The 129,943-nt window shown below is 36.0% G+C and overlaps 10 protein-coding genes, 1 long non-coding RNA gene and 1 pseudogene across 15 annotated transcripts; 4 read left to right on the top strand and 8 right to left on the bottom strand.

Moving 5' to 3' along the window:
* Positions 1-1,207: 1,207 nt before the first annotated feature.
* On the bottom strand, positions 1,208-2,780 carry LSH4 (LIGHT-DEPENDENT SHORT HYPOCOTYLS-like protein (DUF640)). Its single transcript, XM_022048715.2, has one exon. It carries the CDS (start codon positions 2,005-2,007, stop codon positions 1,426-1,428), a length of 582 nt encoding a protein of 193 aa, XP_021904407.2. The 5' UTR covers positions 2,008-2,780; the 3' UTR covers positions 1,208-1,425.
* A 16,653-nt stretch (positions 2,781-19,433) lies between these two features.
* On the bottom strand, positions 19,434-28,360 carry LOC110815851 (putative E3 ubiquitin-protein ligase XBAT35). 3 transcript variants are annotated; one of them, XM_022043813.2, is made up of 10 exons: positions 27,983-28,360; positions 27,735-27,871; positions 26,877-26,957; positions 26,693-26,781; positions 26,493-26,584; positions 26,238-26,319; positions 23,075-23,177; positions 22,888-22,959; positions 21,756-21,841; positions 19,434-20,539 (listed from the first exon to the last, which is right to left on the bottom strand). In XM_022043813.2, the coding sequence occupies exons 1-10, from the start codon at positions 27,997-27,999 to the stop codon at positions 19,901-19,903; spliced, it is 1,398 nt and encodes a 465-aa protein (XP_021899505.1). In that variant the 5' UTR covers positions 28,000-28,360; the 3' UTR covers positions 19,434-19,900. The 3 variants fall into 3 exon arrangements, with proteins under 3 accessions (XP_021899505.1, XP_021899504.1, XP_021899506.1); XM_022043812.2 differs by having other exon boundaries at positions 27,735-27,849; XM_022043814.2 differs by lacking the exon at positions 22,888-22,959 and having other exon boundaries at positions 27,735-27,849.
* A 10,179-nt stretch (positions 28,361-38,539) lies between these two features.
* On the bottom strand, positions 38,540-50,720 carry LOC110815915 (Regulator of chromosome condensation (RCC1) family with FYVE zinc finger domain-containing protein). The gene is made up of 10 exons (XM_088215244.1): positions 50,443-50,720; positions 50,146-50,341; positions 48,381-48,467; positions 46,914-47,003; positions 46,701-46,787; positions 46,511-46,609; positions 43,562-45,655; positions 43,306-43,452; positions 39,448-39,914; positions 38,540-39,191 (listed from the first exon to the last, which is right to left on the bottom strand). The coding sequence occupies exons 2-10, from the start codon at positions 50,191-50,193 to the stop codon at positions 38,984-38,986; spliced, it is 3,327 nt and encodes a 1,108-aa protein (XP_088071370.1). The 5' UTR covers positions 50,194-50,341; positions 50,443-50,720; the 3' UTR covers positions 38,540-38,983.
* Positions 50,721-51,466: 746 nt separating this feature from the next.
* Positions 51,467-61,404, bottom strand: LOC110815912 (uncharacterized). The gene is made up of 8 exons (XM_022043887.2): positions 60,974-61,404; positions 59,718-59,813; positions 59,038-59,121; positions 56,486-56,646; positions 53,813-53,930; positions 53,341-53,476; positions 52,551-52,729; positions 51,467-52,056 (listed from the first exon to the last, which is right to left on the bottom strand). The coding sequence occupies exons 1-8, from the start codon at positions 61,223-61,225 to the stop codon at positions 51,817-51,819; spliced, it is 1,266 nt and encodes a 421-aa protein (XP_021899579.1). The 5' UTR covers positions 61,226-61,404; the 3' UTR covers positions 51,467-51,816.
* A 1,783-nt stretch (positions 61,405-63,187) lies between these two features.
* Positions 63,188-91,080, top strand: LOC110815910 (uncharacterized). 2 transcript variants are annotated; one of them, XR_015817617.1, is made up of 7 exons: positions 63,188-65,062; positions 65,307-65,390; positions 66,387-75,530; positions 76,651-76,795; positions 77,095-77,175; positions 78,164-89,834; positions 90,899-91,080. It is a non-coding gene; the product is annotated as an uncharacterized LOC110815910 (long non-coding RNA). The 2 variants fall into 2 exon arrangements; XR_002539938.2 differs by lacking the exon at positions 90,899-91,080 and having other exon boundaries at positions 78,164-90,614.
* Positions 91,081-92,737: 1,657 nt separating this feature from the next.
* On the bottom strand, positions 92,738-94,883 carry LOC110815828 (legumin B-like). Its single transcript, XM_022043787.2, has 4 exons — positions 94,252-94,883; positions 93,875-94,122; positions 93,412-93,798; positions 92,738-93,310 (listed from the first exon to the last, which is right to left on the bottom strand). The coding sequence occupies exons 1-4, from the start codon at positions 94,595-94,597 to the stop codon at positions 92,900-92,902; spliced, it is 1,392 nt and encodes a 463-aa protein (XP_021899479.2). The 5' UTR covers positions 94,598-94,883; the 3' UTR covers positions 92,738-92,899.
* A 591-nt stretch (positions 94,884-95,474) lies between these two features.
* On the bottom strand, positions 95,475-96,923 carry LOC110815901 (protein IRREGULAR XYLEM 15 pseudogene; annotated as a pseudogene).
* A 914-nt stretch (positions 96,924-97,837) lies between these two features.
* On the top strand, positions 97,838-103,512 carry EMB2444 (RNA-binding (RRM/RBD/RNP motifs) family protein). 2 transcript variants are annotated; one of them, XM_022043867.2, is made up of 10 exons: positions 97,838-98,248; positions 99,676-99,862; positions 100,318-100,366; positions 100,744-100,832; positions 100,975-101,031; positions 101,237-101,299; positions 101,386-101,451; positions 102,026-102,112; positions 102,415-102,508; positions 102,699-103,512. In XM_022043867.2, exons 2-10 carry the CDS (start codon positions 99,758-99,760, stop codon positions 103,208-103,210), a joined length of 1,122 nt encoding a protein of 373 aa, XP_021899559.2. In that variant the 5' UTR covers positions 97,838-98,248; positions 99,676-99,757; the 3' UTR covers positions 103,211-103,512. The 2 variants fall into 2 exon arrangements, with proteins under 2 accessions (XP_021899559.2, XP_088071368.1); XM_088215242.1 differs by lacking the exon at positions 97,838-98,248 and adding an exon at positions 98,369-98,901.
* A 358-nt stretch (positions 103,513-103,870) lies between these two features.
* LOC148266630 (glutathione S-transferase U7-like) lies at positions 103,871-104,935 on the bottom strand. Its single transcript, XM_088215243.1, has 2 exons — positions 104,603-104,935; positions 103,871-104,397 (listed from the first exon to the last, which is right to left on the bottom strand). Exons 1-2 carry the CDS (start codon positions 104,915-104,917, stop codon positions 104,032-104,034), a joined length of 681 nt encoding a protein of 226 aa, XP_088071369.1. The 5' UTR covers positions 104,918-104,935; the 3' UTR covers positions 103,871-104,031.
* Positions 104,936-116,218: 11,283 nt separating this feature from the next.
* LOC148266629 (uncharacterized) lies at positions 116,219-117,492 on the top strand. Its single transcript, XM_088214690.1, has 3 exons — positions 116,219-116,939; positions 117,062-117,210; positions 117,292-117,492. Exons 1-3 carry the CDS (start codon positions 116,219-116,221, stop codon positions 117,490-117,492), a joined length of 1,071 nt encoding a protein of 356 aa, XP_088070816.1.
* Positions 117,493-121,077: 3,585 nt separating this feature from the next.
* LOC110815909 (cotton fiber protein) lies at positions 121,078-121,824 on the top strand. The gene has a single exon (XM_022043884.2). It carries the CDS (start codon positions 121,221-121,223, stop codon positions 121,746-121,748), a length of 528 nt encoding a protein of 175 aa, XP_021899576.1. The 5' UTR covers positions 121,078-121,220; the 3' UTR covers positions 121,749-121,824.
* Positions 121,825-122,871: 1,047 nt separating this feature from the next.
* Positions 122,872-127,816, bottom strand: LOC110815890 (pre-mRNA-splicing factor SLU7). Its single transcript, XM_022043861.2, has 10 exons — positions 127,660-127,816; positions 126,611-126,774; positions 126,370-126,482; positions 125,410-125,823; positions 125,127-125,262; positions 124,715-125,014; positions 124,239-124,455; positions 123,519-123,622; positions 123,313-123,381; positions 122,872-123,203 (listed from the first exon to the last, which is right to left on the bottom strand). The coding sequence occupies exons 1-10, from the start codon at positions 127,673-127,675 to the stop codon at positions 123,126-123,128; spliced, it is 1,611 nt and encodes a 536-aa protein (XP_021899553.1). The 5' UTR covers positions 127,676-127,816; the 3' UTR covers positions 122,872-123,125.
* Positions 127,817-129,943: the final 2,127 nt, after the last annotated feature.

Genomic DNA, 129,943 nt, shown 5'->3' with positions numbered 1-129,943 from the left:
GAGGAAAAACATATAAACCAAAATCTTTTTTAACTATGTCCATCCTCCAAACATAGTAGCAACAAACAGAAATTTTTGGTCTCGTCTTTTTTCCAAAATCTAACTTTTCTTTTTTGAAAGAAGAAACATTTGAACACAAATCAAGTCTAAATCATACTTACCTTTGTTTATTGAAACAAAAAACCAGAATATATTTTTGGCAAGAAGGAGCTCATGTGATGATCAGATATATGTTGGACCTTTTGATATATATATTTAATAATTTCTCCTCTTTCGGGAACATACAAGATGATTGATAAGACATAAACATATATAATGCAAAAAATGGGATATAGATTTTGCATATAATAAATAAGACCACAGACTATTCAAGAGAAAGACCAAGACCCATCCTACAGCTACTGGTTTGAAAAGACTAAGTAACTTACACCACTGCCGCTTGCCAGTTCTCTCTTACTTTTGCTCTGAAGTATGTGAAAACTTGTAATGGTTTTATATTATCTCCATTTCTAGCTTAACACGCCACTGTTTATAAGTATTTACTCAACAGTGTTAGAAGGGTATGTATAATATTTCTTCACTCTTCGAGTTTTTTTTCAACTAAATTTTTGTAAAGCATATACATGCATATATATAGATATATATATATTGATCAGCAAAATCAGCAAACATCAGATGATACCAAAAATGAAAACAGTGGGGATATCTGACACACATGATGCTTTGCGCACCTAATTTTAATGCCTGTATGATTTGCCAATACCCAATTGAAAAAGGAGCAAGGAGGAGAGGAAATAGTAACTTGAAAAAAAAAAACTCATAAAAAGACACACAACATGATCTGCAAATCTATTACTTGTCATAAGTAACTTTTCAACGTACAGGTCTTTGACAAATTGGGGATGTTAAAGTTACATTCACTTTATACTACAAACTATACTATAAACATCACCACTGTTACACTACTACTACTTACTACTACTGATCACAACAGCAAACAACTACTGTACCGATCCATGGAAACTATGACATTTTAGTTTAGAAAGATATATGGTGTATCCATTTCTAGTACTCCGCTACTGAACCCGACACCTAGTGCCCTTGACACTTTGTGTTACTGCACCGATCAGGGCTGTGCTTACCCAGTTTTTGCTAAAACAAGAAAAGTATAAACACACTAATTAAACCCGACATAACCCAGAAACACTTACAAACAGAAGATGATATTTTTGTCAATCATGGAATGTTGCCTCATTTAACTCAAAGCGCATACATAAATCTAAAAAGGGCAAAAGAAAGAAAATAAAAAAGAAGATAACCACGCAACATCTTTCTTTTTTTTCATGCATAATTTGGATATATTCCATAGAATATAATTATATAAAAGCAGTTGTAGAACTACCATATATGAGCCCTGCAGATATGTCACTGAGAATCAGTAGGAGGAGCAGGTGGTGCAGATGGCAGAGGCGGAGGCTGAGGGGGTCGCTTTCTTTTCTTCTTTTCGTAGCTGATCCCACGAGCTTTAGCTTGTGAATCGCGAACCTCGCGCAGGTAGAGTCTGACGGCGCGGGCGCCGAAGGGGTTGGCCTCGGGCTTGCCGCCGTGTTCCTCAAAGGCGGCACGTAGACGGCCAATGAGGGCATCAAGACTGCCCCAAGCCTGGCGGAGCGGGCAGGGGCAGGGTGCTGGTGGATTTGGGTGGCCGAAGAAAGGACAGAGCTGAGTGTGAACCTTGGTCTTCCCGAATTGGTCAAGGTAACGAAGGAACTCCAGCACGTGGGCTCCGCTGCACCGTGAGAGCGAGAGAGGAGGCCGGTGGTTCCTCAGGTATTGGCCGAAGGTGTTCCAGTCCCTGCGCTTCTGGTTTTCGTAGCGGCTTAGCGTGGTAGGGGAGGTGGAAGACGAGCCTATTGTTGTTCCTCCTGGTGCGGTGGTGATGGTGAGGGTTGTGGGGTTGGTGTTGGTGTTTATGTTTGAAGTATCAAAGCTTTGAATGGAATCCATTTGATCTTGAAGGATTAAACTTGCTGTTCTAAGATCTTGGAAGGTTTTTGATTTGGAGATCAGCCAAGTATCTTTTCTGTTGAAAAGCTACAGTGCTGATCAGAGAGAAACACCCCCCCAAGAAAAACAGAACTTAATAAATAGGGGTTTGATGATCGGATATGGACTTTGAGCTGAGAGAAACTATTGACTTGAAGGGAAGATGTACAGTTAGGTATAAGATATATATAATATAAGCAAGTTTTGGGGAAGAGAAGTGAATTACTTTAGATAAATCATGACCCAAAAGTGCTTTGATTACAGCTAGATTTTACACCCCCGTGGAACTCAACTACTACTCAGTAAACTAAGCCATGAGAGCCATGAGAGAGAACTGGGAGTTGGAGAAGAAGAAGAAGAAGATGATGATGATGATGATGATGATGATGATGAATGGTAATATAAAGGACAAGAAAAGATGAGAGAAAGGAATAGTAAGAGAGAGGTGTAGTCCCTTTCTTTTGGTTTGAGGTTGCTTTTGAAACTTTGTTTGATCAATCCTAGAAATCTTGAAAGGTTTATGATGCTGGTGGTAAGCTTTTGTTCCCTTTGCTTTTCTGAATTTTATTTCATTTTTCCAGAAAAAGGGGAAGCAACTCCTAGACAACCCACCATTAATCCTACAGACAAGCTAGCCAAGGTAAAATGGTAAATGGGTAAGTATAAGAAAACTTGTTTAGGGGTTTTATGGAATCAGAAAGAAGTTGAAAGTGAAAGAGAGAGAGAAGGGAGATGATTGATGCAGACAGGATAAAGCTATTGGGTTAAAAATATGAGGGAATAACATGATTTTGTTTCTTCACCCTTTTTCCATTGATTGACAACACCTTTTCTCAAATTACACAAATGCCCTCCATTCCTGAATTATTACCCATCAATTCTTCAGAAGTCCACTAATCTACTACACCTTCTCCTAACACCACCATGTGTGGAGAGGAAGGTTGGATCAAATACGTACGTACACTTTATATTAATCGGCATTTAATTTTAGTTCGGACCATTAACATTTAGGTATATTTTATTACCTCTGATATACATACAGTTTTACATAATTTATGATTATTTTTGTAGTTACATTTACTTAACGATATATTTTATCTTTTATTATATTTTTGTCCCCAAAAATTTTAAATCTTTCCGAAAACATTTACTCCATCTTATAATTTTAATCAAAACAACCAAGAAAAAAAAAAAAAGATTTGCTATGTTTTGTGACCCAAAAAGATAAACCAATTTGTCACCATGGTGTCTAAAACACCATTTTCTTAGCTCATGTTGATCTCAATTATCATGGTATTTAAAATGCCAATTTCTCCATACTTCCTCAATTACTTTCACTCCCAATTTCACAGAAGAAAAGAAATAAAGTAAAGAAAAAAAAAGAAAGCTCAGAAATCCTCTCTTAAATCCCCACCCAACTACCAATTTTTTTTTTTTTTTTAATTTGAGCCTTATCCCAAATCACTCTCAAAGCCACCTCTATCTACTCTCAATTTCTTCTCCTTCACTTTTTTGTTCCTCATACCATATGAAAGAAAAATAAAGGAATTTGGTCTTAGAAACCATAAAAACTCTTCCTTCTCATTTTTTTCCCTTATTTCCCTTAAAATTGGGTAGATTCCCTCATTCTCTCACTCGACTTAAAAGAAGAACGAAGAATCTGAACCTCTTCTTTTAAAAACTCAAGATTACTATTTTAAATTCTTTCAGCTCCTAATTGCAAAATACCTATTAGGTATATGGAGGAAAAAAAAAAGAGAAATGATGATGGAACCTGAAACTCTCTTTCCACCCTCATCTGAATCCCTCTCCTTTTAGGTTGCGTGGTTTAGTTTTCTCTTTTCATCATAAGCGAAAAATGTTAGGTTATGATATTAAAAGGTATACATGACAAATTATATTTTAATATTAAAAGATTATGATCAATTTTATAGATGTTAATAAGATTAACTTTTTAGTATGATAAAAATTATGTAGATTTATTTGAATGGTAGTTAAATTATGTATCCTTAAGATAAGATGTAACGACCCTAAAAATTTAAAAAGAAATACATATAATATTCTGAGTGCGGAAGTGAAATAAAAGATTAAGATTAACATCCCTTACACAATAACTTAAAAGTACTAAACAATATCACGTAATAAATTCTCTAAAAGAAACATGAGAGATGAGAAAAATAAAAAAAAAACTCTAAAGTATCTAGCATCTACTTGCCGTCTTCTTGTGGATCGAGCTCGGGAACCAGATCCTCCTGATCTGAAATGGTTAAATAATGAATGAGCTACACTACTCCAGTAAGGACATCATACTATCTCACCATCACAGAAGTAAAAGTTTGTAGAAAACCGAAAATAACAATGAAGTACAAATTTTGAACCAATACAATTATTTAAAATAAAACCACTTACCTTTTTTCTTACTCTTAGAGAACCTGTGAAAACAACCTATAAAGACAATAACATCACACAGATCACAATTTCATGCATAATCAGTAACATAAAATACATCATAAATTTGTATTCATTGACAATAACTGATTATCACCGTTTCTCATTTTTACCAGCCTACTAGTATCCATGGGGATCCATAAAGATCCCCGCTACACGTGAACCATTCCCGTTAACAATCTTAATTCCATGGTCGTCTCCATACCCCGTTCGGTATGAGCAACAAAATAATAAATCTCAATACCCCATCCGGTATGAGGGTGAAGCGGGCCGTCCCCATACCCCGTCCGGTATGAGCGCCAAATGACTAAGTCTCCATACCCCGTCCGGTATGAGACAACGTTCACAGTAGAGTTCCCTATGAACTCGGTTCGTCCACCATCTCCCAGAATATCTAGTGAGCCTGTCATTTTATCCATTTATCAAATCACATCCCATTCCTATTTATCATTAGTTTCCGTTACCAACTCGAACATGAATACATAAATAAGTAACGTGCATCCAACAAAGCAAGCATATTTTAGATTTTCAAAATCAAATAATAGTGAAGTAAGCAGTGATACATACATTTAAAACCATAGAATAGATAGATCAAATACCATAATGCATTTAAATTGTAAAATAAATCAATTAGGAATCGACAGGGAATAATGTCTGATTTCGGGCTCTATTAGCAACTTTAATTAATTATGTATATCTATTAATTGCACAAAATACAATATTACTATTTATTCAAATTTTAATTCCATAATAGAAAATAGAATGAGGGGTCTTACAGGCGATCCCTAGGTTCCATGAATTTTTTTCGGGAACTGAAACACGCTTATGGTACCTACACATGTCCTAAATAACCCAAAAATCAAACCCAGGGCCTACTCGGCCAATTTTGAAATTCCGGCACGACAGCTCCGTCGTGCTGTGCCGTGCTCCGGCGACGGCGATCTACATCGGGTTGGCTGTTTTCCGTCAAATTCAGCCAAACTTGTATCGTTTCCTGTGAGAAAACACACTTAGGGCCCTCGGTGGGCCGAAAAAATACAGAAAATTGAAACTTACCGGCGGTGGGGATCTCCAGTGCGGCGTCTCCTCTGGCTCACGTCGCGATTGGGTGTTTTGCTCCGGTCAACCTATAGATGAGGAAACGGCGATCACAACGATAGAAAAATCACATCGAACGGGAATCGGGAAGGGTCTCATCGGATGCAAAAAATGAGACACCCTGCGACGGCGCCGCTGAGCTTCAGCAGCATTTTTCGGCCAATTGGCCGGTGCTTTCGCTCCAATTTGGCCATAGGTGGGTTTAGAATCAAATTCTGAACAAATACTAGAATTTTTACTTCGTTTGGCGGCTGAAAATTGCTCCGGTATGGCGGCGGGTGGCGGTGGTCGGCTCCATGGCGCATGGGCTATCTTCTCCGGCGAGGGGATCTGGTGGGTAGGGTTAGGGTTTGGGTGCGGATGATGTTATTTATACACATCCGCTTTTGATCTGAGCCGTCCATCGCTTTTAATATGGACCGTCTGATAACGATTAAATATGGAATAAATCTGGGCCGTCCGTGCACGATTCAATCTGCACCGTCCGTGCGCGATGCAATCTGGGCCATCCATGCACATTTTTTATCTGGGTCGTCCGTGCGCGCGGGAACAGATCTCAGCCGTTCGATCGTGCGTACATGGCTCCCTCCTGGGTGGCCTCCCGCGTCAGTGTCTCTGCCACTTGGCGCGTTTTGGTTGGCAGGGGCTGCTGACCAGGCAGTTAACGTGGCACAACTTTTCTAAATTGCATTTTGACATTCTGGTTTTTTATTTTTCTTTCAAAAATACCCTCATAACCTCATTTTTCACCCATTTTTCTTAAAATTATTTTCAATAAAATCCCTACATTGTAACGACCCAGGAAAATATTAAAAAGGAAATGAGTATTTAAATATATCGAATGTGGAAGCGAGATCAAAATTTCAGTTAACATCCCTTACACGAAAAAACCCAAAAAAAAACGAACTTAAAATATAAAAGGTTGAACTAACTAAGAAAGAAAACTCGAAAATAAACTATGCGTATGACTACAGAGTCTCTAGGCATCCCCTTCGTTGTCCTCCTGCGGAACGGGCTCGGGAACCATGTCTTCCTGATCTGAAATGGTTAATTAAGGAGTGAGCTACACTAGCCCAGTAAGAACATCACGATATCTCACCGTCACGGAGATAAAGGTGGGTAGAAAACCACAAAAAGACCAATGGAGCATAATTTACAATAAACTCGTTTATTAACATGAAAACCTTTACCATCCACTTACCTCGGTGGAATTTATGAAAACAATATAAGAAAAATAATAACATTATCACAATCATGGAATAATATAAGCTGTAAAACATAGCACTTATCACGCCTTTTGTAATTCAATCATTATACAACATATCCTTTTCTCATTTACCAGCCTACTAGTATCCGTGGGGGTCCATAGGGGTTCCGCTACCCGTTAACCTTTAACATTCATAATCAGTTTCCAGGGCCGTCCCCATACCCCGTCCAGTATGGGCGTCAAAACCATGAACCTCAATACCCCGTCCGGTATGAGGGTGAAACGGGTCATCCCCATACCCCGTCCGGTATGGGCGCCAAAACCATAAACCTCAATACCCCGTCCGGTATGAGGGTGAAACGGGCCGTCCCCATACCCCGTCCGGTATGGGCGCCAAAACAATAAACCTCAATACCCCGTCCGGTATGAGGGTGAAACGGGCCGTCCCCATACCCCGTCCGGTATGGGCGCTAAAACCATAAGATCTCGATACCCCGTCCGGCATGTGAGACCACAATCCCGGTAGGGTTCCCTACGGACCACCATCTCCCAGGATATCTAGTCAGGCTGACCCCCATAATACAATTATCAGTCTACACAATCTTTCATTTTCCTTTTCCTCAGTTAGCATCATCAATTCACATACAAACAAGCAAAACAGTAATTCATGCCAAACAGACAACATACAGTATCAGTTTTTTCAGTCATTCAACCCATGATTAATAAAAACGTAGTATATGCACACAAATCTGTAAAATGAACACATCAAACCTCATTTTGCATTTAAAGCTGTAAACAGGCCAAATAACAGTAAATCACCAATCACACTAGACTCGGGCTCCATTAGCCACCTTAAGCAATTTCACACATTCGTTAATTCAAGAAATACCGTTTTATCATTTTGAACTTTAATACCGTGATAGGAAATAGGGTGAGGGGTCCTTACTTGTTTTCGGGATCCGAATACGATTCACGGTGCGCCTGCAGGCTGTCCCTAATTTTCCCTGAATTTTTCCCGGGGAACTGAAACACGCTAACAGTACCTGCACGTGTTCCAAAAAAAATCCAAATTAGGCCCAGGGCCTTTTTCGGCCCAAATCGCAACTCCGGCACGGCGGCTCCGCCGTGCTCCGGCGACGGCGCCGCCGCTGGCGGCGGCGAGTCGCCTCGGCTGGCGGCGGCGAGTCGCCTCGGGTTGGCTGTTTTCGGCCGAATTCGGCCACGCTCGCATTGGTCCTTGTCAGAAAACAACCTTAGGGCCCTCGGGGGGCCAAAAAATCACGGAAAAACGGAGCTTACCGGCGGCGGCCCTCTCGGGTGCAGCGGCTCTCCGGCGAGGTTCGTGTTTTGGTGATTCGGCTCCGGTCAACCTGTAGAGAAAAGAATGGTGATCACGGTGATATAAAAATTGCATCGAACGGAGGCCGGGAAGGGCCTCGTCGGAGGCAAAAACCGAGAGTGGGCGCGGCGGCGCCGCTGGGCTTCGGCCGCGTATTCCGGCCGTTTGGCCGGGATTTCGGCTTCGATTTGGCCATAGGAGGAATCAGTGGAGAAAAACGAGTCGGGGGTATGAAATTTACCTCGATCGGCGGTCAGAAATTTCCCCGGTGCGGCGGCGAGTGGCGGCGGGTGGCGGCGGTCGGCCTCTGGTTCGTCTTCTCCGGCGAGCGGCTGGCGGCTAGGGTTTGTGGTCTGGTGTGGGGGTTCTATTTATAACCCCTTGCCTTTTGATCACAGCCGTTCATTTCGTTTTAATCTGGGCCGTTCGTTTTTGATTGAATCTGGGCCGTCCGTGCGTTTGAATCTGGGCCGTCCGATCGCGCGATTGATCTGGGCCGTCGGATCGCACCCACGCGGATCGCCAACGTGGCTCCTTTTGGAGTGACGCGATCTTGCCACGTGGCAGGCCCCGGTTGGCCGGGACTGCTGACCGGGCCTGCTGACGTGGCTGCTGACGTGGCCCCACCCCTTTTTTTTTTTTTTTTTTTTTTTTTTTTTTTCCTCCTCCTTTCCGGGCGCTACAACTCTCCCCCCCCATAAAGAAATTTGGTCCCCAAATTTGCCTCATTACTCTTGATCAAACAGATGAGGATATTGGGCCCTAAATTCTGATTCCAGCTCCCAAGTCGCCTCCCTAGGCGTGTGGTTCTGCCACAAGACTTTTACAAATGATATTTCCCGGTTACGGAGTATTCTGCTTTCTCGGTCCGTGATACTAACCGGTACTTCTTCATAAGACAAGTCCTCTCGGAGTGAAAGCGGTTCATGAGCCACGACATGAGAAGGGTCCGGATTGTACTTGCGCAGCATAGATACATGAAACACATTGTGAACCCGGGAGAGCTCAGGGGGCAGTGCAAGTCTGTAGGCAGTGGTACCAATCTTGTCTAAGATTTCAAAGGGTCCAATGTATCTAGGGTTTAATTTTCCCCTTCTGCCGAACCTACTAATTCCCTTGAAGGGGGTGACTTTAAGAAACACCCGGTCACCTTTCTCAAAGGCCAGGTCTCTCCTCCGGGTATCAGCATAGCTCTTTTGCCTACTCTGAGCTGTCTGGATGTTCTTCTTGATCTTAACTATCTTGGACGTGGTTTCTTCCACTAAATCCGGGCCAAACAATCTTCTATCGCCCACTTCCTCCCAACAAATCGGTGACCTGCACGGACGCCCGTATAGCGCCTCGTATGGGGCCATGCCGATGCTTGCTTGGTAACTGTTGTTGTAGGCAAACTCTATCAGGGGTAGGTGGTCGTCCCAATGGCCTCCGGAGTCAAGGACACAAGCTCGGAGCATATCCTCCAGCGTACGGATTGTCCTCTCTGATTGTCCATCGGTTTGGGGGTGGAAGGCAGTACTGAGGGACAGCTTTGTTCCCATAGCTTGCTGGAAACTATTCCAAAACCGAGAAGTGAATCTGGGATCCCTGTCGGATACCACTGTTACTGGGACCCCATGCAGTCTGACTATTTCCCGGACATACATTCTTGCCAACTTGTCCAACGAATCAGTCATTCTGATGGCCAGGAAGTGGGAAGACTTAGTGAGTCGGTCAATAATTACCCATATGGCATCGTGTCCCGATCGTGCCTTGGGTAGTCCCGATACGAAGTCCATGGTGATGTGTTCCCACTTCCATTCTGGAATCGGTAAAGGCTGAAGCAACCCCCCTGGGCGTTGATGTTCTGCTTTGACCTGCTGACATACCAAGCACTTAGATACAAAGTCGGCTATATCTCTCTTCATCCCATTCCACCAGAATCGGGGTCGCATAGTTTGGTACATTTTTGTACTTCCTGGATGCATGGCGAACCTTGAACTATGGGACTCTGTCATGATGTCTCTTTTTAATTCATTGTCGTCTGGGACACACATTCTGTCCTTGAAACGAATCAATCCGTCGGCAGAGATATGAAATTCTGAGTTCACTCCCTGTTCTGCATCCTTCTTGCGGTTTACTAGGGCGGGGTCGATTGACTGGGCTTCCTTTATTCTTTGGATTAGCTCGGGTTGGACTGCTAGGTGGCTCAAACATGTGGCCCTCTTCAGATCTTGCAGTCGAACCTGCTGCGTAGCCCCAATGGACCTGCATTCCGAAACCATCAGATGGGCTAGGGTGCCTGCACTCTTCCTACTGAGGGCATCGGCTACTACGTTGCCCTTACCTGGATGGTATAGGATGTCACAATCATAGTCCTTGAGGAGTTCCATCCACCTTCTCTGACGCATGTTGAGATCCTTCTGAGTGAAGATGTGCTTCAAGCTCTTATGATCGGTGTAGATCTGAAAGGTCTCTCCATACAAATAATGGCGCCAGATTTTCAAGGCGTGTATGATTGCGGCAAGCTCCAAATCATGGGTAGGATAGTTCTTCTCATGATTCTTTAGCTGTCTAGACCCATATGCTATAACCTTTCCATGCTGCATCAGGACACAACCCAGGCCCAGATAGGAGGCATCACTATAAACTGTATACCCTCCTGATCCACTCGGTAGAGCCAGCACGGGTGCAGTAGTCAGTCGCTTCTTCAATTCTGAAAAACTCCTTTCGCAGTTCTCATTCCAATCAAACTTTGCATTCTTCTTTGTGAGTCGGGTTAGAGGGGCCGCTAGACTGGAGAACCCTTCGACAAACCGGCGGTAATAACCCGCCATCCCTAGGAAACTGCGAATTTCCTTAACTGTTGTCAGCCTTTTCCAACCAAGTACCGCTTCAACATTTTCGGGGTTCACCGACCCCCCTTCCTTAGATATAACATGTCCTAGGAAGGCGGTTTGCTCGAGCCAAAATCCACACTTGCTCAACTTTGCATACAACTTCTTTTCCCTGAGTACCTGGAGGACTTGGGCAAGATGATTAGCATGTTCTTCTCTACTTTTTTAGTAGACTAAGATATCATCGATGAACACGATGACAAATTTATCCAAGAACTCTCTGAAGATTCTGTTCATTAGATCCATAAAGATGGCCGGGGCGTTGGTTAGCCCAAACGGCATAACCAGGAACTCATAGTATCCGTACCTGGTTCGGAATGCCGTCTTGGGGATGTCTTCTGCTCTCACTTTTACCTGATGGTAACCTGATCGTAGATCTATTTTAGAAAAAACCTGTGCACCCTGCAACTGATCGAAAAGGTCATCAATCCGGGGGAGAGGGTACTTGTTTTTAATTGTTACCTTGTTTATCCTTCTATAATCAATACACAGTCTCAACGTTCCATCTCCTTTCCTTGCAAAAGTAACCCCGGCACCCCATGGGGAAATGCTGTGTCTAATGAAGCCACTGTTTTGTAGCTCAGTGATTTGTTTCCTTAGCTCTTCCATCTCGATGCGGCTCATTCGGTAAGGAGCTACCGAGATGGGTTGGGTTCCTGGCTGTAAGTCTATGGTGAACTCGACCTCTCTGTCCCCTGGTAGACCGGGCAGTTCATCCGGAAATATGTCTGGAAAGTCTCGGACTACTGGAATCTCTTGGATACAAACTTCCTTCTTGGGTTTACCTAGTTAGGGAAAATACAATATCAACGCACTGGGAATTAAGAAGAAAAGAATTTGTCATTAGGGAGAATCAGTACCGAATAATTTTATTAACTTGTAAATGGCTCCTCGTTGGGAGGATTAAATACAATCTTTTTATTAAAGCAGTCTATGGTGGCGTGATATGCCGCCAGCCAATCCATTCCTAGGATTACATCAAAATCCCCTGTGTCTAACCCTATCAGGTCTACCCTCAATTTCCTATCTGCTATCTCCACGGCACATGCCCTGTAGACAACCTCTCCTAGTAATGTCTCCCCCCCAGCGGTAGATACAAACAATAATGAATCAAGTCTATCAGGTGGTACACAAATTTTGGAAGCAAGAACATGTGAAATAAAAGAATGTGATGCACCAGTATCAAACAAAATATGAGCAATGTGGCCAGAGATAGTATACATACCATGTACCACGTCCGGGTCTGCATCGGCGTCCTTCTGGGTAAGGTTGTAAACTCTGCCCTGGATTGGAGGCCTCCCTTGATTCTGGTTCCTAGGACACTCCCTCGCATAGTGCTGGGCACTGCCGCATATGCGACAGGTGTTGTTGAGGCGGTAGCAGGGTCGGTCCCCATGATCCCTGCCGCAGTACTGGCAGATCTTCCCACGAGCTGCCCCCATAGCCTGAGGAGGGCCCTGAGCGGCAGGCCTGGGTCTCTTGCTGGGTTGGACCGGCATGGTAGGCGCTGGCCTGCGGAGCGTGGCTGAAGGTCGGGAACTTCCCGCTAGCTGAGGGCGGGTGTCGAAGCTCCTTTCTATGATCTGCGCCTTTGCCAGGACTGCCGAATATGTCTCGAGCTCCATCACCAACAAGTGCTGTCTGATCGCCGGGCGGAGACCCCACTGGAATTTCCTGGCCTTTCGGCCCTCATCCAACAATGTCTCCGGGGCATGTCGGCCCAGCTCCAGGAACTTGCGGGCATACTCCGACACTGTCATATTACCCTGGACCAACTGAGCAAATTCAATTTCCTTTAAATGTTGGATGTGCTTAGGGAGATACTCCGCATGGAAAGCCGCTAGGAACTGCTCCCAAGTAACTGGTACAGGCAGGGTGGCCCGCTTGAGCTCCCACCAGCGTACTGCTTCCCCTACCAGCATGTAGGAGGCAATGGCAGCCCTCTGCTCAGGAATTACTCCCAATGTCTCAAAGGCTCTCTCAGTCTCCGCCAGCCAGTATTGAGCCTCTTCAAAAGAGGATCCCCCCGAAAAAGTAGAAGGGTTCAGTCTCCTGTACCTCTCTATGAAGCCAGGGTCGATCAAGGAGGGAGCGGGGTCCCGAGGTAAAGGAACTGGGGCCGGCTGAGGGTGAACTGGGGGACCCTGTGGTGGCGCCTGCTGATGGGGTGGGGGCACTGGAATATGCTGTGGCGGTACCTGTTGGTACTGTGGCTGTGGTACCGGGTCGTACCGCGGCTGTGGTGCCGGGTGGTACTGTGGAGGAACAGGCTCCTGCCGGGGTGGCTCGAGATCAGCCTGTTGTAACGGGGGCTCAACCTGCGCTAGCGGAGGAGGTCCGGGTAACTCCCTTCTCTCCTCTTGCCTTCGCTGGGCAGCTACGAGAGCTTCCACCATCTCATATAATCTGTCCAAATCCTCCCGAAGCGAATTATCTTGGGCCGCTCGGTTTAGTGGGGGCCTTCCTCTCCTCATTTCTGTGTACCTGCATTTACAAGGAATGGTTGAGTAACGACCAATCGGTGAGTATTTCTTTAAAGGACTATAGTGTAAGGGATGGGTCCGAGGAAATGCGTCTCTGATACCAACTGTAACGACCCCGGAAAATATTAAAAAGGAAATGAGTATTTAAATATATCGAATGCGGAAGCGAGATCAAAATTTCAGTTAACATCCCTTACACGAAAAAACCCAAAAAAAAACGAACTTAAAATATAAAAGGTTGAACTAACTAAGAAAGAAAACTCGAAAATAAACTATGCGTATGACTACAGAGTCTCTAGGCATCCCCTTCGTCGTCCTCCTGCGGAACGGGCTCGGGAACCATGTCTTCCTGATCTGAAATGGTTAATTAAGGAGTGAGCTACACTAGCCCAGTAAGAACATCACGATATCTCACCGTCACGGAGATAAAGGTGGGTAGAAAACCACAAAAAGACCAATGGAGCATAATTTACAATAAACTCGTTTATTAACATGAAACCTTTACCATCCACTTACCTCGGTGGAATTTATGAAAACAATATAAGAAAAATAATAACATTATCACAATCATGGAATAATATAAGCTGTAAAACATAGCACTTATCACGCCTTTTGTAATTCAATCATTATACAACATATCCTTTTCTCATTTACCAGCCTACTAGTATCCGTGGGGGTCCATAGGGGTTCCGCTACCCGTTAACCTTTAACATTCATAATCAGTTTCCAGGGCCGTCCCCATACCCCGTCCGGTATGGGCGCCAAAACCATGAACCTCAATACCCCGTCCGGTATGAGGGTGAAACGGGCCATCCCCATACCCCGTCCGGTATGGGCGCCAAAACCATAAACCTCAATACCCCGTCCGGTATGAGGGTGAAACGGGCCGTCCCCATACCCCGTCCGGTATGGGCGCCAAAACCATAAACCTCAATACCCCGTCCGGTATGAGGGTGAAACGGGCCGTCCCCATACCCCGTCCGGTATGGGCGCCAAAACCATAAGATCTCGATACCCCGTCCGGCATGTGAGACCACAATCCCGGTAGGGTTCCCTACGGACCCGGTCCGTCCACCATCTCCCAGGATATCTAGTCAGGCTGACCCCCATAATACAATTATCAGTCTACACAATCTTTCATTTTCTTTTTCCTCAGTTAGCATCATCAATTCACATACAAACAAGCAAAACAGTAATTCATGTCAAACAGACAACATACAGTATCAGTTTTTTCAGTCATTCAACCCATGATTAATAAAAACGTAGTATATGCACACAAATCTGTAAAATGAACACATCAAACCTCATTTTGCATTTAAAGCTGTAAACAGGCCAAATAACAGTAAATCACCAATCACACTAGACTCGGGCTCCATTAGCCACCTTAAGCAATTTCACACATTCGTTAATTCAAGAAATACCGTTTTATCATTTTGAACTTTAATACCGTGATAGGAAATAGGGTGAGGGGTCCTTACTTGTTTTCGGGATCCGAATACGATTCACGGTGCGCCTGCAGGCTGTCCCTAATTTTCCCTGAATTTTTTCCGGGGAACTGAAACACGCTAACAGTACCTGCACGTGTTCCAAAAAAAATCCAAATTAGGCCCAGGGCCTTTTTCGGCCCAAATCGCAACTCCGGCACGGCGGCTCCGCTCGGGGGGCCAAAAAATCACGGAAAAACGGAGCTTACCGACGGCGGCGCTCTCGGGTGCAGCGGCTCTCCGGCGAGGTTCGTGTTTTGGTGATTCGGCTCCGGTCAACCTGTAGAGAAAAGAATGGTGATCACGGTGATATAAAAATTGCATCGAACGGAGGCCGGGAAGGGCCTCGTCGGAGGCAAAAACCGAGAGCGGGCGCGGCGGCGCCGCTGGGCTTCGGCCGCGTATTCCGGCCGTTTGGCCGGGATTTCAGCTTCGATTTGGCCATAGGAGGAATCAGTGGAGAAAAACGAGTCGGGGGTATGAAATTTACCTCGATCGGCGGTCGGAAATTTCCCCGGTGCGGCGGCGAGTGGCGGCGGGTGGCGGCGGTCGGCCTCTGGTTCGTCTTCTCCGGCGAGCGGCTGGCGGCTAGGGTTTGTGGTCTGGTGTGGGGGTTCTATTTATAACCCCTTGCCTTTTGATCACAGCCGTTCATTTCGTTTTAATCTGGGCCGTTCGTTTTTGATTGAATCTGGGCCGTCCGTGCGTTTGAATCTGGGCCGTCCGATCGCGCGATTGATCTGGGCCGTCGGATCGCACCCACGCGGATCGCCAACGTGGCTCCTTTTGGAGTGACGCGATCTTGCCACGTGGCAGGCCCCGGTTGGCCGGGACTGCTGACCGGGCCTGCTGACGTGGCTGCTGACGTGGCCCCCCCTTTTTTTTTTTTTTTTTTTTTTTTTCCTTCTCCTTTTCTGTCTCTACATAAATAATTTTTATCCCTTTTTATTATTATTATTATTATTATTTTCATTAAAATAAATTAAACTAAATTAAATTCAATATAAAATTATATAAATAATAATTATATTCATACAATAATAACTAATTAAAAAAAAAAAGAAGGGTTGGGTGTTACATAAGAGATATGGTATCTTATAGTTTTATATTATTAATAATTGTAAACATGACTATTGGAAAAGCGGAAGAAATTTCTCTTAACATAATGGACCTAAGCGTTAATGAATAATGAATATGAAGTAACAAAGTTTGAAAATATTCAAATTATAAATCTTTATAGGATGTAGTAGATGAGATAATATACATCAAAATTATTGATGGACATGTTTTTTCTTTTGAGAAATTTTGAAAGACAAAAAATTAAGAAGTTTCTCCCTTGAGAAATCCCTACAAAGTTGATTCATCAAAGAGAAAGGGAAGATGACAAATCAATTTCCTTACTAGAGAATTTTAGACAAAGTATGTATACATATCTAAAATTATTTCACAGTTTTATTTGTAAATACAAGGTCTAGAAAAAATGTTCATACTTAGTTTGGAATGCTTAGATCAAAATAAAGGTTAAAGTCTACCTAGGTTTGGTTTGACTAAATCCTATACGATTAAATGCTAATCCATTTTATTTAAGTATTAATTGAGTGTTTAAATTTTAAATATTGTTATTTTTACTTTATTATTGATCAACTTACGATAGACGAGTATGAGATAAAAGATAATCAAATTTAATTAAATTAAATGGGCTTAGGGCTTTACTAGTTTACTATTGATATAGTGCGTATGTAAAATTCTTAAATATGAGAAAATAAAAAACATGGAAACTTTTTTTTATCCATATGCTTTCTATTTACGTATCAAGTAAGAAAGTCATAAAAAAAAAACAAGTAAAAACAAAATTTTTTACAGACAGGAATAAATTTTTTCATTTTTTAATATAAACTCACAAGTAATTTGAGTGGTAAATTGAGAATGTATTCTGTTTAGAATTATATATATTTTTTTAAATTTAAACTATGTGATTGAAAATTTTTACTGATATTAAAAATTATTTTGAAATTAAACATATCTAATTAAAAATTGTAATAATAGTTTAAGAGTTAACACGAGTGAACTATTAGATATGCTTAATATTTCAACAGTTGGAGATATTCAAAAGCTTAGGGGCCGACATAATTAGTTTTTCCTTTTTTTTTCCTTAATTCCCTCTTTGTTTATAAAAGTTTTTTGAGCTATCACTTCTCAATAATGACAAATTTTTTTTTTATTTTTTATTTTTTAAAAAGGAAGATTCACTTAATTTAGACCCAAATATATATATATATATTAAGGCCGCTTGTACTTTGAATTTAATTTTGAAGATGTAAATATATAGTTTTGGGTGTCAATGAATTTAATAATAAAAGTACACAAAATGAGAAAAACAGGTTAGCAATGGAATGTTGTTGGTCACATGAATAATAGTAAGAAAACCAACAATATATGATGATTCATTTCTACAAGAAAGTTATACCTATAATTTTCTTTATATATATATATATATAATTTGGATAAATATGAAGAGAGAAAAAAAAAAAAAAAAAAGAAAGGGCAAACAACTTAATAATATAGAACATTTATTACACATGAGTTTAAAGCAATTACCAACTCAGTACATGGTCTGAATTTCAATTAGAATGATTCAGAAAATAATACAAATTTGGTGGTTGGCTTCTTGCAATGGACTAAGTTGGGTTGCCAAATATTCACAGCTTGGTTTGTCTTTTTAAAAAATTTACAACTAAAAGTCCCAATTGCTCTTAATAATTAAATTAAATATTATGTACTTAAAAGTCCCAATTCAAAGCTTAATATTTGAATTCTAATTAATTAATCATTACTTATTTATCTTATTTAATTATTGATACCTTTTTTTTTTAAAATAAAAATTTATAAATTTGATTCGAATTATATTTTTATATAAAAATCTTTATTTAAAAATTATTTTTATTAATTTATGATTAATATAAATACCATCTAATTTATAAATATATAGATTTGTATATTAACTTCTTTTTTTTTTTGGTCTTATTTCCTCTTTTTCTCTCTCTTCTCTGTGTGTGTATATATATACGTCATATGTTGTGTACGTATAATAATAGCTCAAATTGGTATGAGAATTCCATTCTTTAGATAAAGAGTTCGAGGGTTTATACTCGCTGCTGCCCGCATGAGGTAATATTTTGGTGCTTCTATTTGTTGTCAAAAGGGTCAAACAGCACCGAAAATTCTATATTTTAATTTTAATAAATCGATACTTATATTTTTATCATAATAAATTATTGGCTCGTTTCCTCTTATCATTTTATTTATTTTTTTTATCATGTTATTTACCATTTTTTAGTTTTTCGTGAATAAACATTATACTCTTTCTAATAAATCTAAAAATGTTTGTTAATTTTATTATAAATATTAAATTTAGTTTGAAGATGCTGCAAAATTATATCGTAACAATAAAAATTTTAGCTCATATAGAATTTAACATGAAACTAAAATTATTTAAATTCTTTGGTTTTAAAATCAAGAAGGTGCTTGTTTTCCATGTTGACATTAAAGTCTTTTAATTGAAGTGTTGGATTATAACTTCTTTTTCAGTGTGTGTGTGTGTGTTTGTTGGTCAAGAGGTTTCCTTATTAATCTTTAGTTGAATGTGGGTTTTTTTGGATCCTGATTTTTGTCGATTCGGATAGCTCAATCAATTTTTTATGATATTTTTGTAAGTGTGATAGAATCAACCTACTACTCAAACTATCTGTTCTTAGATAAGAGTGCAATATCATCTAAATTTTAGTATCTGTTTATGAAATCTTATAGATATATATATCTTCTATTTGTCTCTTTGATAACTTATTAAGCTGGGATTGATTATTAGTTTCGAATTGTTATCTTTGCATGTTTGAACAGTTTATTAAACATTTCTAATTGTAATCTTTGCATGTTAAACGGTGTATTAGCATTTTTACTGACCACCTTTTCGAGGATAGATTGCGGATATGTCTTCGGTTGCGGCAGCCATAACATGAGTCTTGCTCAATCCTTGGAAACACATACAAAGTTGCATTAGTAGGTATAATTATTTTGGTTATCAGAGTTGGGTGGCAGCCCTAGGTTCACATTATTAAAGAGTAATTAGGGGCCCCTCATATGATGGCTTTAAGTAAAAGATGGTATCCCCCGCCCCTACCAAAAATTGCTATCCAAGTGAAGTGACCCGTAATAAGGTCACGCTCACTCTCGTTTAAGTGAAGAAACATGACTCTTTAGTCTTTACCCACTTTGTCAATCATAAACATGTGCCGACGAGGAAAATGCGCCTACATACCACCTGCCTACTCACTATAATAAACAGTTTTGTTTTATCTCTAAAAAGCTGTATCACTAATATATTCAAATAAATATCTCTTACACGTGTTCAACCCAACAAGTTCCCCTGCTTTTGCCAACAACTATACAGAAGCAAACTGTACAATACAACACATCTCACACTTCAAACTTGAAAGAATAATAATTCCATGTTGCAGAACACAAGGCTTCCTAATCCTTATTCAAATTTACTAACTTACACTTAAACTTATTCGGTTCTCTACACAAGATAGTAGTGATATATAGATTCGTAACTTGCATATCGCTTTGTTTCAACATATTACCTTGTCCCTTTGTCCATTGAGCATGAACTGAGAAGCACCCTTGTTGCGGCCAGAAACCTTTGGAAGTTTCTATTTTGCAGTCTCATTCTTTAGAAATGATAATAAACAAACTTCTTCAAGTGCAAAAGACTAGTAACTACTTACACCAAATTTCATACTACAAAATATATCCCAATCATTCATCAAACCTACCAACAGAAATGGAGAGTATTACACTCTTCACGTACCATTCTTTCTTCAAGCATTTCCCCATTCAGGCTTCAGAAAATTCTGTTCCACCGTTCAAACACGATACAACTTTACCACTTGATCAATTTTTGCACGACATACAGGGCAGCCCCATTTCTTGGCTTTAATCTCATTCAGACAAGAAATACATCCAGCCACATGACCACAGGGAACACAAGCCGCTTCAGATGGAGCATCCAAACATACAACACATGTTGAAGAATCTCCACCTTTGTTTTCAGAAGCAGGTAAGTTCTCGACAGTTGAAAGCATATCAACAGGACTTGAGTCAATTGATGGATACTCAATTGGCCCATCATCTCTAACATTATCTGTGATCGGTGGAGCTGAAGGGACAGACTCCGAGGCATGGATCGATGTCTGGGAGGCAGGAACTAAATTACTCTCCATCTGGGTTTGCAGGGCTGCAATGGCACTAGAGCCAGATTCATGCTTTGGCCACTCGATGCCACTAGACGTCCCTGGTCTGTTTTGACTGCATATATTCACAGCATTTTTCCAACTATTTGATGCACTTGCTTCACAGTTAGAAGGGGCATCTAGAGGAGGCATTTCATGAATTGCAGACTGGAGAGATGCATTGATTGCCATTGCTAACTCTAAATCTTCACTCTCCGGTGGTGCAGTGCCTTGAATAACTGGTGTTTGGAAGTTCAGGAATGCTGGATTTGCCTGTAAATTACATATGCTCACTTTAAAAAAATTGAACTAACAAGAGACGTGCAAGAAAAATTATTAATTGTACCTCTTAGAAGAACTTCGCAAACATTCACTAAGACTACGTTTGAAAACAAATTCAGAATATTTGAGGAATTCCTCTATAGATCTATTCTTGTTTTAATATGAGAATGGACAATTTTACTAGGAAATAATAAGAATCAACCTCATATCGAATTACTGGTTAATATGAAACAATCCACTCTGAATTTCACAAAAATTGACGCGGTTTGTCTCCTGAGAGACATTAATGGAATTTGAAACGTATTGTTCCAATTTACCAAAAAATTCTTTGAAATCATTTTGATTATCTTGTAATAAGATTTTCATTCTTTTACTAGTTGAAATAAGTGTAGATTTCATAATAAATTCCACAAGAATTCTTGACTTGTTCCAAGAAAGCCTAAGTTAGATACTACAGAATACCTTATGGATCATATCCCTGGTAAACTTGAAGTAAATATTCAAGTAGATTAAAAACCACTGAGAATTAATAGCGCATATGCAATGTGCTTCAAAATATTATCAGCCAGTAAGGAGACAGATCATTAACCAAACCAGTATATTGATTTGACAAATGAGTTTAAATGTCTGAGAGTCACTTTGGCTTCTTTGGACTATATTGCTTGTTCTTTCTAAAGGAATATGAGAATTTTTTACTCCAAAAACCTAACGATCGAATTCCTTGTTATATCTAAGCCAAAAATTCGTTGATAGAACAAAATTTTTAGGCCTTTATAACTACTTTACACCAACAAAATTGCTCAGGTTACATCAGGTCCAAGGATGCCAATTCCATGGAGTAGGAATAAGATGGGATATTGGATAAATAAGATTAATATTTTAATCCTATTTTTAATTCAAGCTGATAGACTCTTTAAATCCTATCCACTTCAATATGAACCCAAAATCCATTTTCAAATAATTCAAAATATGACTCGAATTCAACTATGAATGAAACATGAAAATTGTTGCCAGATTCAACATTTCAAGAATATTATAGAAATTAATGTAAAAGAATAGGATATGACAAACCAGTCATAATACATAGATATATATATATATTTGAGGAAGAAACCAAAAATGATATTAAGAGCAATTAAAATGACTCTTCTATATCACAGCTTTTGGTATTAAAATGGAACACTTCTTCAGGAACCGTGCACCATACCTGTGGAATTCCTCTGCATGCATTGCAAAACCACTGAAACTGTTGCCTGTCACCTTCATTTTCCGGTGCAAGTTTAATGCGTGTCTCTGAAAAAGAGGGAGAGCAAACTCAAGCAATATGGAAAGTACATATTGACTAGTTTTCTTATGAGCACCAAAAGCCCAGCTTTCTAAAATATATTATATTTTACTAAATTAAATTTACAATATTTATGGTAGGAACTGATTGATTACAAAATTTAATAGAATATATTATATCTTTTTTATGTTTTGCATGTAGTTGTAGATTGTGTAAAATATGTTATAACAATTTAATTTTTCAACCAATTATTTAAAAATGATGGCCAAATATATCTCAATTGATGCATGCACATAATTTCCATGCACAAATCTAACAACATATAAAGTCGAGGAAAATTAGACAACACCAAAAAATTAGATATCTAATGTATAAAAATGTGAAGGAATTATAAACCATAAAGAATGATCACATTTTCATCTATAATAACCATAAATTTCTAAATAATTCTCCCTTTAATTTAATCATGGATAATTATTATATTCAGCATTTAAAATTATTTATATAACCATCTTGAATATGATTGATTAATATAATAAATCATAATATTACATGTATATTCAAAAAATTAAGAACGTACTAGATGCTACTAATCATTATTTTATTAAACAAAAAATCAATTATGTAGGGACATAGAGAGTTATTAATATGCATAATGTTCATATGGACCAGATAAAACTCTCTATGTAACCATATAGATAATTATGTACAATTATGTATTGATACTATTTATCAGATTCCCACGATGCCACTAGCCCAACTTCCCTTTGGACATTCTTTTCTATAGATAGATAGATAGAAATAGGAGGAAAACAAAAACAGACATACAGCTATGCTAATCCAAGCTAAGAAGTGGCTGATCAATTTCCACAACCACCCTCTTCCCATTGGCTATCTGGTAAGTCTATTTTGAGTTGGAGGCTGGAGCATGATGCACCAAGTAGATGTAAACTTTGCTATTAACTAGGGAAATCTATGTTCCTTGATTTATGGAATAGTCTACTCAACTTTGAGTTATGTACAGTTATGGATAACTAAACAGTTATATACTTACGCCTAACCATTCGAGGCCTACACCTCGCGTGGGAGGTGTAAATGCTTCGCCTCCGCCTCCTGCCTCTTGGGACTATGCATGAACATAAAATTCAATTAAAAACATGGGAATTAGGAGATGTGTTATATCAAATTTTGATGAATACCAAAAATGTTCACAATATAAATATTTAGTATCGAGAGATTACTTGAGGAATTTTCAATAATTGTCACTGAAAGATCAGGCTGGTTCATTTTTGGGTCCTCTATCTTGGCTTTCCACAATGCAACTACAATTCGTGGCTGGGCATCCTGCTTATTCAACAATAATAATATGTAACACTAGTAAAACTGAAGAATTACTACTTAAAACATCAGAAGGAAATGCAACTTGAAACAAGCATAAAATACTGAACACAAAAATTAATCATGAATAGTAAAAAAAAAAAGAAAAAGTTAGATGGCACCAATGAGGCACTAAGGTCCATAGTGGATTTGTCCAAAGTAACCAGCTCCCATGGCATAGTGTCCTCATAGGTGAGTTGAGGACTCGAGTTTGATTCCTATCTCCTATCCCTGTCATAAAAAAAAAAGGTCCAGAGTGGATTCTTACTACACTATAAAAGTTGGACAAATTTTCTTGTTGCTGCTCATGTGTGCCACTGTCTGAAATGTTAACATGTAAGGGAAAGCCGGGTTACATTCGTAATTCCCTTAACCTCCTTTTTAGTCCTTCAATAATCCAAATTATCAACTTCCTTTTAGTTGAGCAAGCTTGTTTATTTTGAGAGCTGGACCTAAGGAGGGTGTTCAGAGAGATAAGAGACCCAGTTCTTATTGTTTTTAGGTTAAGGTTGGATCAATAAGGATCAAAAGAGAGAGAGAAAAGAGAAAGAGAGAGAGAGAGAGAGAGAGAGAGAGAGAACAGAAAACAGGATAGATCAGAACACAATCTCAGTGTAATATTAAAAATAGCCAACTCTGTGTCCGGTAAGAAGATATGGAGAATTCAGCTTTCCTGAAAACTTTAGGACAAACGAAAAAACAGAAAAATTTTCCTGATGCTTCTTGTGTTGTCACATATACAAGAAAACAGAGTACACATGCTCTCTTTTTTTTCCCCCAAATTCCTTCAATATTCCACAATTATCTTCTTGCTTTTGGTTAAGCGAGATTGTTTACCATGAGCGTTGGACCTAGATAGCGTTTCCAGGGAGATAAATGAAGTTCTCACTATATTTAGTTAAATACATCAGGGCACTCAAATGGATTTGGACAATCTTCATTTCAGACTAAGCCTAAAAGACCAGGCATTCGCTGTTTAATGACTACGAATAGAGACTTCAGGTTTCTTAAAAATTTTAATACGCAGACCAATACAGAGGAATGAGGGAACGGTGACTAATTTACAGGAGTAAATGGCAACATTTCTGGGAAGTATGTTGCACAGACAAGAAAAGATTTTGAAAAGAGGCTTCTTTGCACCCATAGTTTCTCTGAAAACCCAGGGATTTGCCATTAGATCTTTAATTGAAATGAATTAAGCCCTTTTAGCTAAATGGTAGTGGAGATTTATGATGGAAAGGCCATCTTCAGACGGAGGGAATTTGAGCTACATACAGGGTTTTGGGTACAGTTGGAGGACAGGAAATGATAGATAGTCATATGGAACTAGTGTGTGGAGGAGAATCAACAGATATTGGAACCCCTTTATGGAGCCTATAGGCAGAATGCCGGTTTTGGATATGTGGTTTGGTGGTAGTCCCCTATGTGCCATACCCCGATGTTTTTTTTCTGTAGCCAGGGACAAGCATACAGTTGTAATGACGTTATGGATATGGACTTTTACAGCTATATGGTTCTGAATGTCCATCTTACTACAGATCTTCATGATTGGGAGCCATGGGAGTATCGATTTGATGGCTAAGTTGTCTAAGAGTCGAGTTGATACTTCCAAAAATGACTCAGAAAATAGCAAGTTCTCTGGGACATCCTTTTTCATCAATCAACTCTCAGAAAATACAATGGCCTTTAGATTCCCATAGAAGCAGATTTAGAAAAGTAAAAGCTTCTTCCCGGATTGCTTTTTTCATGTGGGAAACTGCTTGAGGCATAATTCTTACTAAGCAAAATTCTTATGGAATAAAGTGCATGAGACTACTCCATTAGGCATCTATGTGGTTCCAAATGTCCATCTTATTACAAATCCTAATGATTGGGAGCTCACTGGAGTATGTTGATTTGAAGGCTAAGTTGTCTAAGAGTCGAATTGATATTTCCATAAATGACTATCCCATTTGGTCCATCTTCAAATCCAGCAAGTTTTCTGTGAAATCCTTTTTCATCAATCAGCTCTCACAAAATACAATAGTCTTTAGATTCCCATAAAAGCAGCTCTCACAAAATTCTTACTCAGCAAAATTCTTATGGGTTAAAGTGCATGGGACTTCTGACATAGCTGTCTCAGAGTTCCATCTGAATTAGGATGCCATTATTTCCATCCCATAGGATGTCCCCATTATTTGTGTTATTCTTTTGCTTGTTTGGCTGCATTGATTTTGGTACTTAATACTTGAGAATACTCCATATTGTAACTCATTCTCTCGCTTACGCTAATAAAATTATTTCTACTGTCCAAAGAAAAAAGAAATCTATGTAAAACAGGAAAATTATTGTCAATAGCACTCCTTTGTGCATTAAAGACTGGGAACCCCACAACCATCTCCTTCTTTGAAGCTCAAGATAAGAAAGTGGCGGCTTCTGCTTTTGGCCTCCTCAATCTATCATGCACAATAAAATTGGGCATTGGGTTAGACTCCAAATTTGTATATCTAGGATACTTTCCACTCTTATTCCTTTGCCTATTTTTAGGGTCATTTGGAAAGAGAGGAATAGAGAGCTTTTGAAAGCATTTACCGTTCTTTTGATCGAAAGATACTTGGTTCCGTTCCCTAATAATTTGTTAGTATGGAAACAATTACTCAAGAAAAGAATCCTGGAAACCTCTTAGATATTCTGAATTATGATCTTTTGGAAGTTTTTGAGCAACGCACAATTGGTGTCTGTTTATGTCAACATTTTTTGTCTCAAAAAGAGGTCACTTGAAAACTCATGATGAAACTTTAATTTAAAGGGTTATTATTTTGAGTCAAACCAGCATTAAACGTACAATATCAACCTGATTAAATGTGAAGTGTAGCTAATATCAGAGAATGCATAAGCGGTCAGGTTAAACCTCAAACTAATATAATATATATGTTACTTTTCTCAGCAAGTTTCAGCCGGATTACCGTTAAATATAAATAAGCTCTCTTTAGTTGCAAGCTAATAGTCACCAAAATCATTTAGCAAGAGCAGTTATAATTGTAATACCTGCTGGTTAGAATATATAGCAAGCTCCAACTTGAAAGGCTTTGTAGGATTACGGGAACCACTTGGTACAATGACAACCCATCTACAAAAATGCACAGATAGAAAAGCATCAATATCCAGCATACAACAACAAAATTTTCTTTGGTACATGTCAAAAGAAAGTCTGGATCAGCTGTCTTCACAAATTGCAATAAATGGAAATCATGCGGTATATTAAGATAGCATGGCAAATTGAATATTAACTCAAGTACTCACACTTTTCTTGACAGAAGCTGGGGAGCAAGTACTTCAAGAAACCCTAACCCATAGAATTCTCGCATCCAACCAGAGAATAAGCAGATATGATTCTATAAGTCAGAGAAAAGAAAAAAGAAGGATTCAGGTGTATCTTTTTTTCATGTGTAGACAGGAAACTTTAATACATGACAATCAAGAAAGATAAATCAAAAGTATACCTCAATGGCACGCACTACATTGATGTGTCCTTTTGCCCTAGCAACCTCAAGAGGTGATTGACAATCATCATTCATCACTAGTGCATTTGCTGAGAAGTTTGGCCATAATTCAAATTACTAGATAGTAAATTATAAGTATTTAAATGTTCACAACCCTAGTGGGTTACTTAGCTTTAACGCTTACCTCCATGTGAAAGAAGCAATTTTACAGTGTTCTCAAGGCCTCTTTTTGCTGCATGATGTAAAGGAGTTCCAGCATGACGACCTAATACAACCGCCAAATAAGTATGTTACTATAAAAGCCAATATATAACAGAAATACTCATCTACACAACCAAGTATGCTACTTAGGCCTCTAATAGATGGCTCTTCATTAATTTCATACAGTGAACAAAATTTAAGAAACCAAAAACAAAATAAATCAAACTGGCAGGTCTGCAAAAAGCAAACTCTCGTCAGCAAACTACCTGCCACATAAAAGAGTATCCCTCACAAAAGCAACAGACTGATTGCTAAAGTACTGAATGCATATATCTGTCTCACTTTTCCAATACTCAAACTTTATGCAGCTATATTTGGATCTAATTGGCCAGCACTAAGGTCAAAAGAAGATGCACTCAGAGATCCGTTGTATCTTTAATTTAGTCTCTTTCTTACCAAAGAATCCGATTAAAATTCTTGGAAATTTAAACCCAGAATTAAGTGTTCTCTAAGCTTCTATCTATTAGATAATGCTGACTACAGTGCTGCACAATGTACACATTTTTAAAACTGCAAACTGCTCATTATCTATATTCTGGCCGTCCTCAAGCTTTGCTTCTGTCTATTTTCCAGGTTACATCAAAGGCTAGGCACAATTCTACATAAATTTCCAACTCAAAAATACCTTCTTTTTTAAGTCTGTTGCTGCATTATTAGCCACAAACCGTTTTGTACAATCGGCCAAGAAAACCTAAACTTAACCAATTTGCACACAGGACTTACAAAAATTCTGCAAACGGAAAAGGAAAAAACCAGAGAGAAATAGAAATGAACCATTTACCGGGACGATAAGCGTTGACATTAGCACCAAGTTCTATCAAAGTTTTGGCAACAGCAAAGTGCTGAGGATTCATAGACACCAAAATCAGCGGTGTCTTCCCATCTCTATCTATCCACTGCACGACAACAATCAAATACCTGTTAATTGAAACATTACGCCATATTCATCATGAAATCTTACCATCGGTTAATTGAAAACATGAAGAAGCAAAACCCATTTTCCCATATTTTCTTCTAGGTGATTGGTACCTCAAGACCTGCACCATCTCGGCAGAGCGCTTTGATCCCTTCAATGTTTCCGTAATTCACTTGCTGATACAGCAACTCGTCCTTTGATTGTTGTTGCCCCATTATAGTAGCCAAACAGAACCCTCCCTAACCAAAATAATAAGAAAAGAAAAGAAGAATAGTAATAATGACAATAATGATAAGACCGGGAAGCTTTCGTGTGTTCCGCTGGAAAATTTTAGGTTTGAATTTCCAGGAAATTAAGAAATAGCTTCCCGCAAACTGAATTGCAGAATCGAAGAAAACAGAGAGAGGTTTCTTGGCGAAGAAGAGTTCAGAAAATCAAGTCAATTTTAGAAGAGAATCTGAATTTTAAATGAAATTCCCTTGATTTTTTGTTTTGGAAAAGATAATGATATTATATATTTTTAGAACTGTTACATATTTTATTTTAATTATTTAAGTTAATTTCATTAATTGGGCAGGAAAGCGGTTGCTCGCTGGCGGGTGGGGGGTGGGCCGGCTAACCAAGGACTGAAGGAGACCGGGAGATGACGACTCATGACTCGAGGCTGTAAAACTGTTGGAACCTAAAGTTGTTCACCTGTCAGTTGATTCAAATTTGTTTTATTTTTATTTTATCCTAAATTTTTAATTATTTAGTTAATTGTAATTTAAACAATATAATTTAATATACACTACAATACTTTTAGTCCCTTCGGTATTTTATACTATAATTTTTTAAAATTTTATAATAAAAAAAGCTCTCTAAAAATATGTGTAAAAATTAATATAAATACTTTATATATTATTTTATAATATTTTGAAAATGTACATGAATTAATTAATTTAAATAATATAAAATAAATATATTGAATAAATGAATATATATTATATTAAATACTATATTTGTGAATATAGTACATCTGTATGAAAATTTTATTTTTATTTGTAGTAATATAAATAATTAAATAAAAACATACAGATATTTATATAAATTAATTAAATTAATAAAAGATATAATTTTTCATTTATACAAAATATATTTATAAAAAATTAATTAAATGAAAATATAAATAATTAAATTAATAAACCTTATCACCCACAAATCCTTTTTAACCATAGCATATGGTTATTTCACCATCTTTGCTAAGTAATCATTTAGGATGATGTAACTTGTATTTTACACTTAAAAAATATTATTAAAATAGTTATTTATTAAAAATATTTTTAATTAAAAATTATTTAGTATTAAAAGAAATAAATGTAAAAATTGTTGTTATTTTAAAAAGTTAAAAAAGTGTTTAGTGAAAATTATTTTTAAGATTTTAAATATAATTTTTTTTAAAAAAATTAAAATCATTTTTTTTAAAAAATTATAAATTGTAATTTTTGTATTTAAACCATCAAAAATAAACTTTTTTTTTCTACTTTTGTTAAAAACATTTCTATTATATTTGTTTGGTTATAAAAATACTTTTAAAACACAAAATAAATATATTGTAACGATCCCAGAAATTAAAAAAGAAATACATATAATAATCTGAGTGCGGAAGCGAAATAAAAGATTAAGGTTAACATCTCTTACACAATAACTTAAAAGTATTAAACAATATCACAGAATAAGTTCTCTAAATGAAATACGAGAAATGAGAAAAATAAAGGAAACTAAAAACTATCTACCATCTACTCGCCGTCTTCTTGTGAATCGGGCTCGGGAACCAGGTCCTCCTGATTTGAAATGGTTAAATAAAGAATGAGCTACACTAGCATAATAAGGACATCACACTATATCACCGTCACAGAAGTAAATGCTGGTATAAAACCAAAAACGACCAATGGAGCACAAATTTTAAACAAATTCTTTTATCAATAATTAAATCATTTACCGTCCACTTACCGCAGTGAGATTTATAAAAACAACCTATGGAAACAATAACATTATAAATATTGTGAATTCATATATAATCTGTAACATAACACATATCATACTTTTATATTCAAATCATCAACCAACAATTGCCCATTTTTATCAGCCTACTAGTATCCATGGGGATCCATAGGGGTCCCCACTACACGTGAATCATTCTCCTTAACAAATTTAATTCCAGGGCCGTCCCCATACCCCCTCCGGTATGAACGCCAAAACAATAAACCTCAATACCCCGTCCAGTATGAGGGTGAAGCGGGTCGTCCCTATACCCCGTCCGGTATGGGCGCCAAATGACCAAGTCTTCATACCCCATCCGGTATGAAACAACGCTCACAGTGGGGTTCCTTATGAAACCGGTCCGTCCATCATCTCCTAGGATATCTAGTGAGGCTGTCATCTTATCCATTTATCAAATCTCATTCCATTCCTTATTTGTCCTTAGTCTTTGTTACCAACTCAAACATGAATACATGCACAAGTAATGTGCATCCAACAAAGCAAACATATCTTAGATTTTCAAAATCAAACAGTAGTTAAGTAAGCAGTGATACATGCATTCGAAACCATAGAATAAATAAATCAGATACCATAATGCATTTAAACTGTAAAATAAATCAAATAGGAATTGACAGAAAAATATGTCCAGTTTGAGCTCCATTAGCAACCTAATTAATTATCCATATCTATTTAATTTGTACAAAATACAGTATTATCATTTATTCAAACTTCAATTCCATGATAGGAAATAGGGTGAGGGGTCCTTACTTGATTTGAAGCCGAAAAGTAGATTTTCACTGCGCCTACGGGCAGTCCCTGGGTTCCCTGAATTTTTCTCCAGGAACTGAAATGCACTTACGGTACCTACACATGTCCCAAATAACCCAAAAATCAGACCCAGAGCCTACTCGGCCAATTTTGAAATTCCAGCACGGCGGCTCCACCGTGCTCTGGCGACGACGATCCGCCTCAGGTTGACTGTTTTCGGCCGTTTCTGGCCGAATTCATCCAAACTTGCATCGATTCCTGTGAGAAAACACACTTTGGGCCCTCGATGGGCCGAACAAATATAGAAAACTGAAACTTACCGACGGTGGGGCTCTCCGGTGTGGCGACTCCTCCGGCTCATATTGCGGTTGGGTGTTTTGCTCTCGTCAACCTATAGAGGAGGAAATGGTGATCACAACGGTGAAAAAATCACATCGAATGGGAATCGGGAAGGGCCTCATCGGAGGCAAAAACTGAGACACCCCGCAGCAATGCCGCTGAGCTTCGGCGACATTTTTCAGCCAATTGGCCGGTGCTTTCACTCCGATTTGGCCATAGGTGGGTTTAGAATTAAATTTCAAGCAAATGGTAGAATTTTTATCTCGTTTGGCGGCCAGAAATTGCTCCGGTACGGCGGCGGGTGGGCTCCCCAGCGACTGGGCTGTCTTCTCCGGTGAGGGGCTCTGGCGGCTAGGGTTAGGGTTTGGGTGCAGATTAGGTTATTTATACCCATCCGCTTTTGATCTGAGCCGTCTATCGCTTTTAATCTAAACTGTCCGATCGCGATTAAATAAAGAATGAATCTGGACCATTCATAGCAATTCAATTTGTACCGTCCGTATGCGATTCAATCTGGGACATATGTACGCGATGCAATCTGGGCCGTCCGTGCGCGTTTTTGATCTGGACCATAAGTGCGCGCGCGAACGGATCTCAGCCGTTCGATCGCGCGCACGCGAATCATCCACGTGGCTCCCTCCTGTGTCGCCTCCCGCGTCAGCGTCTCTGCCACCTAGCACATCCTGGTTGGCTGGGGCTACTGACCGGGCAGCTGACGTGGCATAATTTTTTTAAATTACGTTTTGACACCCGGTTTCTGATTTTTCTTTCAAAAATACCCATATAACTCAAATTTTCACCCATTTTCTCCAAAATTGTATTCAATTAAATTCCTAATTTATTTTTACCCCTTATTATTATTATTATTTCCAGTAAATTAAATTAAATTCTATTAATACTTATTTATCTTTATATAGAATAAAATAAAATAAAATAAAATAAAATAATAATAAAAATAAATAAATAAATAGTTGTCCCCAGAGTCAAGGACACAAGCTCGGAGCATATCCTCAAGTGTACGGATTGTCCTTTCTGATTGTCCATCAGTCTTAGGGTGGAAGGCAGTACTGAGAGACAGATTCGTTCTCATAGCTTGCTGAAAGCTACTCAAAAATCGAGAAGTGAACCTAGGGTCCCTGTCGGACACCATTGTCACTGGGAGTCCATGCAATTTGACTATTTCTCATATATACATTCTTGCCAACTTGTCCAAGGAATCGGTCATCCTGATGGCTAAGAAGTAGGAAGACTTGATAAGCCGGTCAACAATTACCCAGATGGCATCATGTCCTTAGCGTGCCTTAGGTAACCCTGTCACGAAATCCATGGTGATATGTTCCCACCTCCACTCTGGGATCGGTAAAGGCTGAAGTAACCCGCCTGGGCGCTGATGTTCTGTCTTGACCTGCTGACATACCAAGCATTTAGACATAAAGTCAGCTATGTCCCTTTTCATTTCATTCCACCAAAACCGGGGTCGCATGTTTTGGTACATTTTGGTGCTTCTGGGATGCATGGCAAACTTTGAGTTATGGGCCTCTATCATGATGTCTCTCTTTAACTCACTGTCACTTGAAACACACATTCTGTCCTGAAATCGGAGTAACCCATCGGCGGAGACTCGAAATTCTGAGCTAACTCCCTGTTCTGCATTGTTCTTGAGGCTTACTAGGGCGGGATCAACTGACTGAGTTTCCCTTATTATCTGGATTAACTCAGGCTTGATGGTCAAATGGCCCAAATATGTGACTCTCCTCAAGTCCTGAAGTCAAACCTGTTGTGTAACCCCAATTTACCTACATTCTGAGACCATCAAGTGGGCTAAGATACCTGCACTTTTTCTGCTGAGTGCATCGACTACCACGTTGCCCTTACCCTGATGGTACAAGATATCACAATCATAATCTTTAAGAAGTTCTATCCACCTTCTCTGAAGCATATTGAGATCCTTCTGAATGAATATGTATTTCAAACTCTTATGATCGGTATAGATCTGAAAGATTTCTCCATATAAATAATGGTGCTAATTTTTCAAGGCGAGTATGATTGCGACAAGCTCTAAGTCATGGGTGAGATAATTTTTTTCATACTGCATTAGAACACAACCCAAGCCTAAATAGGAGGCATCACTGTAAACTGTATAACCCCCTGATCCACTCGGTAAGGCCAGCACATGTGTAGTAGTTAACTGCTTCTTTAGTTCTGAAAAACTTCTTTCACAGACCTCATTCCACTCAAACTTGACATTCTTCTTTATGAGTCAGGTTAGAGGGGCCGCTAGACTAGAAAATCCTTCAACGAACCTGCGGTAACAGCCCGCCATTCCCAGAAAACTACGAATTTCTTTAACTGATATCAATTTCTCCTAGCCAAGCACCGCTTCAACCTTTTCAGGATTCACTGATACTCTATCCTTTAATCTGATATGTCATAGGAAGGCGGTCTGTTCAAGCTAGAATCCACACTTACTCAACTTTGCATACTGTTTCTTTCTTCTGAGAACCTGCAAAACCTGGGCTAGATGGTGAACATGTTCCTCTCTGCTTTTTTAGTAGACCAGGATGTCATCGATGAACATGATAACAAATTGATCTAAGAATTGTCTGAGGATCCTATTCATCAGATCTATGAAGATGGCTGGGGCGTTGGTTAACCCAAATGGCATGACTAGGAACTCATAGTGTCCGTACCTGGTTCGAAAAGCCATTTTGGGGATGTTTTTTGTCCTTATTTTCACTTGATGGTAACCTGATCGCAGGTCTATTTTGGAGAAGACCTGTGCACCCTACAACTGATCGAAGAGGTCATCAATCCTGGGAAGGGGATACTTGTTCTTGATTGTGACCCAGTTCAATCCTCTGTAATCAATACATAGTCTCAACGTTCTATCTCCCTTCTTGAAAAAAGTGACTCCGGCACCCCAGGGGACATACTATGTCTGATAAAACCACTGTCTTGTAGTTCAATGATCTGTTTTCTCAGCTCCTCTATCTCCATGCAGCTCATGCGGTAAGGAGCAACCGAATTAGGCTGGGTGCCTGGCTGTAGATCTATGGTGAACTCGACTTCCCTGCCCACTAGCAGTCCGGTAATTCATCCGAAAACACATCTGGAAAGCTTCGAACTACTAGAATCTCTTGAATATAATTCTCTTTCTTGGGTTTGCCTAGTTAGAGAAAATAGCAAGGGTAAGACACTCGACAAATAAGAAAGTTTGTCATCAAGGAATAAATACTAAATGATTTTATTAATTTGTAAATGGCTCCTCATTAGGAGGATTAAATACAACATTCTTGGTAAAGCAATCTACGGTGGCGTGATACGCCGCTAGCCAATTCATCCCTAAAATTACATCAAAATCCCTCATGCCTAATTCTATTAGGTCTACACTCAGTTTTTTATTTGTCATCTCTACGGCACAAGCCCTGTAGACAACTTCTCTCAATAGTGTTACACTCCCAGTAGTAGATACAAATAACATTGAATCGAGTTTATCAGGTAATACATTAAATTTGGATGCAAAAACAGGTGAAACAAATGAATGTGATACACTAGTGTCAAACAAAACATGAGCAAGATGGTTACAGATAATGTACATACCATGTACCACGTCTGGGTCGGCTTCGGCATCCTGCTGGGTGAGGTTATAAGCGCTGTCCTAGATAGGAGGTCTTCCCTGATTCTAGTTCCTTGGGCACTCTCGCATAGTATTGGGCACTACTATATATGCGACAGGTGTTATTGAGGCGGTAGTATGGTCCGTCCCCTTGATCCCTACCGCAATGCTGACAGATCTTACCATGTCCTGCCACTGGAGCCTGAGGGGGAGCCTGGATCACCGGTCTGGGCATCTTGTTCTGTTGGACAGGCGCAGTAGGTGTTAGTCTGCGGGGTGGAGCTGAGGGTCTGTGGTTCCCTACTGATTAAGGGAGGGTGTGGAGGCTCCTCTCCACTAACTGTGCCTTGACCAGAACAGCCGATTAAGTCCTGAGCTCCAGTACAAATAAATGATGCTTGATCTCTAGGCAGAGGCCCCACTAGAACCTCCTAACCTTCCTGCCCTCATCCATCAGCATCTCAGGGGAGTATCAGCCTAACTCTAGAAACTTACGAGCATATTCTAACACCGTCATGTTCCCCTGGACCAACTGGACAAACTCTATCTCCTTTAGATGTCGGATGTGCTTTGAGAGGTACTCTGCATGAAAAGATGCAAATAATTGTTCCTAGGTAACTGGAACAGGCAAGGTGGTCTGTTTGAGTTCTCACCAACGGTCTGCTTCTCTCACTAGCATGTAGGTAGCAAGGGTGACCCTCTGCTCGGGAGTCACTCCTAGGGTCTTGAAGGCCTTCTCCGTCTCCGCCAACCAGTACTGGACATCTTCAAAAGAGGATTCCCATGTAAAAGTAGATTGGTTCAGTCTCCTGTACCTTTCTACGTAGCCTGGGTCAATCATGGAAAGAGCTAGGTCATACGGAAAAGGGACTGGGCCAGGCTGAGGATAGATTGGGGGGCACTGGATTATACTATAGTGGTGTTGGGCAGTACTATGGCTGGGGCACCAGATTATAATGCGGTGGTGACACCGGGTGGTACTGTGGAGGAGCAGGCTCGTACCAGGGTGACTTGGGATCCTCTCGCTGCAGTGGTGGCTCAACTTGTGGCAGCATGGGAGGGTCGGATAGCTCCCTTCTCTCCTCTCGACCCTACTGGCCAGCAATGAGTCTCTCCAGCATCTCAAATATCCTGTCAACGTCTTCCCAAAGCGAACCATCCCGGGCTGCTCAGTTTAGTAGAGGTCTTCTTCTTCTCATCACTGAATAAGTTCTCTAAAGAAAATACGAGAAATGAGAAAAATAAAGAAAACTATAAAGTATCTAACATCTACTCACCGTCTTCTTGTGGATTAGGCTCGGGAACCAGGTCCTCATGATATGAAATGGTTAAATAAGAAATAAGCTACACTAGCCCAGTAAGGACATCACACTATATCACCATCACAGAAGTTAAGGCTAGTATAAAACCAAAAACGACCAATGGAGCACGAATTTTAAACAAATTCTTTTATCAATAATCAAATCATTTATCGTCCACTTACCCCAGTGAGATTTATAAAAACAACTTATGAAAACAATAATATTATAAATATTATGAATTCATATATAATTTATAACATAGCACATATCATACTTTTATATTCAAATCATCAAACAATAATTGTCCCTTTTTATCAGGCTATTAATATCCATGGGGATCTATAGGAGTTCCCGCTACACGTGAACCATTCCCCTTAACAAACTTAATTCCAAGACCGTCCTCATACCCCCTCCGGTATGAGGGTGAAGCGGGCTGTCCCCATACCCTGTCCGGTATGGGCACCAAATGACCAAGTCTTCATACCCCATCCGGTATGAGACAAAGTTCACGGTAGGGTTCCTATGAACCCGGTTCATCCACCATCTCCAAGGATATCTAGTGAGACTGCAATCTTATTCGTTTATCAAATCCAATTACATTCCTTATTTGTCCTTAGTCTCCATTACCAACTCAAACATGAATACATACACAAGTAACGTGCATCCAACAAAGCAAGTATATCTTAGATTCTCAAAATCAAACAGTAGTGAAGTAAGCAGTGATACATGCATTCGAAACTATAGAATAAATAAACCAGATAGCATAACACATTTAAACTGTAAAATAAATCATACAGGAATTGACAGAGAAATATGTCCAGTTCGGGCTCCATTAGTAACTATAATTAATTATGCATATCTATTTAATTCGTACAAAATACAGTATTATCATTTATTCAGACTTCAATTCCATGATAGGAAATAGAATGATGGGTTCTTAATTGATTTGATGTCAAAAATTAGATTTTCACTGCGCCTACGGGCGGTCCCTAGGTTCCCTAAATTTTTTTCTAAGAACTAAAACGCACTTACAGTACCTACACATGTCCCAAATAACCCAAAAATCAGACCCATGGCCTATTTGGCCAATTTTAGAATTCCGGCATGGCGACTCTGCCGTGCTCCGGTGACGGCGCTGCCGTGAGCAGCAGCGATTTGCCTCGGGTTTACTGTTTTCGACTGTTTCCGGCCGAATTCAACCAAACTTTCATCGGTTCCTGTGAGAAAACACACTTAGGGTCCTAGGTGAGCCGAAAAAATACAAAAAACCGAAACTTACTGTTGGTGGGGTTCTTCGGTGCGGCGGCTCCTCCGGCTCACGTCACGATTGAGTGTTTTGCTCTGATCAACCTGTAGAGGAGGAAACGGTTATCACAACGGTAGAAAAATCACATCGAACGGGAATCAGGAAGGGCCTCATCGGAGGCAAAAATTAAGACATCCCGCGACGGTGCCGCTGAGCTTCAGCGGCGATTTTCGGCCAATTGGTCGGTGATTTCACTCCGATTTGGCCTTAGGTGGGTTTAGAATCAAATTTCGAGCAAATGGTAGAATTTTTATCTCGTTTGACAACCGAAAATTACTCTGGTACGGCGGCGGGTGGCAGCAGTCGGCTCCCCAGCAACTAGGCTGTTTTCTCCAGCGAGGGGCTCTGGCGGCTAGGGTTAGGGTTTGGGTGCAGATGAGGTTATTTATACCCATCTGCTTTTGATCTGAGTCGTCCATCGCTTTTAATCTGAACCGTCCGATCACGATTAAATAAGAAATGAATCTGGACCGTTCATCACGATTCAATCTGGGTCGTCTGTGCGCGATTCAATTTGGGTCATCCGTGCGCGATGCAATCTAAGCCGTCCATGTGCGTTTTTGATCTGAGTCGTCCGTGCGCGCAGGAACGGATCTCAGCCGTTCGATCGCACGCACGCTGATCGCCCACGTGGCTCCCTCCTGCATGGCCTCCCGCGTCAGCGTCTCTGCCACCTGACCCGTCCTGGTTGGCCGGAGCTGCTGACCGGGCAGCTGACGTGGTATAATTTTTTTAAATTACGTTTTGACTCCCGGTTTCTGATTTTTATTTCAAAAATACTCCTAAAATCTAAATTTTTACCCATTTTCTCCAAAATTGTTTTCAATTAAATCCGTAATTTATTTTTACCCATTTTTATTATTATTTTCATTAAAATAAATTAAATTCTATTAATACTTATTTATATTTATATAGAATAAAATAAAATAATAATAATAAAAATACATAAAGAAATAGTTGGGTGCTACATATATAAATTGTAATTTTTGTATCTAATTTAGATTTTTTTTTCCTTTAATTTTATTATAAGCACTTTTCATTTTATTTGTTTGGCAGAAAAAGTACTTTTAAAATAAAACTTAAAATTTTTATTCAGTCAAAGTCCTGGAATAAAGCAGAACTTATCTAAATCTAAATTATTATACATTAATAACCATTTTTTATTTGGCTTGATAGCCTTGCTCTAACGTACAGTTTCTTGTTTTTGGCCTAAGAACCTATATGTCTGTTAAGCGGATCTTCTTTTATTTCTACATTTGCAGATTTGCTGTTGTGCGTGGAATGAAGCCGCCAGAAAGTTGAGTAGAAATAAATCCAATTCAATAATCTTTAACCATCTGATTGGAAAATATTAAGCAAAGAATGTATATCTGAAAACTAAAACTGCTTTACAAACTTGGCTTTACAAAAGACATGATATCCAACTCCATCTACTGTACAGCTACAGTGATTGACTAGCAAATTAGAGAAATGAGTAAGCGGTGTAGTCACAGACAAGAATCAAATGAATAAAAAGTAAAAAAAAAAAATGAAACGTAAACTTTTGTCTAAAACTTGATCTTTTGAAGTAATCCTATTCTCTGATTCAACCAGTGTGTGTGATTTCCTATCAGTTCTATACCACTTTAATGTGAAATCCATCCGTGTCCGTTGGCAGAAAGACAACATATACGCTGGGAGCCAGTATGCTCCTGGCAGCTGTGTTTCCAAAACAACTCCCTGATCCGCTAATCCACTTTCCTAAATTATGCAGACTGCAAAACTAAGTTTCAGATGTTGGTCCTGCCTCATTGTTTTGGTCGGATGGCTGCGGCTGTGAGGATGATTCATTGTTTTTATCAGAAACTGGAGGCTGAGATGATGATCCAGTTGGAGCAGCTGTTTGCATCTGTGGACTGTACTTTTTCAGCAGCCTATCCTTGTTCTTACTCCACCATTCTTCTGCCTGTTGCTCTGCAAATCTCCTTTTACTGCCAAAAAATTAAATAAAAAGAGAAAATGGAGGTAGGCAAATGCAATGATATTTAACGGCACTGCATAAAAATGATGAGTTGTACTGACTAATACATAGTCATTTTCAAGTATGAGAACATAAATACAGATAGTAGTATCAGTTTTGGCACCAAATCATGATGTAATGATGAAGAGCGAGAGGGCAGGGAGATGGAGAAAGGGAGAGGATTCAGCGAGAATAAAAGTTCTTGGTAAAACTGTTTAATCAAGTACCTGAATCTAACTCGTTTGAAGATTTTGCCGCCATTTGGATGGCGAATATATGTTACATAAACACCTGGTTCAAATTGTTCAATTGCTTCTGGTTCTCCTCCAGTTCTCATTATTGAAGTTTGTGGGGCTCGTGAGTCATTTTGTGAGCTTCGTTGGGAGACAGTCTCTGCTGTACTAGGAACAGAAATATTACCATTCTGAAGGATACTTCCACCATCATGAGACAGGACATTAGCTCCCACGGTATTTGTTTGGGCTTCCAATTTGCTGTCCCGGATGTTAAGAGGCTCACTGCCAGAGGAAGTTGTATCAGGAACATTTTTGTGGTCAGACTCCAATACTTCGGGCAACGAAGAAGTTTCCACTGTTTTCTCTATCTTTAGAAAAGCTTCAGTTTGAGTACTCATGGATTTAAAAGTTTCACTATCAGAAACTTCAGGAGGTAGCTTATCTTTTATCTCCTTCAACTGTAAGAAGACAAGGTAATGAAGGCCATACCTAATAAGTGAATCATCAACACAAAGAAAGAGCAAGATAAGATGCATGTCCAGTCTTACATTACAGGTATTTTCATTAAAGATGAGTTATTATTGTCAGGTTTGCCTTATAAAAGACTTCATCTGCACTTATCAAGAGAAATACTGAATTATTAAATATATGTTTCTGTATCCTAATTATTTTAAATATTTTTATATACTGATCTTATGATTTAGTAGGAAGTTATTTCATAATGAATATCTTACTGGTCACACTTTTATTTCAAAACAAAAAAATAATAATGAATATCTTACTGGTAAAAAATATATTACACCCTATACAAATAGTACTTTTCAATTTCCTTTATTTTCAGTCATCAATTCTGAGTTTCAATTTTTACATTAGTCTTCATACTATAATCAGAAGAATTATTTTCTTGAGTTTGAGCTACTCTCACTCCCTCCACCCTTGAATTCTATATTGATACTTTCTATTACTTGGAGAAGTGGAAACTAAATTTCTATCGTTAAAAGTTTAAAGCAGAGAGAGTTAACTTGAACACAACTAATCATAAGGCAATTTGGTCCATCAAGCCTAAAATGAAAAACTAAATTAGGAATTGAGTAAAATTAGGAATTTGGGCCACAATAGTAAAACTAGTATGCTGTATTTAGTTATCAAATAGTTTAAAACCGAAAGACTAGAAAATATATAGTGTTGTCCTCCTTATTAGTTTAAAATTTTAAATAATTAATTATTTAACTTCGGCTTTCCATAATAACATAATAAAATTTCCAGTTGAAATCTTGGAAAGCTTAAAGCCTACTTGATTATTGCCACTTTTCTATCCAAAATTGGACCTTTGCAAAATCCATTGCTTAATATTTGGCTTGTAGTAGTAGTTTTTTTCCCCTGTTAGTGCTTAACTCGTATTCACCTATTCATGTTCATGCTAAGCTTTGTAGGTGAGGAGTGTGCGAGAATATAAACAATAAAGACTATCTTTTTTTCAACTTAAATCTGTAATAAAATTACTAATAAGATGGTAGTTGAATGGTACATGATCAATACGTCAAGCAGCAGATGATAAATTCAGTAATTTAGAGAAATACTCTAATCTAATACCCACGAGGAAAATCACAATGATAACTGTTAACCCTCCTCTTTTTATCAAAAAATTTTAACATAAATAATCCCTAATCTTATTATTTTCCAAAAATATAATAGATTAATTTCAATAAAAAGAAATAAATGATAACAGCCTTTAATCTACAATTTAGATCATCATCAAGAACTACTGACATTATTCAATGCAAGTAAAATTTTAAAAGGATACAGTTAAGAACTCGTTAAGAAAAAGAATAAGAATATCAGAAAATAATGTGGTTCGTCTACAAGAATATTGGAAAATAGTATTTTACCTACCCCTACGAGAATATCTACCATATTTTAAACAATGAGAAAAACCTACAGGTAAAGGCGGAGCAAGGATTTATCATTATTACATTTCATGGAACTCTTTTGCTTCTGTAACTTGAACGGGAAACACTGGGTTTGATATCTTTGATGGTACCCTCTTGACAGCCTTATCCTACCTATCTTCCTGATTAGGGCCTTTTGTCATCAAGTCCATACACCTATAAATCTTTTTTGGATTTTCTCATTGGCTGCCCTAGATGAAAATTTCCTCTAAGGTCAAGAGTTTTTATTAAACTGGTGTCCTAAATAGGATTAGTAACAATGATATTCTCCAATACAGGAGACCTCAAGCTCTTTCTCCTAGTATATTTTTTATGAGTTCTCATAGTTAAGAGAGAGATCATTATCTTCTTCGCCACTGTTCCGAAGTGTGGACTTCGAGGACTAGATTGCTTTTTGTTCGGTTTAGTCGGCGTTTCCTCCTACTTTAGAGAGTTTCATCTTCTCTCCTTTGCATGGTATTCGGAGGACAAAGGAACATAAGGTGTTAAGAAGAGAGGCTATTTTTGCTCATTTGTGGTGATCTAGTTGGAAGAAATGCTAGAATTTTCAAACATTAATTTCTGTCCATGACATGATTTGGAATAAGATAATTTTTGTCTGTTGCTTTGGGATAAAACCCAGTCTTTTTAGAGGAATGCCTTTTCAATCTACTTTTACATGGAAATAGGATTTATATTTTGTCTCAAAGGCTTTGTTATATTTCTTATTTCTTTGTTTTTGGGTGAAAGATGCCTAATCCTCCCCTTTTCTATACCTCATCTCTCTTTCTGATAAAGTTTTTTTCTTTTATCAAAATAAGTGAAATTAGAGTGTAATATCTTGTCTTTTGCTGTTTTCACTTCCCCATGCAAATTCATAATTTACAGATTCACAGTTTTATCATTATACATAATTTATTAGTTTTTTTAGATTTTTTTGGACTTTTTTTAAATTTTGGTTTGTTTAACCTTGAAGTTCCATGTATACCTTTTCCAAATACAAACATGTGGAAATATCCTCTAAAGAATTATTAGTACTACATAAAATAGCAAACTATAGTATTACATACGATGAAAAAAGTGAATGCAGCCAAAACCCACAAGATATTACAATATACTTTGTCTAAGTAAATAAATTACCGTGTAGCAATGTATACGTTTCCTATATAAAATAGCAAACTATAGAATTACATACGTTGAACCTGCTCCCACTCCCTTCGTTCCTTCATTTCATGTGGCACCCTTCCTTTCCCCCGCATTGCTTGTAGGAACTAGTTCTGAAACCTCTTAAACCTCAATACAACTTTTATATCTCTAAATTTCAAGAAGCTATAGTTTCACACCCCTTAATCTCTATATTTAACCTTACTCTTCCCAGAACAATACCTATCTAAATTGAACTCACAAACCATATTGGTTTTGTTTTAGTCTTAAAGTTCCCACCAATATAGAATTTGTCTTCCATATCTTAATCCTGTATGATTTGTAATTGAAATTTAAGGAATCCCTACAAAAAGTTCTCTCTTGACTCGATCTCCAATATACCTCCAATAAGGAAATACACTTTCTCCTAGTCTTCAATACCTGAAGGGCATGGTCATAATTTTGTCAGACCAACAAATCTTGCATCATCCACTGCAGCATCATAAATCAAATTTCCCATCTGAGATCGGAACCTAGAAATTTCTATTGGACTCACAATTCACAAAGAATTTTTACCTATTAATTAAATTTTCTAAATCCTTGTTCCGATTTTCTGGATCACTGGCATGCTTCTTGTCAACATGCTTTTTTATGTTTAGCCGTAGATTGCCAAGTTTGATTGCACTTTGTTTATAGGCTTTTAATCACTCACTGAAAAGACTAACATTGAGAATATTACTCCTGCCTAAGCAAAGCATAAGGTAAACTTAGAATGTACCTGTTCTGCGATGGATTTGACGATTTCCTTTGCTGCTCTATGCTTGGAGGATTCCTCTGCAGCTAGTGAAACAGCTTCTCTAGTATTTCTTTCTAGTCGCTGGATCTCAATATCTTGAGCATCACACTTTTGCTTCAAACTTCTTATCTGAAGTCATTAACAGGTAGAGAAGTCACCTCAGTGAAACAATCATTAGAAAAGTCATTTAAAAGATTCAAGGAATAATTTTCAAATTACAAAAGGTATAAGATAATACTTGATTTTGCAGCTTTGCCACTTCTTGGTTCAAGACTTCGTTCGTTTTTTTCAGACTATCAATCACACTCCTGGAAAAACCAGCAGGGCGTGGTGGGCTTGGTCTGCGCGAGTAAGGTGATGTCGGTCTAGTAGGTGGAGCTGGTGGAGGTGATGGTGATCGTGATGGTGGTGCTGCTGGTGCTGGGATTGTTGGTGATGTTACAACAGGCCTAAAGGCGTTTTGAAGAGCACTCAATGAACTAGGAAATGCAATATCTTTCAATTGTAAGAGTGAAGGAACTTGTGAAGCCCTAACAATAGAAGGAGAATCAGGTTTGGACCCAGGTTTCCCTGACTTGATCTCAAGGTATTTTATCGGTTCTGTAGTAGGAGGCAGCAAAATCCTTGAAGATCGCACCTCTCCTCTGTCCATTCTTTCTCTACCATCTACCGAACGTCTAGCAGAAGTAACTTTCCGGTTGAAATTGTAAGCGGTACCCGACTCAGCAGCTTTAAGTTTTGCATAGCAAGCATCACATACACGGTGTGGTTTTCCTGGAGTTGGAGCTAGTGCTGCTCTCATTGCCTTCTTAGAACTGCAAGCATGGCAGTGCACCAAACCACAATTATAGCAGTTATGCCTTTTCCTTGTAAATCCGAATGCTTGCCGGCATCCAGAGCAAACTGATTGATCAGCTCCAGATACCCACTTGTGGATGCATATACTAGAAGTGAAATTTGAGCCACATGAAATATTCTTTACATGCCTATCTTTCAAAGTTTCGACCAATGTTGGAGTTCTCCGATCGTCAATGTCCCCGTGCCCCAATCTTCCATTGGCACCTTTCCCCCAAGTGAAAACTTCACTTCTTGACGTCAGGACAGCCACATGATAAGCACCACAAGAAATTTCTTCGACAAATTCACCTACTAATCTCTCTTGTACTAAGCAAGGTAACTTACCATCAGAGTTTGGGTTTCCTAGCTGACCATATGTATTACTTCCCATGGCAAATACATGTCCTGATGTAGTAAGGGCAACCGTCATGGTGTGTCCACATGCTAACTGGTGAAAATTGTAGTCAATAAGTGAAGAGATACAAGTCGGAAGCAGATAAGTTTCCTTGTTTCCATGACCCAATCGATATTTGTCACCATCACCCCATGTGAACAATTTTCTTGATGAAACATTTGCACCAGACTGGCCCATAACTTCTACAATAGCAGCAGTATGCCATACACCACATGCAACTTTGATAGTCTTTAGACCGTTCAACAATTGAACTTCTTTTGGATATGAAACACTTTCTCGATCTCCATGGCCCAGAACACCGAATGTTCCATCACCGAATGTAAATAGTTTCCCGTTAGAAGTTGCCAATGCTGAATGCCATGCACCACATGCGACAGATAAAACTTGAAGTCCTTCTAATGGACCAGAAACTCTTTTTGGTATCCAGTGGCTAACATCAGTGCCATGACCAAGAAGTCCGGCATTATGCGTACCATCTCCCCAGGTAAATAAATCACCAGCTGTAGACACGGCACAAGTATGATACTTACCACAAGCAACAAATTCTACATTAGTAACTGCCAAGAACTCAACAAGATGGGGGCGACTAAAGTCTTTTTCAATTCCATGTCCAAGTCTACCCCCAGATTCCTCTCCCCATGTAAAAACCTCACCTTGTCTTGTTACAAGGGCAACATGTCGTACACCACAAGCAATCTGATGAACATCAAGAACAACATTAGATTCTAGGGGCTTAGGAGTCAGCACATCGACTTTCATAGGGAGTGAACTCATGGAACCATCAGATAAAATCCCATCACTCCAGACCTCTCCCCACACATAAACATCACCCAGCGATTCTATGTCATCTGGACCAGATCCTCCACTTGAACAGCTAGGAGTGCTTGAAACACTTATTCGAAAACCATCTGCATTACTTGTTCTTAGCTGCATACTTGTGCGTTCTGAACCCACATCTGAGCCTGCCAAACTTAATGGAGAACCTAAATCAACAGATGCCCTACCACGGGGAATAGTACTTGCGAACTCTAGGGCAGCACCAAAAGGACGGCCGTTTGAAAATAAATCACCATCATTTAGCTGAAATAGATACATAAGAATTTTAAATTTAGAGGTTTGAAATATATGACTACCCAAAAAAAAAGAAAACAAATCATTATCATTTAGGTGAAATAGATACCTAAGAATTTTAAATTTAGAGGTTTGAAGTATATCACTATCAAAAAAAAAATAGTATCAACTTCATCACTCCATGCTCTCCAAATTCCCAGCTTTGACGAATGCTTATAAAGTGCAAGATGCCAAGGACATTATCAAATTATTTCAATTCCTAATGCAAGATTGATGCGGTAAGTTTTCTCAATGCAGTTCAATATTAAATTTTAACCAATTCCTTTATGACCTCTTGCACCTTGATGGACTTGAGATATATTTTGGACACCCATACCATTAATCTAACATGGAACAAAAAAATGGCAGCAACATAACAAGTGCTATTTCTCGTATGTATATATACTGGCTATGTTGGCTTTTGCAGCATTTCATTAAATAATCTCTTGTTTTGGCGAAATCTGGAATCAAAGGAGAAAAAAATCTACTTTTTACTTACTAATTGGATGCAACGCATTTTTATGCTAAGAATCTGCAGGTGTAACCAAATTAACGTAGGTACAGAGTGTGAGTTTGCATACTCTTTAATTATTCAGATTTTGACTCGTGCAGTAAAAGTATCTGAAAAGACTTTTAACTTATTAACTAAAAGGTCTAATGCAAATACTTCAAAGAATTTGAACCAACTCTGATCAAAAGTGACAGCTTTAAAAGCTCTCTCCCCCTTTCCCTAAAAGAGGAAGAGTAATAGAAAATCCACAAAGCAGAAATAAGGTAAACTGAAGATTTCAAGACAAAAATGTTTTTGCATTGAAAGAAACTCACATCAGAAATTTCACTCCTTGCAGATCTAGTACGATTTTGTGCAATTAATGAATTAAGGCCTGCAAACCAAACCTCTGCCTCAACTTTGTCCTTGCAGATCTGGGGAAACGACCAAGCAAAAAGGTTATAAGTGGATTTAAGATTATCAAAAATGAAAATTCTTTAACAATAGATCGCCTCTTGCACTGACCAGATCAAGAGATCTTTCCCCCTTGTTATATAAAAGTGAAAATGATAGATAATCTTTTTCAGGGCGTAAGTATCTTCTGAACACAGCCTGTAACAAGTAACAAATATTGGTTATTTCTTGAACTTGGAGATGGAAGTGTTTGAACTATAATAGAAGACCACTTTAACTGCATAAAAGTCATTTATTAGCACTCAAACAGGTGTTGAGACTCACAGTTCTCTGTCCAGGGATGATCCGTAAAATAGAAGATAGTTTCAGATTTCTTTCCTCTCCATGAGAGACCCAAATCAATGTCGTTTCATCCTGTTAGGAACACTAAAATTGGAATCATTTATACACTTAAGGTTATTGGCAGATGCATGATAATCATTCATTGAGGGAACACAAAAGTTAGCACATTCCATATAGATTAAAAAGTTACATTTTTTATCATGACTCTATGAGCGATAAACATACCAATGAGAGAGAAAGAGACAGGCATATAGAAAGAAGCAATGTTTATCGTAGTTGGGGGCATGCTAATTAAAGTTATTGATAAACGGAGCTAAAATTTCTTAAGGGGATCAATATAAATATAGATTACTTGTGAAATTTTTTTAAAACATCAGATAAAATTCTCTGGAAACAGTCTCAGAATACAGCAGCAGTTAAATATATATCAGAAACCAGTATAATCTTTCTCTATATCTCCATCATAGTTCATCAAGATGCCTGAGTATGAATGAAAAAAGAAATAAAAACGAAATGCTCGATTTAGGACATATCCTGTTGTGATGGAAGATAATGTCATTGTAGTTGACCACCAGAATGGATTCAAATGAGAACTAAAAGATTTAGTAATCAACAATTATTTTCAGCAAAATCTTGAGAAAATAACCAAATAAATTTCTATTTTCTGTTAAGAATTGTATAAATGTTTCCTCTCAGTTTTCCATTCATTAACTGGAAGTGAAAAAATATTAGTAAGAACAATTCTCCATATTAAAATATATGAAACATGATAGAGAACAAGAAAAAGCTAATTTTGAAAAACTTAGCACTAGAACTTACCTTTCTAGTAGTAAGATAAATATAATATTTTTATACGCAGCTACAATTACTTGGACTTTTTAGAAAATTTTAGTTCTGAAAATTTAAGCAATTTCCTATTAGGAATTCCATTACCTACCTATTCATGATTTTGTTTCCATTATGTTATTTTTCTTATTTTTCTATATAGGTTTAGTTTTCCCTTTAAGATGTATTAGTAGCCTATATGGGAGCATCATTGTAAGGATATTGAGATAGCTTATGATTATTGAATATAAAGATTCTTTAGTACATCAGCATGTCAGTAAATGTCACAATAAAATTTCGCCTTCATTACACTTGTTAAAATGATCCTCTCCTGTATCCCTTTCAGCTAATTTACTGCACTTACATTCCAGGCAAACACAAGCATTCCATCTGGACAAGCACAACCCTGTCTCGCACACCAGAATTGTTATGTGAAGTTCAACCGTATATTTAAAAGAAAGGTCATATACTCGATGATTTGAATCGTCCTAGAGGAATTTATTCTGAACATAATGCAGCATGCTGTTTTATCAACATAATGATATTGCCAAAAGCTGAATACTTACATTAATATTAAAGAAGAAATAAAAAAGAGTATCTCAGTTTGATAGAATTATAGCTCACCAATGAAAGTCTGAATGGACGAAACTTGGGCTTTCCTTTCCGGCTATACTTTATTAACTGAGTACCTTTTTTCAAAGTAACAAGTGCCTTCAAAAAAAATAGCGAACAAAAATAAATAACTCACCAAGTTGCAACATAAATCATCATTTTAAAAAATGGCTAATCTTGGATGAAATTTTAAAAATTTTCCAAAACCCTGAAGAAATATCAAAATTGGCAGCCTTCATAAAAGAAATTACACAGCATTTTATTTCTTAATATATCTCTGCAAACTCCAAGGATCTACTACGAGACCTCCTCCCCCTGCATATATATTATTGAAAGTGACAAGTTACTCAATACCTTCCTATCATCATTCTTTGTTAGAAGTAGGAACTAAAACAAGATTCAGGGGGATTTAGCAGTGGGAGATCTGCTCCATAAAAAGACAACATGGTCCGCTTTTGAAAATTTTCTGCTGATGTCAAGATTGATTTTTTCTCTCTCATGTTCCCTTCCAACCTAATCTTTTTTCTCATTGCATGTAAGACTATAAATATTTTAAGCATCCAGCAAACTTAAGTCCTTTTTATTATTTTTTAATCCAAGAAGAAGATACCCTTAAGAGAGAAAGAGAATAAAAAGAGAGAGGAGAAGAAATCCTCCAACTAAACAGAAGAAAACAAAATACAAAACAAGGAAATGGAGCAGATGTCACCATAAAATAGCCTCTCAATTCCATCGCATAATTGAAAATATCAATCCCCTAACAAAACCATGCACAGCCACAAAGGGACCATGCAAATCATTTTATTCCAATAAAATGTGCAGGACACGGTGGCTGAACATATCAATATTACACTCTAGTCACAGAATCCAACACTCCAGCAAAAAAAATCACTACTTTATAACATCTTGTGCTCCTTATTCTTCATATAACCAATTAATAGGCAGCAGAAAAAACATGAAAATTGAATCTTTTTGTTCCTGCTTTCCAATTTCCAGTTGCAGAGAAAAAGATAAAGTTTTCTACTGTATAAGCCTATCATTGGTCAAAGAACTAACTACACAACTTATATTTGATTCACAGTGCACAACTTCAAGCACAAAAACAAGCATGTGTTGAGATCATACTGTACTGGAATACTGGCCTGAAATATCACCTACTAAAATTAGGACTACCTTATTCTATTGATCATAGAACATGGTGCAGATTCCTAAAAGAAATATGGTCTACACATGTTGTCGTGTAGGAAAATTGAAGAAAAAAGAAAAAACTTCAAGGCACAGGTCTATTCATTTTTCTCATTATTTGTTAGAACAAATAAAATAGTGTGACAAGCACTAAATTAGACTGAGTACACTATTCAAGTGCTTTTACGTGAAATCCTTTTCTCATAAGAAATAAAACAAAACAGAACAAAACAAAAATGAAATAAATTATTGAATTGCAAATTCCTTTCCTATGGCCTTTTTTCTACTCAAATTTCTCAGCAATCACACAGAAACTAATCAAAGGAAGGTAAGCAAGAACTGACTGAAGCAATGCATCAGGCAGTATTTATTGGTTCTTCAAAAGCAAATAATCTCTAGGAACTAATTGAACCAGGCAAAAGTAGGTCTGATTTGTTATACACATAATTTCGTTTCGCAAGAAACTAAAGCCAATGAAAGTCCACATAATTTCTTCGTTCGTCTTTCTCGCTCAGTTTTCTTGGTCGACCAAACAGGATAAGTTATGTGGTGTGGGGTGAATGGGGAAACGAGTGAAAAGACAAGAACTAACTTGCTCGATGTCACGCTCAGGGTTGCCATAGCTAACAGGATCTGCCATTCCATCTGAAAAATTTGAAGGGAAACCGCCGGAGGAGAAGAAGCTCTAGCATCAGGTGGTGCGGCGGCGACTCCCGTGCCCCTGTCTTCATAGATGCATATGTTTTCTGGTTTGGCCTCTCATGAAACAGAAATCTCCTCCAAATAAACTAAAATTAGAAAGTGAAACAAACAGAAAATGTAAAATCAGAAAAAGATCAAGTCCATTAGCGACGATCCAAGTTCGAAATAGTTGTGTTCTGGATCATACGGAGAAGATCCGGATAAGCAGAAACGACGAGTAGATATTGAGTTTTTTAAGTTTTAGGATATCTTTCGCAGTGGTAAAGTAGATAATGCAAAAAGTGTAAGAGAGAGGGAAGATGGATGAAGAAGCAATTGATGTTTGGTTTGTTCGATTGTTTGATTGTACAGAGAGAGAGAGAGAGAGAGAGAGAAGGCGAAATGAGAGGGGAAGGAATTGGGTTCAGAAGTTTAGGGAGGTTTGCAGCTCAAAAGGAATTCAGGTCAGATAATGGCGCGCTTCTCTCCCTGTTTCCACGTAATTAAACTTCTTTTCAAATACTTGTTTCTTATTTTTATTTTCTTTTCACTCCCTTTCTTATTTGATTTTTCTCCCTAACTTCAAATAAAATTAATTTTATTTTATATTAAATTTTAAAAAAACTTCAATTTTTTAAAGTTAAAAATATAAATAAAAATGAATGAATTATATACCAAAATATGCCAAATAACTATTTGGTTATTAACACTTAACACATATATAACAATTATTTAATGCATGTTAAGACAATTATATTGAAATTTAACAGATATACTTATTATTTTGAGACTACAACATCTTAATTTATAAAATTCATTTGCAAATCTCAATAAGTTCAACTAGAATATTTGTATCTATGTATATATTTTTCATAATATAATAAAAATTAATATGAATTTCTTAACCTACCAATCAATAAACATCGATTTGTGAACCAGATTTTGTTCAACTCTGTCCGAGAAAGAACCATGCCATACCGTTCAGTATACATGAAATAAAGTTCTGTTATTTCATGAAAAAATTCCATATTCTTTTTTTTTTCATTAAAAAAATTCATATTTTTTTAATTATGTGAATTTACATGTAAATTTATAAAATTTAAAAAAACGTATATGGAACATACTATATCCAAATGACTAGCAACTCCATAAGTTTAAGAAAATAAATCATACAAAATTAACAAATTCACTAATGGTTCACACTTATGTACTTATATTAGGAGATTATTACATAAGGAAAAACTCAGATGTCTTTATTTTATTGAATAAGATTCAATAATGTTCATTTAGAAGAGATTCCATTGCCGACTTCATTCTATATCCAACATGTTATAGACAAGACAAATAAGGATTTTTTCTAACCAATAGATATTGTTTACTCTCAAATCTACTAGATATTGTTTACTATATATATTCTTGGATGATTAACATGAGTCTTGACTACTAGTAGAAAATTGTAAAAAAAATAACTAATTAATTGATGAACAAGATAAATTAATTTTTACCCAGACATCATTTATTTTACATACCAGGAAAAAAAAAAAAAAAGAAAAGGATGATATGGCTTTTTAAATTTTGAGTCTCAGAACATAGTAGGATCTTTGTATCTCTTGAAAGTTGCTTCAATACCTGCCATTACTTCTGTTGGCAAAGGGCGGTCAGTCATTAAAAAAGCATCAATATCTTCTTTTAGCTGCTCCACAGAAGTTGCACCAATGATTGAACTAGTCATAAATGGACGATCTCGTGCGAAGCCAAGTGCAAGCTGAACTAAAGTTAAACCATGCTTCTTGGCAAGCTCAAGGTATTGTATCGTAGCTTCCTGAAATTCCAATACATGCAGCATGAATCCAAGAATTCAAAGACAAGTGATCTTCATTTTCTAATTGATCTGAATCTAGAAGGTGGTTACCATAAATCATGCAATAAAAGAGTTTCAGTTCCTAAAAAATTTCATTTCTTTTGGGAAAGTAAATCAAATTTTATTCATAAGAAATTAAACATCATCAGTAGCACAGGGTAACAGTTAGAGAACTTCGACTTCTATCCAATATGTGTTTTGTAAATTTTAGTCATGTATCATCATTTTATGCTATTTGAAATTTTTGAAGATGAAGCCTCATGTACATCCATGGTTGAAAAATTTCAGTGGGAAGGTATCTGATGCTTCAAAAGTTCTACTTTCAAATGAAAGGCAAAAAGAATTACCTCTTCAAACCAGGAGTATTTTTCTTAGTTGAGCATATTGTTTCCGAAGGATGATGATTTTAAAAGCTTTTTAATATATCTATCACTTACATATATCAGCCATATTACCTTGGCAAGTGATTTATTGTATCTCTCCATGTAGCCTAGGAAAAGGTTAAACCTTCCTTGCCTTGCAGCTTCAGAATCACTATCTAAATATTTTCCACTCAGTGAACCACCCCCCAGTGGAGAATAAGAGAGTAGGCCAATATTGCAATTATTCGGGTGGCATACTTCAACAAGATCAACTGCAACAAACCAACAAATGAGAATTACAATATGTTAGAGTTACCTTCAGAAAAATGCACAGCTGGACACTGGCCTCAACATTTGAAAATTTAAAAGAAGAAAATTCGTGTATCTCAGCTGATTTTCTGAGGTAGAAGAACCTATTGAATTTTTTTTCTTCTGTGACATTTCAGTTTTATTATTTTTATCTGCAGGATTGGTTTCTTCGATAATAAACATCAACCTTCAACTAGTATTAAAGAAATAGATTGTGAGTTCAATCTGCAATCAACAATTACAGCATCCAATTTTCAGTTACTAGGTTCAAGACAAGTTCAGATCACATATGTGACTAAGTTGAAGTTTCCAGCTCTTGGTAGCCAATGAACCCCACTTGTATCCACTCCAAAGTTTTTAACTATATAGGAACTAAGAATTATGAGAGAAGAAGGCATCAGAAAACAATGGTACATTGGATCAAAGTGTAAGGTCTAACTATATAGGAATGCAATTGCAGGATCAAAAAGTCATAAATCTAACCCTAGGTACGTATTGAAAGGAATTACTTTTGGAGTCAAATGTTACCTGGGAAAAGCTAATTTCTAAAGGAAAGTGTTAGAAAAGAACTTACCCTCAAAGAAACCTCTAACTAGTAAACTGTAGCTGTTTTGGATGCTAACAATCTTTGGCAGTCCTTCAACTTTAGCTGCATGGACAAACTCCATCACTCCATATGAAGTCTCATTGGAAACACCAATATACCTAACCTAAATGATTATAAAAGCATTGAGCTTGATGTCAGCTGAAATAGTTGTTTTTGTTCTTATAAAAGAAAAAACAGTAACAAAAAGAGAGAGAGAAGAAAATACATCAAGGAAGATCCTCTAACACAAAGGAGAAAAAGAAAGCTAATAGAAAAGTAATCCAATCTCTTTGGGAGATAGCGACACAAATTGATCTGCGCACTATAAGAGGATACTCTATTTTTAACATTCAAGTACTCCAGTACACATAATGGTTTGTTTTCTTTGCCTCCATCCATTATACAAGCACATAAGAGCATAATAAGATAAGTTTCTTATCTACAGTAATACAGGCATCACCTTTCCTTCATCGATGAGCTCCTTGAAAGCCCTCAGTTGCTCTGCAAATGGCACACTTGACCTCCATTTTGAGGAATCATAAAATCCTCCACCAAATAATGGAACATATCGATCTGGCCTGCACAGAAGAATGAAATATTATATTTCCAAAATTCCCAACTGTACACCGTCTTTTTTTTAAATAAAAAATGTGTACTATGAATTAATATTGGCATCAAGGGGATTCCCGCCCATTTACAAAAATTTACAAATCAATTGAAGTGTCAAGAAGTTCCCTAAATCCTTTATTGAATGAAGAGGATGATCCAACAATAAAAAACCAAGGATCTGAAAAAATCTATTCTTGAATGAGTCAAAACTATCAATATCATCAACCTATCAAAAACCTTTTTGTTCCTCTCTTCCATATAGCCCAAAAGATAGTAAGCGGTATTAGTTCCACTTGTTTCCTCCTACCACTCGAATACTTCCATGCCCAAATTTCATCTCTCACTGAATCTGTCATCAGCGGCTAATTCCCCCAACAGGCTAAAGACTATAGTTCATAGTTTATAGACTATTGCACACCAGAGCAGATCTTGCAGAAATAATAGGCATTCACCAAAATCTTACCCCTTCTTCTGAGTTTATTAACGGTCAAAATACAGTCTCTGCTAACCTTCCAAGCAAAAAAAGAAATTCGGCGTGTAACTCTAGCCTTCCAAATCTGTCTGTATGGGAGAGAATCGTTAATATCATCATGCTTGAAAAGTTGTCTTTAAAATGACTTAATTGTGAAGGACCCATTCGATGTAAGGCTCCACAATGGTATGTCATTGCTACCATCCAAAGTTACGGGGACTGGACGGAGTTCTTAACAAATTCTCATATTCAACAATCTCTCAGACATTCAAATTTCTCCGTACTAAAACCTGTCATTCTTTTGCTCCTCCTCCAGTCTCCAAAACTGCATCACAAATATTGAACTCTCTCTGCTGAGCTACAGCATATATCTGAAACTGCTCTCTAAGTGAAGCACGTTCCAACCACGGTTCGCTCAATGTCTCATCCTATCCCTCTTTCCAACCCTCCACCTAATGTTCATTTGGAAATTATCCCTACCAAGGCCAATCTTTTTCCAAAAGCCTTTTCATGTGGTCTTGGACCCAGTCTAGTTGAATCAACCTCTCTCATCCATGTCATATTTAGCTGTAAGCATTCTTCTCATTCATTTTGATCAAAAACCTCGACAATTATTTACCCCGCAGCACCTCATTCATTTTCCACCAAAGGCCTCGAACTCAAACCACTAAGGGCTACTGGTTTTTTGACTTCACTCCATGTCACCAAATTATGTCTCCTACAACCCTCCATATCACCCAAAGAAACCTGCACTGAATGCCTCCAGTTTTTTGGCCATATTCATTGGAATGGTTAATAATGACACGAAGTAAATCAGTAGGTTGCCCAACAAGTAAATACTTCTCTTTGTCTATAGTGAGGTATATATCTACAGACCCTAAAGTGGAGAAGCACAAAGAATCACCATCTCTTCCCTTCGCCCCCCCAAAACAAAAAACAAAAGAAAAAGAAACAATTCCATGGAAGTTCTATGAAAGGAGAACTTGACACACCAATCAAGTCGTTGATTTCATCCTCCCGCTAGAATTTCACACTCCTTAACAATTGTAATCACTCAATATCTTTGGTATAAAGAAAATGATTATGCACAAAATTTTTGCTAATTTTTTCATGGGTAAGCTCGAAGTTAATTTTTTTTAAATTCGTGGATAAGTTTTCTCCAACCAAGAAAGAATAATACAAAATGGATTAGCTTTAAATTGGGTAAATAGATTAGAAAATACTACTTAGGAATCTATTATTATAGTTTTAGTAACTTTAAGGTACATTCTTTATAATATTTAGTTTTTTACCTGTATTAATAATATTATTTCTTAATCCTATTAGTATTAGCATTTCTTAGTTTAATTATATTTAGTAAAAGTTACTTAAGAGCACTATAAATATTATTATTACTTAACTTTCTGAGAGAGGTTTAAGTTATTCAATACTATTTAGAGAGACTCTCAATTTTATGGTTGTATGAAGCAACCAAAATGCTAAAGACTTTTTAGATACAACATCTAAGAAATTTTAGGTGCAATATCTAGGTTTTTATCCCTAAGTTCATAAGTAAGCAAATTAACCCTAATTTGCTATGGATTGATCCTAAATTAGTCTAAAAAACTATAGAGTACCTGCAAAAGAAAAACACCAGGAATATATCCCAAAAGTTTAGGAGAGAGGTCTAAATTGGATGGGTGGAAGACTAGGTGCTAAGAGAGTAATTTTTTCTTTAAAACAAAAGGAAAACAAAGAAGTTAGTTCTTTTTTATATGTTGCTGTCCTTCCCTTCTGATTTGAATTTTGTTTTCTTGATAAGATGAACCAAAGCTTTATAAGTCTGTTTCTGTAAAGAAAAAATCATTTCTGTAAAGAAAAAATTATTCATATAAAATAAACAATTAGTGGTAAAAGGTTGTCTCTGTTTTCCATGGTCATAACAAGCACTAGGATACGATTTGTTGAAAATCCAACCAGTTAACCAACACAAAATCAACTTAGAGAAAAATGCAATCCTTTTGGCCTATGACTAATGAAAAATTCTAAAATTGCAGCAAAAAAAATGAGTACCAATGGATTTGCAACAAATCAATGTAATCAGTGTTGAGACGCTTGAGGCTTTTTTCTACACTCTCTCTAATATTAGAAGCATCTACCCTTAAAACCTTGGCATTATCACGCAGGTAAGTTGATCTCTCCGAATAACCACAGACTTTTGTTGCCAAAATAACCTGCACATGACATGAATATCCATGTAAGCACCAATGACCAGAGACCATGTAAGCACCAATGACCAGAGACTATACAAGTTTTAAAGCTTTCAGCAAAATATTATGTTATTAAATCACCTTCTTTACATGACACTTGCATATTCAAAAATATGTACATCATTAAAAGTTTATTAAATAAATGAGTACTTATTTGTCAAAAAAAATAGATGAGTAATTAATTCTTCTCAAAAATATAAATGAGTGATCTATTATGGATCCCTATGATTATCACTCATACCAAAGCTTAGCATAGGACAAAGAGAGCTTGAGGACAGCATTTAGAAAAAATTTATTAAGAACCATAATTGAAGATACTGGATATTGAATATTAAATCAGTAACTCAATGTTTTGTATGGTAATTATATGAATAATCTACCAAATAACTAAACTATGGTATTCTATCTATTCGCACTAAAATATAATCAAAGTAACAAAGCTTAAGTCAATCTAAAAAATCTAATATACAGGAAAATAAACTGATTAGTTGAATAAGATGTAAAGAATAACTAAATAGCATCCTAACTAAATAAAAAATAATAAACTCAAAGTAATAATAAATTTATAATTAATGTTTTAGTAAAGAAAGTAATGTTAGGAAAGCAAAGAAAATAATATATATACTGCGAACAAGTCATCGTCCTAAAAGAATTGTAGAAAGAAAAAATCAATTACATAAGAATCAAAATGAACATGAAACTGAAACTGCCCATGGAACCAAAATAATTGCCAACCAATTCCGATGAGGCTCGGAGATCGCTAGATCAGAATAGTTCCCACGAGTTCTAGCACATAAGGTAGCCAAGAAGATTAGCCTTTCCCACTGCTCTTGAAACAATAGTTAATTATAATTAATCGCTAAACAAGTTAAATACTTTGTTATACAGAAACATCACGATTACATAAGTACCTATTAATAATTGAATTATATCCATTTCAAGGTCTTCTTTGTCTGCATCATTCTGCCTCACTTGGTAAAAACTCGACTTTGAGTTTGAAATGTTGCAGTAGAAAACAATATAAGAATTAATACTTGTCTTCCTAACAATTGAAGCTTGTGAGTGCAATTGTCATATAATTGTAATAAGTTGCACGCTTTTGTGACTTATGAGTCATGAACTTTGTGTTGATGCTATTCTGTAATGTTGAGAACCAATTTGAAGATGGTTGAACTAGAAAATTCAAACTGAATTGAGTCAAACCGCTTTGAATGAACCAACAGAGGCTTCAAAATTTCTGAACCCACAAGCACCGGTAGGCAGGAGCAAGTCATGCTCTTGCTACTAGTGGTAATTTATTACCTCTCTTCCAGCCAAGGAGCCATGTGGGAACCTTGATTCTGTTGTCGCAGTAGGTTATTGGATCCTAGGAAGGAAGCAGCAACCACAGTGGCTTGAGATCTGGTGAGTAGGCTAGTCAATGTCCTCTTCTTTTGATGGTCAGGGCACTGACGCTGTTTATAGCCAATAGACTCTAACTTAGACATGTGTGTACTGCTGCATAGTGAATCGTAATTACAGTTTCTTCTTCATTTTGCTTTGAGGTTTGTGATGCTACTGTTTTGGGAGTAGGTTGTGAGTGTGTGTACAAAATTATAGTAATGTGATGATTTAAGTTAGGCTCTTACACTAATTAATGTAGGACAAAGAGAGTTTACGCACAATATTTACAGAAAATTTATTAAGAAGAAAAACCAGAGATCTTAGGTCTTAATAATCAAATCAAGTAACTCAATTTTTCATATAAAAATTATCTAACTAGTCTAGCAAATAACTAAACTAAAATACCCTATTAATTGAATAATCTATAGAATAATTAAATAGCATCCTAACTAAATAAAAAATAACAAATTCATACTAAAACTAAACCTATATTTAATAATTTCTAACTAAGTTAAACACCTTAATAATATATTAATGTTATAATTACATAAATATCTTTTATCACTGAAATATGTGCGTTTTAGAGTCTTCTTGTTATGCATCAGGACTGCGTCAGAAAGACCTTACAAAAAGCATGCAAAAATATTAAAAGGGATCTGATATACCTTTGAGATGATTCATAAATGAAACATGCATGAATTTTCCACCTTCAGAGACAACCAAGCTTCCCAAAAAAATCATAGTCTATCAAACCAGCATAACAGATTTTTGCAGGAGGATTTTGCTAAAACATTTGAGAGCAGTTTGGAAAGAAATTGTAAGGATCATATCATTGGGATGCAGTCAAGTAATCAGTGATCTTGATGCAATTATTATATTCCTAGAAGTCATGAAATGTCAATCAAACAATTTTTCCCTAGGTCAACAAATAACAGAGCTTTATTTGCAGCTAATTTATTATCACCAATATACCTTATCCCGAGGCTGAGATTTCAACCAACTACCAATATATAGATCTGTTCTCCCTTGAGTCTCCTTCTTCATTGGAACTGGGTACTACAAAATAAAAGGTTGAAATCACAACAAGCAACTAACAACTGACAACTAATTGAAGGGGCACTAAGAAATCTGAATAAATAGAAATCTCCTTGTAAGGACACATCAAATTTAGTGGAACCAAATCTTCCAAAAAAGGCAGATGGATAATTTCTTCTTTTGTCTGAAGTTGGAATTATGGTATATCTACAAATAAGATCATTGAGGACAGCCACAATAAAGTAAAACATAAATTATTGCAGTTTGCGACACAACCATTCATCATTATTTCAAATAATATAAGACAAACAATCCTTTCTCCATCATTTTGGTTTTTTCTGCTCCCCTTCGGTTGCTATTTTTCTCATTTTTTAGTTGGGAGTCTTGTCAGTAAGAACCTTCAATTTCATTGTTTTGTAACCAGCAGTAATCTCATCACTAAGTGCATTCCAATTTCTAGCAGCAATATGGTTAACCCAATAAGTTTCTTTACATGATTCATATCATCAAAGAAAATAAAGTCAAAAATTGATGATACTTTAATCTCATGAATAATTACTGAAGAAAGGAGTTGGTTTGTGTTTATATAGTTGACAAAGCTGTGCAAAAGAACTTACAGCCTCTGCAGTGTCAATAGCATTGATGCCATGCTCAAATGCATAATTGAGCATTTCATGTGCTTCTTCCTCTGTGTTTTGTTCTCCAAATGTCATCTGAAGCATTTGAATACAACATCAGGGAAGTTACAATTGACTTAAGTCAAAAGTTCATTTACAAAAGTATTTCCCAACCATTCAAGCTGTAAAGGTTCAGTAGTAAAGATGCCATATATAGTTTTCAACTGAAAATTAAAACATTCTTTTTATAAAATCAAACTGTCAAAGATTATTACAAAAAAAAAAACTCAAAACTGTTTATTAAGACTCCTATTGGAAAAAAAAAAAAAAAGGGAAAACAAATAATCAACATCCATGCAATGATAGGAAACTTGTAATTTTCCTGGCGCTGGAGTAACTTGTTCCATTCTTGCTAAAGAGATAGGCACAACCATAAGCAAAGAAACAAAGACTCACACTCAAAACCATGTATATAGATGCTTATGACATAGCTATAAGATATCGGATCAACCAGTTCCTTATCTATCTACATTCAGTTTAGTAGAGCATAACTAAAATCAGAGATTTCTAATGTAACAAAACTTTATCAGTAACATATGTGGAAACAAAATAGGACAAGAACGTATCCATTTTTCCAAGTTCACATAACATATGCAACATTTTCTTCTTCCTTATGAATAGTTAATTCTAAGTAGCAAAAATGACCAGCTTTAGTTGTCACTCATTCACCTTAACTCCTCCTTCTATATCTAAAATCTTATATCTAATCCATTTACATATAAACTCCTGCTCTTCTACATATTTAATTAACCGAATCAACCCCTGCTCTCCAGCTATGGTGACTCATGCAGGTTGTGGATATATTCATTACAAGATAAAACTTGCGTGATTACCATTTACCGCCAAGGGCTAACAGAATCACAAGTATAGATTATAGTGGATAGAATTAAGACCAAAATTGCATAAGAGGCAGGCACCATACCCCTGCATTGACGTCGGAGGATATCATAGAAGAATTCATTTCTAGCTGTAGTTAATTTAAAATATATTTCAAGACAGATTACTTGCATCTTTAATTACCTTGAATAAACAAGTAACGGCCCGCTTCATTAAGAAATCTTCACTTCGAAATACAAAACAAGGACGACGCTAGACACACTTACTAGTTGAAAGCCATAACGGACAAATCTAACTGAAATGCAATAGAAAAGAAGCCAAAAGTAAAATACCGATTACTAAGAAAGCAAACTTCTCACCGTTCCCAAAGTGATTTCACTAATTTGAAGATCAGAGTCACCTAGCTTCCTATACTGCATCGCGCTCTTCTTCTCTGCAACAATGGCACAAATGGAAATGGATGTCTTAAAATACCTCCCCCTAAGCTTCCGCCCTGCATTTGACACTGGTAACCTTGCGTGGCGCAAGAGATTATAGCAAGAGCAACGCTGAGCGTTGTTGCTGTCACAGAAAAATGAAGAGGAAGCGGGCAAGGCGAATGAGGACGCCATCGTTAACTCGTGGCGCTCTCTTCCGCTAACGAAATTTTGGATGAAGAATGGGAAAATATTTTTTTACTGATTTTCAATTGGGAAAATTAGATTTTGATAAACTTCATGTGATGACTTTCCCTCTCAAAATCTTTCATCTACTAAAATATAAAATGACATATCTGCCCTTCTAATTCACCAACACCCATTTATGTACAGGCCTCTTAACAAAGATGGCATAATTTTCTTGTGGAGCCTGTACAAAACGAGACGAGTTCATGGTGGATATCAACAAATCCGATACTTCCCTGACTTTGATAGAAAATTGGATTAGATGATTTTAATAAAAATAGAAATAGATAAAAATGAAAACCCATAAACAACCTACCAAAAATCGGAGCATAAAAACTTTTTTGAGAACCAATAATTTATTTGATACAACCAAAAAGACTGTGTACAAGCCAACTGGGGATCGAAACAAGAATTTCCAATTCCATAAATTACTGCCTTATTCATTATGTCATGGAGTCTAAATGTCATTTAATCTTTCAGCAGAAAGCAAATTCTGTCAATTTATTATTTACCTTAAAATTTCAAATATAACTTAAATAGAAGTTTTTTTATTAAACTTTAGTTAATCTCATTACTTACCGGTGATCTCAAAACAAATTCTTTATGTGTTAAATTAAATTTGATGTGTAATTATATTGACTATTTATTGACTGCTGTAAATATAAATAATAAAAGTTTATATATTTATTAATTTATTATAAATTATTTAATTACTTTGATTGATATCAGGTGAGCTCTATATATAAGGAAGAAATGGATCTCATAAATTATGGTCATGATAAATCTATTACTAATATTAAAAAATGTTAACTATCTAAAAATATAACTAAAATTATCTGATTGACAAACCTAGTTCACCGTTCCATAAGAATTTTGTAAGTACAAATATGTTTTATAGATTCTTCTAATGCATGAAATGATCTTCAATATACACACCTCACAATATTATTGATGTTGAGGTTCCAAAATATGCAAATCGAGATTTCAGTTTATAAATTTATTTTATAATGACAAGAATTGGGTAATGGCTCGTTTTATTGTCTGCGAATATAAATAAGGTATTCAAAGTTTTGTTAATGTGGTTTGATTATAGATATATCATAAGAATGTTTATGAATGTTGAGTAAATATTTTGTATGCAATTTGATTATGTATATATTATGAGAAAATTATGATATATTCTATGAATGTTTTGAAAAAAAAAAACTTAAGTATTTGTATATATAATGATTTGCAATTTGACTAATTTAATGTACTTTTATTATTTTTCGTAGTGAAAAAATTTATTATCAATCTTAATTGTTGATATATATATATTTATCGAACCACGTAAAATATTGTGTATGTTTTTTTCTTACTCTTTATGTTGTGTGATTATGTGCATGATTAAAAAATAATATTCATAATATTTTTTAAAAATTTTATATTACCTTATAAGTTATTTTAACACGATAAAAATTAAAGTAAATATCGTTTAATACCTTCAAAGTCTTCTTCATTCAAAATACATAAAACAATTATTATGTAAATTATGTATACATATATGGTAGGATTGTGGAGCAATGGTTCTCTGGCCCCATTAATATGTCCATTGACTTATAAGTTATTAATTAAAATACATTTAATCAATATACTTTTACTTTAATTATAAATTATTTAGTAAAATAATTATTATTTTTAAATAAATTTTTTTATTAAAATTATCAAAAAAAAGTTAAATTTTAATATATTTATTTTTTAGAAAATAAACATAAAACTACAGAATAACTCTTTTTATATGGTTTATTTTTTTAAGCTTTTTTTTACCCTTATATAAATTATAATGAAAATAATACTTTTTTTTTTTCTATACTAGTTCGTAAGAAAAATATAAAGCAGATATGTAGTTCTTGAATTCGGAACCGTGATTCCAAGATTGCCCATAATGTCGGTTATGGGAAAGGTCTATTCCCTTTCAAACCGCAACCCATTGTTTCAAATCTCAAAACGCTCCAAGGGGCTCTTATGGGTTTTTGATGAGAGAAATATAATCTCTTTATATTTCCTAGCCAAGCATAAACATAGAGACAAGCTCTTTTCTGTTTTGGCGTTGCAAGAGAAAGAGTAAGGAGTGTTGAGAAGAGCCGACGACAGGAAGGCACGCCTGAAGAGGCGGGCTCGAGAGAAGCGACAAGGAAGACATGTTTACGGAACGGAGCCAGATGAAGGATCTGAGAACAGGGAAACATGTTTGGAGTGCGGTTTTGTACATAGAGGCAAGAAGTTGTTACGCGTGAAAACAAGGAGACAGCGGGTATAAAGGAGAGAGCTTAGGCCGAGAAGGGAAGGAGAGCTCCGGGAAGCGGATTAGAGGACACATCGAGAGATTCTTGCAGAGAGGGTTTTCTTCTTCGTCGGTCTTGGAAAAGTTCCGGGGCTTTCTGGTAAGGTGATAAAGAGAGCGTCGAAGATTGAGGGGGTCTTTGTCCTCTCTGAGCGTAAGGAAAGACGCAGAAAGTGGGTTATTCCGTGGGTGTTTCCGTGGAAGAAGAGTGCAGAAAAGGGGGCTCTTCTTCTTCTAAGTATTATCTATTGTGGGGATTTAAGGTGTCGGCCTTTGGGGTTTCTTGATGAGGGAAATAGTGAAGGCGTCGAATATTGATGGTGTCTTTGTCCTCTATGGGTTGAAGGAAAGACCCCGAAAGGGGGTTTTTCTGCGGGTCTTTCTACGGAAGAAAAGAGCATAAAAGGCTGCTCTTCTCCTTCTAAGTATTCTCTGTTGTGAGGATTTAGGGCGTCCGACTTTGGGGTTTCTTGACGAGAGAAATAATGAGAGTGCCGAAGATTGAGGGGGTCTTCATACTCTCTGAGCGGAAGGAAAAACGGAGCAAGGGGGTCCTGTGGGTGTTTCTGTGGAAGAAGAGTGCAGAAAAGGGGGCTCTTCTTCGCCTAAGTATTATCTATTGTGGGGATTTAAGATGTCGGCCTTTGGGGTTTCTTGATGAGGGAAACAATGAAGGCGTCGAATATTGAGGGTGTCTTTGTCCTCTATGGGTTGAAGGAAAGAGCCTGAAAGGGGGTTTTCCTGTGGGTCTTTCTACGGAAGAAAAGAGCATAAAAGGGGGCTCTTCTCCTTCTAAGTATTCTCTGTTGTGAGGATTTAGGGCGTCTGACTTTGGGGTTTCTTGATGAGGGAAATAATGAGAGTGCCGAAGATTGAGGGGGTCTTCATCCTCTCTGAGCGGAAGGAAAAACGGAGCAAGGGGGTCCTGTGGGTGTTTCTGTGGAAGAAGAGTGCAGAAAAGGGGGCTCTTCTTCTTCTAAGTATTATCTATTGTGGGGATTTAAGGTGTTGGCCTTTGGGGTTTCTTGATGAGGGAAATAATGAGAGCGTCGATTATTGAGGGTTTCTTTGTCCTCTATGGGTTGCAGGACCCCGAAAGGGGGTTTTTCTGTGGGTCTTTCTACGGAAGAAAAGAGGGGGCTATTCTCCTCCTAAGTATTCTCCGTTGTGAGGATTTAGGGCCTCTGACTTTGGGGTTTTTTGATGAGCGCAATAAAGAGAGTGCCGAAGATTGAGGGGGTCTTCATCTTCTCTGAGCGGAAGGAAAAACGGAGCAAGGGGGTCCTGTGGGTGTTTCTGTGGAAGAAGAGTGCAGAAAATGGGGCTCTTTCTTCTCATGGGTCTTCTCTATTGTGGGGATTCAGGGTTTTCCTCTGCTTCTTCTGGGTTCTAATCAGTGAAGGGAGACAGAAGAAAAGAGCAGAACAAGCTAAGTAAAAGAAAGAGACAATAATTTGTAAGAGGTATGTATTATTTTCTCTTATGGATTTATGTTGAATGTATGCCTGAACGATGAAGAGTCCCTGGAAGGTTTTCGTGTTGTTCACAGTTTAAAGTAGTATAATAGAGCTTCAGATTTTCTAAGGTTTGTTTTTGTCTAAGCAAACATTTGTGGTCACAAAAAGTTGTTATTTATGATAAGCAAGACAATTACGAAGCAAGACATAAGAGCCTAATTGTGATGTTGTTAACTTTTTCTTGCTGCAGATGTTTATTAGAGTTGTTGTGTACGAGATGAGACCAGGTCTTTTCTAGTTGCTGGATACACAGACCATCAGGTCTGTCTGGCATGTGAGTGTTATTTTACCTTTCTACTTTCTTCATTGTTGTGTTTTCAATTTTGCTGAGTGTTATAAAGGATTCATATCACATTTGTCTCTGTTTTGATGTATATGTTGAAATTGAAATTTATTTCTTAAACTTGCATTTCGATGCATTTTTGTCTTGAGAAATTAGTTATCCGTTTCAACAGAATTCATGGTATTCCTTGTAATCCTTAGTCAAGGGATTGTACAACAAATATCCTATGGAATTTCTTTTGTTCTTGGGGTTAAATATTGCTGAACAAATCATCGTAAATAATAGTTGCTAAAGATTTTTTATACTTTTTTACCCGGAAAAAAATTCGTTCCGCTTTCATTGTTATTCTCTCTCTTATTATATATTTTTTCATAGGTGCAGCTGTTTTTATTCTATATTTGTCTTATTATTGACTTAAGCTCATTTTCCTATAATGTTTTTTTGATGCTTCAATAGTGATCTAAGATCCTTTTCAGTTCTTACATTTTGTATTGCGAAATCATAGAAAGAATTATAAATGGGCTCAGGTCTAGAAAGAGCTGGTTTTATATGAAATTTAGATATATGTATTTTTTAAATTTCATTTCCGTCTAGTTATTTTTTTGATTATTTTTCAAAGCTTGGTGGACTTATGTGATCGAGCCAAGTTTCTCATAAAGTTTTACTAGCTCCACCAGAGTTAAATTCTAATAAATATAGAAATGGAAATAACCAGTAAGGAAGTTAAATTGTTTTCAACAAAAATCAAATTACTCCACTCCTCTACTCATCATTCTCCTTGATGGACCCATTGTTCTCTGTTTTTGTCCCATTTTATGTGTCGTTCTCAGTTCTGTCATTTGAGCACTAAAATGATCAATATTGTTGCAAGCAGATCATGTCCTCTTATTGTACTATGGTTTCCATACTAGTTAATTTGTTGTGTGACATTCATGGGACTTCTATCAATATAACTTATTCTTTTTTTCTGGTCTCTTTGATTTACAGGGACTGTATCCTGGCAGTATTATAGTCTTTGTTCAATTAGCTATAGTTTACTTGTTCAAGAGGTATGCAATATCTATCTACACTTATACCTTGTAGTGCTGGATTCGAATAATACGATATACTTGCTTTCTCATACTTTTTTGTCGCATTTGAGCGATCATTTGTGAGAGGCAGCAAACAACGTCCCGAAGTATGGCAGGTTTTTAGAATTGATGGTTTGCATTAACTTTGCCGATAATAGTTTTGGTGCTAAAAATGTTTATATGCTGGTTTTCAAGTAATACTCTTTTGTTTCACTCCCTTCCGATCATTCATTTTTTTAAGATCTCAGAGTGGAAGTCCTCTAAGGGTTCCTTGTCACACTACATCTTTTATTGTCCTGTTAAAGCTGAAGGTCACCATTTTTGGCCTTTCTAACACTTTTATTCTAGTAGGAGAAAGGTTGTCAATATGTGTTTTGAGGCTTCATTTTATGTCGGGGCATTAATAAAATTGTTTGGGTCTCTGAGATTTAAAACATTATATTCACAGTCCTTGCACTCAAAAAGTAAATCTTTTACTTGAGATTTTCAGTCCAAAGTATAAGATATTCGATTCCATATTAACAAGCTTTATATCCCAAAATAGAGGTTCCTCGGATTATTACTTTGAAAGTTTGAGTCTTTTGATATTTTTGAATAGATTTATTGTCCTTTTATGTCCCATATTTCAGTATCTAGGTTCAGAAAGTAAAATGCCTATTTTTTTTTTCTTTTGGAAATTTTCTTTTTTCATTTATTCTTCAAAAAATAAAGTGCCTCAACCGAAGGAAATAATTTTTGATTTATTTTGACAAAATAAAACTATGGTCCATCAGGTTCTTCCAACTTTAGGAAAATGTGGCTTGACCTTTTGATTCAAAGTAAATATGTCCCAATATTGAAAGAAAAAGTTACTTTGATGACACACTTTCTCTTGAAAAGTTAGAAAACTTTCTCACAGAGAGTTGACAAATTAGCACGGACATAAAACATGGATGCTTGGTTGCTGGGATATTCATCTTATGTGAGAAATGTTGTTGTTTTTCATTTTGCAGCCATAACAGGAAACTAGATTTGCTTTTGTTCCTTGGTAAAATTACCTTAATTTCTTTTATTGAAAGTGAAAGAAAATTGATTTATTGTTTCAAAATAAATTTACGTCTGTGTTTAAGGAAGAGCTTTTCGAGTTCTTTGGAGGAAGTAGAATTCCTTGTGTCCTGGTTTAGAAAGTAAGAAATGGTTTAGAAAGTAAGAAAGCAGGTAAATTTGTCTTGATATATCAGTTTGAAAGAAAAAGTTGCTTTGAAGACACACTTCCCCTTAAAGAGATGGCAAACTTTCTCACAGAGAGTTGACAATTAGAGCGGACATAAAATATGGATGCTTGGTTATCGGGATATTCATCTCATGTGAGAAAGGTTGTCGTTCTTCATATTGAAGTCTCATCAGGAACTAGATTTGTTTTTGTTCCTCGGTAAAGTGCTTTAATTTATTTTATTGAAAGTGAGAGAAAATTGATTTATTGTTTGAAAATAAATTTGCATTCGTGTTTAAGAAAGAACTTTTCGAGTTCTTCGGAGGAAGTAGAATTCCTTGTGCCCGTTTGGTAGTTTGATCTTAAAAAAATGTGTCTGGATCTTCTAACTCAAAGTAAATATTTATTGGTATCGTTTTAAGTTCCTTGCTTCTTTTGTTGAAAAATAATATTTTACTATGTCGTGGTTTGGAAAGTAAGAAAGCAAGTAAATATGTTTTGATATATTAGTTTGAAAGAAAAAGTTACTTTGATGACACATTTTCTCTTAAAGAGTCGGCAAACTTACAAAGAGTTGAGAAATTAGCGTGGATAGAAAACATGGATGCTTGGTTATCGGGATATTCATTTTATGTGAGAAAAGTTATCGTTATTCATTTTTAAGCCACATCAGGAAACTAGGTTTGCTTTTGTTTGTCGATAAAAGTTCCTTAGCTTATTTTATTGAAAGTGAGAGGAAATTGATTTATCGTTTCAAAATAAATTTGTGTCCATGTTTAAGAAATAATTTTTCGATTTCTTTGGAGAAAGTAGAAATTCTTGTGTCTATCTGGTTGTTTGAATTAAAAAAAACTATGCCTGGATCTTTTGACTGGAAATAAATATTTGTTGGTATCTTTTAAGTTTTTTGCTTCATCCGTTAAAAATAATTTTTGATGGGGTCCCGCTTTGGAAGGTAAGAAAGCAAGTAAATATGTTGCGATATATCAATTTGAAAAAGAAATTACTTTGATGACCCACTTTCTCTTGAAGAGCAAATTTTCTCATAGAGAGTTGACAAATTGATGCATACATAAAACATGGATGCTTGGTTATCAGGATATTTATCTCATGTGAGAAAAATTGTCGTTCTTCATTTTGAAGCTACATCAGAAAACTAGATTTACTTTTGTTTTTCTGTAAAAGTGTCTTAATTTATTATATTGAAAGCGAGAAGAAATTGATTTATTGTTTTAAAAAAATTCGCGTCTGTGTTTAAGGAAAACTTTTTTGATTTCTTTGGAGAAAGTAGAATTTTTTGCTTCATTCGTTAAAAAATAACTTTTTATGGTTTGTCGGTTTGCAAAGTAAAAAAGCTAGTAAATATGTCTCGATATATCAGTTTGAAAGTAAAAGTTGCTTTGATGACACATTTTCTCTTGAAGAGTTGGCAAACTTTCTCCCTGAAAGTTGACAAATCAGTGCAGACATAAAACATGGATTATTGGTTATCAGGATAATCATCTTATGTGAGAAAAGTTGTAGTTCTTCATTTTGAAGCCACATCAGGAAATTAGATATGCTTTTGTTCCTCGTGAAAGTGCCTTAATTTATTTTATTGAAAGTGGGAAAAAATTGATTTATTATTTCAAAATAAATTTGCGGCTGTGTTTAAGGAAAAGTTTTTCGATTTCTTCAGAGAAAGTAAAATTCTTTGTGTCCGTTCAGTAGTTTGAATTTAAAAAAAAATATGCTTAGATTTTCTTACTACAAATAAATATTTTTTTTGTATCGTTTTAAGTTTTTAGCTTCTTTCGTTAAAAAATAATTTTTTATGGTTTGTTGGTTTGGTCCCGATATATAAGTTTAAAAGAAAAAGTTGCTTTGATGGCTCATTTTCTCTTGAAGAGTTGGCCAACTCTTTTGCAGAGAGTTGACAAATTAGCGCGAACATAAACATGGATTCTTGGTTATTGGGATATTCCTTTTATGTAAGAAAGGTTGTCATTCTTCATTTTGAAGCCACATCAGGAAACTAAATTTGCTTTTGTTCCTCGGTGAAAGTGCCTTAATTTATTTTATTGAAAGTGGAGGAAAATTAATTTATTATTTCAAAATAAATTTGCGTTCGTGTTTAAGGAAATTTTTTTTTATTTCTTCGGAGGAAGTAAAATTCCTTGTGTTTGTCCAATAGTTTGAACTTAGAAAAAAATTTGCCTAGATTTTTTTACTGCAATTAAATATTTTTCTGTATCGTTTTAAGTTTCTTGCTTCTTTCGTTAAAAAATAATTTTTTATGGTGTTCTAGTTCAAAAAGAGAGCCTCAGTTTATTACTTTGAAGATGAAAGCATGTTTTATAAATTTTTTTAAAATAAATGCGTCTTGGTAAACAAGAAAGTTGTTTTGAACATTTGATTACTAGTACCTATGTTTGTGTTTGTCGCTTCAGAAGTGAAAGCTATCATGCTGGGCCCTCTGTTTCTTAGATATTGCAATTTTCTGTCCTAGTATGTGATGACTATAGACGAAAGACATGTATGCATGGTTATGGGAGCTGTCAGATTTAGTTTATGTGAGAGAGGTTGTTGATATGTGTTTAAAGCTTCATTTATGAGGGAGAGTAGGTAAAAAATAAAAATAGCCAAGTCTCTTGGGTAGGAAACATTATTTCTGTGGCCCTTGCATTCATAATGAATGTTTCATTTGAGATTCTCGGACCTAAGTATAAGAGCTTCAATTCCAGATTAACAAGCTTTCATTCCCAAAATCGCGGTGCTTGGATAATCATTTTGAAAGTTAAAAAGTTTCTCGATCTTCTCAAACAAACTTATTTTATATCCTTAGACGTCCTTTGTCGAAATATGCAAGTTCGGAAAATGTAAATAGCTCGTTTTAGAAACTGAGTTGTCTTTATTTGTTTTTTAAAAAATAGATGTTCCTATTGGTGCCTAGGCAAATGTTCCTCAATTTTTTGGGGCAATCTGGTCCTTCGGAATAGTTCCAATTCTCAAAAAATTGATCCTTAATCTTTTAGCTGGAAGTAAATATTTTCTGATATATCAACTTAAGATTTCTTAACTTTTTGTTGAAACATAATTATGATAGGTGTTCCATATGGAAAGTGTACCAGTTGGAACACTAAGAGAGGCTCAAGTAATTGTTGAAAAGCTGAAAAATGTTTTATATTTATTTTTTATAAAAGGAAATGTGCCTCGATGAATAAGAATGTGATTCTTGATTTTTTGTGGCAAAATGAAAATGCTTTGATCCCTCAAGTTGTACCAACTCAAAAAGATGTTGCCTGAAATTTTGATCCAAACTAAATATGTTTCGATGTGTCGGTTTGAAAGTAAAAGTTTCTTTGGCTGCTCACTTTCTTTTAGAGAGTTTGGCAACCTTTCACTTAGTGATGGCAGTATGCTTTCCCAATCTATTTTTAGCTTGGATGGAAAAATTTGATGCTCGGTTAGGGAATTGTCATTTTATGTGAGGAAGGTTGCCACTCTTCATCTTGAAGCCACATTGATAATCTGGATGCAGTTTTGACCCTCGGTAAAAGTGCCTCAATTTGATGTTTTCAAACCGACACTGTATTAACTAATTCTTTGGAAATAAATGTGCCTCGGTATATAAGCAAAAGCTTCACAGTTTTTTTGGGAAAAGTGAAATTCCTTCGATATATCAATTGGTTGGAACATAAAGATTGATATGCTTTGATGTTTTAGTTGCAAGTAAATATTATTTTGATGTGTAGTTTCTTTTAGAAATTTTAAAAATAGTTTTCTTATTGTCCTGCATTGAAAGTGTCCTTGTTTCAAAAGTAAAGGAGACTCAATTTATAGTTTTGAACTTGAAAACGGTTTTTATATATTATTTAAAGATAAATGTGACTCGATGCACGAGAAAATGGATTTTAATTTCTTGGGGCAATGTAAATCTGCTCTGGCCCCTCGTGTAGTTCCAATTTTTGGAAAAAAAGCTTTGAGCTTTTGATTCAAGAGAAATTTGTTTCCGTGTGTGGCTGTAAAAGTAGAGGATATTGTGACAACACCACTTCTGATATGGTAATTTGCCTTCCTAATATATGATAACCACGTCTGGAAAACTTGTATGCCAGATTGTGGGAACTGTCATGTTCAGATTATGTAAGATATATGAGATATGTTTTGAAGGTTTGAATTTCATGATCTTTTGGAAAGAAATGTTTCCTTTGATGTTGCACATTCAGAAAGTAAAAGGCCTCGATTAATTTTTTTGAAAGTGAGTGTGTAATTTATTTTTTTAAGATAAATTTATTTGTTGGTGACTGAGCAAATGCTCCTCAATTTTTTTGGGCAATGTAAGATGCCGACGGTCCCTTGGATAATTCTATCTATAGAAAAATGCCCCTTGATCTTTTAAGTGGAAGTTATTGTTCTTTGGTATTTGGGTTTAAAGTTTCTTGATCTTTTGCTCTAAAAATAAATCTACAAACGTCCTATATAGAAAGTTTATCAGTTGGAAAAATAAGTGTATCTCAAGTATTTTTTCAAAAATCGAAAGCGTGTTGTGTATCTATTATTTAAAAGACAAATGTGCATTGGGCAAAAGAAAATGATTTTGGATTTCCTGCAGCAAAGTAAAACTTTGTTGGTGCTTCGGGTTGTCAGAACTCTAAAAGTTGTAGTTTGGACTTTTGGTTCAAAGTAAATATTTTTTTGAATATGTTGGTTGAAAGTAAAAGTTACTTTGATGACACCCTTTCTTTTGGAGTGTTGGCAACCTTTCTCTTATAGATCTGGCAGTGTGCTTTCTCAATCATTTATTACTACGGACGAAACATATGAATGCTCAGTTATAGGATTATTCATTTTATTTGAGAAAGATCATCGTTCTTGATTTTGGAGCCAATTTAATAAACTTGATATTCTTTCTTTGCTCAGTTAAGGTGCCCAAATTCATTGTTTTGCGGATGAGAGTGTGTTGGTTTATTGAAAATAAATTTAATTTTATGTGTAAGCAGAGGTTTATCAATTTCTTGGGAAAAAGTAAATCCTCCAATTGCTAGGGTGGTTGGAACTCAAGAAAAGTATGCATGGATTTTTTTATGGTTGCAGGTTAATATTTTTTGGCATGTCGTTTCAAAGTTTCTTTGTTGTTTTTGTTTGACCGTAATTGCTTATAGTGTCCCATATGGAGTGTGTCCAGACTTGGGAAGTAAGAGAGCCTCAATTTATTATTTTGGAGCATAAAAGTGTGTTTTGTAAAGTAAGAATTTTTTTTTTAATTTCTTGGGGCAATTTAAATCTTTTTGCGGTTCAGTTCTAGTTCTAAAAAAACGTGTGTTGAGCTTTTGATTTGATGAAACCTGTTTCTGTATGTGGCTTTGAAAGTAGGAGCTAATTTGGTTGCATGATTCCTCTTAAAGGTTTGACAATTTGAAAGAAAAATTTATCATGGTTGCACTATTGCTCTTAAGAGATTTGGGTGTCCAGTCTCCTAATCTTTAGAGCCACGGGCGAAGATGTGTAGGTTTGGTAATAGTATCTGACAGTTTATGTGGGAACTTTTGCTGTTTGTTTCTTTCATATCTTGTCACCACAAACTACAAACTTGTATGCACAGTTATGTGTTACTTTAACAAGAAAGAGTGTTATGTTTCTCTCTATTTCATCCTATGTATTAAGTGACACAATGAATGTATATAGACTTGGTGTGGTGGAAAATGATGTCATCTTGGTCACTGATTCCACAAGTTTCTATCATAATTTTTTTTTTTGGCCGTTCTACATTTTACATTAAATGTTTTGAGTTAGTAAAGGTGTCATGATCTTTTAAGTTTTGAAACAAAAGTGCCTTTCGCCTCTTAGGCCTAAAGTATATGCAGGTTATGTTTGTGTCTCTACTTAGGTATACTATTATCTTTTCTCTTGGTGACTGGTATGTTATGCCAAAAAATCTAATTCTTGAAATTGGTTGAGATACCATAATTATGGTGGGTTTTTCCATATGGAATATGTACCAGTTGGAACACTAAGAGAGGCTCAAGTAATTGTTTAAAAGCTGAAAAAATGTGTTGTATCTATTTTTAAAGAAAGGAAATGTGCCTCAGTGCATAAGAATGTGATTCTTGATTTTTTGTAGCGAAATGAAACTGCTTTGATCCCTCAAGTTGTACTAACTCGAAAAGATGTGGCAAGTTTCGATCCGAAGTAAATATCTTTCGGTATGTCGGTTTGAAAGTAAAAGTTCCTTTGATGACACTTTCTTTTGGAAAGTTAGACAACCTTCACTTAGTAGTGGCAATATGCTTTCTCAATCAATTTTTCGCATGGACGGAAATATTTGATGCTCGGTTATGGGAATTGGCATTTTATAGAGGGAGGTTGCCGCTCTTCATTTTGAAGCTACATTGATAATTTAGATGTTTTTTTGTTCCTCGATTAAAGTCCCTCAATTCAATGTTTTGAAACTGACATCGAATTAATTAATTCTTTGAAAATAAATGTGCCTTGGTATCTAAGTAGAAGTTTTTCAGTTTTTTTGGAAAAAGTGAAATTCCTTCGATCCCTCGGTTGGTTGGAACATAAGACGAAATATGCGTTGATGTTTTGATTGCAAGTATATATTTTTTTCTGATGTGAGGTTTTAAAGATTTTTTGGTTTTGTTAAAAAATAATTTTTTTTTTTCAAATATAAAAAATAATTTGGTGTCTTGCATTGAAAGTGTTATGGTTCAAGAAGTAAAGGAAGCTCAATTTATAATTTAGAACGTGAAAATGGTTTTTATGTATTATTTAAAGATAAATGTGACTTGATGCACGAGAAAATGGATTTTGATTTCTACGAGCAATGTAAATCTGCTTCGGCTCCTGTTGTAGCTCCAATTTTTGAAAAACATGCATTGGGCTTTTGATTCAAGAGAAATATGTTTCTATTTGTGGCTGTAAAAAGTAAAGAATATTGTGATGACATCTCTTCTGATATTGTAGTCTGCTTTCGTAATATGTGATAACCATGGGGATTACAAGAACTGTCATATTCAGTTTATGTAAGATATGAGATATGTTTTGAGGTTTAAATTTCATGATCTTTTGGCACAAACATATATCATTCGATGTCCCATATTCAGAAAGTAAATGGCCTCGATTAATTTTTTCGAGAGCGAATGTGTTTATTTATTTATTTTAAGATATATCTGTTTGTTCGTGCCTGAGCAAATGTGCCTCAATTTTTTGGGGCAATGTAATATTTCGCCGGTTTCTTGGATAATTCTATCTCTTAAAAAATGTCCCTTTTGTATGTAAGTTTCTTGATTTTTTGCTTTAAAAATAAATCTACAGATGTCCCATATGGACAGTATACCGGTTGGAAAAATAAGTGGATCTCAAGTAATTTTCAGAAATTGAAAGTGTGTTGTATCTATTATTTAAAAGATAAATGTGCCGTGCAAAAGAAACTGATTTTGGATTTCCTGCAGCCAAGTAAAATTATTTTGATGCCTTGTGTTGTCCGAACTTTAAAAGTTGTTGTTTGGACTTTTAGTTCAAAGTAAATATTTTTCAGAATATTTACTTTTAGTTCAAAGTAAATATTTTTCAGAATAATATGCAAGATAGTTAAAAAGCTACCGATAAGAGTGTAAACTCACGTTGCCAACTTTTCCTTGGTGCACTAAATTGGAACAGGGATCAAACCTTCTAAAGTGAGATGTACAAATTGAAGGTTTTTGAACCCTACTTTATTTAATTTAATAGCGGAACCTATCTTTCTTGGAAAATAGTAAAAGAGGTAATTGGACTCGCCTTTGCAGTTGTTTACTAGAGACTTGTTATTGAAAGGAGCAAATAAGGTTTCTTCCTGTTGCTGGTTATGCAGGCGACAAGTGCAGCTGTGCGGATGTGTGGCATGTGAGTATCATTTTACTCCATTTACTTTCTTTAAAAATGATGTTTTCGCTCTTACTGAGTTTTGTAGGGTTGTCATTCCATATTTGTATCTGCAATTTGTATATTGTTGAAACGGAAGTTTATAGCTTGAACTTCCATTTTGGTAGATTTTTGTCTTGGGAAGCAAGTCATTTAGAATGGTCCACTTTCAATGGAGTTCATAATAATTACGTTAGCTCTTAAGAAATGGATTGATCCATGAATATCCTACAAATTTTAAACTTGACTAGGGATTTTTTGTTGATAAATAGATCTTCGTAACTGTTGGTGGTAGTGTTTTTTATTTTACCCGCAAATAGGCTTATTTTTTTTATCTTCGCTATTATCCCCCTTTCTTGGAGAAGTAGCTGTCTTTGTTCTATTTGTGTCTTTTTGTTTACTTAAGCTTCCGTTGTTCGCAATTTCTTTTGTGCGTCAGATGAGGATCTAATGTACTTGTTAATTTGTACTGTTCTTGTTGCAAAATCAGGAGTTGGTATTATGCTTAAGTAAATGATTATTTATACTGTGTGACACTCATGGAATTTCTTTCACAACAACTTGATCCTTTTTCATGTCTCTCTGATTTATAGGGACTATATCATAGCTAAATGATATCCTTCATATAGTTAGAAGTTGGTGAATGTTATTTCAAGCTGTACACAATATCTGGCTACATTTATAGCTATTGGTGCAGACAACACTGCGTTCTTATTTCGTCTTGTAATTTCGTTTCATTTTAAGTACTCATTTACGCAGGAAAGAGAGGCACGACTGCTAATATGTCGCTTTTTAAGAATATGCTGGTCCCTGTTAACTTTGGCTACATAGCTTGGGTCTAAATTGTTCCTCTGTTTGTTTTATAGTAATTTCATTTTGTTTCTTCTTTTTTTTTAACCAACTTTTAAGAATTAGTATGAAAATGCTCATGGTCTTCTTCTCTCCTGATATTTTTTAATTATCTGTTTGAAGCTGAAGTTCAACGACTTCAAAGTTTCAAACGCACTTGTTCTGGTAGCTTGCAGGAAATGCCTGCATTATACAAGCAACCACTTGTGTGTTATAAGAAATGCCTACATTAACAAAGATGTTTGTTATATAGGAATCCAGAATGCTTGGTTTTGGTTGGCTAAAGAGTCCCTGGAAAGTCTCCCCGGTTCAACACGTGCTAGGGACTGTGAAAGTTTTCGAACAGTAGGAGTTACCACTTGTGTGGAACATTCAAGTCACCACTTGCCTGTGCTGTAGTGAGTTAACCTCTGAGACATGAATGCTTTTCTTCTTTGAGTTTTTCCTTTGAAAACTTGTTCTTGAAGGGTTAAGGTAATAGATTTAATAGAACGTATTTATTACTAAAAGCACCCCATTTATGTATGTTGATATCCCAATTTAAAGTAGTATAATAAAGCTTCAGATTTTCTAAGGTTTGTTTTTGTCTAAGCAAACATTTGTGATCACAAAAAGTTGTTATTTATGATAAGCAGGACAATTACAAAGCAAGACATAAGAGCCTAATTGTGATGTTGTTAACTTTTTCTTGCTGCAGATGTTTATTAGTTGTTGTGTATTAGATGAGACCAGGTCTTTCCTAGTGCTGGATACACAGACCATCAGGTCTGTCTGGCATGTGAGTGTTATTTTACTCTTCTACTTTCTTCATTGTTGTGTTTTCAATTTTGCTGAGTGTTATAAAGTATTCATATCACATTTGTCTCTGTTTTGATGTATATGTTGAAATTGAAATTTATTTCTTAAACTTGCATTTCGATGCATTTTTGTCTTGAGAAATTAGTTATCCGTTTCAAAAGAATTCATGGTATTCCTTGCAATCCTTAATCAAGGGATTGCACCACAAATATCCTACGGAATTTCTACTGTTCTTGGGGTTAAATTTTGCTGAACAAATCATCGTAAATAATAGTTGCTAAAGATTTTTTTATACTTTTTTACCCGGAAACAAATTCGTTCCACTTTCGTTATTATTCTCTTATTGCATAATTTTTCGTAGGTGCAGCTGTTTTTATTCTATATTTGTCTTATTATTGACTTAAGCTCATTTTCCTATAAAGTTTTTTTTATGCTTCAATAGTGATCTAAGATCCTTGTCAGTTCTTACATTTTGTATTGCGAAATCATGGCAAGAATTATAAATGGGTTCAGGTCTAGAAAGAGCTGGTTTTATATGAAATTTAGATATATGTATTTTTTAAATTTCATTTCCGTCTAGTTATTTTTTTGTTTATTTTTTCAAAACTCGGTGGACTTATGTGTTCGAGCCAAGTTTCTCATAAAGTTTTACTAGCTCCACCAGAGTTAAATTCTATTAAATACAGAAATGGAAATACCCAGTAAGGAAGTTAAATTGTTTTCAACAAAAATCAAATTACTCCACTCCTACTCGTCGTCCTCCTTGATGGACCCATTCTCTCTTTTTGTTCCATTTTATGTGTCGTTCTTAGTCATGTCATCTGAGCACTAAAATGATCAATATTGTTGCAAGCAAATCATGTCCTCTTATTGTATTATGGTTTCGATACTAGTTAATTTGTTGTGTGACAATCATGGGACTTCTATCAATATAACTTATTCCTTTTTCTGGTGTTCTTGATTTGCAGGGACTGTATCCTGGCAGTATTATAGTCTTTGTTCAATCTGCTATAATTTGCTTGCTCAAGAGGTATGCAATATCTATTGACACTTTTACCTTATAATGCTGGATTCGAATAATACGATATGCTTGCTTTCTCTCTTACTTTTTTGTCGCATTTGGGCAATCATTTGTGAAAGGCAGCGAACAACGTCCCGAAATATGGCAAAAAATGGTGACCTTCAGCTTTAACAGGACAATAAAAGATGTAAGGTGACAAGGAACCCTCGAGGACTTCCACTCTGAGATCTTAAAAAATGAATGATTGAAAGGGAGTGAAACAAAAGAGGATTACTTGAAAACCAACATATAAACATTTTTAGCACCAAAACCTTTATCGGCAAAGTTAATGCAAACCATCCAAGTAAGAGAAAGGTTGTCAAAACGTGTTTTGAGGTTTCATTTAATGTTGGTGCATTAATAAAATTGTTTGGGTCTTGCAGGTTTAAAACATTATGTCCACAGTCCTTGTACTCAAAAAGTAAATCTTTTAACTGAGATTTTCAGCCCAAAGTATAACATATTCCATTCCATATTAACAAGCTTTATATCCCAAAATAGAGGTGCCTTAGATTTTTACTTTGAAAGTTTAGTCTTTTGATATATTTGACTAGACTTATTGTTCTTTTGTGTCCATTATTTCAGTATCTAAAGTTCAGAAAGTAAAATGCCTAATTTTTTTTTTGTTTTCTTTTGACAGTTTCTTTTTTCATTTATTCTTTCGAAAATAAAAGTGCCTAAACCCGAAGGAAGTAATTTTTGATTTATTTCGACAAAATAAAACTATCTTGGTCCCTCAGGTTATACCAACTTTCGGAAAATGTAGCTTGACCTTTTGATTCAAAAGTAAATATGTCTTGATATATTAGTTTAAAAGAAAAAGCTACTTTGATGACACACTTTCTCTTGAAGAGTCGGCAAACTTTCTCACAGAGAGTTGACAAATTAGTGCAGACATAAAACATGGATGCTTGGTTATTGAGATATTCATCTTATTTGAGAAAGGTTGTCGTTCTTCGTTTTGAAGCTACAATAGGAAACTAGGTTTGCTTTTGTTCCTCGGTAAAAGTGCATTAATTTATTTTATTGATTTATTGTTTGATAATAAATTTGTGTCCATGTTTAAGAAAGAGCTTTTTGATTTCTTTGGAGGGGGTAAATTCCTTGTGTCCGTTGAAACTGCTTAAAAAAAATGTGTCTAGATCTTCTATTGGTATCGTTTTAAGTTCCTTGTTTCTTTTTGTTGAAAAATAATTTTTTATGGTGCCTTGGTTTGGAAAGTAAGAAAGCAAATAACTATGTCTCGATATATCAATTTGAAAGAAAAAATTGTTTTGATGACACATTTTCTCTTGAAGAGTTGGCAGACTTTCTCAGAGAGAGTTGACAAATTAGTACGGACATAAAACATGAATGCTTGGTTATCGGGATATTCATCTCATGTGAGAAAGATTGTCGTTCTTCATTTTGAAGTCATATTAGGAAACTAGATTTGCTTTTGTTTCTCGGTAAAAGTGCCTTAATTTATTTTATTGAAAGTGAAAGGAAATTGATTTATTGTTGAAAATAAATTTGCGTGCGTGTTTAAAAAGAGCTTTTCGATTTCTTTGAGGAAGTAGAATTCTATGTGCCCATCTGATAGTTTTATCTTAAAAAAACAATGTGTCTGGATCTTTTAACTAGAAGTAAATATTTATTGGTATCGTTTTATGAGTTCCTTGTTTCTTTAATTGAAAAATAATTTTTTATGGTATCCTGGTTTGGAAAGTAAGAAAACAAATAAATGTCCTTGATATATTAGTTTGAAAGAAAAAGTTATTTTGATGATACACTTTCTCTTGAAGAGTCGGCAAACTTTCTCACAGAGGGTTGTCAAATTAGCGCGGACATAAAATATGAATGTTTGGTTATCGAGATATTCATCTTAAGTGAGAAAGGTTGTCGTTCTTCATTTTTAAGGCACATCAAGAAACTATATTTAGTTTTGTTTGTCGGTAAAAGTACCTTTGCTTATTTTATTAAAAGTGAGAGGAAATTGATTTATTGTTTCAAAATAAATTTGTGTTCATGTTTAAAAAATAATTTTTTGATTTCTTCGGAGAAAGTAGAATTTTTTGTGTCCATCCGGTTGTTTGAACTTAAAAAAAATGTGCACGGATCTTCTGAATGGAAGTAAATATTGTTTGGTATCATTTTAAGTTTTTGCTCCTTTCACTAAAAATAATTTTTTATGGAGTTCCAGTTTGGAAGGTAAGAAATCAAGTAAATATGTTGCGATATATCAATTTGAAGGAAAAAATTACTTTGATTAGACACTTTCTCTTGAAGAGTCGGCAAACTTTCTCACAGAGAATTGAGAAGTTAGAGCAGACATAAAAAATGTATGCTTGGTTATTGGGATATTTATCTTATGTGAGAAAAGTTGTCTTTCTTCATTTTGAAGCCACATCAGGAAACTAGATTTGTTTTTATTTGTCGGTAAAAGTGCCTTAATTTATTTAATTGAAAGCGAGAGGAAATTGATTTATTGTTTCAAAATAAATTCTCGTCCATGTTTAAGGAAAATTTTTTCGATTTCTTCTGATAAAGTAGAATATCTTGCTTCATTCATAAAAAATAATTTTTTACAGTATCTCGGTTTGAAAGGTAAGAAAGCAAGTAAATGTCCCGATATATCAGTTTGTTAGAAAAAGTTTCGTTGGTGACACTTTCTCTTGAAGAGTCGAAAAACTTTATCACAGAGAGTTGATAAATTAACCGCGGACATAAAACATAGATTCTTGGTTATCGGGATATTCATCTTATGTGAGAAAAGTTGTAGTTCTTCATTTTGAAGCCACATCAAGAAAATAGATTTGCTTTTGTTCCTCGGTAAAAGTGCCTTAATTTATTTTATTGAAAGTGAGAGTAAATTGATTTATTGTTTCAAAATAAATGTGGCTGTGTTTAAGGAATAATTTTTTGATTTCTTTAGAGAAAGTAGAATTTCTTTTGTCCGTCCGGTAGTTTGAACTTAAAAAACAAGTATGCCTGGATCTTCTGACTGGAAGTAAATAATTTTTTAATATCGTTTTAAGTTTTTTGCTTCTTTTGTTAAAAATAATTTTTTATTGTTTGCCGGTTTAGAAAGTAGGAAAGTTAGTATGACCCAATATATCAGTTTGAAAGAAAAAGCTGCTTTGATGACACATTTTCTTTTGAAAAATTAGCAAACTTTCTCATATAGAGTTGACAAATTAGCGCGGACATGAAACATGAATTCTTGGTTATCGGGATATTCATCTTATGTGGGAAAGATTTTTTGAAGCCACATTAGGAAACTAGATTTGCTTTTGTTCTCCGATAAAAGTGCCTTAATTTATTTTATTGAAAGTGAGAGGAAATTGTTTTTTTGTTTCAAAATAAATTTACGTTTGTGTTTAAGAAATAACTTTTTGATTTCTTGGGAGAAAGTGAAACTCCTTGTGCCCATCCGGTAGTTTGAACTTAAAAAAAAAATGTCTGGATTTTCTTACTGCAATTGAATATTTTTTCGTGTCGTTTTAAATTTTTTGTTTCTTTTGTTAAAAAATAATTTTTTATGATTTGCTAGTTTGGAAAGTAAGAATGCTAGTAAATATGTCCCGATTTATTTTGAAAGAAAAAGTTGCTTTGATGACACATTTTTTCTTGAAGAGTTGGCGAACTTATTTGTAGAGAGTTGACAAATTAGTGCGGACATAAAGCATGGATTCTTGGTTATTGGGATATTTATCTTATGTGAGAAAAGTTGCGTTCTTCATTTTGAAGCTACATTAGGAAACTAAATTTGCTTTTGTTCCTCGGTGAAAGTGCTTTAATTTATTTTATTGAAAGTGGGAGGAAATTAATTTATTATTTCAAAATAAATCTGTGTTCGTGTTTAAGGAAAAGTTTTTCAATTTCTTTGGAGAAAGTAGAATTCCTTGTGTTCGTCCGGTAGTTTGAACTAAAAAAAAAAAAATTTGCCTGGATTTTCTTACTGCATTTAAATATTTTTTTGTATCGTTTTAAGTTTCTTGCTTCTTTCGTTGAACAATAATTTTTTATGGTGTCCTGGTTCGAAAAGAGAGGCTCAGTTTATTACTTTGAAGATGAAAGCATGTTTTATAAATTTTTTAAAAATAAATGTGCCTTGATGAATAAGAAAGTGTTTCTTTCTTGCGAAAATGTAAATCTGCTCTGGTCCATCGGGTAACACGAACTGTGAAAAAAGTTGTTTGATTCCTAGTACCTATGTTTATGTTTGTCGCTTCAGAAGTGAAAGCTATCGTGATGGGTCCTCTGTCTCTTAGACATTGCAATTTTTTTTCCTAGTTTGTGATGACCGTGGACAAAAGACATGTATGCTCGGTTATGGGAGCTGTCAGATTTAGTTTATGTGAGATATTGTTTATGTTGATATGTGTTTTGAAGCTTCATTTATGAGAGAGAGTTGGTAAAGAATAAAAAATAGCCAGGTCTCTTGGGTAGGAAACATTATTTCTGTGGCCCTTGCATTCATAATGAATGTTTTAATTGAGATTCTCGGACCAAAGTATAAGAGCTTCAATTCCAGATTAACAAGCTTTCACTCCCAAAATTGTGGTGCTTGGATAATCATTTTGACAGTTAAAAAGTTTTTTTATTTTTCAAAACAAACTTATTTTATATCCTTAGATGTCTTTTGTCAAAATATGCAAGTCCGGAAAGGTAAATAGCTCGATTCATTTTTTTTGGAGACTGAGGTTGTCTTTATTTGTTTTTTAAAAAATAAATGTTCTTATTGGTGCCTAGGCAAATGTTTTTCAAATTTTTGGGGCAATCCAGTCCTTCGGAATAGTTCTAATTCTTAAAAAATTGTGACTTGATCTTTTAGCTAGAACTAAATATTTTTTGATAAATCAACTTAAAGTTTCTTAACCTTTTGTTGAAACATAATTATGATAGGTGTTCCATATGGAAAGTGTACCAGTTGGAACACTAAGAGAGGCTCAAGTAATTGTTGAAAAGCTGAAAAATGTGTTATATTTATTTTTTATAAAAGGAAATGTGCCTCGATGAATAGGAATGTGATTCTTGATTTTTTGTGGCAAAATGAAAATGCTTTGATCCCTCAAGTTGTACCAACTCAAAAAGTTGTGGCCTGAAATTTCTATCCAAAGTTAATAAGTTTCAATGTGTCGGTTTGAAAGTAAAAATTTCTTTGGTAGCTCACTTTCTTTTGGAGAGTTTGGCAATTCCTTTTTCATTTAGTGATGGCAGTATGCTTTCTTAATCTATTTTTAGCATGGACGGAAAAATTTGATGCTTGGTTATAGGAATTGTCATTTTATGTGAGGAAGGTTGCTGCTCTTCATCTTGAAGCCACATTGATAATCTTGATGCAGTTTTGTCCCTTGGTAAAAGTGCCTCAATTCAATCTTTTGAAAATGACACTGTATTAACTAGTTCCTTTGAAATAAATGTGCCTCGGTATCTAAGCAAAAGTTCTACAGTTTTTTTGGAAAAAGTAAAATTCCTTCGATATCTTAGTTGGTTGGAACATAAAAATAGATATGCTTTGATGTCTTGGTTGCAAGTAAATATTATTTTGATGTGTGGTTTCAAAGCTTTTTGGTTTTTGTTAAAAAATAGTTTCTTTTAGAAATATAAAAAATAGTTTTTTTATGGTGTTCTGCATTGAAAGTGTTCTTGTTTGGAAAGTAAATGTGACTCAATTTATAGTTCGAACCTGAAAATAGTTTTTATATATTATTTAAAGATAAATGTGACTCGATGCACGAAAAAATGAATTTCAATTTCTTGGGGCAATTTAAGTTTGCTTCGTCCCCTCTTGTCGTTCCAATTTTTTGGAAAAAAAGCGTTGAACTTTTGATTTAAGAGAGAGATGTTTCTGTGTGTGGCTGTAAAAGTAGAGGATATTGTGATGTCACCTCTTTTGATATGGTAATTTGCTTTCCTAACATATGAGAACAACATATGGAAAACTTGTATGCTCGATTGCGGGAACTGTCTTGTTCAGATTACGTAAGATATGTGAGATATGTTTGAAGGTTTGAATTTCATGATCATTTGGAAAGAAATCTATCATTCGGTGTTGCACATTCAGAAAGGACAAGGCCTCGATTAATTTTTTTGAAAGCGAGTGTGTCTAATTTATTATTTCAAGATAAATTTATTTGTTGGTAAATTGAGCAAATACTCAATTTTTTTGGGTAATGTAAGATTTCACCGGTCTCTTGGATAATTCTATCAGTAGAAAAATGTCGCTTGATTTTTTAAGTGGAAGTAATTGTTCTTTGATATGTTGGTTTAAAGTTTTTTGATCTTTTGCTTTAAAAATAAATCTATAGGTGTCCCGTATGAATATTATACCAGTTGGAAAAGTAAGTGGTTCTCAATTAATTTTTAAGAAATTGAAAGTGTTGTATCTATTATTTAAAAGATAAATGTGCCTTAATGCAAAAGAAAATGATTTTGGATTTCCTGCAACAAAGTAAAACATTTTGGGTTCCTCCGGTTGTCCGAACTCTAAAAGTTGTAGTTTGGACTTTTAGTTGAAAGCAAATACTTTTCTGATATGTTGGTTGAAAGTAAAAGTTGTTTTGATGACACCCTTTCTCTTGGAGTATTGGCAACCTTTCTTTTATAGATCTGGCAGTGTGCTTTCTTAATCATTTATTACTACGGATGAAACACATGAATGCTTAGTTAGAGGAATTATTCATTTTGTTTGAGAATGGTCATCATTCTTGATTTTGAAGTCAATTTAATAAACTTGATGTGCTTTCTTTGCTCAGTTAAGGTACTCAAATTCAATTGTTTTGCGGATGAGAGTATATTGGTTTATTGTAAATAAATGTACTTTTATGTGTAGGCAGATGTTTTTCAATTTCTTGGGAAAAAGTAAATTCTCCAATCGCTAGGGTAGTTGGAACTAAAGAAAAGTATGCATGGATTTTTTTATAGTTGAAGGTTAACATTTTTTGGCATGTCGTTTCAAAGTTTCTTTGTTGTTTTTGTTTGATAGTAATTGCTTATGGTGTCCCATATGGAGTGTGTCCAGGTTTGGGAAGTAAGAGAGACTTAATTTATTATTTTGGAGCATAAAAGTGTGTTTCGGAAAGTAAGCATTTTTTTATAAATTTCTTGGGGCATTTGAAATCTTTCTCCAGTCCAGTTCTAGTTCTAAAAAAACGTGCGTTGAGCTTTTGATTCGTTGAACCTGTTTCCGTGTGTGGCTTTGAAAGTAGGAGCTAATTTGGTGGCATGATCCCTCTTAAAAGTTTGACATTCTTAAAGAAAAATTTATCATGGTTACACTATTGCTCTTAAGAGATTTGGGTGTCCAGTCTCCTAATCTTTAGAGCCACGGGCAAAAATGTGTTGGTTTAGTTATTACGATATATAACAGTTTATGCAGGAACTTTTGCTGCTTGTTTCTTTCATATCTTATCACCACAAGCTACAAACTTGTATGCTCAGTTATGTGTTACTTTTATAAGAAAGTGTTATGCTTCTCTCAAGTGACACAATGAAGGTATATAGACTTGGTGTGGTGGAAAATGATGTCATCTTGGTCACTGATTCCACAAGTTTCTATCATAATTTTTTTTTGCCCTTCTACATTTGATATTAAATGATACGAGCACGTAAAAGTGTCATGATCTTTTAAGTTTTGAAACAAAAGTGCCTTTTGTCTCTTAGACCCAAAGTATATGCAGTTTATGTTTGTGTCTACTTAGGTATACCATTATCTTTTTTCTTGGTTGACTGGTAGGTTATACCAAAAATTCTAATTCTTGAAATTGGTTGAGATACCATAATTACGGTGGGTGTTACATATAGAATGTGTACTAGTTGGAACACTAAGAGCTGCTCAAGTAATTGTTTAAAAGCTGGAAAAAATGTATTATATCTATTTTTAAAGAAAGGAAATGTGCCTCGGTGCATAAGAATGTGATTCTTGATTTTTTGTGGCAAAATGAAGCTGCTTTGATCCCTCAAGTTGTACCAACTCAAAAAGATGTTGCTTGAAATTTTGATCCAAAGTAAATATGTTTCGATGTGTCGGTTTGAAAGTAAAAGTTTCTTTGATGACACTTTCTTTTGGAGAGTTAGGCAACCTTCACTTAGTAGTGGCAATATGCTTTCTTAATCAATTTTTAGTATGGACGGAAAAATTTGATGCTTGGTTCTGGGAATTGGCATTTTATTGAGGAAGGTTGCTGCTCTTCATTTTGAAGCCACATTGATAATCTAAATGTAATTTTGTTCCTCGGTAAAAGTGCCTCAATTTGATGTTTTGAAACTGACACCGTATTAACTAATTCTTTGAAAATAAATCTGTCTTGGTATCTAAGCAAAAGTTTCTCAATTTTTTGGGGAAAAGTATGATTTTTTTCCTTTTTTTGGGGAAATATAAATATGCTTTGATGTTTTGATTGCAAGTACATATTTTTTTTTATGTGCGGTTTTAAAGATGTTTTGTTTTTGTCAAAAAATAAGTTTTTTTCAAATATAAAAAATAAATTTATTATAGTGTCCTGTATTGAAAGTGTTCTGGTTCGGGAAGTAAAGGAGGCTCAATTTGTAATTTCGAACATGAAGATTTTTATGTTTTATTTAAAGATAAATGTGACTTGATGCACGAGAAAATGGATTTGATTTCTTGGAGCAATGTAAATCTGCTCTGGCTCCTCCTGTAGCTCCAATTTTTGAAAAACATGCATTGAGCTTTTGATTCAAGAGAAACATGTTTCTGTTTGTGGCTGTAAAAGTAAAGGATATTGTGACGATACCTCTTCTAATATTGTAGTATGCTTTCCTAGTATCTGATAACCACAGGGATTGTAGGAACTGTTGTATTCAGTTTATGTAAAATATATGAGATATGTTTTGAAGGTTTGAATTTCATTATCTTTTGGCACAAACATATATCATTTGATGTCCCATATTCAGAGAGTAAATGGCCTCGATTAATTTTTTTGAGAGCAAATGTGTATATTTATTTTTTAAAAATAAATTTGTTTGTTGTTGCCTGAGCAAATGTGTCTCAATTTTTTGGGGCAATGTAAGATTTCGCCGGTTCCTTGGAAAATTTTCTCTCTTAAAAAATATCTCTTGATCTTTTGTTTTAAAAATAAATATACAGGTGTTCCGTATGAAAAGTATACCAGTTGGAAAAGTAAGTGGATCTCAAGTAATTTTCTTGTTGTATCTATTATTTAAAAGATAAATGTGTCTTGCAAAAGAAACTGATTTTGATATCTTGCAGCCAAATGAAACTATTTTGATGCCTCGAATTGTTCAAACTTTAAAAGTTGTAGTTTGGACTTTAGGTTCAAAGTAAATATTTTTTAGAATATGTTGGTTGAAAGTAAAAGTTAATTTGATGGCACCCTTTCTCTTGGAAAGTTCACAATCTTTCCCTTATAGTGGCAGTGAGCTTCCTCTATCATTTATTACTGTGGACAAGAAGACAAGAATGCTTAGTTATAGGAATTATTCATTTTATTTAAGAAAGATATTCATTCTTAATTTTGAAGCCAATCTAATAAAGTTGATGTGCTTTTGTTCCTCAGTAGACGTTCCTAAATTCATCATTTGGCGGATGGGAGTGCATTGATTAATTGTTTCAAAATAAATGCACTTTGATCACTAGGGTAGTTGGAACTCAAAAAAATTATGCATGAATGTTTTGGTTGTAAGTTAATATTTTTTGCTGTGTCGTTTCAAAGTTTCTTTGTTATTTTTGTTTAACAATAATTGCTTATTGTGTCCCGTATGAAATGTGTCCATGTTTGGAAAGTAAGAGGCTCAATTTATTATTTTGGAGCACAAAAGTGTGTTTTGTCTAACGCTTAAAATAAATTACCTTGATGAATAAGAATTTATTTTTGATTTCTTGAGGCAATTTAAATTTTCTCCGATCAAGTTCTAATTCTAAAAAAATACGGGTTGAGCATTTGATTCAATGAAATCGTGCATCTGTATGTGGCTTTGAAAGTAGGAGCTAATCTGGTGGCATGATTCCTCTTAAAGGTTTGCCAATCAAAAAGTAAAAGTTACTATGTTTACACTATTGCTCTTAGAGATTTGGATGTCCACTCTCCTAATCTTTTAGAGCCACGGGCAAAAGATGTGTAGGTTTGGTTATGGTATCTGACAGTTTATGGGAGAACTTTTGCTTTTTGTGTCTTTCATATGTTATCATCACAAACTGCAAACTTGTATGCTCAGTTATGTGTTACTTCTACAAGAAAGAGTGTTTTGTTTCTCTCTATTGCATCCTATATATCAAATGACACAATGAAGGTATTTAGACTTGGTATGGTGGAAAATGATGTAACTGATTCCACATGTTTCTATCAGAAATTTTTTATTTGGGCCCTTCTACATTTTATGTTAACTGATATGAGCAAGTAAAAGTGTCATGATCTTTTAAGTTCCGAAACAAAAGTTCCTTTTGCCTCGTAGGCCCAAAGTATATGCAGCTTACGTTTGTGTCTCTACTTAGGTGTGCCATTTTTTTTTTTTGGGTTCACTGGTAGGTTATACCAAAATTCTAATTCTTGAAATTGGTTGAGCTATCATACTTGCATGTCGGGGCTACAACGAAGAGTGCCATTGAGTTATCACTATTTGGAACATATAACTTTGCGCCAAACTTCGACATTGTGAGTCGATCTTTTGGACTTACTCATTGAACTTTTTCAAGTTTTTCATTTAAAATCTTATTTTAGCAGTTTATACATAGGCGGTACTCTCTTGATATCTTTGTGCATAATAGTACTTTTCTTATATGTTTTTTTTAAAATTCTTATTCTAGCAGCCATTCAAGGATTAAGATAGAGAGTAGTTTATGTTATTTTAAATACTTGGAGAATAACTATGTGCTGAATTTGTCTTAATTCCAGTCATTGTTCTAATTTAGGTCTTCATAAATTTACCAAGAAAAACTATTTGAAAGAACTAAACCTTTGAAGTATTTTGAACCCCAAAGAACAGTAGTCTAACCAAACTTCAAATCTTGTAAGATCTTTATCTAAGCAATATCTATGGTTAAAAAGATTCATACATTTAATATGCAAGACAACTACAAAGCTAGGGGAAACAGCGTGAATATTATGTTGCTAACTTCTCTTCGCTATAGGTATTTACTAGAGACTTGTTTAAGTGCAAAGAATGGAGTTTCTTCCATTTGCTAGCTACACAAACAATATGCACTATGTGGAATGTGAGTATTATGTTACCCCTGTATTTTCTAGGAAAATATTTCTATAGCTGTTATTTTATTTAGGAAGTATTTGTAGTTATACAAAATTAATGTTTATAATATGCAAGATAGTTAAAAAGCTACAGATAACGATGTAAACTCCCGTTGCCAACTTTTCCTTGGTGCACTAAATTGGGACAGGATCAATCCTTCCTAAGTGAGACGTTCAAATTGAAGTTTTTTGAACCGTAATTTATTTAATTTAATAGCAGAACTTATCTTTCTTGGGAAATAGTAAAAGAGGTAATTGGACTCCCCTTGTAGTTGTTTACTAGAGACTTGTTATTGAAAGGAACAAATAAGTTGTCTTCCTGTTTCTGGTTATGCAGGCGATGAGTGCAGCTGTGCGAATGTGTGGCATGTGAGTATCATTTTACTCCATGTACTTTCTTAAAAATGGTGTTTTTGTTCTTACCGAGTTTTATAGAGTTGTCATCCCATATTTGTATCTGCAATTCGTGTATTGTTGAAACGGAAGTTTATAGCTTGAACCTTCATTTTGGTAGATTTTTGTCTTAAGAAGCAAGTCATTTAGCATGGTCCACTTTCAATGGAGTTCATAATAATCACGTTAGCTCTTAAGAAATGGATTGATCCATGAATATCCTACAAATTTTGTGCTTGATTAGGGATTTTTTATTGACAAATAGATCTTCCTAAATGTTAGTTGTAGTGAGTTTGATTTTACCCACAAATAGCTATTATCGCCCTTTCTTCTTTGGAGAAGTAGCTATCTTTGTTCTATTTGTGTCTTTTTGTTTACTGAAGCTTCTGTTGTTCGCCATTTCTTTCGTGCTTCAGACGATGATCTAATGTACTTACTAATTCTTACTATTTCTGTTGCATAATCAGGAGTCAGTATTTTGCTTATTAGTTAATGATTATTTATATTGTGTCATGCTTTTGGAATTTCTTTCACTACAACTTTATCCTTTTTCATGTCTCTCTGATTTCTTTATCATAGTTAAATGATATCATTTGTACAGTTAAAAGTAGGTGAATGTTATTTCAAGATGTACCCAATATCTGGCTACACTTATAGCTATTGGTGCAGACAACAGTGCTTTCTTATTTCGTCTTGTAAGTTTGTTTCATTTTAAGTACTCATTTATGCAGGAAAGAATATGCTGGTCCTTGTTAACTTTGGCTACATAGCTTGCGTCGAAATTGTTCCTCTGTTCATTTTATAGTAATTCCATTTTGTTTTTTCTTTTTTTTAACCAACTTTTAAGAATTAGTATGAAAATGCTCATGGTCTTCTTCTCTCCTGATTTTTTTTTATTATTCCTTCGAAGCTGAAGTTTAACAATTTTAGAGTTCCAAATGCACTGGTTCTGGTAGCTTGCAGGAAATGCCTGCATTATATGAGCAACCACTTGTGCATTATAAGAAATGCCTGCATTAACGAACATGTTTATTAAATAGGAATCCAGAATGCTTGGTTTTGGTTGGCTAAAGAGTCCCTGGAAAGTCTCCCCGGTTCAACGCATGCAAAGGACTGTGAGAGTTTTCAAGCAGTAGGAGTTTCTACTTGTGTGGAACATTCAATTCACCACTTGCCTTTGCCGTAGTGAGCCAACCTGAGAGACATAAATGCTTTTCTTCTCAAAATTACTTTCAATTAAATTCCTAAAATAATTTTACCCTTTATTATTATTATTATTATTGTTATTTCTATTAAATTAAAATTATATAAAAATTCATATATTTATATAAAAATTACAAAAAAAATTAAAATAAAATAATATCAATAATAATAAAAATAATTGGGGTGTTACAGTATGAAATGTTTTTATTTATTGTTTCAAAAAATAAAATGTCTTGGCGTAAAGAAAAATACTTATTAAGGATAGGCGATTATATTATTTTGGATAATTAATTTTGGGGTATGATATTTGTACGTGGGAAGATTTTTAGATTTGGTTGGTCCTTCAAATTGTTCCAACTTTAAAAAAATGTGGCTTCACTCTTTTATTGATTTGAAAGTAAATATGTTCTTTTGGAAAGGTTGTTATTTCTTATTTTAAAGCTACTATTTTTGTTTTTTTGTTTTTTTTTTATTTATAAAAATGTCTTAATTTATTAAATTTAAAGTGAAAATAATTTGATTTAATTTTTTTCAGAGAAAGTAGAATTTTTCCTGTTCATCGGATAATTGAAACTAAAAAAATATATAAAATTTTATATATTTACTTATTTATTATAAATTATTTCGTTGATTTTTATAGAAATAATAATGAGACTTAGTAATGAAGCTTTTATTACCATCTTTAATTAATATCTATAAGCGATTAAGGGTTATAAATTCATGAAGTAAAAAAGGTGTTCTTTTAACTTTTATTCTCTTTGTACAAAATAACTATTCTTAAAAAAATACTTATGAATCTAAAAATTGATAAAATAATTAAAAATTTATTAATTTATAATGTAAGAATATTAAATGTAAGATCTATATAAGTTTATTTTAAATAGTTACTTAGTTTTTATGATTTAATAAAATGTGACATAGACAGATGTTGAGGTTTTATATGGGTCTTGTATGATTTTGCTAGTCTATTCTCTTTTTTATTGAATAAAAACTCTTACTATTAAAAGAAAATTAATTTATCATTCTATTCTTTATTGTATTTTTTATATCAAAATTATCTGTCAATCTACTTTTGATTATTAGGTTCAATTGTATTATTTTAATCTACACAATTGTATTTTCTTGTTTAGAGATATTTGTGTTCCTCATCCCAAATCTTTTTTATTATTGTTTAGTAACATATAATCAAAATCGCATTTGTTCACAAACTTAGTTTTTAACTATTGTCTAACTTGCAAGAAATATTGAAGATAAAATTAATTCACACCCTAATTTTTTTTCCCAATAGCTAATGTTCCAAATCTAATAAATAGATTTTAAAATCTACAAATACCAATATATGAACTAACGCTTAAATTGTTTGAATTTCAAAGAGTGTTTATCACTCACCATCTTATAATTCTTAAATTCCCTTGGGTTACCAATATTAAATTTTTTGTCACTTAGCTTGTGCAAATGTTCCTTATGGTATATGTTATTTCAAGCACTTAGAAGAAAAAGTATGTGTTAAAAATTTAAAAAAATTAATTCAATTTTTTAATCTATAATTGTAAAATCCAGAATTCATTTATCAAAACATACTGGTATTTATATATTATATAATCATAAATATTATAAAAATGTAAATTTCTTTTTTTAAAAAAAGTTATACTTAGTATCACAGACAACCAAAAAAAAATATTTATTTCAAAAATTATGCAAGAAACACAGAGGAAAGCTGCTATATCTTTACACTCAACAAACCTCGTGGGTGTTCTTTTATTTCTTTGCCCTCCTTTACAACTCAAACACTTAACATTACAGCTTATAGCTGCCAGAGTAAAGAAGAAAAAAGCTCTTCATTCTTCTTCATCTTCATCTTCATTATACTGTCTGCGCCCTTGCTGCGATGGGCTAAACAGAGTCATTTCTCGTCTACTTGTCTTCAACCTACGGGCTTGCTCGTTGGAGATTCCATAAGCTACCTTCAAGAGTTGCGCCGGAAGGCTGTTGATGACGGAGTTTCGTCCCGCGAGCATGTGGGTGATGGCATTGCTGTTGGTCCTGAAAGACACCCAGTCCGCACCGTTGTTGCCTGCCCTTTTCACCACCGCGAAGTTTTGAGGCACAATCACTATTTGACCCTGTTGAACCCAATCGTTAAAGATGTTCTGTCCGCTAGATCCCACTATTTCAATATGGACATTCCCCCTCGAGATGTAAATTATCCTGTGAGCATTCTGGGTCCATTGAGGTGCTAAAATTGCATTCTGCATTAAACAAATTTTGCCAAATTATCAGATACATATTGATTATTTCTACCCGAAACTTCAACTGTATAATATAAATGATAAAGTTTGTTGGTATGTACCGGATAGAGAACTCCTCTGGCAGCACTGAGTCCCATCAAGTTAAGGATGGGGAAGTCAACGTCGTTGACAGTGGAGATATGGCCAGCGCGTGGGTTATAGATATCGGAAACTGCTGGACCGGCAATCCTGTGAGTGAGTCTCAAGGTGCAGATAGTTTCCTCCAGGCCATTATCTCGGCCACCTCGCTGCCCCTGCTGGCGTGGGGCGAGCAAAGCGAGTCCTTCCCGCGCATAGACAATGGCTCCTCTTGTCTCATTTCTGCCGCTCTGTAGCCTCCTTGCTAAGTCTGTACGAATGTTGAACGACTGTTGTAGTATCTGTGTGCTGAACCCATTTAAAATGTTCTCGTAGTTCTCCAGACGTGGACTCCCAGCCAAGAAGAATTTCTGTATGTATAAAAATAATATCTAAGTATCAATATCCATACGTAAAATAAGGTTAAATAGTTAACTGATAAATTACCCTCAAGTTAAAATCGAGCTGATTGGCTCGGTTGCCAATATCGACAAATGCGACCACAATAAGATTTGATCGGCCATTGTTGTAAATCCAGTGGGTTGTGCCAGTGGGAAATGCAAGGAGTTCTCCTTGGTTAACTTGTTCAACTTTCTGGTGTCGGTCTCTCTGCTGCTGTCTTTGGAACTGTGATTGCCTTGAAGTTTCAAAGGTCTCTGGGCAACCGGACAAGACTGTTCCTTTAATACCCCTACCTGCATTAATTGGTTACCATACATTAATCCAACAAGTATGTATCTATCTACTTACATATACATGTATACATATATATATATATATATATATATGTATGCACAGACGGAGAATGTATAATATTTGCATGCCTTGTGTTACGAAGGCAAGCGCGGGAGCATTAAGGAAGCCAGGCAAGAGGAGGCCTCGGCGTCGGATAACATGGCGAATGACGGCAACTCCAGCACAGCGGAATTGCTGAGAAGCTTTTGGCTGCCAGATGTCGGTGGTGCCGGCCTCTGATTCGATGCGCAGGCTGGGTGGAAGAGCTTGAATTTTTTGGAATTGGCAAGGACTAGAGGTTCTTTGAGGAGACCCCTGCGGGTGGGATGGCCATATCCATTCTGGTATGATGCTAAAATCAGATGTTACCTCTTGTGCCAAACAGCCATGGAAGAGGGCGAGAAAGCAAAGACCGAGAGAGGGGAAAGAAGCCATATATATATATATATATATATATGTAGGGAATGAAAGTGGAAATGGGTGGTGAAGAAAGGATGGTGGTGGTGTGGTATTTAAAGGAGGATAAAGGGATTTGGGATTTTGAGAGGTGGCGAGACGTAGGTTGAAGTGTTTGGGGTTATATGCATGCGAGATGTCTTCATATGTTGGCTTGGCTGCAGATACTTCCTTTTTAAACACGAAGCAAACAGGTGTTAGCTTACGTGGTGGTGATATGATTGTTTGCGTTTTTCTCTTTTTCTTTTCTGTAATATGTAGAAAGTGATCTTCCCCTTTCAAAGCTTCCATTAGTTTTTGATATGATTATACATATGTAAATATATATTACTTAATGTAACTGTAGTAAAATGTTTTAATTTATTATTACATAACAAATTACCGATACACTAATCACTTAACAAGCTTTTCTTAAATTTTGGAATCATTTTAATAGCACCGTATATTGTGATGTTTACTAAGATGAAAAGAAGTTATACTTACATCCATATACAATAATCAAGAAAATTCATTTTTCCCCAAAATTCAAGAACATAAAATTTTATCACATGTAAGTTAAATGATCTTGGGATTTTAAATATTTTTGTTTATTCTAAATTTTTATTGAAAAATTCTAATACTAAAATTTTTAGTTGTTAATTTATTTATATCATGAAGCAGATTAGTATTTTTCTTTTTCATTGTTCTAATAATTTGGGAGACCACATTATAACAATTAACAAAACAGAAATCAAAGTCAACTCAGAGTTTTCCTTTGATTAATATGAAATTATATTTCGTCTTCCTTTCCCGAAAAAATAAAAATGATTTTTTACACATATCTCCAAAACAAAACAAAACAAAAATAAACAACTCGTAGACACAAAAACAGAGATGAGTTTTCTCCTTTGAATTATCATAAATAAGAGCATCTCCGACCCCATAAATGTGAAGGTGACTGCAACAAGCACGACGATTTCAGAAGACTATATGTATATATATATATAGAGAGAGAGAGAGAGAGAGAGAATAAAAATAACTAAGATGATCGCATCATGAAACAGAAGATTTCGTTTGATTGCGACAATACTGGAAGCTACTCCCTTCCATTTTCTCCACCACAAAATGTGCAAGCATGTAGTTTGCCTCCACTAAATTTTCTCTGCACAAGAACTCGTCACCAATCTCCACATCTGCATAATAATCATGCACGAACACATGCGTTTTTGGGTTCCCACCCTTCTTGCTTCTCGCCAAAACGCCGGCAGTGAAGATCGGCGACATCCTCCCGGGCCCTTCCTTCCCATCTCCTCTCGGCCCATCAACCAGAATCACATCCCAATCCACTTCATAGACATGGTTAGGTAGATCGTTGAGCCCGAGCTTGCATTCCGAGAAGAGCAGGTTCTGTACCGGGCGACATTCATTGCGTATCTGGGCCTTCGCCGACGCTATCAGCTCCTGCTTTTCACTCAATTTAGTCGTGTATTGCACGTCGAAGACATCTACTTCTGGATGCAGCTCTTCGAAATAGGCCGCGTAGTAGCGATTCTCCTCGATGAAAACAGTGCGGCCATTGTGATTCAGTGCTTTCCAGAGAAGGGTCTCGTGAGTTAATCCGAATACGAGAAAATTACAGGGGGATGAGCATTTGCGGAGGACGTCGGAGATGGGTTTGAGCTCGGCGTATGGCATGTGGAAACTGTCGTTGGATCTGGAAGCGTAATGGAGGAGAGTGTTGATGACTGTTGTCGCCAATGGCGGATTAATTCCCGACGACGTCGTTTCAGCGGCCTTGGTTATTACTGCGGTGGCTGTCGTTTTGATGGGTATGGATTCTCTGTTGTAGAAGAAGGTGAGGAGGAAAGCTATGGTGAAGAAGGAAAGGAAAACGAGAAGCCATAAACGATTTGAACTCCCCTGTTTTTGGATATAAGGACGAAGGAGAATGAGTCTCGTGTTACCGTTGCTGTTCTTCATTTCTGAAAGTGTATAGAGTAATGGGTATGGATCTTGCTCTGCTCTCTTAAAAGATGATTTGGTGCAGGGTACTGTTTAGGTTTAGGCCTGGATTAGTAAAAAACATGACGTTGACATTATAATTAAATAAACCTACTTATAAACGATCTAGAACCCAGATTGTATATATATATATATGTATGTATGACTGTTCATTGTATCTGTTGATTTTCAGAATAAAAAAATCTACCTTTCATTATTTATTATTATATTTGTTATTTTGGTATCTTGTATTGGTTGAAGAATGAAGATGGAGCTAGTGAAGGAAAAAGTAGCTGGTGGAGCGACACAATAACTAATTAAGCCAGAAGTCGCTTTTGCTTTGGTTTATTTCTCAAGTAATGTCTTATGAATAAATGTAAATTTCTCAAAAAGATTTAACTGCACCATTGACAGAGACCACTCACCTGAAACAGACTTCTTGTTTGACACAAATTCATCATTTTGTCAAAACATCTCCTTCTCTTACTCTATAATAATTAAGTTTAGTTTGTATCAAATTGTTCTGTAATCAATAAAACTATAGTTTTCTTATATATATATATATATATTATAGTTGATCAAGGTTTTGCGCACATATAAAGAGACTAAGACGAACATATACTCACTAGTATTTGTATTTGGGTCTTACTTATTTCTTATATGTAGTTTACTTCGAAATAAAACTATATACTCATTGAATTAAATTCATAGAGAAGTAAAAATTATAGTGATATTCTTAATTTTTATTTAGTTAAAAAAATCAATAGTAGTGACAAGTATTTTGTGAAGAAAATTTTATTAGAAAATACCATTTTGCAAATCAATAATAATAATAAAATTGTTAAGTAAAAGTACTTTTAATTATTAAGTATTTGATAAAAATAACTAGAAAAAATAAAATTACCTTAAAAATTAGGAGTTAATTGTTTTGTTAACATTGAAATTACTAAAATACTATAAAAAATATATATATATATTAAATTAAAACTTGTGTATTTGATAAAGAGAAAAAAGTAAAGAGAACTTACCATCTTATTCCCTTTCCATTTCATTCCATTAGAGCCATTCAATGCTCAATGACACTAAAACTACCCCATTACCATTAAAACCAAATCAATCGACCCATCAGGCCCATTTTGTACCAATTCATGGCCCAAGTATCCAACTGTTTAAGCCCAGCCCAGAAGCTTAAAGGGCTGTCATTTCAAAGTCTTCTTCTAACTCCTTTTTAGCTGTTGATCGATGAACAAAAATGACCCAGGCTTCCCAGGTTCAGCCTTCCACAAAGAGAAGACAGCTAGAGGAGCACAACAGGAGATAACACACTGAAGCTGGCTTTGGCGTGCAAGGTTGCACACAGAGAAAGCAAGCTTTCGAGAAGAAGGGAAATGTTCAGAACTGGTTGCGTCGTTTGAAGGAGACTACAGGGACAACCTCGCACGGTGTACCGGCTTTTTCAGAGGACAGACGCCTGAGCACAGGAGCAAGCTGGAAGGAGGACAAGGCAGAGGTGTGGGTATGAGCAGAAATTGGGTTATAAAAGGAGTAGAGCAATCGATTTCTGGGGGAGGACCGGGAGAGAGTAGGGTGGCTTTTTTGGTGGAGGAGCAGCTAGGGTTTTTAGAGGAGATTTGAAGAGGGTCTTTAACGGTATGTCTTAAGACTTGTTCAGCTCTGTTTTCTTTTTTCGCTTTTCTTTCTTCAAACAGGTAAAGAGATATGATTGTGTTTCAGATGAATTAGTCTCATGCTTTGGATAGTATCTTCAGTATGGATGAATAAATGGGTTGGATATTTCTGACTTCCTTTCTTATTTCATTTCCTAGTTGATGCTGCTCTGGGTATATTATTTCCCTGATTAATGTGAAATGATGTATTGGTTTCTATACTAACTGCTCGAGGGAATGTTACCATTATCAGTTCCAATTTCTGGCACGTCAGATGGTATCTTGGTCTTGCTTGCGTACGGATATTAAGTGTGGCGTTATACACTCATCACTCATGAACGTTTGTCAATGAACTCTTATACGCTTGATTTAGTGTTCAGGAAATCTGGCCACTTGTGGGTAGTTTTATACACTGAACGTGGGATTTGTAAGTGGTTAATGTTGCTTGGTTGATTCTATGAATAACAATTGATGACTTTCAGCTTATTGATAAAACATGATAGGATATGAAAAAACATCAGGTCACTGGATGCTGGTTAAAATGATTGAAGAAGGGAGAATCTGTTGGTGTCTTGTCTGTGGCATGAATACTTGGGATCAAGTGCTGGGATGCTTTAGTTGTTTGAAGTAGAAAGTGTAATGCTCACTGTTTGTTCTAGATGTTTTGTAGTCTGCTACCATGAGTTTGCAATTTTTGTTTTCTTGTTTGGAATGAATGCAGTAATTTCTATTTCTAGATAGTTTAATTGTTCTTGTGTGGTTGGATTAGGACTGCAGATTGTTTCCTTTTGTTCCTTGAATTATTATGATTAATTGCCTATAGGTGGATTGCCTTTAAACACGTTGACAAGAATGGATCATGAGAGATAAATATGGTTTAAAATCTTAAAACAATGAACATTCTTTTAGTTCAATGCATTAACTGTTTCTGAGTTCTTCTGTACATGAACGGTACCCCCTTGATACCTTTGTGCATAATAATACTTCTTTTATATTTAAAAAAAAAAAAAAAACTCTCTGAGTTCTTCTATGTTACAGTTCAAACTATGCATGGGAGGTGGGTTGGTATTTAAATAGGGTCTATGGTGATCCCTCAAACATAAAATTTGAATGTATTTTTCGGAGAGCCTTGATATTCCCCGGTTTGCAATGGCAGTCATGGTTTTAATCTTGACCATGATGTAACTTACAGACCATGAGTTCTATCCCACTATATATTTTGTTAAAACTTCGATTGAATGATTAAATCTAGTAAACACAGATGATTTGGAAATTGATGTCTCTGTATGAGTAAATTTTGTGCGAAGATTATTATTTATAACTTGTAAAATTGATGTGTTTGTGTGTTTTTTCAGATTTAGTCGAACATCCTACACTTACATAATCCTTTCATTTTGTTTCTCTGCCCAGGGCTCCCTACTTATAAATTCCCACAACACAGTTAAGTCGATTTTACAGGCTGTAAACAGAGTCGAAAGGACAGAGAAAAGTAATGACTACGCGAATAGCTCCTGGAGTTGGAGCTAATTTGCTTGGGCAACACTCTGCCGAGAGGAACCAAGATGCCACTGCTTATGTCGGCAATCTCGATCCTCAGGTTCCTTTACTTCCCTCTCTCTCTCTGCCACATATTCTTTGTGTCTTATTAGGTGTTCTTTTATTGGAAGGGGACATTGTTTATTCTCTCTAATTACTTGCAGAAAATAGGAGCTTCCTTGGTTTAGGTTAGTTTTTAGGTGTGGACTTTTACGCCTTTGACTTTATATAGCATGTCAGTATGTCTCCTTGCTCAAAAAAGTGAATCAAAATTCTTTTCCTTTCTACCTTAAAAGCTTCCAGAAAATGGATTTTTCTTAATCCTGGGTGAAAAATGCGGGTGAACAGTTCACTGTGAGAACAGTTTTGGGTGGCCCTTGATTTCATCAAAGTTCTAAAGTTCAAACAAAATTGGTCCTGTTCTAGATCTTAACTTATTTGTGGTGATTATTTCAATGCATTGAGTAGAGCTACTCTCGTGCTTTAGTTCAAATATTTTGTTTCTTATGCTTGCAGGTGTCGGAGGAGCTGCTTTGGGAGCTATTTGTTCAAGCAGGCCCTGTTGGTAAGTTAGTGTGGTATTCTTGTTTTGATTTCTTTCTTTACATAATGAAATGATCTCACTGTTGGTTAGAAGTAAGGAAAAACACAATATCAGCTTCCATTTTACTTTTTCAACTAGTCTTTATCTGGAGAGTTTCACATTAAGCAACTATCTTATGGTGGACTCTTATTCAAGGAATGGTTTTGCTCCCAAATTTGTTCCCTATAGTTTAGTTGCTTTCTATTCAATATCATTTCTTAGTTTATGTTTTCTTTCAGTGTTCCACTTGTTTTACAGATTGATGAATCAGAGTTGATTCTTTCTGTTAAATACAGTGTTGCCAGATGTTAAGAATGACTACTTCTAACCAGTTCCTTCTCTGTGTTTTCTTGTTTCAGTTAATGTATATGTTCCTAAAGATAGAGTAACAAATCTTCATCAAGGATATGGCTTTGTTGAATTCAGGAGTGAAGAGGATGCTGACTATGTAAGTTTTACTCATTAGCTGTAGCACTGCTGTTAAAATCCTTTCCCCCTTCCTGTGAAACCAGCTTGTGGTTGTGCCATATCAGTCACTTTCTTCTTTTAATTTATTTCATGAAAATAGAATTATTTCCTTAATTATGCAGGCAATTAAGGTGCTGAATATGATTAAGCTTTATGGGAAGCCTATTCGTGTAAATAAGGTATGGAGTTTCCTTCATTTGCATGATTGTGTTATGTATTGCAGAGAAAATTTTGTTGGATTGCAAGGTTAAGAAAATCGCACAGCTTTCTCTCAACGATTCTTGTCTCACCTGTATTTATCTCAAAAAAATTCTCGTCTCACCTGTATGAGTTGAATAAATCCAAACCTGATGGGTTGTTATGGTTTCTGTTCATTACTTTCAGGCATCCCAAGATAAAAAGAGCTTGGATGTAGGGGCAAATCTTTTCATTGGAAACCTTGATCCTGTAAGAATTCTTGGTTTGTTAAAGATTTATACTTTCAAATACTATACTATCTGGTATTTTGTAATTAACCTGGACATATTCTGCAGGATGTCGATGAGAAACTTCTTTATGATACTTTCAGTGCCTTTGGGGTCATTGTTACAAACCCAAAGGTAAGGCTGTTGATTTCCGTTTTTTAGCATCCAACTTACTTTTTGTTATGCTGCAAGATATAAGAAACTGTTTTTTTTTTTTTTTTGTATTTTGAATTTTCTGTAATGTCTGCACTTAGATTTATGGTAATGGGAAGATTATAACTTGGGGATGATGCAGTTTCCTGACCAGTTATCTTCAACCAACTTGAATTCTTATTCTTGGATTATACTGTTTCAATAACGCGGGATATACAATTTTTGTATCTTTGGAATTTTAGTAATGTACATGATGCTTGTGAGTGATTAGTGCTTTATATTCATATAGCATGCAGATTCAGGTGCTTTATGTGTGAATTCAATTAGGGGAAAACTGAACAACCCCGCTTTTGGTGGATCTGCACTTTTCTTGCTTGCTTGGTTAAAGCAAAGAGTTATTTTTCTCTAGAATATATCGTTGGCTGATCTTGTTTATGTATTCTCAAACATTACATTATAGCATTAAATTTCTTGTTATGTACATTTATTTTCGACCGATTACAAAACTTGTTAACTTTTTTCCTGGGATCTGATGTCTGGCATTTTTTCTTTTTAGATAATGAGAGATCCTGATACAGGGAATTCCCGTGGTTTTGGTTTCATCAGCTATGATTCTTTTGAGGCTTCTGATGCTGCCATTGAGGTGTGTCTTATGCCTATATTTTCACATCACTGCTAATGCTGAGTTTATAAGTAGTTTCCCTAGGTCTAGGCTGTAGCTGATAGGAGATTGAGGTCTGTGTAGGATTTTAATCATCATCATTTTTTGATGATTACTGGAGATTATTTAATTTTGAAGTTCTCGAAGTGTTTGGACAAGCTTATTCTATATTACTTTAGGTGCTAGTTCTGTTAATTTATTGTAGTGCTAAATATTAGACACCAAGCAAACATTTTAACATGGTTTTCTCTAAATTAATTGACAAATCTTATTTTTTACTATAGGCAATGAACGGCCAGTACCTCTGTAACCGTCAGATAACAGTTTCATATGCATATAAGAAAGACACTAAAGGGGAGCGCCATGGTACCCCAGCAGGTGATGCTTTTTATTCATTTGCAGATTGCTTCTGCTTTCTTCTAGTTTACCTTGATCCCAATTTGGGATTAGTTTTGATACTAATGCCACCATGTTGACACAAAACTTTTCTAACTCTGTACTTGTGTTTATCAGAGGGATTTGAATTGAGTTTGCAAAATTTATTGATCTCTTACCTTCTCTAATGCAGAGAGAGTTCTGGCTGCAAGCAATCCAAGTTCCCAGAAAAGCAGGCCCCATACACTGTTTGCTAGTGGACCGCCAACACTTCCAAATGCTCCTCGGGCTAATGTTACACCAGTGGCTCCACGTCCTTTTGCAAATGGTACTGTTGCTCCAGGCCCAATTCCAGCGATCCGTCCACCTCCTCCTCAAGGTGCACCCTTCCCACCTATGCAGGTGGGTGGACAAGCAGCTTGGCCAGGTCAGCCGCCACAACCAGGTCAAACAATCCCACTACCTATGATGGCTCCACCACCTATGCAGTTCAGGCCTGCTCCGCCAAACATGCCCCCTCCCCCACCTCCACAGGTTGGTACCATTCTTCAAAGGCTTCCACCACAACCAATGGGAATGGGAGGACAACCACCAGTTTGGCCACCACCACCCCCACAGCAGATGGCTGGGAGGCCTCTTATGCCACAGATGTCAATGCCACCACCTCCGATGCACAATATTCCTCCGCCACCACCTTCTGGTTGAAGTTTTGACCATTTGTCTAAAACCTTGAGTTAGTCTTTGGAGTCCTTTTTGTTTCATTTTGGGCTTGTTCTAGAACACTTGTTTTCTGACTGTATGATTTTGGGGATATTACGAAGTGCGCAATATGCAAGCATGAGGAATATATGAAATCTGACAGTGAGGACTAGATCTAAGTCGATGGTAATCCTTGGCATAGAGAGTCAGCTCTCCACCACCATTGGAGACCCATATTCGATCCAGATTTTTGCTGTGGTCCCTCAACTTTATTGTTTCAATTATAGTACATGACTAATTTCTTGGGAGTGAGATTAGCAAGATGATAGAAATTGTTTCATGGTGGAGAAGTCCTACACTAGCATAAAAAGAGGATTATGGTGAGGATTCTTGATTAAGCAGAGCATGACAGAGAATAATTTCACTACTGGTAACTTTGTAATGTTGCGAAGATTAGTATAGTAATCTTTCCAATTTCTATTTTTTATTAATATTAAGTAAATTTAAAAATACTTTTTAAAACACAAAAATACTAATAGGTCAAACACATCTAACTTTTATAGCCAATAAAACCAGCCGAAGGCCACTACTAACTTTTAGGAAGTTAATTAATTTTTTCTTTTTACTTAAAACTATAAATTTGGGATGAACCTAAGAACAGTAACATATTATAAAACAGAATAATATTATTGATGAAGTCTCTTTTCAACTATAAACATGAGTCTTATTATTGAGTCACATTATTGAGCAATAATACATGGACACAACAGAGAGAACATATCATAATTTCACCATACACTGTAAAAAGTCACATTATAGAGAAAAAACTACTCATGAAGTTTAGAAGCATAGTGTTGGCTCCGCGACTTGAAATAAGCAAGCGAGTCATCCCGGGGAGGCAAGCTATGCTTGATAACTGGATGGTCCAGAAAGCTGTTGATCCACGCGGTGATGGCTGGAAATCTCAGTGGATCCAAAACCTTAATGGACCCAATTTCCTCCCAAGCAGGCAGGCAGTAGGACACCCACCCTACACCAATATCCAAATAACCAATTTCATTTCCTCCGAAAAATTTCTTGCCTCCCAACTCCTCCTCCATCTTTTCTAGTACTTCTATGGCTTCCCTCAAAAGCCTCTCTTTTTCTTCTCCCTTGTATCCCATTACCATTGCCTTCCACGAAGCCTCCAATAGCTGCTCCAACCACAATCATGTCATGTTATGTACAATAAGCTCTTCAGAAATCACAAATTAACTTGATGGATAATGAACTTTTAGGAGAAATATGAGATCAAACCCAAAATTGCCAGAAAGTAACCAATTTCTAGCCATGCACAACTTAAAATTGAGCTAGCTAGCCATATAACAGAAGATGCATATACGGATTTATATGGATTACCTTCTCTTCAACAGATTTGGTCCAAAATCGTGCAGTGGCTCTTTCATAAGCTTCTTGAGGCAGCAAAGGGTTTTGGTTCCACTTTTCATCAATGTATTCGAGTATAACGAAGGACTCAGATATCACGTTTTGGCCATGAATAAGTACAGGGACTTTTTTGTGAACTGGGTTGAGTTGCAGAAGTAGGGAGCTCTTGTTGAAGATGTCTTCTTCTATGTACTCATAATCAATGCCCTTGAGCTTCAGTGCCCATTCGACTCTGCGGCTAAACGGGCTAACCCAGAATCCCAAGAGCTTCACCTTTTGATTTGCCATGAGATCTAAGATTTAATGGGTCGATTTATATATAGTGGCATGGTAGCATCTTTTTTTTTTTTTTAAATGCAGATCTTTTGGTGGAAATATCCACCGCCAGACGCCATCTTAGACTTCAATCAACGACTTTCTGGCTGCTTACTAATCAAAGGAAAAATGTAACTGTTTGCTTCTTATTTTTTATTGATTTTTTTTCTTTGCGTTTTTTAGTTAATCCATAAAAGATTATGTGAAAATTTAAGGACATTTTCTTTTGGTTTTCTAATTATTATATGACATTATCATAAACATATATAAAAAAAACTTGATAAATTAGATTCTTCATCAAAGAAATTGAAAAATTAAAACCAAATAACATTCTCATATCATAAATATTGTAAGTTTAAATTTGTCAAAACAAACATAGAATCTTAAACTTAAAAGAATTGATTCCTTAAAAAAAAAAAAGAGATAAACAATGAGATACAAGTCATTTGATTTTACCAAACAATCATATTAACTATATAATATCCATATAAACCAAAACAAAAGTTTAACGAATAAAATTATAATAAAAAAGAAGAAAATTACCGCTTTATGCATATAAAAAATGAATAATTTATGACTAAAAATGTAATTAAAGTTGAAGTTTTATCTTAATATGAAAATGTATATATTAATGATTCAGCCAGAATTAATTTTTGCATTAAACACATTGATGCACTTTTTCTTGATGAACTTTAGAGCTCCCTATTGGTCAATGAACAGAAGATGAATCAAAGTTCAATTGTAGAAGAGCAAGCTTTAAGAGCTTATGTCTATACTCATTAATCAAATTCTGGAGCAAAGGGTAGAGATAAAAGTAAAAGAGGAGGAGATCGAAATGGTAATAAACACTCCAAATCTGATTATAATCAAGCTCAAGATAAAGTAGATGCCAATATCAACATTTTGGCAAATCCAAGATAGAGTGTTTCAGGTGCCATGAGTTCGTTCATTATCATTTTGAATGCTACATAAAGCTATCTAATAAGGAAGAAAAGGGAGAAAAATTGTTGCAAAAAAGAGGAAAATAGAAACCTTGTTGATGGTTGTTTAAGTTGATAAGAAACTTGAGGCATATGTTTAGTACATTGATACAAGCTACAGTAACCACGTGCGAAAGCAAGTATTCTTTTTCTTATCTAAATTTTGGTGATTGTTCTACTGTGAATGTGATGAAAAAAATTATTTTTAGCTAATTTTTTTAACTCTGATAGATTAATTGTCTGAGTGAGTCGGTAGAATATTTGTTCATAGATGTATTAATTAATACTGTAACACCAGAGCTCAAAAATTGACATGAGATAATTTTACGCGTTATGAAATATATACATATAAATAATTAAAAAAATTATTTTATTTTAATTTAATTGAATTTTTGAGAAAAAAATGAATTAGGGACGAAATTGAAAATATATTTGGAAAGAATGGGTGAAAATTTAAGTTCGGGAGATGTTTTTGAAAAAAAAATTGAAAACAATGGGTCAAAGTGCAAAAGAGAAAGTTCGACCACGTAGGACAACCAATCAGCAGATTCGATGAATCAGAGCACCGCGTGACCAGGCGCACTGACGTCGGTGCCACGCAGGAGGGCACGCTGGTGATTTGCTTGCCTCGCAATCGGACGGCCGAGGATCTATCTTGCGCACGTGGACAGCCTGGATTCATTTTCACCTTAGACGCGATCGAACGGTTGAGATTAAACGTGATGAATGGCTCAAATTTGTTTTCTCCTTATGCACGATCACACGGATGAGATCGATCACAATGGACGGCCCAAATTAACGCAGAATAGTTATAAATATTTCACATTACACGAAAACCTAAACCCTAGCTGCCAGCCCCCACCGGAGAAGAAGAACCAAATGCCGGAGAAGGAGGCCGACCGCCAATCGCTGCTGCGCCAGAGCCACTGCCAACTACCAAAAAAGGTAAAATTTTCTCCTACCCGCGCAGAATTCGATTTCGAGTACCTTTGTGACCAAATCAGAGTAAGAGGAATGACGGGTGAGCCGAAAACTGCGAGTAAAGTCCGACAGAGCCGTTGTGGCTAAAACCCCTCAAATAAACCTCTTTTCGATTTTCGTTTCACGTAATTTTTTGATCATTGTGCTCATCTCTTATTCTATGCAGAGTAGTCGAAGAAAGAACCTCAACCGCGAAGGAGGACTAGCAGAGCTGCCGCACCTGGAGGTTCCCCCCCAGTAGGTTTGATTTTTTTTTTAGATTTTCCAGCCAACCGAGGCTCCTAACATGTTTTTCTGTAGGAATACGGCCAAAACTAGTCAAAACCAATCAAAAACTGGCTAGGCCAAGGTGAATCGCCACCTTAGATGACGGAGCTGGCGCCGGAGCACAACACTGCCGCTCTGCCGGAAACCCAAAAATTTGTTGGAATGAGTTTTGGACACCAATTTTGGATTTTTAAAGTATTTTTAGGTGTGTGACGAGTGTTTTGAATTTCACATAAAAAAATTAAGGAAACTCGGTACCCATTATGAGGCATGATAGATAGCTCAATATCTCGAAATGTCGATCCGGGTAAGGATCCCTCACTCTATTCTCTATTACGGTAAATTGATGATTAACGATGTATAATTTCATATTTTATGAAAATATAAAAAATCCTATAAATAATTACAGGTTACTAGTGGAGGCAGAACCAGTTAGCTCACAATTGTCTTGATTTTCTGTTTATTTTCTTGTACTGTCTTACTTACTTGATTTTCATATAGTACATGTTCTTAATTTATATCTTTAATGGTTTTATCAACTTATCTGGTTATTTTGGTTATATACCGTTAGCATGAATGTAGTTCAATTGATCTGTGAATTAATGCGTTATTGGTTGTTTATTGATGAAAATTTATGTGTGAAATATTTACTGGGTACCTAAGGAAAAGGCTAACGGCTCAGTACATAAAGAACCCTACCGTGAACGTTATCTCAGTCGAATGGGGCTGGGAAGTCCCTTAACGAAAAATTTAAAAAATATAATTCACATTCATACCTGACGGAATATCGAGACGATTGAATGTTTGACGTCCATTATTGTACGGTGTATGAAAACGGTTGGTTAATTGTTAAAATTGGTTATTGCATTCATAAGGAGGGAAGGCAACCCTAAGGACCCCTAAGGGTACTAGTAAGCAAGTAAAGAATGAAAGTTATTATTTTTTGTTCTCTTATGAATGAAAGTAAAGAGTGATATAGATATGGGTTTGCATAGGTCGTTTTGAAAAACTTGTTACAGTAAGTTCAGAATAAACGATCTTCTTTATATTAAATGAATTTATTCAAATTAAGTGCTCAATTAGTTATTTTATAATTTTTATCAATATTTAGTTTTCTATATCTGTTATTAGCGTAATATTCTTACTGAACTAGTGTAACTCGCCATTCCATTAACTATTTCAGATCTAGAGGATTAAGATTCAGATTCCGATCAGTAAGAAAATTGTGAGTAGTTCACTTCCTTCAAGTGTTAGTGAAAGTTGTCATAAGATGTTTTGTTATTCACTTTTTATTTCATTTCTTTAATTTTCTTTTTATTTTTTAGAATGGATATTTCCGTAATACTATTGAGTATTCTAAATTATTATGTAAGGAATATAAATTCTAACTATATTAATCGCTTCTGCATTAAATTTATGAATTTATTTTTCTTCTAATTCTGGGTTCTTACAAGTACATCATATTCTCTTTCTTCAATGTTCTTTATCTATAACAGTGAAGTAGTTAATACCTTTCCCACCCATTTGCTTTAGAAGAAATTTACTTGGCCTAATTGAGTTCTAATATATAAGGTGTAAGTTATGAGTTATGTTATTCTTCTTGTTTGTTCTGTGCAGAAAAGATTTATAAAATGCTATTGGCGCTTAATGAGAATAATAACTAGAAAGTTAGGGCATCTGCCAATCAAATTAACAATTTACTTGTAACTAAAGTACATGTACAATTTTTGTGATCATTTATATCAAAAATTAAAATCATTAAACTTAAAAAATTGTTTCTAAATTTACAAGCTTTATTATCAACTTGTTTCTTTTTTGCACTCTTTCTTAACATAGACTAATATATTTGGTGAAAATTGTGCAATTTATTTAGAGACCTCAACTACTGGTGGTACCATTTGCCATCTCCCTTGTTTTCATAAGTTTCATAAAGATGTGTGAATCCTCTTCCTCTTTTGATGATTTAAGAAGCATTTCACACTATTAATTACCAAGTCTTTAATTGCATTTTTACATTTTTATGGCAATGCACTAAAAATGGCTAAGACGGAGATAAATATGTCTTGTTTGCTAACCATTGATAACTTCGAGCTAGCATTCCCAATGCTTTAATCAAAAGTAGAGGTAGATGGAGATGTTATGTTTGACAAGCAACCTTTCTCTTAAAGCAGCCTCATCAATCTAAATAACATTGATGCTTACCTTCTCGAGATCTTCCACCTCGTCCATGATGGCCAAAGCAATCTGGTAGTAGGTTTCATGTCTAAGCATTCATAAATCTAGTAATATGTTATTCTCCTAGATTAATTCTTAATTTACTTACTTTTTATTTCTTTTTGATATTTTTGTAATTAAAATTGTCATAAATGACTAGCCCAAGTATATAAAATGAATACTGAGAGAAGAAAAAAGAGAAAATGGAACTCTTTAACTTTTTATAGATACTTGGAGTTACACATCTTTTACATACTACCAAATTTGTGAATGCCCAGACATGAAACCTGCTACCAAATTGCTTTGGCCAGCAAGGACGAGGTCGAAGATCTCGAGAAGGCAGACATCAACGCTATTCAAATTGATGAGGCTGCTTTGAGAAAAGGATTACTTGTCAAACATAACATCTCTATCTGCTATTGCATTTGATTAAAACACTAGAAATGCTAGTTCAAAGTTGTTGATAACTTGTAAATGGGATATGATGATCTTCATCTAAGCCATTGATTAATGTATTGCCACAAAAATGTGAAAATACAATTAAATGCTTGATAATTAGTAGTGTAAAATGCTTCTTAAATCACCAAAAGAGTGTAAAGGATTCACACATCTTTATGAAACTTATGAAAGCAAGGGAGATGATGAATGGTATCACCAGTAGTTGGGTTTATAAACAGATTGCACAATTTCGCCGAATGCATCAGTCGGTGTTAAAAAATATTGCGAAAAAGAAACAAATTGCAAATAAATCTTGTAAATTTTGATATAGCTTTTCAAGTTTAATGATTTTAATCTTAGGCATAAATGATCATAAAAACTGTAAATGTACTTTAAATACAGGTAAACTATTAACTTGATTGACAAACGCCCCAACATGCTGGTTATTGTTGTCATCGAGCGTCAATAGCATTTCATAATCATTTATGTATAGAAAAAATAAGAAAAATAGCATAACTGGATAACTTGCACCTTATATATTGGAATTGAACTAGTCTACTTAAATTTTTTCTAAAGCAAATGAGTGAAAAACATATTAATCACTTCACTGTTATAAGTAAAGAACAAGTTAAGATTTATCCGCATGCACATAAAATGAGAGATATATCGAATGTGTTATACTCCGATAAAATGAAATAAAAGGCTAAAAGAGGGACTCACGACCGACAAGTAGAAAATAGGCAAACCACAAAGAGAGTTTATTTGAACTTTTTTCTATCTTTTATTAAGTTTAGATATCTTTTTTATGCATGATGAACAGTAACTAAATTAATTTATCCCTCAATAATATAGAAATAAAGGATATATAGAGAAAAATAAAATAATAAAAGTAACTCCAAGTAATGAGATATCAAGGTGAAGAATTATATGGAAAAATAATTTTATTATATTAGATATAACAATAATTAGAAGAAGAAATAATGAGAGAAAATAGGAAATAAAACCCTAAGAAAGAAATTCTTAACTAATCGATTCTATTCTTTTTTTTTTTTTTGGTAACTAATGACCTTGACCTTTATCTAACATTAATTACAAGAAATTAAAAAAAATTATAAAAAATTAGGTCTAAAATATTCTAATAGATGAATATAAAAACAAAATATTATAATACTTAAATAAATTTGAATAACTTAAAATTATAAAATAATAACAAAAATCACAGAAGATTTTTTAATAAACAATTAATTGCAAATTAAGAAATTTCTTGTTCTGCATTATTATTCTAACTCCTCTCATTTGGTAAAAGCTCAAAGCTCAAACTGGAATTTTAAACATACAAAATAATAATAATAATAATAAATGATCAAATAAGTCCTCTAATATCTTCAAAAAGTCAAGACTTTTGATTACTTCTATAGAAAATTTGAAAATGTATTAAAATTATAATTTTTAGGATCATAAAACTTGATTGTATCCTATTAGTACAGACCGGACTAAAATTTAAAAAAAAAAAAAAAAAGGATTCAGACGAAAGATTTCATCTGATTCACTCTGGACCCAAACGTATAAATCTCTAATTATATATAAATATATATATATATATATATATACACATATGTACTCCGTCTGTAATGTAATATATATATACACACACACACACACACACAAATATGAGATAAACAGGGAAGGGGAGAGAGTTATTTAAATGACAGAGAGAGATTAGAAATGGCCTGCTTTCTCTCTCTACACTATGCAGAGAGAGAGAGAGTCATATATATAAAGGCAAATTGAAGGAGATTTGATCAAATAAAAAATATAAAATTCATTTTTATAAAAGTAGAAAAATATATTATTCTATGATGTTTTATAATTGAAATTACAGGAAAAGAACAGAGAATCCAGATTCTCCACCTTTAATCTTTTCTACTTTTTAAAAGATAAATGAATAAATAAATAAATATTTTTCCAGTTTACATGCGTATGATGGATGCCAACCTCAATCGCCATGATACTACACGTAGAGCTGCATGTAGAAGAAGAAGAGCAAATTCTGCTCCTCGTAGGAGCAGGAAGCAGCGGCAACATGCCTTTGATCGACAAATCTGAGACAACGTAGAATGAGACAGACAGCTCCAGACAACAGGAATCAGCATACCTTTGATCTTCAATAAGCAGACAGCTCCAGACATTTTTCGCCGCGTTCTTCAAATCGGAGAGCATCCAAGTCTCAACTTTCCCCTCCCGTGAAATGAGACAACACACAAATTGTACCACCCAAATATTTTTTATTTTTTGTATTTGAATTTTTAGTTTAATTTTTTATATATTTAATTTATAAGATTTTAATTTAATAAAAATAAAAATAATAATAATGATAAAATTAGGTAAAAATATTATTTGGATTTAATTGAAATTAATTTTGGGAAAAATAGGTGAAAATTTGAATTCTGTAGGTATTTTTGAAAAAAAAATTAGAAACCGGAGGTCAAAACGCAATTTAGAAAAGTTGTGCTACGTCAGCAACCACGTCAGCAGCTCTGGCCAACCAGGACACGCCGCGTGGCAAGGAAACGCTGACACGGGACGGGCCACATGGGCAATCCGCGTGCGCGCGATCGGACGGCCCAGATCCGTTCCCGCGTGCACGAACGGTCAAGATCAAATGTGCGCACGGACGGCCCAGATTTCACACGTACGGACGGCCCAGATTCAATCAGGCACAGACGGCTCAGATCGCATCGCGATGGACGGCCCAAATTTAATCCCAATTAAATCTCGAACGAACGGTCCAGATTTAATCTTGATGGACGGTTGAGATTAAAAGGCAAATGGTATAAATAACCCCACCCACACCTGACCACAAAACCCTAGCCGCAGTGCCTCGCCGGAGAAGAAGAACCAGACGCCGGAGGAGCCGGCCGCCGCCACCCGCCGCCGCACCGGAGAAGTTTCCAACCGCCAATCGAGGTAAATTTTCTCCTCCTGGCTCATTTTTCGATGCTGAATCTGCCTATGGCCAAACCGGAGCCAAACCACCTGCCAATCGGCCGAAAAACTCCACCGAAGTCCGGCGCTGCCGCCGCGTCTCCCCTCTGTTTTTGCCTCTGATGAGGCCTTTCCCGGCCTCCGTTCGATGCAAATTTTATACCACTGTGATCACTATTCTTTTCTCTACAGGTTGATCAGAGCCAAACATCAAAACGCGACTCACGCCGGAGGAGCCGCCGCACCCGAGAGCACCGCCGCCGATAAGTCTCGATTTTTCGTGATTTTTTAGCCCACCGAGGGCCCTAGGGTTGTTTTATCGCAGGGACCAATGCAAGTTTGGCCAAAAACGACCAATACGAGGCAGATCACCGCCACAGACAGCGGCGCCGTCACCGGAGCACAGCGGAGCCACCGTGCTGGAATTCCGATATTGGCCAAAATGGGCCCTAGGTCTGAATTGGGATTTTTTGGGGCACGTGCAGGTACCGGTAGTGTGTTTCAGTTTTACGGAAAAAAATTCAGAAAAATTAGGAACAGCCCGTAGGCGCACTGTAGAGCCGATTTCAGACTCCGAAACAAGTAAGGACCCCTCACCCTATTTCTTATCACAGTATTAAAGCTTAATAAATAATTAAATGGTATTTTGGGACTTTATAGATGTGAAATTGATTAAGGCTGCCAATGGAGCCCGAATCTGGTACATTGTTGGTCAGTTGTCGTTTGATCTATTTTTCAGTATTAAATGCAGCATGATGTTTGATGTATTCATTTTATGGTCTCGTATGCATGAATTATGGTTTCTTTTATTATGGTTGGTATTATGGTGAATCCAATACTGTGTTGTCTTATTTGACGTCAATTACTGGTTTACATGTTTGTGTATGATTGGATGAGCGAGACCAAGGAAAAGGGCAAAAAGGTTATGTGAATTGATAAGTAGATAATGTGGACAGCCTGACTAAATATCTTGGGAGATGGTGGACGGATCGGGTCTGTAGGGAACCCTACCGGAAACGTGGTCTCTCATACCGGATGGGGTATGGAGATCTTATGTGTTTTGGCGCCCATACCGGACGGGGTATGAGAACGGCCCTGGAATCATGTTGTAAATGTTAATGGTTCACGTGTAGCGGGGACCCCCTATATATCCTCATGGATACTAGTAGGCTGGTAAAAGAGGAAATCTGTTTTCTGATTATTGAAATATAAAGGTATGATATATATTATGTTATAAAGTGTGTATGATTTCATGATATTATAAGGTTATTATTTTCATAGGTTATTTTCATGAATCTCACCGAGGTAAGTGGACAGTAAAGGTTTTTATGTTAATAAATGAGTTTGTTATGAATTATGCTCTATTGGTTGTCTTTGTTTTCTACCAACCTTTACTCATGTGGCAGTGAGATAGTGTGATGTCTTTACTGGGCTAGTGTAGCTCATTCCTTACTTAACCATTTCAGATCAGGAAGATGTGGTTCCCGAGCCCGTTCCGCAGGAAGACAGCGCGTTAGACACCTAAGGACTTTATAGCTCAATTTATAGTTTTATTTCGAGTATCAGTTTTAATTAGCTTATTCTTTCATGATTTGAGTACCTTTTTTGCTATTGTGTAAGGGATGTTAATAAAAAATTTTATTACACTTCCACATTTAAGATTTTTAATATATACATCTTCATTTAAATTCCGGGGCTGTTATACAAATCACATTTATAGCCAGGTTCCTGCAGCATCATCTAGACTGAGGAACTCTGGATTTCCTGCTCGAATGAGTCCAGAGATGGTAATTCCTGAATTCTCCTTGTGCGAGCTTTATATGTTATGAATATGATTGGAAGCCCACGTGTGAACCCCATGGGTAGTCTGCATAAATAGACCCGCTGTGGTATGAGTTTGACGAGGCCGGCTGCTGTGATCGGTTCCTGCTTTAAACAAAACTTTTAAAAGACAAGTTGGGCTTTAAAAATAAACCCTACTGTCAAACTGTAATGGGTAAATTAAGGTCAGGATCATCAGCCAAATACAATATCAGTATCAACACAGAAAGAGTAAAGCAAAGAAGACTTCGGGAGTTACCATCTCTAAATTCATACAGGCAGAAACCTGGAAGTTGCTCGGTCTAGATGATGGTGCAGGAACCCAGCTAGAAAAGTGACTCCTGGGTTGTCTCATTCTCACAGGAGCGGAAGCTCAAGCTTGGGATGCCCTCCGATTTCAAGAAATGGACAAAGATAGTAATTGGTCATGCTTAAATGATCACCTTGATCCTCAGCTGCAACCTCTATTCCACCCAAGATTTCGTCCCTAACAACTGCCTCTTTTACTCTGAGAAGAGAAAGAAAAAACAAAACTAATCTTCTTCTCTTTCTATCAACCAAGGAAGAGGTAGCCAAAGTAAAAACCTCTCAAGAAAGAAAGAACAAAAACTAATCTCTTCTCTTTCTGTCAACGAAGGAAGAGGTAGCCAGAGAAAAAACCTCTCAAGAAAAAAAAAAAAGAAAGAACAAAAACTAATCCTTCTCTTTCTGTCAATGAAGGAAGACAGAACCAAAGTGAAAAACCTTCCTCACTTGCTCCTTGTTTCACTCGGAAGAAAGAAAGAAAGAAAGAAATAAATAAAGAACAAAATAACAAAGACTAATCTCTTCTCTTTCTGTCGATGAAGGAAGACAAACCAAAGTGGAAAACCTTCCTCACTTGCCCCTTGATTCACTCGAAAGAAAGAAAGAAGGAAAGAAAGAAAGAACGAAATAGCAAAAACTAATCTCTTCTATTTTTGTTAATGAAGGAAGAGAGAACAAAAAGTGAAAAACCTTCCTCACTTGCCCCTCGCTTCACTCGGAAGAAAGAAAGAAAGAAAGAAAGAAAGAAGGTAAACTAATCTCTTCTCTTTCTCAATGAAGGAAGAGAGAACCAAACTGAAAAACCTTGGTTGAAAAGGGAACATTTTATAAACGCTGTTTGGAGGACTGTTAAATTTAATTGTTAAATTTAATAATTTTTTTTATCTGTTTAGTTTCAAATTAGAGTTCAAATTAACCGTGAAGTTGTTTCACGGTAGGATACGAAAACTCCATGCAACCTGTATGCATGGATTTTGGGCTTTCTGATCTAATCAGTCGGTTGATGTAACCTGTTTCTATTTGCATTCTTATATATACAAGCAATAAAAAGAAATCTGTAGTCCTTCTTCTCCAATAAAAACACCGTATTTAAGAAAACAGCAAAACAGAGGCTGTTGAATAATTTTGCTCTGTTTTGCTGTCCCTCTCTCTCATCAACTTTCTCTCTCTAAGTTCTCTCATTCACATAACCTCCTTTGAAGCTCATTTAGTTAAGAACAACAAGTGGTATTAGAGCCTTTATCTTAAGGGACCGGTAAATCAACATACTCTCGAAAACCCGATGACATCCACTAGAACCTCACCTCCCCCACACTTCAACGAAGAAAATTACCATGTATGGGCAATCAAAATGAGAGCCCATCTGAAAGCCTTAAATATGTGGGATGTTATTATCAATGACAGCGATCCTCCTCCACTAAGGGATACTACCACTCGAAACGAAATCAAAAGGCATGAGGAAGACAAGGCCAAGAAACCAAAGGCTATTGCTTGCCTTTTATCGGCTATCTCGGATAGAGTATTTCCAAGGATTATGAACTTCGAATCACCAAAGACTACTTGGGAGAAACTGAAGGAAGAGTTCGATGGGGGAGTCAGAAGCAGGAAAATAAAAATTTTGAGATTGAAGAGTGAGTTTGCATTACTCAAAATGCAGGAAAATGAATCAGTGAAGGACTATGCCTCCAAACTCTCGGATGTGGTAAACAAAATGAGGCTGCTTGGGGAGGATTTTCCGAAATCAATGGTGGTAGAGCAGATTCTTATCAGCTTGCCCCCTAAATTCGAGTCTAAAATCTCAGCTTTGGAGGAGCTTTCCGACATTGAATCTATCTCCTCGGCTGAGTTGATAAACAAGCTTCAATCCAGTGAGCAGCGGATAAATATGCATGTCCGACAACATACTGAGGGAGCCTTAATTTCAACTCAGATCAAAGGTAACTTTTCAACACAGAATCAAGGGAGAATGAGTGAATGGAATCAAACTGGAAATCAAAATTCCAGTAAGTAAAAGAAATATTCTCAGTGCAGCATCTGTTCCTTGACAAACCACCTTGAAAATGAGTGCTAGTACAAGGGAAAGAAAGTCGTTCGGTGCAACTTCTGCAAAAGGCTTGGTCATAAGGAGAAATTCTGCAGGTAGAAACAGAAGCAAGAAGGATGCAACCAAAGCAGGAACTACAGCATGCAAATGTCACCGAGGTGTCCAGTGAGCAACGTGCTACAATTCTCGTTGCATCAAGTGAGCCGTCAGTGGAGAATGATACTCTCTTGGTGGTGGACAGTGGGTGCACCTCCCACATGTGTAAGGATGAGGCCTTGTTTGCATAATTTAACAAAATAGTCTCAGGTCAGGTACGGCTTGGAAATGGTATGCTGAAAACCATCAAGGGCAAAGGTAACATAGCCATTGAAACCAGGGAAGATATGAAGCTTATCACTGATGTGAATTTTGTTCCTACCCTCTCACAGAATCTTTTGAGTGTGAATCAGATGACTGATCGAGGCTACTCGGTTGTATTCAAGGATAATTATTGCAGGATATATGATCCTTAGGATAGATTGATCGCTTTCATCTAAAAGAATGATCAAGTCTACTCCTTGAAGCTCAAAGAAGTAGTCGAGAAGGCCAATGTTGCCACTGTAACAGAAGGTGAGATATGACACAGACGCCTTGGGCATTTTCATGCGGCTGGGTTACAACAACTACAGAAAGGAGACCTAACCAAGGACTTCCCAAACATTGCAGTCACTGAGTCAGTATGTGGTGCCTGCTAGATGGGGAAGATGACAGGGAATTCTTTCCCTTCGCAAGCAGATTGGAGAGCAGAAGAGAGGCTGGCACTTATCCATTCTGACATCTGCGGTCCGATGACGGAAAACTCTATGAGCGGATGCAAGTACTTTGGCTTGTTTATAGATGATTTTTTCAGGATGATTTGGGTTTGCTTCCTGCAGAATAAAGCTCAAATTTTCAGTGAATTTAAGAAGTTTAAGGCTATTGCAGATATGGAAAGTGATTGTGTACTAAAGTGCCTAAGGACGAATAATGGCCTTGAATTCAATTCTAGTAAATTCAAGGACTTCTGTTCAGAGAATGGGATCAAAAGGCAGCTCACGGCACCATATTCTCCTCAACAAAATGGTGTCTCGGAGAGGAAGAACAGAACCATTGTGAAGATGGCAAGAAGCATACTTGCTGACAAGCACTTGCCTAAAGCCTTGTGGGCTGAGGCAGTGAACACTGCTGTGTTCCTGCTCAACATGCTCCCTACAAAGGCTGTGAAGGAGATGACACATGCGGAGGCCTAGAGTGGCATCAAACCATCGACTAAGTATTTAAAGGTGTTTGGCTCGGTGTGCTACTGCCATGTCTCGGATGACAGGAGATCAAAGTTAGAAGAGAAGGCTGAATTGAGAGTATTTTTGGGTTACAGTACATAAGCAAAGGCATATCGAATTCTAAGCTTGAAAACCAACAAGCTTATGATTCGAAGAGATGTTACAGTGGACGAAAGGAGCTATTGGAATTGGGAGAAGCAGAAGGTCGAACCAGACTGTGTGACAGTGAAAGAATGAATGAAATCTCTGTCAGTATTAAACCCAACTCAAGCTGAGGAAGAAGAGGATGAAGATAAAGAAGATGAAGCAGAAAGGAGAACAAAAATGAAAAGCTTAGCTGACATCTATGAAAGGTGCAGCTTTGCTTCAAAGGAACCTTCCTCTATTGAGGAAGCACTTCAGCAGCAAGAGTGGAAGCTTGTTATGGAAGAGGAAATCAGGATGATCGAGAAGAACAATACCTGGTCTCTGGTAAAATCAAGTGCAGACATAAAGCCTATTGGAGTAAAGTGGGTGTTCAAAGTGAAACTGAATCCGGACGGGACAATAAACAAGCACAAGGCACGGCTTGTAGCAAAGGGGTACTCCTAGCTTCCTGGAATCGACTACACAGAGACTTTTGCTCCTGTGGCCAGGCATGAAACAATTAGACTCATTTTGGCCATGATTGCTCAGTTTAGATGGAGTGTGAAGCATTTGGATGTGAAGTCGGCTTTCTTGAATGGCAAACTGAATGAAGAAATCTATGTTGAGCAGCCACCGGGATTCATTTAGCCTGGAAAGGAGAGACATGTCTATCTTCTTCATAAGGCCTTATACGACCTCAAAGCTCCACGAGCCTGGTATGATAAGTTAAATACATATTTACTTCTCTGCAGATTTGAGAGAAGCATGACAGAAACTACACTGTATATGAATAGAGAAGAAGACAGACTAATCACTGCAGTATATGTTGATGATATACTAGTGACAGGCAGCAATAAAAGGAAGATGATGGAGTTCAAGCTGAAATTGGAAAAGGAATTCGAGCTGTCTGATCTCGGGGAGGCTACCTACTTCTTGGGAATGGAGATTCATCAAAACGGCTTGGGTATTTTCCTTTCACAAGGAAAGTATGCCAAAGAGATCCTGAATAAATTCAACATGGATCACTGTAAATCAGTGTCTACACCACTCGTGTCCAACTTGAAGTTGACAAAGGACAAGAAAGGTAGCAAAGTTGATGAGGGGAATTACAGAAGTCTTATTGGGAGCCTTCTGTATCTCACGGCTTCTATACCAGATATTCTGTTTGCAGTGAGTTTGTTTTCAAGGTACATGGCTTCACCGAGGGAATCACATTTACAAGCTGCTAAACATGTGCTGAGGTACTTGAAAGGAACATGGAATTTTGGTGTTCAATACAAAGCAAGAGTTGAGGGTGGATTGGTCGGCTACAATGGCAGTGATTGGGCAGGAAGCATGGAAGATGCACGTAGCACAACTGGGTACTTGTTCAAAATTGGCTCCAGTGCTTTTTCATAGGCGTCTAAGAAACAAGATATTATGGCACAGTCCACTGCTAAGGCTGAGTATGTAGCTGCAGCTACAGCAGCTAACCAAGCAATTTGGTTGAGGAAAGTGTTCGATGATATAAAGCTGGACAAACAAGCACCTACAGTGTTGTATGTAGACAACAAGTCTGCAATTGCCATTGCGAAAAATCTTGTGATGCACGGGAGAACTAAACACATCAACGTTAAGTACCATGCTATACGTGAGGCTGAGAGAAATCAAGAAATCAAGCTGATACATTGCTCCACTGATGATCAGTTTGCGGACATTCTAACCAAGGCCTTGTCTAAAGTCAAATTTGAAGAATTGCGAGGAAAACTGGAGATTGGTGGAAAAATTATTAAGGGGGAGTGTTAAATTTAATTGTTAAATTTAATGATTTTTTTTATCTGTTTAGTTTCAAATTAGAGTTCAAATTAACCGTGAAGTTATTTTACAGTAGGATACGAAAACTCTATGCAACGTGTATGCATGGATTTCGGGCTTTCTGATCTGATCGGTTGGTTGATGTAACATGTTTCTATTTGCATTCTTATATATACAAGCAATAAAAAGAAATATGTAGTCCTTCTTCTCCAATAAAAACACCGTATTTAAGAAAACAGCAAAACAGAGGCTTTGTTTTGCTGTCCCTCTCTCTCATCAACTTTCTCTCTCTAAGTTCTCTCATTCACAGAATCTCCTTTGAAGCTCATTTAGTTAAGATCAACAAAGACCCCGTGTGGCTTGGGTCCGAAGAAAAATAAGAGAGAGAAAGTCTCGGGCTGGGCAATTTTCTGACCTGGTTTGGTTTATTTTCGGGTCTGGCCCGTCGGACGAAAAATGAGCAGGGGAAAGGGAAGAGCAAAACTAAATTAAAATTCAACCATATACATATATATATTATACGATATAACTGAAAATTCAAATTCACATTCTCATTGGCGAGAGTTAAAGAACCCAGTAAAGTCTACTAAAAGCATGTTTATCCATGCAATAAAATGAAAATATTTAAAATACATTCATGAAATAAGTTATTTTGTTTTTACTTTGTAGAAAATAATTTTTAGATTTTGACACCAAACCAGATTAACGCAAAATTCAATATTAAGGAATAGTAAAAAATCCATTAAAAAGAATTGAAAACCAAAAAATAGACGCAGTTATCTTCAATTATAATTTAGAACAAGAAAAAATATTCCAATATTTAACAAATCCAAATGGGTATGCTTTACAGTCAATCAACTTATAAGTTAGGACCCAATATTGCTTTTTCCATTGGTGCCGAAAGCAAAGTCTGCTTTTCTCAAGAATTGCTTCTCTCCCACCCTCAACTCATCAACATTTTTCTACAAATACAACTAAGACAATTGCTTCATTTGTATTCTCTTATCATACAAAACCATCCCATGATCAGAAATTCCATGAGCTTGAAAAAGAAGCTCAAGCCTGCTCAGATAGCATGGAGAAGCTTCACAACCAAACTTCAATCAACTCTCCACGTTCCCACCACCATCAAATCCAAAACCCATCGCCTCCTCAAGTTTTTTTCTCATCATCTCTTTATCCCCTTCAAGAAACGATTTCTCATTGCCAAAGCTTCCATCCATGGCCGCCGCCACCGTGGCTACCCCAACCAACACCGCTATTATAAACATACTGATCAGAATAAGTTGGCGGCGATATACATAGACCAGCTGTATGCAGAAACAGAAACAAGCAGATCAGGTAAGGCGGAGGTTGACGATGGTGATGAGAACAAGAGTGTCCATAATAGCATCGAAGATGCATGGAACGCCATTGTTGCTTCGTCTCCGCATCTAAGGGGAGTGGATGAGAGAGCGGAAGAGTTCATCTTCAAGTTTCGGGAGGATATGAGGCTTCAGAAGGAAAGATCATATCTTGAGTTCCAAGAAATGTTGGCCAGGAGTGCATGATATCATTCTTTTTTTTTCTTTATGAATTTTCATATATACATAAATATATATATATATATATGTATTCTTTTCTTTTCTTGTTTGTGGAAATTTTTATCTTACAGGTGCGTATTGGGTAATCTGAGATGGGAAAAACTAGTACTGTGTGAATCTGAATAGGCTGGGATTTCATATGCACGAGAAATGTTTGATTTTTTTTTTTTAATTTATTGGGAATTCAAAGGTGAAAGGTTTCTTTCTTGAGTTCCAAACTGTGGGGTTTCAGTAAACAAAAAAAAAAATGTTTTGGGTGTGTACAGATCAAAAGTTGTCAAACATGTGAGAAAAAAATTGGAAAAAAGCATTTGGTTGGTCCACTCCTTTACATTTGACGTTTAAAATGTTTTATTTTTTCATTTTAATTATTTATTTAAAAAATTATGATTTATTCTTCGTTAGAAAAATTGGACTTATATGATTGAAAATTCCAAGTAATTTTCTAGCAGAAAGTTTATACTCACAAAAAAAATAATAATTAAAATTTTAATTAGATTAAAAAAAGATGAAATTAAAATTGACATATTGTAATCAATCAGATTAATAATTTTCACGTGCCACAATTCTATTTTAACTGTTGAATTATAATTGTCTAATTATGAATTCTAGAAACTACTTAACTAAACAAACTTTATTTTAGTCAAAATGGTTATAGTTAAAAAATGCAGATAAAATCCTGAATGAACTAAAGTAATACGTGCTGGCCCAATTACCCGTGACAATAGCGCAATGTTACAATTACATGAATATGAAAATTACCTCATTCAAGTCCATACTGTTAAAAATCTATTAACTCTATTTTAAATTTTTACTTAAAAATAAATTTAAATATTATAAATTTTACTAATCAGTATATCAATTAAGTTTATACCTGACTCATACTTAAAAAAAACCGTTGTTGTGCTTCTCCATATATGCACTAATCACAATGTACTTATAAATAAAAACACAAAAAATATTATTTAATTTAAACCCACAATCTTTTATATATTAAAAAAAAAAATTAAAAAAATACTTACTAATAATTTAACTAACAGAGATTAATTTTAATTCCGATAAACTAAACCTTTCATATATAATAAGAAAATTTTCAAAAGAAATATATTAACTTCTGATAGAAATTTTGGGTAACTATCATTAACTCTGGGACTACTTTGTTTTTTTTTTTTTTTTACTTACAGAAATTGGTCAAGAGGGACTACTGCCCAGAGCCAGATCTCTCGTACTTGTTTTACATACTATACAGAGTACAAAACACATCATATTCTAAAAGCAAAAATAAAGATGCCAATTAGGCAGTTTCAGCATGCCACCGCGTTCCCAAACACAGCATGATCAGCATTAGTTCAGAAAGTCCTTCATGGGGTCATCGTGATGTATCTTTTTCATCCTATAAGCCTCCATCTCCTCAGCAGTAACCTAAATATGGCATCACATCCAGTTATAGAAGGATAGAACATAAAGTCAAGTTTCCTAGATTATGGCTACATCCAAATTCCAGAGTTCTTTATGTAACAATGTACTATACCTCATCATTCCACCTAACATTATATTTGCGCTTCCTTTCATCCTTCTCTTCTCTCCTTTTCTCATCTTCCTGTCAACATAAAATATTGAGTGATGTAGCACGTCATATGTCACTTCCACCAATTTCAACTATAGAAAAACTAATGTAGTGTTTTCAATATTAGATCACAAAAAACAGTAGAGGAAATTTTCAGTTTCAAAATTTACCTTCTTAAGTGCCTCCGCAAGTTTTTTCTGGTCAAGAACCAAGTCATCCGGCACCTCAGTTCCCCAGGTAGCAAGCCTTTTCTCCTCCACGGGAGCAGGTGCCTCTGAAATCATGTCAGCATCCAATCAGATTGGAGATACAAGCATGTGACAGAAACATGGAAAAACAAAATCATTTAACTCCTTTGCAATTAAGTTCAAAAGGAAAGGCAATTCAATCGTGGCAGAATGATTCCCAATTTCCTTTTCATGATAGATTAGTTAAATTAAGAAAAAAGAAAACAGAAATAGCATTTCAATATATTTTTATTGACCAATTAGAATTGCCTCCCAGAATCTATAATTGTCTCAAAGTCCAATATACATACATTATTGGACCTTTTAAATAACAGTCAAGAAGACCTTATGAAAATTGAACATTTTTGCACAGAAGATGTAAAACAGATATTAAGCATTCTAGAAACTTCCAATGAAACCAAGTCAATGGATAAAAAAAACACAGGACATGAGCCCAGTGTACAAATATTGTTTTAGAATAAGAAGGATTTATTAAGATATAAGGGAAGAAAAGTTATCCTCCAGATGTAACAGACTATAGTGAGCCAACAAAATTACAAAATAGATAAGATACATAAAGAAGAAACAAGGAGCATGCACATTGACCATAATGAACAGAGTACATACAAGTTCAAAAATGCAAGCAAGTAGAGAAGAAATTACCTTCAGAAGCTGCCTTGCGTGCAACATTGGCCTTCATTAGGTCTGTTGCTGCTTCAGCCGCTTCTATTCCTGCAACACCAGTGCAGTAACTATTCCGAATTGTTTGCTTACAACATTTGTAGCCCCACTGGTGATCCTTCCACCACGAACCCCAAACGGTAGTGTGGTTATTGATGTAAACATCTTCTTCATACTTGCTTTTCGGTAGAGATGTTTCCTTCACAAAAGAAACATGAAGGTAACTATAAGTCAAAGTTTAGGTTGAAATATAATACAACTATGATCAGTAAAATCCAACGAATAACACAACTAAACAAGCACATTGAAGCATATAATAGCTTCAGAAAATGTTCAAAATCTTAAAGAAGAAAGAATTGAGTACAGAGATTAATAGGACAAACAGGAGTAATTGAGGAAAGAAAAAAGAACAAAAATTGCATTAGATAAAAAGAAATACAAGGAATTTTACACAGTACCAGGCCTTTTATAACTCTTCCAGCTCGATCATACTCCACCAGCCTCTCGCTTTGCCCTAGTAGAAGCTCCCTTGGCATCTCTTCTTCAGTTGCTGCATTACCATACTTCTCCATGATTGTGTCTTTCACCCGCGACTTTAACTTCTCCTTAATCACCTTATAATTCTTGAACAATAATTCAGCTTGAGATGGGGCAGCCTGCATGTGGATGTCTTGGCCCTTGTCAAATGCCTCCCATGCATGAATATTGAGTTGCTTGAACTCCAATGCTTGCCCACTCATTCTATATTGATTATCTCCCTGTATACAGAAATTAAAAAACACAAACCACAAATCAGGCACAAGTCATTTAATTATCATAATAATATATAAAGCATTTAAACCAGTGTTAACAATTTCTCAAGGCACTCACTTCATAGAATTTCTCGTGAGGATCAGCATCAGGCAGAGGATCTTCACGCATAGACCGCGTCTTTGGATCATAATAAGCAGAATTGACATCAAGATTCAGAAGATATTTTGCTGTGTCCTCTCGAATACGCAAATTCCTGTACATTTAGAAAAGGAAACTAAATTAGATCATAGTTTTTGAAAAATAATACACTACGAACAACGATATATCACATTATCGAGGAAAGCTATAAGAGAATTTATTTGCAGTAAAAACAAGAAAAAATTGAAGAACTCCCTCCTACCTGACAGTTCCAGTGCTTCCACCACCTGTAGTGCGGACACGCTTCTCAACCTTTGCGAAGTCCATCTGCTTGCTCTCATCAACCTTAGCTTCATCAACCTTCAGAGCATCATCATCATCTTCTTCATCACTAACCTCATCCTCCCCATTGTGCTTACTATTCTTCTCCTCCAATTTTTTCAGTTGTTGTTCTTTTACGTATTTCCTTCTAGCTTCATCCCGTGCCTCATATCTCTCTATGACGCGAGCATATGTTGCAGCATCATAACCATTCCATCGATCTCTTTTACCATCATAATCTAGTTCAAAAGTCTCTATTTTTTCATCAGGAGCAATATTCATGTTCGTCCATTTTGCACCTTTCTTTCTAGGCCTCTCCATGCAAGACTTTGAATCATGTGTCATTGCTCCACAGCTGTAACAAGGAAATCAAAAGTCAATCCAGCTATACTCGACTTACATTTTGCATACTACAAGATAACAGCAAAGATACTGTAATAAACAGAAATACAAGAAAATTACAAAGTTATGCTAAAAAACACTTTAACACTGAATCCTACACTCAATATTTTAGTCTCAATATCACAAGGAAAAAAGTAGTAGGGAACATGTCCAATATTCCTTCACATATAAACAGTGAATAGATAGATACCCAAAAAAACACAAAAAACAGCTTTCTAAGAATTTTTCTAATCACCGAGCATTCTTATTCTGTAAGGAGTTCAATTTCCAAAGCGCTTTTTAAACATCCCAATGGAGCATACAAGCAGGCCATGGATTGTAAATAGAATAACACTGCTGCCATAATCATCAACAACTTATCAATTAAAACCAGTAAGAGTCAAGTTGCTTAAGCAATAAATACAGCAGCCGATGCAATCCATGTAGACGGAAAGACTCAGTGGTACACAAACAAAGTAAAGGGAAGAATAATACTATAAGAGGTTTGCACTCCACTTACTTTTCACATGCTCCCTTCCGGAACTTATCTGCTTGAAATATTTTAGCACCTCTATCGTACCATGACTTTGTGTAATTTGGATCAGATTTCCATTTCCTTTGATGTTTTAAGCTCTAAACAATGAGAGAAATTGTAATAAGCAATCAGCAATCAGCATTGACAACTTAAAATAAAATAAAAATGCCTGACTGCAGAAAGCAAAAACAGAAAATGATTTAACTATTAAAAGCTTGAAGCTTACAGGTCTCTCAGCATTAAGGTACCATGGCGCAGATGACATATACTGAGGAATATGGGGGTTAATTTCCTTTCCATCCTCATCTACTTCAGCTGGAGCAAGCCCTGCTTTACGTGCCTCCTCTAACTCTAACTGCTTCCTATGATCCTCCCGCGACTTGAATGCCACTGAAAATCCAAATGAAGCAAAATGTATTAAGTATCACAGAAATCAGAACTTGGTCCAAATATTATAAACCGTACATCACTTATCTCTAAATATCCATTGATGTCTACAGAAATCATATACTAATCTCCTTTCATAATTGACCTTATTCAGATAAAAAAAATTAGATAACACAGTTCAGAAGACTTAAACTATTGAGTCATCATAATGGTTTCACCTTTTCAAACAAAGCTCTTTTATCCTTGCAAATCAGAATTACTTCACCCCAATTGCATATATTCCCACCCACAGCTTCAGAATCAAACCCATCAAAAAAGACCTTATCTATCACTCAATTATTCAATCATTGCCCAAATAATTCTTTTAACTACTCATGTAATAATAAGGTGAAAACATTTTCTTCTGTTTCCAGTTGGGGTCCATATCTCGCCAATTGTTGCATCAGCAACACCTTGGATCAATACTGCAAATGGGCTTAACTGCAACAATCATAAATAAATTCCAAAGGGAAAAATAGCCTCCTTTTCAAAGCAATCTCTTACTTGATAAGAACTTTAGAAAAAAGCGTAAACTGGCCACCAGAGCCAAGGGGGCGCTAGCGATGTACAAAAAAAATTGCAGAAAAAACAAAAATAAATAAAGGACAAACTTAACTCAAAATCCAAATCACTTTATGTAAACAAAACTGCCGCGAAACGACGCCTTATGTAATCTAAATCACTTTGTCAGTTCAGAAAAACGCAAGATTGATTCATCTAGTACCCTGTCCACCCGCTCTATCACCTACCATAACCTAATAGCTTTTCTTGGAAACTTCTATTCATCAGAAATATCAGGAGAAGCGCTATCTAGAAGCTCAGGAAATCGAATCTAAAAGAGAAACGTACCTGATGCAGTAGCCATGTTCGATAACACAGATAAGAAACCTCAACTATCAAACTCTGAAGTAGAATCGATTCAACAACACAGGCTCAATTAGCAACTCGGTATTTGCTTTTGCGGAGATTATCGCAAAAAGGAACCCTAACCCCAGCGCAGAGAGAGAGAGAGAGTGAAAAGTACGCTTTGATCTAACCTTTATCGGTTTTCGTTGGGGAAAATTTGCGGTGATCGCACTTAAACCGACACATCGTCGTAGACCGACAGACCGGGTAATGTTGAATCAGGCTTGTTTTATGTGATCCTGGCAAGTCCATAAATAGTGGATCGGCAAATTGATGGGCCACCGTGGCCCAATGGGCTCTATCAATATTTCGTACTGAAACTTGATTAATGAAGCCGATATAATTTTTATGAATTTAATTAATTTAGTCCAATAATTAGTGGAAAAATAAACTTTCGGTTGAAATATTTAATATTTTAATGTTTTATTTTCTAAATAAATTAATATTTAGAATTTTCTCATATATTGATTTTTTTTTAATATTGCAAAAGACTTGAAACTTTCTATTTCTTAAATAACATTAAAAAAAGAAATCAAGAATCATACAAGTTAATTTAATTTTATAAAAGAATTTAGTCTTATATTAAACATTGATGTAACCATATAATTTGTTTTTATCTTTTTAATACTAAGATTGTAGCGCCCGAGAAATTGAAGAAGGAAAAAAAAAAAGGGCCACGTCAGCAGCCACGTCAGCAGACCCAGTCAGCAGTCCCGGTCAACCAGGACCTGCCACGTGGCAAAACCACGTCGACCGGGGACGGGCCAAGTTGGTGATTCGCGTACGCGCGATCGGACAGCCCAGATCAAGCGTGCGTACGGACGGTCCAGATTAAAACAAAATGGACGACTGAGATCAAAAGGCAAAAGGGTATAAATAGAACCCCCACACCAGACCACAAAAAACCCTAGCCGCCTGCCCTCGCCGGAGAAGACGAACCAGACGCCGGAGACGCCGGCCGCCGCCACCCGCCGCCGCACTGGGGAGATTTCTGACCGCCGATCGAGGTAAATTTCATACTCCCGACTTGTTTTTTCACGCTGATTTCCCCTGTGGCCAAATTGGAGCCAAAATCCCGGCCAAACGGCCGGAAAACACAACCGAAACCCAGCGGCGCCGCCGCGCCCCTTCTCGATTTTTGCCTCCGATGAGGCCCTTCCCGGCCTCCGTTTAATGCAATTTTTATATCACCGTGATCACCATTCTTTTCTCTACAGGTTGATCAGAGCCGAATCACTAAAACACGAACTTCACCGAAGAGCCACCGCACCCGAGAGCACCGCCGCCGGTAAGCTTCGGTTTTTCGTAATTTTTTGGCCCCCCGAGGGCCCTAGGGTTGTTTGATCACAAGGATCGATGCAAGTGTGGCCGAATTCGGCCGGAAACGGCCGAAAACGGCCAAACCGAGGCGAATCGCCGCCGTGCCGAAATTACGATATTGGCCAAAAAGGGGCCCTGGGCCTAATTTGGAATTTTTTGAAAAACGTGCAGGTACCAGTAGTGCGTTTCAGTTCCCCGGAAAAAATTCAGGAAAAATTAGGGACAGCCTGCAAGCGCACTGTGAAGCCGTGTTCGGACCCCGAAACGAGTAAGGACCCCTCACCCTATTTCCTATCACGGTATTAAAGTTCAATAATGATAAAACGGTATTTCTTGAATCAACGAATGTGTGAAATTGCTTAAGGTCGCTAATGGAACCCGAGTCTAGTGTGTTTGTCTGTTAACTGTTATTTGGCATATTTTACAGTTTTAAAAGCAGTATGAGGTTTGATGTTTTCATTTCATAGTTTCGTGTGCATATTTTACTGTTTTATTGATTATAGATTGAATGACTGGGATATTGATACTGTATGTTGTCCGTTTGGCATGAATTACTGTTTTGCTTGTTTGTATTTGAATTGATGATGCTGACTGAGGAAAAAGAGAATGAAAGATTATGTAAATTGGTAATTGTATAATGTGGTCAGCCTGACTAGATATCCTGGGAGATGGTGGACGGACCGGGTCCGTAGGGAAACCTACCGGGATGGTGGTCTCCCATACCGGACGGGGTATGGAGATCTTATGTGTTTTGGCGCCCATACCGGACGGGGTATGGGGACGGCCCTGGAATCTGATTTCAAGTGTTAAGGGTTAACGGGTAGCGGGACCCCTATGGATCCTCATGGATACTAGTGAGCTGGTAAATGAGGAAAATATGTTGTGTAACGATTGAATTACGAAAGGC

This window comes from Carica papaya, chromosome 3, assembly GCF_054855325.1.
Source record: "Carica papaya isolate Zhongbai chromosome 3, ASM5485532v1, whole genome shotgun sequence".
Lineage (NCBI taxonomy): Eukaryota > Viridiplantae > Streptophyta > Magnoliopsida > Brassicales > Caricaceae > Carica > Carica papaya.
Note: the sequence above shows the minus strand (reverse complement) of the source record. Positions and strands in the feature narration are given on the sequence as shown.

Coding starts and splice junctions, on each gene's coding strand:
- LSH4 (XM_022048715.2), bottom strand. CDS start 2,007: ATGGATTCCATTCAAAGCTTTGATACTTCAAACATAAACACCAACACC.
- LOC110815851 (XM_022043812.2), bottom strand. CDS start 28,084: ATGGGGCAACAACAATCAAAGGACGAGTTGCTGTATCAGCAAGTGAAT. Junction 26,782..26,876: donor ATTGCTTCTTTCACATGGAG/GTAAGCGTTAAA, acceptor CAAACTTCTCAG/CAAATGCACTAGTGATGAAT. Junction 22,960..23,074: donor AATTATTGAAAATTCCTCAA/GTAATCTCTCGA, acceptor GTTCATGCATAG/TCCCAAGAGGCAGGAGGCGG.
- LOC110815915 (XM_088215244.1), bottom strand. CDS start 50,193: ATGGCAGATCCTGTTAGCTATGGCAACCCTGAGCGTGACATCGAGCAA. Junction 46,788..46,913: donor TCATCCCTGGACAGAGAACT/GTGAGTCTCAAC, acceptor TACTTGTTACAG/GCTGTGTTCAGAAGATACTT. Junction 39,192..39,447: donor TTCAAACGAGTTAGATTCAG/GTACTTGATTAA, acceptor ATTTTTTGGCAG/TAAAAGGAGATTTGCAGAGC.
- LOC110815912 (XM_022043887.2), bottom strand. CDS start 61,225: ATGGCGTCCTCATTCGCCTTGCCCGCTTCCTCTTCATTTTTCTGTGAC. Junction 59,814..60,973: donor GTGAAATCACTTTGGGAACG/GTGAGAAGTTTG, acceptor CAAATGCTTCAG/ATGACATTTGGAGAACAAAA. Junction 59,122..59,717: donor CTATTGACACTGCAGAGGCT/GTAAGTTCTTTT, acceptor TTTATTTTGTAG/TACCCAGTTCCAATGAAGAA.
- LOC110815828 (XM_022043787.2), bottom strand. CDS start 94,597: ATGGCTTCTTTCCCCTCTCTCGGTCTTTGCTTTCTCGCCCTCTTCCAT. Junction 93,799..93,874: donor AGCTCGATTTTAACTTGAGG/GTAATTTATCAG, acceptor TTATACATACAG/AAATTCTTCTTGGCTGGGAG. Junction 93,311..93,411: donor CCAGAGGAGTTCTCTATCCG/GTACATACCAAC, acceptor TGTTTAATGCAG/AATGCAATTTTAGCACCTCA.
- EMB2444 (XM_022043867.2), top strand. CDS start 99,758: ATGACTACGCGAATAGCTCCTGGAGTTGGAGCTAATTTGCTTGGGCAA. Junction 99,863..100,317: donor TCGGCAATCTCGATCCTCAG/GTTCCTTTACTT, acceptor TTATGCTTGCAG/GTGTCGGAGGAGCTGCTTTG. Junction 100,367..100,743: donor TGTTCAAGCAGGCCCTGTTG/GTAAGTTAGTGT, acceptor TTCTTGTTTCAG/TTAATGTATATGTTCCTAAA.
- LOC148266630 (XM_088215243.1), bottom strand. CDS start 104,917: ATGGCAAATCAAAAGGTGAAGCTCTTGGGATTCTGGGTTAGCCCGTTT. Junction 104,398..104,602: donor CCAAATCTGTTGAAGAGAAG/GTAATCCATATA, acceptor TGGTTGGAGCAG/CTATTGGAGGCTTCGTGGAA.
- LOC148266629 (XM_088214690.1), top strand. CDS start 116,219: ATGACATCCACTAGAACCTCACCTCCCCCACACTTCAACGAAGAAAAT. Junction 116,940..117,061: donor AACTGGAAATCAAAATTCCA/GTAAGTAAAAGA, acceptor CTTGGTCATAAG/GAGAAATTCTGCAGGTAGAA. Junction 117,211..117,291: donor TGGAGAATGATACTCTCTTG/GTGGTGGACAGT, acceptor GTCTCAGGTCAG/GTACGGCTTGGAAATGGTAT.
- LOC110815909 (XM_022043884.2), top strand. CDS start 121,221: ATGATCAGAAATTCCATGAGCTTGAAAAAGAAGCTCAAGCCTGCTCAG.
- LOC110815890 (XM_022043861.2), bottom strand. Junction 125,015..125,126: donor CTCACGAGAAATTCTATGAA/GTGAGTGCCTTG, acceptor TTCTGTATACAG/GGAGATAATCAATATAGAAT. Junction 123,204..123,312: donor ATGTTAGGTGGAATGATGAG/GTATAGTACATT, acceptor TGCCATATTTAG/GTTACTGCTGAGGAGATGGA.